General features: G+C 39.5%; 5 protein-coding genes and 1 long non-coding RNA gene across 7 annotated transcripts in view; 4 read left to right on the top strand and 2 right to left on the bottom strand.

Annotated features, from left to right (window-relative positions):
* Window positions 1–13,351: 13,351 nt before the first annotated feature.
* On the top strand, window positions 13,352–16,785 carry CDKN2AIPNL (CDKN2A interacting protein N-terminal like). Its single transcript, XM_063292297.1, has 3 exons — window positions 13,352–13,681; window positions 15,037–15,136; window positions 16,388–16,785. The coding sequence occupies exons 1-3, from the start codon at window positions 13,470–13,472 to the stop codon at window positions 16,397–16,399; spliced, it is 324 nt and encodes a 107-aa protein (XP_063148367.1). The 5' UTR covers window positions 13,352–13,469; the 3' UTR covers window positions 16,400–16,785.
* Window positions 16,786–24,147: 7,362 nt separating this feature from the next.
* Window positions 24,148–33,305, bottom strand: UBE2B (ubiquitin conjugating enzyme E2 B). 2 transcript variants are annotated; one of them, XM_063292305.1, is made up of 6 exons: window positions 33,120–33,305; window positions 29,648–29,728; window positions 29,174–29,199; window positions 26,888–26,977; window positions 24,889–24,977; window positions 24,148–24,594 (listed from the first exon to the last, which is right to left on the bottom strand). In XM_063292305.1, exons 1-6 carry the CDS (start codon window positions 33,161–33,163, stop codon window positions 24,466–24,468), a joined length of 459 nt encoding a protein of 152 aa, XP_063148375.1. In that variant the 5' UTR covers window positions 33,164–33,305; the 3' UTR covers window positions 24,148–24,465. The 2 variants fall into 2 exon arrangements, with proteins under 2 accessions (XP_063148375.1, XP_063148376.1); XM_063292306.1 differs by lacking the exon at window positions 33,120–33,305 and adding an exon at window positions 32,872–33,001.
* A 1,319-nt stretch (window positions 33,306–34,624) lies between these two features.
* Window positions 34,625–71,383, top strand: CDKL3 (cyclin dependent kinase like 3). The gene is made up of 13 exons (XM_063292309.1): window positions 34,625–34,687; window positions 36,304–36,485; window positions 38,998–39,192; window positions 40,438–40,616; window positions 41,584–41,696; window positions 48,197–48,336; window positions 59,401–59,489; window positions 61,554–61,707; window positions 65,496–65,824; window positions 66,299–66,392; window positions 68,807–68,969; window positions 70,266–70,363; window positions 71,190–71,383. The coding sequence occupies exons 2-13, from the start codon at window positions 36,321–36,323 to the stop codon at window positions 71,223–71,225; spliced, it is 1,755 nt and encodes a 584-aa protein (XP_063148379.1). The 5' UTR covers window positions 34,625–34,687; window positions 36,304–36,320; the 3' UTR covers window positions 71,226–71,383.
* LOC134489556 (uncharacterized) lies at window positions 47,078–97,307 on the bottom strand. The gene is made up of 3 exons (XR_010067143.1): window positions 97,137–97,307; window positions 48,214–48,277; window positions 47,078–47,304 (listed from the first exon to the last, which is right to left on the bottom strand). It is a non-coding gene; the product is annotated as an uncharacterized LOC134489556 (long non-coding RNA).
* A 100-nt stretch (window positions 97,308–97,407) lies between these two features.
* PPP2CA (protein phosphatase 2 catalytic subunit alpha) lies at window positions 97,408–120,199 on the top strand. Its single transcript, XM_063292301.1, has 7 exons — window positions 97,408–97,814; window positions 111,668–111,877; window positions 112,434–112,607; window positions 112,803–112,892; window positions 117,920–118,081; window positions 118,249–118,367; window positions 119,382–120,199. Exons 1-7 carry the CDS (start codon window positions 97,713–97,715, stop codon window positions 119,452–119,454), a joined length of 930 nt encoding a protein of 309 aa, XP_063148371.1. The 5' UTR covers window positions 97,408–97,712; the 3' UTR covers window positions 119,455–120,199.
* A 4,120-nt stretch (window positions 120,200–124,319) lies between these two features.
* SKP1 (S-phase kinase associated protein 1) overlaps window positions 124,320–126,705 on the top strand; it is a 12,832-nt gene continuing 10,446 nt past the window's right edge. Inside the window, exons 1-2 of the mRNA XM_063292310.1 lie at window positions 124,320–124,471; window positions 126,420–126,516. Coding sequence (XP_063148380.1) covers window positions 126,420–126,516 — 97 coding nt within the window. The 5' untranslated portion in view covers window positions 124,320–124,471. The remainder of the gene's footprint in view (window positions 124,472–126,419; window positions 126,517–126,705) is intronic.

Genomic DNA, 126,705 nt, shown 5'->3' on the forward strand with positions numbered 1-126,705 from the left:
TCCAAAACTGGGAAGTAAGCTGTGTCCCGTGGTCAGAGACCAAGCGGGAGGGGCTACCGTGGAGGCGGTAGATATGGAGGAGAAATAAGCATGCCAATTGTGGGGCTGATGGGATGGATGCACATGGAATGAAATGCGCTTGCTTGGAGAAAAAATCTTTTACCACCCAAATTACAGTTTTCTTCTGACTGGGAGGTAGATCTACAATAAAATCCGTAGAAATCTCATCCCAGGGACAGAAAGAACTGGCCACTGGCTGCAAAAGCCCTTGTGGTTTCCCTCCTTTTCGCTTTGACATGGCACAAACAGGACAGGAAGCAACATAGTCTTTTACGTCACGTCTTAAGGTTGGCCACCAAAATTGGCGGTGAACCAAATGCAAGGTTTTGACAAAACCAAAGTGTCCAGCAAGTTTATCATCATGGGAACGCTGCAAAATAGCAGCCCTTAAAGTTTCTGGCACATAAAGGCGGTGTTCCACCCATGCCAGACCATTTTCAAAAGAAACATTGTCTCTATTAGCTAGCAACCAAGTGTCAGATTTCAGTGCCTGGAGAAAGTCCTTCTGTAACTGACAAGGAACTTGCACTTTCCGCTTCCCAGGCTGGGCTGGGGGCGGGGTTGCCTGCACACGGGTCTGGCTCCGAGTGACAGCAACCAAGCCCAGTTGTGGTTCAGTGAGAACAGTCCCAACCACATCTGCCATTTGATCACGGTCCTGAGGTAAATGTGACAAAGCATCGGCCAGAAAGTTTTTCTTTCCCGGAATAAATTTTAACTGGAAGTTAAAGCAACTGAAAAATTGAGCCCAGCGAATTTGTTTAGGGCTGAGACGTCGAGGGGTGCGGAGGGCTTCCAAATTCCTGTGATCGGTCCAAACCTCAAAAGGGCATTTAGCGCTTTCAAGGAGGTGGCGCCAGGTTTCCAAAGCGGCTTTTACAGCAAATGCCTCCTTTTCCCAAACATGCCAACAGTGTTTGGTTTCAGAAAATTTCCTGGACAGATAAGCGCAGGGTTTTAAGTGATTTTCAGAATCCCTCTGTAACAAAATAGCCCCAGCTGAGGAGTGAGAAGCATCAACTTGGACCACAAAGGGGCGTTCAGCGTCAGGGTGCTGTAGAATAGGCTCAGCAGTGAAAAGGGTTTTCAACTTCTCAAATGCCTCCTGGCAGTCAGGCGTCCAATTGAGCACTGCCCCAGGGTGTTTTACTTTACGTGTCTCCCCCAAGCCCTTGGTACAGAGTAAATCAGTGAGGGGCAAGGCAATCTCAGCGAACCCCTGGATAAACTGGTGATAATAATTACTGAACCCAAGGAAACTTTGTAATTGCCTCCAGGTGCAAGGGCGTTCCCAACTTAAAATTGCCTGAATTTTTGCAGGGTCCATTTCTATACCCTTGTCAGAAACTCGATAGCCCAGATAGTCAAGTTGGGTTTTGTGAAACTCACATTTGGAAAGTTTAGCATAGAGTTTGGCATCTCTAAGTTTGCGCAACACCTGACTGAGGAGGCGTTCGTGTTCCCCCTCAGTTTCAGTGTAAATGAGAACATCATCTAAATAAACCAGGACCCCTTTAAACAAATGATCATGTAAAACTTCATTAATCAACTGCATGAAGACACAGGGAGCCTCTGCTAACCCAAAAGGGAGGACTTTGTACTGAAACGATCCTAGTGGGCAATTAAAAGCAGTTTTCCACTCATCTCCAGCTTTTATGCGAATGCGGAAATAGGCTTCACAAAGATCGAGCTTGGAGAAAATCTTGCCCTTTGACAAATGAGCTAACATGTCCTTCATGAGAGGGAGAGGGTACTTGTGACAATAGAGATGGAATTTAACCCTCGATAGTCCGTACAAAGTCGAAGCATGCTGTCTTTCTTTTCCCGGAATAGCACAGGGGCCCCAACTGGGGAATTAGCAGGTTCAATAAACCCCCTTGACAGATTTTTGTCAATGAAGTCCCGTAATGCCTCGAGCTCCTTCTGAGTCATCGGATAAATTTTTGGCTTGGGCAACTGAGCATTAGGGACCAACTCTATTGCACAGTCAGTTTTCCAGTGGGGGGGTGGGTAACTGATCTGCTTCCATCTCCCCAAAAATGTCAGCAAATTCTTGGTATTGAGTAGGCAAGCCTTCTAAATGTGGTAAGTCAGGGTGCGGTTTGGCGATTGCTGCCCTTCCAACCCCTGCATGTGGAATCATCTCCGCTGAAGGAGCTTGGTAAAATCCATCTGTAAAAGTCACAGTTCTGTGCTCCCAGTTTATATATGGGCGATAGGTCAACCATGGGATCCCCAGGATTACTAAGGGATTGCCAACGGGTGCTACCACAAATTTCAAAGTCTCACGGTGACTGCCCATTTGCATTGCCACAGTTCCAGTGAAATGGTTGCCGCCACCCCCCCCCCCCGCCATTGAACCATCTAACTGTGTGAAGAGCAAAGGATCCTGGAAGGGAAAACGAGGCAGCTCCAAAGCTGTAACCAGATCAGGGTGGATTAAACACCTGGAACACCCAGAGTCAACTAAAGCCCACACCTCTGTAGTTTTTGTGCGGGAACTCAACTTCACCTTTACTGCTAAAGTGGGACAGTCAGCACTCACCATAGCATCTTCGCACCCGTCCTCTTCCACCTGCCTGGTGGCGCCCTTCATGGTAGGTGGCTGGCATTTCCTGCCGGCTCCTTGGAGTCATCTTCAGCCTCCCCCGAGTAGTACTTCTTCAGCATTGGCTGTCCCTTTGGCTGCTGTCATCCGCCACGAGGGGGGGGGGGCGATTTGGCCGGCGGCTTGCCCGCTTGATCTCCAGCCTTGGCTTTTGGGCAATCAACTGCTCAGTGCCCTTCCTTTCCGCATCGGAGACACTGACCCCTCGCATAGCGCCGCTCCCTCTCCTCATCCCAGGCTCTATAGCTTGGCCGGGCAGCAGTCGCAGCACTTCTGGGTCCTCTCATGGTGGCGGATGGCTTTTCAGATCTTCTAGTCTGCATGAAGGTATGCTGAGTGTGCTCAGCCTTGCCTGCCAGGCAGATCCAATCGTGCAATGACTCTGGGTCATCTCTACCCAACGCCCACCGTAGGACGTCCCGGTTGAGTCCCTCTTTAAAACGTTCTATTAAGGTGGACTGAGACCAGTCAGGGATTTTCCCAGCTAGGGCCTTAAACTCCAGGGCGTAATCAGCTACGGACATTTGGCCCTGGGTAAGATCCTTCAGCGCCTTCTTAGCCCTTGCCTTGGCCAGAGGGTCCTCAAAATGCAGCTTTAATGCCCACATGAAATCATCAAAATAATCAAGTGCAGGGGAGTCAGCCTCATTTAATTGAACATACCAGTCAGCTACGCGACCCTTCAACTTGGTGGCAATGGCAGTTATTTTAGCCTCTTCAGAAGGGACGCATGCTCCAAACTGCCTCATATAACTTTTAGCATTAGTTAAAAAGAAGGATAACTTTGTTGGATCCCCATCAAATTTGACAGAAAAGTCTCTCACCCCCACTCTGTCATGAGTGCCGTTGAGCTGAAGACATCAGCGCAATGGCACACATGACAATAACGAGGAAGCAGGGGAAGGGGCTCAAGATAAGCAGCCATCAGCTCACAAAGAAGAAAGAAGAAGAGACAAAGGCTAAGCGGATCGCGAGGCACACCCAAGCTGTTAGCACTAGCGCAACGGAGATCGCCCAGCTGACAGCAATCACCGGATGAATAAGGAAACCGATGATGGGCGATCCCGGAGCACCAGCGGGGCCTCGCAACCCCTCACCTACTGGCAAGTCAGCATGTTGGACAAAGGGGGGATGACGTAACCCTGAGTGAGGGGGCGCTGACCGGCGCAGGGTATTTAAACCCCGCACCGGCGCGCTCCTGTCACTCTCAGCTTTTTTCTACAACTGTCACTACGTGATGAATAAAACAGAACCTGCTTCAACTGAACCAGCGTCTGTGCTTTACTCAGCCGTAGGCAGTGCATGACACACTCTGGGTGGAGTGGAACCGGCAGCCACTTAAGTGGTTGGGCCCCAGGTTACAGTAGCGCTCCCTTTTCGAGGTGGGGACACAGGTGATCAAACCCTGTGGGGTGGAGATTCGTCCTGGAGCTGTCTCTGACCCCGATCCGCCAGCGGTCGGCATGGGAGGATGGGGGACGGTTGCGGGAAGCTGAAGTCTCCTCCGCGCCTTCCCTGCCCCTCCAGTGACAAAGATAGGTTAGCATGTACTCTATCAATTCAATTTTGGCTTCCATCACTCTTAGCCTCTCAGGGGTTTGAGAGTCCTCCCTCCCTCGCGTGTTCAGTTTTCTCCCTGTTGACATTGTTGTAGATTCTTTGTCTGGGGTTAGCAGGAACCGATACTTCCAGGACACCCCTGACGTCCCTGGTTGGGGTTCCCCTACCTCATCCAAGGTGATCACCTCTGTGAGCGATCCGTCAGGTGCCGGTGGCCTTGGCTCTTCCCTATCGTCAGATTCCTCCGCATCAGAATTGGAACTCAACTCATCCTGGGAGTCTGCAGGTTCTGGGGTGAGACTCAATTCTCTGCTCTTGACTGTCGACTCAGGTATCAAGCTAGCCGTCTCCTCAAGTCCCCCAGTCGTGAGCTTGGACTCAGCCATCGTTAAATATTTTCCCTCACGAGAAACTGATCTTGGTAGGAGCTAACAGTACAACTTTGGGGATTCTCAGCTTTATGTAATGATTGCCTATTCTAAAACACCATCAGACTCATGAGCAGGAATTCAGAGATATCTGATTTATTAAAGAATAGTATGCAGAATCACAGAGAAAGCTGAGAATGATTAAAGCGCACCAAATTCAAAGTAAAAACCCTTGGTGCAAATGAAATCCCTCCCCTCATGGAATCTTCTCAAGTTCACAATCCCAGGTGCCCCTAACAGTTTCTGATGGTCTACGGGAAAAGGCCTTGAACAGATAACATAATTCCAAACACATTCCATTGTACTGATACCATATACAGAGCTTGGTACAAGGTCTCACAGCAGCTCCCTCTCAAGCAGAAACACACGTCAGCGCCATGGCATGTGAAACGTTATGATGCATAAATTACATTGAATCAGTGAACATGACAGTGGAGAGTTTCAGAAGAACCCCTAAAATGTGCACCAAGTCTCTCTGGAGGAGCATAAGCTCATCAAGAACTAAATTTGATATTGTCCTGCACTTGGGTAACTTCTGAGCCGACAGCCACTCTATCTTGCCAGAGTTTCAACCTACTTCTTCCCATCCAGACTCTACAACCTCTAGACACTGGGTCAAGATTTCCACCTGATCTCTACATTGGTCTGGAGCAGAGAGATAAACCTGGTCAAATTCCAGTAACTTAATGTAGAAGTTAAATTAAATAGAGAGGGTTGAGCCCTGTGATACTCCTGGAGTGCACTAGGTTTTGACCTCAGGAAGTAGTAGAACCATTATAAAAGAGTGCCACTGATCCCTAATGCTTGCAAATAGTCCCAAAGTATATCATGGTCAGTGCTATCAAAGGCTGGTGAAAGATACAGCAGGAATAATAGGTTGTACTCCCCCCATTCAAGACCCACCACAAGTCATTGACAAGACTGACCAATACAGTTTCTGTCACATGTCTGATCCTGAACTCTGCCTGAAATGGGGCCAGATAATCTGCTTCTTCCAGACTTCTTTGTAGTTATTGCCCTACCACATTCTCAACAACCTTCCTTTAAAAAGGAAAGTTTGAGACTGAGCAATAGTTGTCTAGTGTAGATAAGTCAATTTTTTTTAATCCGTTCCATCATGTATGATTCTCAGAGACTGCCTGGACAAGTCCCTGCAGTTTTCTTGGCAAGGTATTTCAGAAGTGGTTTGCCATTGCCTCCTTCCTAGGGCTGAGAGAGAGTGACTGGCCCAGGGTCAGCCAGCTGGCTTTGTGCCTAAGGTGGAACTAGAATTCAGGGTCTCCTGGTTTCAAGCCTGGTACCTTAACCACTACACCATACTGTCTCTGTTAGATGAGTCCATAGCCAGTCCCTTAAAACCAAGGCATCCCAATAACCCTTTTAAGAATTCCAGCACTTTCTCCCCCCACAAGAAGACATTCACATTGGCCAAGATCCAGCCATTTGTCCCCTTCTGGCAATCAGTGGCAGCCAGGTAGGACAGGGGTCTAGCTTACTGATGGCAGAATTCATCTCACCAAGGGTTCTGTTTATTTCCTCAGGGACAACGGACTCCAATGCTTCCGAGATAACATCTCCAGATGCTACCCTCGGCACCTCTTTAGACTCTGTGCAACCAGCTTCCAACTCCTAGTGAATATGAATGATTTTATCCACAATGTGCTCAACTAATATCTCACAGCAGCCTGTCAGCAGTTCTTTTGGCGTATTCTTCTAAAAGGGTTCAGGTCATTTCAGAAAGGGCTGCCAGACAGCACTCTGCAGATACAATAAGGACAAAGAAGTAATTCTGCTTTGCTGGCCATGTTGCCACAGTATAGTATAGTACAGTATAGGCTCAGATTTGGGCTCTTACATGTGTCCAATGAGATTTGCTTCTCCTTCTCCACCAGCATAGTTCCGTTTACAGGTAACAGAGAAAGTGGTAGGTATATCAGATACATATCTGAATGATACTGACTTTTCTGTATCCATTTCAGTCAAACTGTTGGCTGGGATACGATACTGAAACGCCTTGGTGGATAGTTTATGCTGGATGGGAAGGATAGCCCTGCTAGTTCTCTTGACTCTCATTGTGGCTTTCCATATCAGAAACTATAGTATCTTTCTGGACTTTCTGGCAAGATTAGGCCCTGGAGATGCTGTTTTATAGTTGTTCTGATCCCTTCTGTTGGATTGTGTTCCAAAGTCATAGGAGACTATTGTTCAGCATGTAGGCCACTGCAGTTTCAGCATGCTGTTCCCTATGTTGTTCAACATCTGCATGAAAGTGCTAGAGAAGGTAATTTGTATTTCTGGGGTGGGATGTCATCAATATACTGAAGACACGCAACTCTATTGCTCCCTACCATATAAATTCCAGGAAGCATTTGATATCTTCGAATGTGCTGAATGACAGAGAAGAAGCTGAAGATGGAAATAGTGCTGGTAAACAGGAAACAAGATTTGGGGATTGGGATTCAGTCTATTTTTGACACAGTTGCATTCCACCTGAAACAGCAGTTTCATAGTTCTGGGAGTACTCCCTGATTCTCAGGTGCCACTGGATTTGCAAGTAACAGCTGTAACAAGGAGTATCTTTGCACACACATGCAGTGTGCCAGCTCCAAACCTTCCTGAGCTGAACAGATTTGGTGGCTATTATTCACGCTTTGTTGACATACCATCTTGACTATTGCAGTGTGCATTACATGGGGCTACCGTTGAAGATTGTCCAGAAGGTGCAGTTGGTTGAACATTCTGCTGTTAGACTGCTATCTGGTACATGGTGCAAGAATCACCTCATGCCTGAATGGAAATAACTGCATTGTTTGCCAATTGTTTATTGCTTGTCAAGTTAAAGTAATGTTACTAACTTCTGCCCCAAGTAAGTATCTTAGAAACCACTTCTCTTGCTATAAAGCTGTTCAGTAGTTATGACTCTCAGGAAAGGCCCTCTTGAAAATGCCTCTGCTGTCAGAATTCATTTGCTTAGCATGCAGTTCTGTCTCCTGCACTGCTCCCACATGATAAGAGTGCAATCCCTCAATCTCTCAGCATTTTGGAAAACTCAAAAGATGCCTCTCTTACTGGGCTTTTAATTGTTAGACCACTTTAGTACTTAGGATGAACTTTAATCTGTATTTTTTTACTCTTTATATTGTATTTTGTTTCAAATGTTGTTAACTACCTTGAATGCTTGCCAGAGCAGAAAGGCAGGGTAGAAATCAAATAAAAATAAAGGAAGGGACCTAGCTGAGCCTGTGGCAGCACCAGGATATCAGCAACCCTCCTGGAGCCACCCAAAAACTTGATAAAATATTAGAGAAGTAGACCGAAACAAAAACAAAAACTCCTCTAGGTGCTTTCTCAAAATACAGAGCAAAGGGGGAGATCAAGCAAGTTGATGGACCTGCTGGAAATAATGGGTAGATGCCCTGCTCTGTTTTTCTGGGTAATATGAAGATGGAGCTATAGGCTGTCTCTTTAGTGGTAGAAGAAAGAAGAAGTGGGTCCCACAAGGTTTCTCTTTGGGGAGAAAAGTGAGTCCTAATTACTGGATAGAAAGGCATCAATTTTTATGCTTAAATTCTGGATTTAATTATTAACATCTAAACAGTAAAAAAATTCTGTCTCTGATGCCTCATCATGGGGCTGCTGAGTGGGTGGTGTTAGAATAAATTAATCAAGTTCCTTTTTTCCTGTTTTAAGTAGGAAGGTAAATCTTAACATGTTATTGAAAGCATTTACCTAGTGATCTCATCAATGACTGACACCTTTCTGCGAGATTTGTAATATTACATGCAATAACCAGAAAAGGTTGCTGAGGTTAGAGATTAAATTGGAGGTAGTAAGTAGGGCAGAGGGATTATGATCTCATGTTACAGATTTAGCTCTCAGAAGCTGTGCCTGGATCCTGGTGAGGGCAGACTTACTCCCTGCGTTTCTTAACTTGGGATGGAATTTCAGGTACAGTGGTGAGAATAGCAAAATTTTCTGTGGTTTGGCATAACATGGATAGATAAGTGCTGCAGTCAGCACAGATAATGCTGAATTAAACTGAACACCAGCAGCTTTGTATGTTACTAAAAAAAAAAGGCAGAAAGCTGAATCCAGAGCTGCTGCACCTTTTGATAATAGTGTTTCATGCAACCCAATCATAATATATGCAACTGGACCTGCTCTCACTTAAGTTGTGATAGCAGGATCTTGAAGCCTAACCCTGCAAGTCTATGAATATTTATACTCTTCAGTAAGATGGTATTATGAAAGTGCATTTGGGCTGCTTGTATTCCCTTGTCTGAATGGTGTCCATTGCCTCATTTCAATTGGTTAAATTACATTTTTAAAAAGCATGTCATATGCTTTGCTTTGCTGCAGTTGGGAAAAACTGCTATCAGCTCTACGAGAAAAGAAGGATATGTGGGCAAACAATTGATCATCTCTTAGTAGCCATAGATACTTATTTACAAGCACTCAGTTATCAACTCAGACCTGTCATTCTAACAGACATATAAATAATGAAATGAAGGACCATCCCATTAATTTTTACTAACAGTCAACAAAATATACCACTTCAAAAACACAACGGGGATGGTGGTGGTGGTGGGAAGAATGACAAGAAATCTCTGGAGCATATGATGGTTTCTATAGTTTTATGATGTTAATTACTATCCTTATCTAAAAGTTTTTCCCCCCCATGTGGTATGTTATTCTGTCCTCATGGTAACTGTGATATGAGAGGCAACTCAGGAAAAGGAACTGCAGGCAAACTAAGACTCCCAAACATACGTATTATCTCAAATACATGTCAAAACTGACAGCGCTTTTCAGGCTGAACAACATCCAGTTTGAAGAGGCCATAGCGCACCTTTAGCTAAACAAAACAAAACAGGAAAGAAGAAGGGATGGATGGAGGGAAAGAACTAGAGAAAAACATGCAGCGTTTTTTCCAGACAGTGAGTGGTGATCTTCTACAGCAGCCTTCCCCAACCTGATAGTCTCCAGATGTGATGCATTAAAAAAGCTCTCGTCATCAGTAGCATACATCTGGATTGGGGAATGCTGGCTTACAGTGGAAAACAAGACATTCTACTTTGTACATTTTGTTTGTTCAGCTGAGATGAAGGGGAATTCCAATTTCTCCAAAATGTAAAAACAAATCTCTGAACAATATGATGCCTTTGCTTGCTCAATACAGCTGAACTCTTGGCTGAAATCCTTAGGGAACCCTATTTACCTGAATAATTTGGAGTAGTTGGGACGGGTGTCATAAAAAAAGATCTTATTTTTATGTGTATCTTATTTCTATGTCCACTTAGCCATTTAAACAGAAGGAAGCACCACTAATTCTGATGGAGATCAGTCCCAAGTGAGCATGTGTATCATTTCAGCCTCATACCAATCTGTAGTAAATGAGATCTGCCTTCAAAAAATGACAATATTTCACATCAGCTTCAAAATGCAGGCTGGGTTAAAAGATGATGAAAAAGATGATATCATCACTTACTCAAGAACAGCATTTCTGACAGTCGGCCCTGAAATAATAAAAGTGGCTCATAAAGAAGACAGTGGGATAATATGACATACAAAGATGGAGCTATGGAGCTGCTGCTGCTTTTAAATGGAGCCAAATTCTAGAAAGTCATCCCCATTTCCACTTCCCATCCCACTTGCTTAAATATTATGACACTTAAATATGAATCCCCTAGGCCAGTGTTTCTCAACCCTGGCAAATTTAAGATATGTTGACTTCAAGTCCCAGAATTCCCTAGCCAGCATGCTGTTTCTTTCCAGATCTCTGACGAATGCCTGCAGAATTGTGCTTGGGTTGCAAAGCAGCATCCAAAGTACAGAAGACTGCTGAACCCTCTGCATCTGTCTAACACCATAAAAATTCAACTCCAGGCATTGCTAACTTGTATCTACGTGCTGTGTAACAATTTATTTTTAATGAGCAGAGACAACAGGAAAGCAATAATCTGGACCAATTTATATGAAAGGGTAGTCCAGCCCCAGCTGATCTGAAAAGCAACACTCACAGCAAGCTACTGATGTATGTGCAACTGTTTATTCATAAATAAACTGAATTCTATGGGAGTAACATCCTAATAGCTGCTCTTCATGTTTTCAGCCTTAACAATGCAATCCTATACCTGTCTATTCAAAGTAAGTCACATTTAATTTAATGCAGCCTTCCTTAATCTCTAGATGCTTCCTTTATAACTCCTGTCACCTCACTGCTGGCTGTGGATGGTGGTCTTTGTGGCTCATCAAGTTAAGGATGCCAAGTTGGGAAGTCCCTTGAATGGGACTTACTTCTATGCAGTAAATATAATTAGCAAATGAGGGAGAGATAGCAAGGCTTGAAGAGCTTTGGTATAAAGGAAGAAGAGGACACATATAAAGTAGCACAGAGAAGGTGTAGAAAGTATTTAGAAATTCACTAGATAAATGTATTTATTAATTTATCTGCTTGTAAACCAGTATAAGTTGGTCTGATTCAGATAGAGTTCCATCTTGTAGAATAGGAACTGAGGTGTTACTAATAGAGAGTGCTACAGAATAGTATGTGTTCAGTCCGAAAAGACCAACAAATGGAGCAGCTTCACCTAATGGCAGTGGCCAGTTAAAGAACTCATGGGAGAATCAGGAAGTACTGAAGTTCCTCCTTGAGTTGTTCCTTGATGTACGAGCCGATATGTATTATAAGAACACCTACTGACTTTACTGGGCTAATTACACTGTGGAACATGGTGCAAGCTTATAGTGGCCTCAAGGGTCTTCTTCTCTCCTCACATATTTCTGTTAAATTAGGCCTTGGGGGTTTAGGGATGGTGGAATGATTATAGAAATCAACAAGGAGTTATTTTTACCTGGATGTATTATTGCTTGTACAGGAGGAGAATTCCGAACAGATTCTGGATTGGTTTAGTTTCAGGGATTTAGGCTGTGCATTGCAATAATGGATTTTATATGTGGAGGAGCCTAAGAATAATTAGAGCAATGTGAAAATCAGTAAAGTTCAAATTTTGGACACTGTTTACAAAAATGTGATCTGAATGATAAATGACTGCTATACAGTTTACGCTGCTAAATAAACATGCATAGGCATGAATAACTTTATTGAACATACTGTCATATCTCTATGTGACCTAGAAATCTTATAATCATATATCCGTCGAATTGAGTAAGGCCACTGAATTCCAGGAAAGTTGCCTTTGAGTAAACAGGACAATACTGTACATAAGAAGTGTTACTGAATCTTTCACTTAACTTTAAGCTGTGGGTCAATCATCTACTACTGAAGTATGCTGAAATAAATTGACCTTATATAATGCAAAGGAGAAGTGAACCTTAATACTTTTTTCTAGTTAGGATCTACTTTCTGCATCAAGAATTTTGTGTAATGTGTTCAGAAGACTCACTGAATTCAATCAAAACCTCACCATAGGATCTGATGCTATTCAGAAAATGGAGAAAATCATCTATTTGCCTTAAAAGTCCTGGGAAGATAATACAGTCAAATATGTATTACTTATTTAATGGCTTTCTTAGTTAATATTCAAGAATGCAGTTTCACTTACAATGCAAAGGAATAAAAAACATAAAATTCAGTATCAAGTTCTTACACTCATAGCCCAGTTTTAAACAACCAGGCGAAATCCCAGACATAACTAAAACAGCATAGAGATCTACCAAAAAACCCACCTTGCTTTCCTTACAGTTTCTGTTGAGATAGTAACAGAGAAAAGCTGGCATTGTATTGCAGAGGTCGGCTTCAGGGAGGCATTTGGGCAATATTAGAGCGGATGTCAGAAACAGGCCTCTCCCTACCAGAAATACCAAGGAATCAAGCCTCTTTTTGTGTTATTCCAGAATTGTTGTGTGCATCTAAAAGTAATGAGGACAGGTGCATCACCTCAGCAATGGCTGGGTGATGCCATAGTACAGTACTGTATAATAGCTGTAACGGATTGAGTGCCGTCAAGTCATTGTTGACTCTTAATGACCACATAGATGTTCTCCATGATGATCTGTCCCTAACCTGGTCTTTTACATCTTCCAACTGCACACCCATCACCACTGTTAACTGAGTCTGTCTGCCTTGCTGCTGGTTGTCCTTTTCTTCTCTCTCCTTCCACCCTTCCCAGCATTACAGCCTTTTCCAGAGAGCTAGGTTTTCAAATAATGTGTTCGAAGTAGCATAATTACTAGTTGGGAAATAGCCAGCGACAGCTTTTTGTGGTTGAGTGGCAAGGGCAGGAAACAGGCCGCCCAGGCAGTATTATGTGCAGCTATGGGAGTACCCAATCAGGGCAGCTAAAGTGACCAGGCTATATCAACATAAGGCAGATAAATTAATGAGGTAGTTTCACATAGAGGGCAGTAAGTCAAGCACTCGAGAAGGAGATATATGAGGGCACTTCTTTGGGCTAAGCCTGCAGATATGGACTGCAAAAATCCAGACGACCACTAGGTGGCAACGCAGAGGTACAACCCCCAGGATTCTTTGCTGCCATCTAGTGACCGTCTGGATTTTAGAGGCCTAGACCTGGTAGCCCTAATTGCGATAGCAGAATGTCCTCGGCGGAATCCGCCATTCCGTAAAGGCCTCCCAGCGATCAAGGACAACAGCGCTAACGCCACACGGGCTCTCCACGCATGCGCATCACTGATCAGCCGATTAGGCCAGCCCCGTGGAATTAAGGCCCCGGGGCCGTAGCAAGAACAGTAGAGATTCACGGCCAGAGCGGCAACGCCGGCCGGTTGCCTTCTCGCCTAACGGCCGCTCCGTTAAAAGCGTCAGTTCCGATTACTGGCAAGCGGGAAGGATGGTAAGAGGGGAGAACGAGGTGGTGACCGAGCCCGAATTCCCTGAACAGTTCCGGTCCTACTCGGAGAACGAAAAACACTGGCAGGCGCGGCGCGCCTTCATCGTGCGCAATTCCCCGCTGGGGGGCGGGGAGGCGCTCCCTCCACTGCGCCTGGAGCAGCTGCTCTCCCTCTCCATGGTTTGGGCCAATCACCTCTTCCTGGGATGCAGGTACCGCCTCCTTGTCCCTTAGCTTGCACGGCCTCCTCCAGATGCCTTGGGCTGCGGCACCTGGCTGGGAAGGATGGGAACTGTCGTCCAATGCACCAGGGAGATGCTAGACTGTAAGAAGGCCGTGGCGAGGAGTAGGAGGCCAGCCGTTTTCTCATTCAACGCATGCGCCGGGATTGCCCGGTATTTTCTTTCCGCCCATCTTTTTCAGGGATTACGTCATAGCAGGAGAAGCGTCCCCCGTTATATCTGCAGGTTTAGGAGCAGTTTCACCTGTTTCCTACCAGGACAGGTAGCCGTTAAAGGGAATAAGCGTATTCAGACATAAAATAAAGTCACACCAGAAACATACGGTTGTTTTTCTAGGTGGAAAAAAAGAGATAATTATTTATGTGGGTGTTGAAATAAAATTGTTAGAGGCCAGCGTGGCAGGGTTTCTTGAAGTTATTTGCTCTGAATGCAGACAAATATTCAGATGCTGCATTTACGTATTCCTGTCCAACGATTGTGCCCACTTCCTGTCATTCAAGGATGATTAACTGTCTCTGATAAAGGAAACCATCAGAGACTTTTCCATGTAAGTTATATTTTCTGGCATGTTAGAATAATGGACTATGCTTCCAGTCTGTGCCACAGTAAAGAAATCTTCATATTGTTATACAGAAATGGGAAGACATTATATCAAGATATGCAAGCTGCTTATTTTACATGTTTTGTTCTCATTCTTCAGCCAGCAAGTGTCTTGGGATGACTTACATAAGGTCAATAAGAGCAATACTATGCTATTAAAACACTATACTATTTTAAAAGGTGCCAATGATGGCATTTTACCACTTCTTTTTCTCCTATTCACAGGTCAGTTTGTTCAGAGGAACTAGAAGCAGATGGGGAAAATGATAGCAGTTCACCTTGCTGGCTTTTTCATCTGCTTTTTTTAAGAAACAGATTTTTAAAATCTGTTTTAAAAACAGTAATCTGCAAAGATTATGCGCTTGATATTAACTGTAGGGCTTTGTTTTCCAAATATTATTTATCTTTTACGATTGGCTTGTTCTTGGAAACAAAGCACAGATTTTTTGTTACGTATTTTTAGAAACTTGGTACTTCAATCCAAGGTAACTTGTATATTGTATTTCACCTATGTTTTGCTTAGTTTTTTTCCTAACTTTTTATAATTAAGCTGGCCTAAAGCACCCCAATTTTTCTCTTGTGTTCTTCAGACATTATTGTCTTACTTTATGGATGCAATTTTATAAAATTGAAAGGACAGAACTTTGTTGATAGCACATGTGAATTGTGGGAATGTGTACAGGAGAATGTTAAATACCCTGTAAACTTTCATTTTCATTATACAGCTATAGCAAAGATCTATTGGAGAAGGTGACAGAAATGGCTAACGGAATTGAAGTTGAAGATATGCCACATTTCACAACTCGTGATGAATTAATCAAAAAGGTGAATATTGTTCAAGATTTTGATCTCCTTTAGGAAAACTTTTCTTTCAGGCACCTTACACTGTATGGTCATATCTAATTACCAGTGTATTTGGCTTGTGTTTAGTAGATGGCTTTGTATTAGCTGGAAGCGCTTATTCTCATGCTAGTCAGAACAACTTTTTTTTTCTTATCCTCCCCTCTAGTGCAGCCTCCTATATTTCTTGAAAAACAGCTCTTCTCTGGTTGGGTGACTTTTTGTAGCATTAGGAAATACAACTCAGAGTAGGCTGGAAGAATGTGCAAAAATTAGATGTAATGACTTGCATAAAAATATAAATTTTCTGCTAAACAGAGGCAACACCGGATACAATCCTTTATCTTATACTTTCTTAAATCTGTTGCCATTATAAATTAAACTTCCTTTTATTGCTCCAGTAGAAAGCTTGATTGTATATGCTCAACTAAAGTTGAGAAAAGCAGAACAGCTGGATTGGACTTCTAAAGTCTCAAATAACTCCTTGTGTCTTTAAGCCTAGTTAACTTTTCCAAGCTCCATTCCAGTAGATTTCGGTTCTTTATGATTTGTAGAATATGGAAACTTGGGAAAACACTGCAGTTTAATTATAATATATAGATTGGTTGATTGTGTTATAATTATACAATATGGTGGGTATTCCTAATAGATGGTCCTGTCATTTATATTATGACATTAATAATGCTTTTGCATTGAGAGCACGTTTACATTTGAATACCTCTTAAGGGCTCACTCATATGCTGTAATTTCAGCGAAAAACAGCCAAAGTGAAAAGCTGGTAAGTGATATGGAACTCAGCTTTTTAAGCCATGCCAAGATTTTAAATTTATTATTACATACTTTTCAGATGGCTGGGTGAGCATGATGCTGAATGCACGTAGTCTTTGCCATGCCACTGTGTATTCACAACTGGCCCAATAAAAGCTGCAGTAACTATAGCTTGTGGAATGCAGCATTAGCTTTTCCCTGGCTTCCATGCACTGAAATGTTTATATGAATCAGTACTTAGTCTGCAGTTATTTAATTATTTAGCATAAACTGGGATTAGGCTTTAAGTCAAGTCCTAGGAGGTTTTGTGTAATAATGCTTTTAGAACTATTACATATTTGTGTAGGATTTCTAATAACCAAGCCTCTTTATGTAACACTTGAATAAACTAAGCATTACAGATTACTGCATTTCAGATAGATATGGCTGCAATAGACTTAATGGACTTCTACTGTGCACTTTTTTTAGAATCAATACTAGTGCCTAGGAGAAGAGATGCCAGGCTTTTATTATACCACACAGTCTGCTTTTATCGAAGACTCTGATCTGGATACTTCAAGCATCACTTCTGAGATGCATTTTAGATTAGACTGTTTTTATACTGGATGCTCAGAGATTATGTGTATATATTTTGATTCAGATTAAGGGGGAAGAAAAATACTTACGTTTATCAATCACTAGATACTTCCCCGCCCCCAGCCCATCAGAAAACAGGATTAAGTCTGATGTGGTGACACTTCCTGCGGTACCAGTTGTATGGTATGAATACAGAAGTAACTCCCATGAAAAACAGATGGGAATTATAGAATCAAATGTACAGTCATGAAAAACTGTTGGATGTAAGAAATAAATATTTTTAAAAACAATGAAAACACCGAATTGCCCTTTTTTTTGTGCTGCGTATGCCTTGTAGATGGCAGTGCCTGGCTGAATTTATCTGGGCTTGGAAGTTAAGCAGGGTTGGACCTGGTTAGTTCTTAGATGGGTGACAGCCTAGAAATATACCAGTGCGGTAGACTGAAAAACAAAACTGGAAGAAGGCAGTGGCAGACCATTTTCATATCAGGCATCATGTGCCAATATCTAATCTGCCTCTCCTCTAACGACATTGCAAAAAGTCCTGCTTAAGTGTCCCCCCTTTTCTTAAGGTAAGAGGGATGTGGGCTGAATGGTAGGCCTTTCACTTGTGGCTTCTGTACTTTGGGGCTCCTTGTCTTCAGAGTTTCAAGTAGCCCCTTCCCTCTTGACATTTCATAAACCATTAAAACCTTATTCCACCACGTGTTTAACAAGGATTGACTGTTTCTGGTAGCCATCCAGGGATTTTTTTTTGTCATTGTATGTCTGTCTGTTGGTTTTTTTATTCTGTATTTTACTGTGTTGTGTACTGCCCAAAATCTGTGGATTGAAGTAGGTTACAAAACCATGAACTAAATAAATAAATGATTGCTAACAGCAAAATAACATGGTCCTGTCTGTGACATTATCAGAGTTCAGCTAGACTTGAAGAAGACTATACTTCTTACATGACCCACTTCAGTGTTAAGGCTGTCCTGTCTTTAACAGTTACAGAATGAAAGGAGTATTGGCAGGTTCAAATGCTTAGAGTCTTGGAGACTTAGTGACATAAAATGACTGAAAGAATGCCTGATTGGTTTTGCCTAAAGGGAAATAAGATACTCTGGCCACATGATTTGTCTTTAAAAATATGGGATACTGCAGTTTTTGGAACCAGCCATAAGACGTTTCTTGAATTCTCCATGCAGCTTGAATTATATTTAACCTTATTCTGAACTATTGGACTTCAAAGTTATCTCCTGTTGACCATAAGAATGTTTCAAAGCCCAATACTTTTATTAGGCTGACATGATTTCATCAAAGAGCAGCAAGTTTTGTTCTTAAATTGTCTTGATGCACGTACTGCCCAAAGCTGTATTTAAGAAAAGTACTGGTATACTTCTCTTAAAAGAGTCTAATATTGCAGTTTAAGCTAGGTCCTAAGTCTAAATAATTTTCAACTTCTCCTTTTTTGAGTGTCTCGGGTCTTGCCTTATTTTTTCTGGAAATATAATGGTTATTGAGGATACTCAACTAATTTTAAGATGTCACAGAGGTTATTACATTTATTTTTTATTTTTTTTATTTAGATTTTTTATCCCACCTTATTTTTATAAACAGCTCAAGGTGGGGAGAGGGAAAGGATGGTGGCAGATACTGGGGGTACAACCTTTCCTGAGCAACTATTATACACCAATATTGTTTATGTAGGGGATTACTCTACCCCTGCTGTTAATACAATTCAGGAATAGGCAACTTTCTGACACCTGGGAGTTGCACGCTACATATATTTAGTGCCTGAAAGCTGCAGTTGGTAGGGATAATGATGCAAAATGTCCAAGATTTTTCCCTTGGCCTTCGTAGAAAGATTGGGGAAAGATTTCCTTTCTTTTTAAAATTTATTTTACACTTATGGTAAGGCTTATACTACAAAATGGCTGGGAACTCTGCACCAGCTTTTAGCAACTGTGGTCAGGCTTGGCTATGAAGGTTGCAAAAAGGACGGACCTTGGTGTTAATGCGGCCCTGAGAAAAGTTGCCCACCCCAGTGTAATTATTCTCTTTTCTATTGCTACTAGGGTGAGGAAAGCAGCTAAATATTTGTTTTAAAAGATCTAGGAAAGGGAAGTAAAAGAAACGCCATCTTTCTCTCTATGTAGGCCTCTGGATTCCTCAGAGATTCCAACCACAGAATTGTTCATACAGTAGGATTGCTCTGCTTGTTAATCAACATTTTACTAGAGTTAGGAGATGGGAATGAATTGAATGTGATTTCATGGGAACATAAGAGCTTTGTTGGATCAGACCCAAGGTCCATTAGTCCAGAAGCTTGTTTTCAGTAGGTCAGCCAGATACTTCTGGGAAGCCTACAAGCAGGCCTATGTCCCCTCCCCTTGTTGGCTGCTAGCAACTGGCATTTCTCTTAACCATGACAGCTGATAGCCGTTGATAGATATTTCATGAATTTGCTTTTTCTCCTCATCCGGCCATCTAAGCCCAGGGCTCTCATGATGAGTGCACTTTTTTCTGGCTTGAAAGTACTGCCAGTATGTTTCATTTGATGAACCTGACCTGGAGTGGTTTGAGTGAGAATTACTTCCACTGAAGACAAATGAGAATGATGGCAGCTCATTGACATTACCAAAAGCGATGTTGGTGCACAACTGCCATCTATGCCATCCACTGTGTGTTGTATCGTTATAAAGAGAAAGGGTGGGACAGACGAAATCTTGTGTGACTGAATTTTGCAGGTAAGCAAGCATTTTTCCAGGAATGCAGTATGGTGGCATTGGGCCTACTATCTTTAGGGGCTCTAGAATTTTCAACATCTTACATTTCAGGATAGCAAGCTATATGATACATTACAATACCTAGTAGGGAATGTCAGACATGTTTAACAGTTGCACAGTGATCAGATCATACAAAAACAAGTTCTGTGTGACTTCATCATTGATATGAAAGTAGGTTCTAGCTGCCTTTGACTGCTTTAGATAGCTGTAATAGGAGCTGGGTTTCCACCTGGTGGACCTATAGACACTGAACATCCCTTTCATGTGTTACAGAGCTGCAAAACCTGAGTTGTTTCTAAGGCATGCTCTCAAAAAGAAGCCAGCCCACCTAGATTTTCCAGTTAATATCTGTATGGCATCTTTATTTGCAAACATAGATTTAATTATATTTTGCACTGTGTCTTTAAACATGAACCTTCCCCATTTGAGCACAGCATTCATAGAGTTATCTCTGTAAAAAGGATACAGCTCTGTTTTTCTCATCACCACTCACTTCCAACTCAGTAATCCAGATTCTTACAATTGAAGGGAAGTCCATGCCTATTTTTCTGTTCAGCTTGCTCTTTCTGGTGAAAGAATGGCTAGGAATATATGAAATACATAGCTGTCTGTTCTGAGAAAAACTTTGTGAATAATTTAATGCTATCCATAATCCTGCAGTTCTGTGATCTGCAATGTGGTCTGAGCTTCATCTAAGCCCTATTAATAGGTAAAGAGATTCTAGTTACACAATTCACAGTGTACTGTGTCATGTCTTTATTGAACACATTGAATCAACATTCACTGATCTTGTTGGAAAACATGAAACTATAGAGTTCGTATTTTAGCAGCAATAACTTCAACTGAACGTTTTCTGTATCTGTTGATCAATCCTCCACGTCAGCTATGAGGTATTGTGGGCCACTTCTGTTAAGGAACTGCTTCAATGTGATATTTTGGAGCTGTCTTTAACCTGGCTGCTTCAGGTCATGCCACATCATTTCAACTGGATTAAGGTAAGGGCTTTGACTCAGCCATTTCAAAATTAATTCAATTTGCTTCTTCTGTTTTAGATTTATTTGTGCATGTTTAAGAGCATCGCCATGCTATATGACTCACATTTAAGTTTCAGCTCCCAGACGGACGACCTGGACATTTTCCTGTAGAATCCACTGGTACAATCTAGACTCCACTGACCCCTCAACGCAGGGGTCAGTCACCTAAACCCTGAGGCTGAAAATTAGTCCCAAGCCATGATATCCACACTGCCCACTTCATGGTTGGGCTGTAATGTGTCAGATCTCCCTAGTAACATTAAGACTGGAGAAAGAGCAATTTTCTCTGAGCTTGGGTTAATGAGATTTATTAGGAATAAGGTTGCAGTGATACTGCAAGAATGCTGGCAAATAATTTTGTTTTCAAACATAAAACATATTTATAGGCAGTCCAAAGCTGTTTTATGCTGGCTTTCTTCCTTCAGCATTTTCAGTGTAACAGGGAAGAAGGCAAACTTTGAGAAGGCAGGCCAGTGTGCCATTGGATTTTGTTTACACCTATGGTGTGGGGATCCTCTTACAATGTTCATTTTTTAAAAACATGTTTCTCAGTAATGCCCCAAAGTTCCACTTTCATCTTATCTAGCCTCAGAATATTGTTCTTTAAATGGCACACTAGGTTGTGCAAGTAGTTTTGGGCAGATTTTCATTTTGCTTTTTGGAGAGCTGTAATTTCCTTCTCATTACTTCCCCAGGCAAACTATTGTATTTCAGTGTTTTTCTTATGGTGGACTCATGAAAACACATCAGACAATTCTCGAGTGGCCTGCAGATCCTTTGCTGTTACCATGGATTTGTGTCCTCCAGGAGTTTTGTATACTTTCTTTGATTGATTGATTGCATTTTTCCACTGCCCATCTCAACAATGACTCTTGGATGATTTGTTGGGACTACTCCTAGGAAGAGGTAACAGTGGTATTTTATCTTCTCCATTTGTGCATCATCTACCTGACTAGATTTTGACTGGGGGCCAAAATCTTTGGCTGTGGTTTTGTAGCTCAGTCCAGGCTCATGAACACCAGCAGCTGTTTTATTGAAGTCTGCAGCAATGTCTGATTGAGGCATGATTCATTTTCATAAATCTGTGTTATGATGAGCAGACTCCAATGGTGGCAATAATCACACTTGCACATGTTTTAAGAGAGGGCTTCTCAAACTCACACCTATGATTGGAATTTCTGACATGACTTACCCTCTTAAGAGAGCTGATTTTCCTAGGGCTTTTTCCAACTGAGGGAGTGAAATTGATTCAGTGTGTTCAATAAAGACTTGAGCAGAGTACACTGTTTTGAGCGTTATTTGAACAATCTATATATGAATACAACTTAGATAAAGCCCTGATCACATTATAGGTACAGTACAGTACAAATAGAATTAATTCTAAAGAGTTCACATTTTTTTTCTCCCACCACTATTTCCCATGTAAACTCTGGCCTGCTGAGTGCTATGTATGGAAACATTTAGGAGAGCTAACAGGATTTCTTTTTCCAGAAGGAATGGTATCATTTAACTAAATCTATCATACACCGAAAGACTATGTTTAGAGAAATGGCAGTTTTGTGCAAGACAACAAAAAGTTCCTGTTATGGTCTAATGTGGCTAGCCAAGTAGTCCTGTCTGAAAAAACTACTCAGAGAAGGGACAAGCAACACTGAAAGGAACTTTGGTGAGAGTACATTTTCTAATCCAGTTTTTGTGCTTCAAATTACCTTTCTCCATATATTCCACCTTACTTCTGGAATGATGTTCGTGTAGATGAAGAGCTGTTGAGCTATTATTCCATGTGCTTCCATGTACATGCATGTGCCATATTCCTGCAGCCATCTTCCCCAGCCTAGTGCCTAGATAGGTTGGGACTTCCTAGAAGCTTGCTCTCATATTAGCAATGAGACTGCATTCTCATTCTCAAATGAGCCAGTTTGGTGTAGCGGTTAAGATGCTGGCCTAGAAACCAGACAGTGAGTTCTAGGCCTCCCATGAAAGCTGGGGAGGGGACTTTGGGCCAATTACTCTCTCAGCCCAACCCACCTCAGTGTTGATGTGGGAAAATAGGCAGGAGTTTTAGGTATGTTCACTGCCTTGAGTTATACATAAAAAAGGATACAAATATAATTCTCCTGGGTGGAGCTGTGTGGGGTGGAAAGTGTACCAGCAAAATCCCAGAAAAGCACGAAAAGCTGCCTTATATTAGAATGTATCTACTTCTCATTTAGCCCTACCTTGGAATAGAGTTTGCTGGATTTCTACTGCATGCCATCATAGCAGATTTGATCCAGAATAGTCAAAGGGAAAAAAAATCTATCCCATTACTTCTGGAAATATGTTGTTGGGCCTTGTTGTACCACTCTCCATGTCAAGTTAAGCATAACAGCAGCAAATACATGCTCTGTCTAAATTGTTCTACTAGTAACCACTTAGGAGTAATTTTACCAAAAGAACTTGGATGGTGGAAAAAAACTGAAGAAAATTGCTGCAATTACAAGGTTTTTCTTAAAGGAAGCCAGAAACCAGTATTTTTCACACCCCAACAAAGAATTTTTTTTAAAAATCCATTGCTGAGACCCAACTTACCAACCTATATTCCACATTAATTTTGAAGCAACATAATTCCTTATGGGGATCCCACTGTGTATAGATGCTTCTAGTATATTTTAAGTTATTTATATCGGAGGGACCGTTAAGGTCTGCAGCATGTTATGTTTTACTTTACTTTTTTTCAGATTATATGAAACTAATGCCCAACTTGAGAATTTAGCAAACTGCTAAAAGGATTTGGAAATATCATCTTTGCAGTTCACTCACTCCGCATATTCAGTAGATAAGTGTTTCTCTCATTTAGCAAACACAAGCCTTAAATGACCTAATATGCCTGTTAATAACGTTGTTATAGTAACATGTAGTCTGATATCAGCACATGACTACTATTTATATAAAATGTAATATGACCTTAACCACAACAAAGAATCACATGTGCACAGCAGTCAAGGAAAATGAAGTAGCTATTTGAACAAACAGCCATAATGAACTAATAGAAAGGAATAGGTTTGCCCCTTCGGCCTATGTTTAAAGCAGGGGTGGGCAATTTTCTGGTGGCCAAGGGATTAATCTGTTGGTCTGGGGTGAAGGTGGGGCATTCTTTGCAGTTCAACTGCAAAATGGTTATTTAGGGTAGAACACTAGCTTCCGTGTGTTTCCCGCTTTAAAATGGGAAAAAAACTGATTTGTCCGTGTTCAGCAATCACGTTCAGAAGGGCATCCAAGAGCTCGGCAGCTCACACAGCTCCCTCTCAGTGATCACATTCACAGAATTACCAAGGAAGAGTAGAAGAATGATAACAGAACAAAACTTACCACAGAGGGCTTGCACAGCCAAGGCATGGGTACAAATTATTTAAAAACCTGGGCAGGCAGTTTTGGGACTACAATGCCCATAATCCATTGCTACTGACTATACTATTCCGGAACTCTAGTGCTAAGTCCCTACTGGGCAGTAATTTGTTTCTCCATGTGCAGAGCTATTTGCACCTCATTTAATGGCACTGTGCAAGCTCTGGCAAGAATGTTCATTTTGTACAGCGGGAACTTGGGTTTAATTTGCAAGTCAGATGCAAGACCCCCAAGTTTTCTTACGTTAGAAAAACGGCTGTGGAGTGTGCTCCTCAAAAAAAAGAAAAGCATATAAAAATTAAGCAACTTTAAAATCTGTGTCAAAAATAGAATAGTGACAAAAATGTCTTGCACTGAGGTTATGTATTTCAGCTTCACATGAAATAGTTTATATATAAAACTCTGTTAAGTGATTTGTCCAATTTAAAAATCTAAAGAAATTCAAAAATAAGGCATTCAATATTTTGAAAAAAGTACAGATTTACAAAATATGTATATTCTGTCATGAAAACTTCACACCAACATTATACACTTTGAAAAAAATACAAACAGGATATATTACAAATTTATGTAGCAATAACTTAGGTCATAACATGCAATAAAAAGTACATTAATCAAAGTACACAAGCTTTTAAAGTTTTGAAACTGAAGAGCATATCTTTGCAAATGCATCTGTACGCAAGTCAAACGTGGCACTTGAGTTCTGGTAGCATTTCCTATCGCAAGTTAAATTGTACATGATGATTATGGGGGTGTCTGTTAATGAAATAGTCATTTCTTATGAATCATTCCAACTTTGTTCAACAATAGCTGAAACTCGTTTTTCATATTCACGTTTGTTCTCCTGATAAAGCTGTGCAGCCTGACTGTTGGCAGGACTATTAGGATTGGGTTCATCAAGCAGTGACTGAAGGTAGAGGAAGCCAAAAACATGAAAAACAGTATTAATTAGCATTAAAAGGATAATGACCAAATAAATATAGGACAATGCAACACTGAATGAAAATTATAGTTAGACTGATGTTATAGATCCCTCATGTAGCGTTAAGTTCATCACAACCACCTTTTGACAAATGTAGTCATACAGCAATTAGCTTAATTAGTCAAACAATTTGATACAGCTTACACCTGAAGATTAAACAGCTAGCACTTCTATATCAGATCTGGAGAAAAGTATTACTATAATACTTTTTAAAATTACCTGAATTGAGGTTAAAATAGATGAAACATCGTATGTTGGACTCCAACGATTCTGGAGGATATCTAAACATATGCTTCCATCTGCATATACTAAAATAGATATTAGAATTATGTAATTGATATTTAGATTATTAATTTCCAGTTTACTACAAACACAGAATGAATTATTTGGATTCAATGATCATCCAGAATAAGCTGATGCACACTGTCTAATCCTCTTAATGTTAATAAACAAGGGACCTTCCCTCCCTAATTTGTTTAGTGTTACATCCAAACTGGGTTTCCTAGCTTTTTCTTTGCTAACTAGGAAAAATCATAAGCAAGAGCTAACTCCTGGCCTCTGATTTTGATGGGAAAATGAAGAATGCAACCTCAAACAGACATTCCCTGATTTAACTGCTTCCAGAGGAGCTAAGCGTTTCAGCATCCTGCAGAAAGTTTAAATTATCTTGACATCGTATTGTTTAAGGCAGGTCAATGATATATTCCTTCCAAGGTTTAATATTTTAGTACAAATTTAATTAAACAGTTCAGAAATGTCTGCAAAGGAGTTCAGAGATTTACTACCAAGCAATGAACACCTGAAAATGTACAATATATTTCTCAGAAGAGACTTACACCTAATTCTTCATAAGCAGGATTAACTGTAAGTGTAGGTCATATAAACCAATCATATTTATACAGACACCCTAGCTTATTTAATTACAGAACTCATTACTCAAAGTACAGGAAGAAAACCCAAATGAAAGTTTATTCTCCAAATTTTGGACTTTAATTATCTGCAACAGTTAGTACTTTAATGTATGAAATTCAGGCCCCATGGATTTCTATTAAATCAAAGGAAAGTTGTGTTCTAATGTAGATTGTTTTTTTTTTTTTAATTTGCAGCAACAGAATAGGAGGGGGGCAATTACTTTAATAAATCTCCTTACAACAGGAAAATATCTGGTCCACCTATCAGATAATTCTTTTATGGTTCCATACAAAACAGGGAGTTTTAATTTCTCTCCCAGAGGAGACATAGTCCTTTAGACAGTCTGTAGGTTTATAGTTTGTTTCTGTATCTTATCTGTTTATTTTAAAACATTTTTATATCACAATTCATTATATGAGATTTCACAGCAGAGTATAGAACAGTAATAATAACAATAATTTATTCCTCATGGCTCTTGAATTGATGCATTGTCAAGTGCCTTTTAAAAAGGCGTAGCTAAAGCAATAAAGGAAAATATAAATAATATTTATTGAAGTCTGATTATATGCAGGTCCTTGGTATTTTGACAAATAACTGAATTACTGCTTCCAGTTAACTCCCTACAGTGACCTCAGGAAAACACGAACTTATCAGAAGAATTGTTACTAATCTCTAAGAGAATCAAGAATTTATAATCTTAGTTTCTTAATTTTGTGATTATTATTTTGACATGAATCTTTAATTTGTATTCATTTTATAAATTATGACTGGCAGACTGTGAAGAAGTTCTATTTACCATAAACCTCTCTTCAACATACAATAAATATGTTATAATATTGCTGAACATATGATTACAATGAAAGGATGTAATGGTATGTGGGAATGACCTTGGGAGAATGATCAGATAAGAGAGGGTACAACCTGCAGTTTACAGGCAAAGAAAGAAAGCAACCTCCCTAACTTAGCAAGCGGAAGATTTGTACTTTCAGGCTTACAAGATTGATATCAGCCTTCCCAGGTGAACCAAGCAGGAAACATGACCAGATAAGCTAATTCTACGTTATTGTAAGGCTACATTAACAGAATCTTGCAAGGCTGAAAATACAATTCTCCCAGGTCTCTTTTACAGCTTGATAAGTTAGGGAAGTTCCTTTCTGAGTTTCCTTCTCTGGCCGTTATGCAGAGGGCTGTGCCCTCTCTTATCTGATTAGTCACTAGGCAGCATCTCTTCCCCCTCCCCATCTCCCAAGGTCATTCCCACATACCATTACAAGGTTATATTACTGCATCTTCAGATATAACTTACCATTGGGATGAAACATCTTTGATAAAAACCTAACCGTCGGAGGTTTATTTGGGTATTCTTCTGAAAATTCTATTATTAGTTTAAAGGTTCCTGTATGAAAAGGGTAAGAAATAGGGAAGTGGGTGAGGGGATTAAGAAATACACACACACACACATATATGGAACTTTAAAAAAAATAACAGTTGAACAACAGCTTTATATAATACATTTGTATGTCACCTTATTCAGATACCTCGAAACAGTTTGGTCACAGTAAACAATTAAAAACTAACCTAATTTTTCATTTTTGCAAAAATAGGGCCTACCATTCTAAAAAGTAAAGGGTTAGATTAAGCACTGAGTAAATCCCATTGAGTTCAAAAGAACTATTTCATTATAGTTGTGTTTAGCCTCAGAAATATATACCACTTTAATTAAAGTTTATTTCACACCAATCTGAATTCTACTTTTGTAGTTTTACTTGTAATCTAAAAATAACCCTTCAAAGAAAACTTTATAGTCTGTGGACAGTTTTAGGAGTCTTCACTATATTCATACAGTTGCTATAAAAAGGTAATAGGATCTGTGTGCTATGGCAGAACAGGAAGCATGTCATCCCCAGGAGTGTCAACTCCCCCCCCCTTTTAAAAAAAGAACAGCTGCATATGGAAACCCCAGGTGACGTGGCTTGTGAGAAGCCATTTGCCTTTTTGAGGGAGCTGAAAATGAACAGTTTCCAGGAAGGGAAGGTTCACCAAATTACTCTGATCCTTTCAACTACAAAAGAAACTAGTGCCAAATAAATCTGATACAGAAACTTTTGTGGACCTATCAGACTTACAATTCATCTACTTCCACCCTCTAGTATAAATACAGAATATTATTAACACAGAACAGTTTCAATCATTAAAATGAAACTTATATAGAAAATATTTGTATTTGTTACTTAAAAATACATTCTTGTCAATTGTGACTACAAGTCTCTCACATAAATATCCTTCAAAATGTTTTGAGTTATAAACAAGCAGACTTCTAACTGAATTAAAACTATAAAGGTTGTGTAATGCTTTGGCACCAATTAAAAAGAACTGCAGAATATGAATACAGCATCTGTTGGTGACTCTTTAAAGCACATCTGATCCTGGAAACGAATGCATCTGCTTTAAAGAGTCACTGGCAGCTTTTTGGAACCAAATCTGAAGCACTGCACCACCTTAAAAACACTTAAGACATAGCACTTAAAAGTGAGAAGTGGGTGGCTATTATGTCTGCCACTGCCATTATATGTCCATATTTTACTGTGGTTGTTTGTATTAAGGTAATGTAATATACTGGGAGATTTTTAGTAGTTTGTACTTTCAAGTGTCCAAAGATGAAGTAGGCCAATATATTGCTGACAAAACCCAACTTAACCCAAAATACTGGAAAACTGTATGAAAGACAACTCAGGTGCTTACTGAATACACTAATTAATTAGAACACAAAAGCTTGATCTGAGGTCTAATTTTTGGTATGTTCTTGTCTTGCAGCCATTCTTCTCAAAATGCATTTGAATCAATGACCTCAGATTTGGAAGGGTTTTAAATAGTCTCTATCAAAAATTATGCTGAGTACCTGTTCTTTCTTTGAGTACACAAGAACTGATGAAACAAATTACAGCTGAGAACCAAAGAGTGACTTTAGTAGTGTACAAGAACTTGACCATGCCAAAGAGGTGTTTTTTCTGAGAGTATAGGAAACAATTCTTATTTTCAAGTTTCTGGTATGGGTAAATTCCTTTTCAGAATTATCAAGCCTGCAGAGCTAAATGCAATTAATTACATATAGTCCCATGTAAACCAGATATTTTAATAGTACTGTTTTTTTAAAAATGATGCAATTTACTGCTGGTTTTGAGTTTTATTCATTTATTTATCAGCTTATTTATCCTGCCCAGCTCGAGAGACCTCCTGATGGCTCATATCCAGATGACAAAACAGATATGGGGTAAAAAAAATCCATGTTGTGGCTCTTAATTTACAAATGTTCCCTGGAGAATTAAGTCTTTATTTTTGTTTAAAATATATATTTACCTTTGTTGTTGCATGTGGCAAATAGGTTAGTGTATTTAATACCCAACTAGTGATATTGTTTGTTTTCTGAACAGTTTTTTTAGTCACTGAGAAGCAAATGAAATGCTTGCTACAGTTAGGCTGTTGGTGACTGTTTCTTACATATTATTTTTCAGGATCAACTTCAAGAATCAAATGTAGGAAATATGGGCTAATGTAATAAAAAGCAAAAAAGGTGAAGTTTAAAGAAACATACCATCTTCAAACGGAGTACCTTCAGGCCTAGAAAGAGAAACAAGATCTACAATGATTAAGTCTTGCTCTAATTTATACTTGCACTGTAAATGAACAAAAATAAAATTCACATTTATAACTTGTCTGCTGCAACTGGGTGTCCCATAAATGTTTAAAATATATAACTGAAGATAAATTTAATTTTCTAGTACCTCAGGGCATCTGCTTTCACAAAAGTCCTACTTGCATTTGTAATCTGAGGCAAAATGGGCACAATACGAGATTTTCTGCCAAATGTTCAACATGAGACAGGCATAGCCTTGCCATGCTGCTACATCTTAAAATTATTAAGCACATTTTTTGTTCTGAAAACTTTGGGAAGACATTTATCAATGCCTTAATACTAAATAATACTTACTTAGTATTTATATCACATTCACACAGAATTACTTAACATATATTTTTTTCTTTATAACTGAGGGAATTCTTCACTTACCCAAAAATTACTGCATTCCATTGCATTATATTGTTTTCAGACGGTGCACCACTGACCCCAACAGGTGGATCTTCTTGTAATCTTTCAATAAACAAAAATATAAATATAAACTCCTACAGTATGCAAACACCAATTATGCAGCTTGACAGTAATCAGAATCACATCTTTATTCAAATACTGTACTACCTAACTCCTGAAAAAAACTATTGACATAGTTAAGAAAAATACAAAATATAGAAGCATTCTCTCCAATTTAGCAGATACTGGTCAGATTGTTTTTACTATAAACAGAATTTTATAGAAAAGATAAATCCAATACCTGGAGATAATAACTGATACTACTTTTCCATAGATATTTCCATGTATTGGGTATTTATTGTATCTCTCCAAGGAGGGGATATTAATTTTATCCATCTGAAGCAGCAATAAATTTAGTGAAAGTAGTAAAGATTGGATAGGAACAAAAGAGAGGTCTCCAAACAGCACACAAAAAATGCCATTCTATTTTAGTTGGTGGAACAGTCTGATTTCTGAGTGTGCTGTCCCATTCCATTTCAACTCACCTCCATAAGGTATTCCATCCCTCCAAAATACCCATATATTTTGTCTTATCATAGCCTGGAAGGATCTTAATTTTTTACAATATTCAATCACTCAAATTGAATTATCAACAGGCCATCCTTTACACAAAAGTTAAACAGCACAAAGTCCCTCCACGTGGCAAACATGTCCTCTATAATTTTACTGTACAAAAGCTTTCTTATCTCTGCCAAACCATTCAGCTACTGTAATATGCAAATGTCTTTACTAAGGCTTTGTGGCTTTAGTTATATTGTATTATTCTCATTTATTTACATTAAAAGAGTTTACAATCTTTTATGCAGGTCAAGTTTACTGACAGATGTATCTGAAATAAAACTATAATCAATTGTAATACAATTTTGTTTATTGGAAAGGAAGTATTTGCAACAGTATGATAATAAGCATAAGAGGAAATTAATGACATGATCTCTTGCCAGTCTACACTTCCTTGCCCTTTAAAACTAGTCTGAACTTTATACAGCTCTGATTTTCAGGCATGCTCAGTTCAATCCATTTAATGTCAACAACACAGGCTATCCAAAACCTTGGCTGGGCAGCAAAAGAATGTGTCCCTCTGCTACATGACAGCAAGCTTGCACACCAATGCCCCACCAAATTATTAATCACCATGTGCACTTCAGAGATAACTTTGGTTATTAAAACTTCATTAACACCATGCTGTGAAAAGCCTTTCACTCTGAAGATTTTTTTTATCATAAACTGGGATTTCACATGCAAACAGTGTCAGCTGAAGGTCACAGCATGTATAGATGCTATTTACCACCCCCAGTTTAAATTCACAAACTTTCTTCCATTAACAACAACATTCTGAGCCTAGAACAGAAGCCTTCTGACAAGCAAATCACCTCCAGGGTCACTATACTAACCTAGCTATCTAGAAGTTACTGTGGAATAAATGAATTCCATTTCAAGATACCTATTGCTCATTTGGTATTTAAAATGGCTTTCTTATTTGTCTGTTAGATATCATTAATAAAGTGTATTTCATATTCTGTTTTCAGTATAACTGTCTTTCTACACAGTGCTAAATCCAAATGATATCTAATGCCTCAAGTGCAATGTAAATCCTAACCAAATACCAGGGTAGAACTACTGTACATACATGCAATTCTATGCTGATTTAGCAGCTATAACATCCCATTCTGAAACATCTGCCTCTTGTAAAATTGGTTTTTTACTTCTGTTATTCCTCCTATACTAATTTCAATCTAAGGCAATGTTGGACATCCTACTGTACAGTTGTGCTGACTTCTAGTTAATATTGCATGGGAACAGCTACAATATTAATGCAGTGATCTACACATTATCCAAATGTTCAGTTTACAAGCTGTTGTTTAATTAGAATTGTGTGGCTTTATTTGTGAACTTTATTAGCTGTGCCAGGAAAGACATTTTGGACAGGCAGACTTTCTTAACAGCTTGCTTGAGAAAAGAAAATGGCCATTATTTCTGCCAACTAGCAATAACAAGCTCAGATGCCTCCAGATGTCACTAAAAGCTAAGAGGCAAAGAAGGCAGAAGGAAGCACCAGAAGCAAACACGGAAGTACAAGCTTCCCCTTCCATAAAGAAAATTAAATAGCTTCCTTGTGAGAAAGTTTCTATACAGTAATTGAAATGTTTGTTTAAGCACAATTGGCTTTTTCACAAGTATTTCATGAACGAAAGTATTTTCAGGAAGATTCAGAGCAAAAAGCAAATCAAAGGTTCATAGAATATTATTCTTCTATCCACATTTTCCCCATCTTCCTTTCAGTTATGGAATTCATTAGCCAGACTTTCCCAGATTTCACATGCCTGAAATAGTGCACAGCGTCTATTCTCTTTGTATATATATTAAGGAACAAAGCGAAGTAAGTTCAAATATACTGAAACGAATACTTAAGAGATTAAAAGATTGAACACACTACGGAAAGAAGTGGATCTTACTTTCAACTCCAGGGTTTGCTCATCTAAGACTCAGCAATGCTTACTTTTATTTTTGAATCATTTAGACAGTATTGGCAAAATGTTTTGTAATCAGTGGATGGAAAGCATAGCAAATAAAACATTTTAAGCCATAATGAAGGCCCTTGTATTTCACACAGATCTATGACCCACCAACCAGAAAACCAGTAGATAACTGACAGATGTTTTTATCAAATTTGCAACTTTCATGCAAGGCTGCTTCTTCTTGCCTGGGTTTAGGAAGAGAAGGAAACATGCTTTTGTTTCCTTAGACAGTTTCAATTCTTGCCGGTGAGGACAAGGAGAGAAACCAGTAGCTTCTTAAAGCAAAGATCTGGCCACCATTTCCAAGGAATAGTTAGAAGAAACCTGGTACCTTGCTTCTCTCTCTCAACTAGAGGCGTCCCAGCCGGCTGTACTACGTGGTCAACTCAGTCCATTTTAATGCAACTCACTTTATTTACAAAATATGCATACCCGAAGCGTTCACAGCCTAATGGGAGAACCCTCTCGAAGCTGTTTCTTTTGGGTGGGAGGATTAAAACACACACACCAAATAATCCGATCATTTAAGTCTTTTGTTTCTCGAATAATCCTTCTTACTTTAGCATCCCCATTGTTTTCTCCCCTAACGCGGGACGGCTAAAGCCCAAGAGAGTGGAAATAGTTTCTTACAAAGGAGGGAAGACTTTGCCTCCCAGTTTTTGAGAAGAAATTCAGATTTCCTCTTCGCCTCTTTTCTCTACAATGGCCCGTACTTGTCGCCGCCTGGAAGGGCAAAGAGTAGTTAGGCTCCGGCAAGGGAACCCAAAGAAAGGTATTCCCCCCTCCCCAAGAAAAGGGGGGGTCAATCCCAGCTCAAGCACTAAAGGAAGGGTTCTAGCCCTGGAAAGAGCTACCCGGAACATATAGCGAGCACTTACCTCTTGAAATCCCTCATTAGCCTCCGCCTGGCTGGGGTGGACATGATCTTCTCGCCCCGATGGTCAAAGAATCCCGGTCGCCCCCTCCCCCAAAAGCCTCAGCACCGCTCCTAGCGCAGCTGCCTCCCTCCTCGCGCTGGTTCACAAACAACTCCGCAATGGCGTCTCCCTCCGCCGGTGGGAGGAGGGAAAGAAGCCACCCTTCGCGACTCTACCACTGCGCCTGCTTGGGGAGGAGACCAAGAACGCCTTAGAATGTACCACCGCGCCAGCGTGAAGAGGGGAGTACGTTTTCCGTGAGCCCGGGTGTAGGCTTTGGCTCTCTTTAGCCGAAAGGAAACGATTGGAGCTCGTTATTTTGCAGATTTTATTTATAGTGCACTCTGTGTGACTTCTGTTTTCAAGATTGGGTCTATATTGTTTCTATATTAACCACAGTTCCCTGATCGTCAGTTGTGGAGGTGAAGTATAAGCCTTATGAAGAATCTAATTATAAACAAGTCTTATGGTATCTTAAGGGTTAATTAATTTATTATCGCCTAAGCTTTCGTTCATCATGAAAAACTGGTCAGTTCTTAAGGTGCTATACGATTATTTCTGCTGTCTAGCGCGACTAGTGTGATCATCCTGCTACACACTGAACCAATACCTGCATGGCTCATTTGTGTGTTTGAGTATTCTCCGTCAGTGACCTTGACCAGCACAGGAGTGCTTTCTCTTTGCCATAATCTTCCCGTGCATTTTCAGATACATTTCCAGTCTGCGATGAAATCGGAGTTGCTTGGACAGAGAGGTAATAATAACCTAAAAAACGGATGGATAAAGAAAAATTGTTACGCTCTTTGATCACTCATTCCCTTGTTTTCTGCAAAGTAAGAATGGTTAAGAAACCGGTCTTCTCCAGAGACTGAGAAGCAACTGCACTTCTTCAGCTGAAGAGAGGCGCGGACGTATGTGAATGAGTAGGGGGGAAAAACCATTAGCAGACTGCCTAGTTGCAGCTAGCGAAAATAATGGAAGCTGTGTTTGTGAGTGGCTGCTGTGGAACGATACGTGCTTGCCTAAATCCACTTGAAATAAAGCGGATTAAAAAAAAAGCCTCAGTGCAGCCTTACTGCCTATTAACTTAGAAATAAAGTTATCCTAGAGGTCCGCCCCTGCGATTAATAGCGTTCACTCCTTAGTTTCAGGAAGGTAGCCACCGCGCAGCCGAAACCGCCTTCCCCTGGGATTTTCGCCCATCTGATGAAACAAGATGTTAGGTGAGGACAAAGAAATGAGCTTTTTCCGGGATGAGGACAGTTGGCATTTTCTGGTGATTTCAAACCAACTTTTGCCAAGGCGCGAGACGTTCGCGGAACGGCGGCTTTGCAGAAGACCCATTAGGCGGGGCGACAGATACTCTTCCACCTGGGAGCCTACGTCACCCAGGACCTTGCCTTGCCCGAAACCTATCGAACGTGATGACGTCGAGCCTGGCTGTTGACATAGCGGCGGTTGCCATGGAACAGGGCCGGTTTGCTTGGCTAGGCCTGGGAAGACTCAACATGGGGATTTCCCGGGAGCAGGTCAGGACCGCCCTAGATAAATAAGGGTTGCGCGGGAGGGCAGCTGTCGTGGTATGTCCCGGTGTGACGCGGGGAGGAGGTTTCTTGAGGCCCAGAAAAAAGCAGGCAGGGACGGGTGTGGAGGCGAAACTGAAGCTTGCTCGGGTTGTGTTTCCAAATATTGTAGCATGGGAAGAGATGCTATGAAAGCGAGTGAAATGTTGCAGACTGACAGTCGTCGAAAACGAAATACAAGTCTAAAAGCGGAGGATTGTTTTGCAGTCCTATAATCCCTTGCTTCAGAGAAAGCCTCTATATACGCAAAAGGACTTGAATAAATATGCAGTGTTGATTTGGATATATGGAGTGGAACATCCAAATGCATAAAAGGACATATTTGCAACGAGGTTAATCAGACGTTTCCACTCTGATGTCCTCCAAAGTGGGCCGAAGGGTCTTTAGATGGTTTTAATGCTTCCCATCAAAATCAGGAAGATAAACATTTGTCTGATTTTTCTAAAAAAAATTTTTTTTGAGAAGGGGGAGGTAATCTGTCATGGTACAGTGTAGCCAGTGGAAAGTAAATAAATGAGGATAAGCCACAAAGGATGCAAACAGAGGACACTGTTCATTATGAGGGAGAGGTGAGCTGATCCCTGCAGCGGTTTTGCATTACCTCTCCTTGCTACTGGCCATCCTGATAGAGTCTGATGATAATTGAAATTCAACCCTCTTCAGGGGAAAAATTGCCTGATCCTGATCCACCCTCAGGCACTTCTCTTATGTATCAGCATTTTCCATGCATTCTGCAGTTAACCATTTTGGAAATGAAACATTTATATTCTTATAAATAATAGTTTCTCCAAATAATCTTATTGAAGGAGGAGACATACTATTTTTTAACAGAGTATAAACCCAGCCAGTATGCTATTTCTGACATATTATACTCATGATTAATCTTAGGGCCAAAACGTTTGCAAGTGCTTATGGAATGAATGCATTAAGAAGTAGAGTCAAGAGTTGGCTATAAACTGTAATTGGCTGATTTAAATGCAGGCTACCTTTTATGTTGCATGGGTTATGGTCCACCAAATCTTTAGTCTAAGAACTCAAGAGTCATCCTGGATCAGAGCAAAAGCCAATGTAATCCAACAATCTGTTCTTTCGGTAGTCAGCTAGATGCTTAGGGATAATTGATAAGCAGAAGCTCCATAACACTTTTTTGTTTGTGTCCTCAGCAACAGGTAGTTGGAAGCATGTTACCTCTGATATTGGTGGCAGCATATACCATCATGAAGAACAATTGTAGATAGCCTTATCCTCTAATAGAGTGCTCTCAACTGAAATTAAATGAAGGTTTTATATTTTCATCAAAAAACCCAGAAGGGATTGATATTAACTACCCCCATTTAATTTAGTGGGGCTTGGACAGAAGAACCTTCATCAGTGTCTTTAACAATTATATTGCTTGTTAGATATAAGATGTTTGATTCTGATTATGTGCTATCAGGTCAGTTGTTGGGAAAAACTTCTGTTGGTGTAGGTAAAATTTATCTGCTAATGTTTATTTATAAAATTGCCTAAGAAATAAATAAAAATAAGATTAGTTAACAAAAATATTTTCTTTTTTCCTCAAGAGATTTCAGACTTGAGAATGGAGATGTATGAGATCCTTGGAAAAGTGGGAGAGGGAAGTTACGGAACGGTAATGAAATGTAAACACAAGGAAACGGGACATATAGTTGCCATTAAGATATTTTATGAAAAGCCAGAAAAATCTGTCAACAAAATTGCAATGAGAGAGATAAAATTCCTGAAGGTTTGCTTCTTTTATTATTTTGAAAATCAGTACTTTTAATACAGGTCTGTACAACTTGTAGAGGGGAAAGGGCCACATTGATAAATTAAAAATAATCACAGGATGCAAAGAAATACCTGGCACACCAATCGGCTGTTCGCTGGCTAGTAAAGCAATAGCAGCGCTGGAACTGGTGGCAAGGCCGGGAGGCGTTGATGGTACTTGGCAGTGAATCTTTGCAATGACAGTGAATTTATTGACTTTTTTAAAAAAGCCAGTGGGCTGCACGTTGTGCAGGGGCATTTTAATTATAACCTAGTAAGTACATACAGCTATAAGTAAGGGGATTGTGTTTATGCCAGATTTGTTTTTGTGTAAGTCTTTTAAAATTAGCATGCATTTTTTAAAGAAATCAACACTCACCCTAAGTGTACACTTTTGAACTATGTTCCAGAGAAATCAATTACACTTATTACCACATGCTTTTCTTGTATTTCCTGTAGCATCAATGAAGGCTGGCTTATTCAGAGGTTGCAGTAGTTTCTTTGCTTTGCAGATTTTGCTTTTTGGATTTTATATGTTTATGTATATTGAAAATATATCCTTCAGTGGGATTGTTCCAGTGGAAGTTGAAGTTATCCCAGCTTTCCTTTGCTGGCTATCCCAGTGGACTATTCTTGGAATGTACCCATGCACAGAAAACCTCTTTAAAATTATCCTCCTGCAGCTGCTTCACATGTTATGTGAATGTTATATTGTTTTTAGTAGATAATAAATAGAGCAACTATATATTAATGATATAGTATTTAATAATAGAATTATTTTTATTACCCCTCAGATTCCAAAGCTTTGTTTCTGTGTAGTAAACTCTGGGGGTTCCTTTCAGACCCTCATGCTGTTTAACTTCTATACAAATCTGTTAGGTGAGGTGATCTGGGATTTGGAGTTGGATGTTATTGGTATGCTGATGTTGTCCCACTATATTTCTCCCTTTCATTGGAGTTATATGATGATGCTATGCAGGTAAGGGACTGCTGACTGGATACTCTAATGACCAAGACATGAAGCTAGTCCTGTTAAGTTAGAGGCTGGATAAAATTGTGGTTCTCAGATGTGGGCATTTGAAAAATAGCTTTCTCAGATAGGATTGAACTTCAGTTGAAGGAGTCAGTAGCTTTAGAGTATTCTTCGATCAATTTTTGTCATTGGAAGATCAAATAACTTTGGTGATCTGGAGTATCTCGCCAGCTATGACCCCTTCTAGTCAGGGATAGAATAATCATTCTCTGAAACTTTCAATCTGGATATCTGTAAGGTTATCCTTGAAGGTGGCAAAGTGCTACCATACACAGTGAAAATGCCACATTTAAAATCAGTGGCTCTTTGGTGCTCTCATACAAACAGAAAGAAAACAGCAGTGATGTGTCACAGAGCATCATAAATTGTTTCTCAGTTTCTTTTAGATTCTTCCACCTCACAGCCAGAAGCAATGTACCTTCCTTTGCATTGTTCCTTATCTTTATTTGCCAGTTGAAAAGATGGTTGTGATTCTGGTAGCAAGTTCTGGACAGCAGTTTTAAAGTTGCTTTGAGCAAAATTGACCGACAGAGAAGATAGACCAATTTTGTTCCCTGTTAGAGACTGAGGTGGTAGGAATCACAAATTCTGCAGATCCTGGTAACAGCATATATAATTCCTGTAAGACCAATTTCAAAAGAATTGCACTGGGTGCCTTATGTTTATGGTGTGTGTTCATGACATTAGTGATAACATTTAGAATCTTAAATGGGACATCTCTCCAGTAAGTATCTGCCTAAATATTAAGATCCATAAAACTGTCCATTTTTTTCCCTCATAGAAGCTGTATGTTAGGAAGAGATAAAGGAAAAGTCTTTTCAGCTATAATAGCTGAGTTATGGAATGATCCCTTTCATAGGGTTTTCATGGTACAGTATATAGTGATTTATTGCAACAAGAAGATGTAGTTATGTAGGCCTTCAGATCAATGCAATTTTGTGTGGTAATGTTAATTTTATAGTGATTTTCTAAAATTGTAATTACTATTGTATAGTTTTCCTGATTCAATCTATATGGCATAGGGTGGGCTAGAAATATGTTAATAAATACTGTAACTTGTATAATTATTTATTTGATCTATTTATACAATTTATAGGCTGCTCGACTCCCAACAACTCTGGGAGGCTTTAACATTCAGTAAAGAGGGCAGATGAGGGTCCCCACCCCCCATCTTGGCTTTCTTGGGGGAAGATTCTTAAATTCGGAATTGGCTTTTTTGGGTAAATTCAATGTTTTTAATTGTAATGTAGATGAAACAAAGTTTTGAATTATTTTTTCCTAAGTTATAAATGCTGACTTCCTAGTTAACAGTAGCATTTGTGATACTTTTATTAAATTACTTCAAAATATATTGGTTTAAGTTTGTTAGCAAAAAATAGATGAATAGTAGTATTCAAAAGTCTTGGGGATAGTGTGGAGCGTACAAAATATTCTTTATTTGCTCTTTTGTCAACAGCAATTTCGTCATGAAAACTTGGTCAATCTGATTGAAGTCTTCAGGCAAAAAAAGAAAATTCATTTAGTGTTTGAATTTATTGACCATACAATTTTAGATGAGCTGCAACATTATTCTCATGGACTGGATAGCAGAAGACTTAAGAGGTATCTTTATCAGATTCTTCGAGCAATTGACTACCTCCACAGCAACAATGTAAGTAGTTAAAAAATATATTGTAAGTACTACACAGCTTGACTACAGCAATGCACTCTATATGGGGCTGCCCTTGAAAAGGCTTCAACTGGTCCAGAATGCAGCACTACAGGCAGTGATGGCATGCCTTGGTATGCCCATGTAACACCTCTGGTTTGTGAGCTGCACTGGTTGCCAGTCTGTTTCTGGGTACAATTCAAGGTGCTAGTAGTTTCCTGTAAAGCCCTTCAGTGGCATAAGGCCTGGTTACTTGAGGGTTAGCTGGTCTTCCACAGTATATGCCTGGCCAATTCAATCTGGCAGGGTTGGTGCTCTCAGGTTCTTTCAATCAAACAATGTCATTTATTGGGATCCTGGAAGCATGCTTTCTTTGTAGCAGCACCTGTTATGTCAATTTAGTATATTAGCAAATCACTCCCACACTTCCTCTTATTCTTCCTCTTACTGGACCTTCAGTATAAGCCTGATAGTTTTCCAAAAAGAATAAATCTACCTGAAATTAAAATTTCCAACTTCTTTCATACCCTTCTTTTAAAATTCTGTGTGGAAAATCCAACAGAGTAGCAAACATCCCTGAGTCACAGACTTCTTTCATCTGGGCACAATTGACATTTGCGCCTCTATCCATTCTGTCCCAAACATCCAACTCTTCAAAAAAGGGGTAAATCCCTTGTTTCAAGATGTGCTTACAGGAAATTGAATTCATAATTAATAGTTGTGCTATTGCTCCTTCTGAAGTATTAAAACAAAAAATTTAATTAAAAACACATTTATTTTTTCTGTTCTGCTAACAGAAAAAGTCAGGTTTAAATAAAATGGAGTATGGAGTTTCCAAAATGATAATAAGTAGGCTTGTTGGGTCCAAGAAAATAATTAAATGGCTGCCATATTAGGATCTCAGTATGTAACTTGCTTTCCAAACCTGATTTCTATCACTGTTTAAACTAGTATAAAGCTAATACTACTGATAATATAGATATGCCATAGGCTTTAGTTTTAAGCCATGCATACTTGATCAGTCCAACTGACTGATCCAGACTTTTTTTTCCACCTCCCAAAAGATTATTTTATTGAATGTTTTAGTTATGATTCTTTTATAAGTGCCTTCTCATCTTTCTTCTTGGTTGCTTAGCAGTCTGAACTTGCATTCTTGTTATATTTACTGAACTAGACAGCATTTAATTTTCTGTTTTCAGATAACATCTTTTTGTTCTTAAACTAGATTCTACATTATTCTTCTGCTAGGTCATTCACCGTGACATTAAACCTGAAAACATTTTGGTTTCACAAACTGGAATTACTAAACTTTGTGATTTTGGATTTGCTCGGACTTTAGCAGCCCCAGGTGATATTTATACTGATTATGTAGCTACAAGGTGGTACAGAGCTCCAGAGCTGGTATTAAAAGATACAACATATGGGAAGTATGTATTTTTTAAAAAATACTATTATATATGGCTGTTCAATACACTCTCATTAATTCATTTTAAAGTACAGTCACATAAAATATTCTAAAAACCAACGTCTATAAACTTGCTTGTGGTGAAGAATAGCAAAGGAACATTAGATGGCGCCCTGATACATTTATATACCGTAGAAGTTCTTGTTTTGGTCTTTGAATCAGACTCGGCTCCTAGTGAACTTCAGGGAACAGCCATGTAGTTTTCTTTGTACAATAACAATATGGAAGTGGTTTTCCATTACTTATTCTAGATTTTGTTTTTTTTACTTTCCATTCTAGCCTGTAGTTGTAGTATTCCCTGGAGGCTCCCATCCAAATACTAACTAGGCCCAACCTGCTTAATTTCCTAATTCAGACAAAGTCAGGTGCTGTTGCTGTATGTTGAAGACTTTCTTTTGACAAAGACTAAAAAAGTATTCAGTGACAGTCTCAGCAATTTACAGAATATTGTACATAATTTACAGTTTGAAGAGAGCTATAAATGTTGCATTACAGTAAAACCTTGATTACAAAAGCACAAGCAAAACAGTTTCAAAAGTTTGAGCTGAGGAGTTTTAGGCTACAGTACGCTCTGCCAGCTGGCTCTGAACACTAGGTTTGGTATCAATATGAAGTTTTATTTATTAAAAAACAGCATACATTCCATTGCAGTCAATATTGTGACTATATGAGAAGTCAAGATAAGGATGCTAACAAACTCTAGTTCTAAAGCAGGTGGGTGCGTTTGGTGGACGTCCCTTGATGGCAAGATTTGTTTGTGCATGTTTGTATGTGTGCTATTTGATTGATTTTGCTTCCTTGAAGAAAAGGGGAAAGTAGTAAAGACATTTATTTAATTCATTTTAGAACATTTATATGATAAAAAGTAGACTTCTTTTGTAAGTTTAGTCTTTGTATTGTTGAGCACTTTGTTCATTTCCTGATCTTAGACCTGTGGACATCTGGGCTTTAGGTTGTATGATTATCGAGATGGCCACTGGCAACCCCTATCTACCCAGCAGCTCTGACCTAGATCTACTTCATAAAATTGTGACCAAAGTTGGTAAGTGTTGTCAATGTTACTCGTAGAGAAGTAATACTGTGCAAGTTTATTGGTCCAGAATACATGCATTTAACTCAATATATATTTCTGTTCAGGCTTTGGGATTTCTTTGGAAGTTTGATGAAGGGGAATGGAGAAATCATATTCTTTAACTGAAAAAAAAGCACTTTCAGTAAAATTTTACTTATAAAGTTCTCAGCTATTCAAAGTTTCTGCATGTTTTCTTATGATACATGAAGCAAAATAACTCCAATTCCTGTAATGCTTGAAGTCCTGATCCACTTTCCCCCCAAGTTTCTCTCTCTCTTTGTCCCCCATATAAAAAAGGTAAACAATGGTAAATCTAGTCTTGCAATTCATGCTATGTTACCTCCTTGACTTCAAATGAAGATTTGATTTTTACCTACCTCCCATCTCTTAACCTCTCCAAAGTCAGATTGGAACATCTTCCTGAATTTCTAATTTTAATGCAAATTATCTCCAAGGTTACTCCAAAAGCCAGAAGCAAATACTTTTAGAAATCTATATATAAAATCATTTTATAGATACAGGCATGATTTTATTCTAGAACTGACCCAAGTGTATATGTTACCTGTTTACTCCTTCCTTCTCTTTTTATGTCATATACTCTATCAAATTTTACAATGTATGTCCCTTGGCACGGGGATATATCCACTTACAGACTGTACACTTAAGACTCATTTTAACTGACAATTAAGAGGATGGATTGTCTGTTAAATATTGTGGAGATTGACATCACTTGTGTGATGATGTCATTATACCAGTGATGCAAATTGCATCATTTGTGTCCATTGGCATAATTATGCAAATATAACTTGATGAAACAGCAGAATTTGAATAATGACATCCTTATGCTATTGATATGAATTACATTGCTTATGTCATTTGCATAACAGTATCATTATCAATCCACAAAATTATTATTTGTTTTTATGTTGCATGTGGTAAATGCAAGTTGCCAATTTCCTTTAAAGCTATTTTCTCCCTGAGAACTAATCAGATTTAGAAATGTGTGTGTTACTTTCCTTCCATAGTTCTGGAAATGTTGCCTCCAACTTAGCATGGCTTAGATTTCTTTCCCTCCCTCCCTCCCTCCCTCTTCCTTCCTTTCCATGTTCTTTCTGTGGGAAAATTCAAAGAAATAAAAGCCTTCAGCTTTTCAACTTATTTAACTTCAAGGAGAGAGAATTTGTGTTTACTTAGAGATGTAGCCAACAGCCTGTCTTACTACTGGTGGTGTTGGTCTACAGTATGTTTTGGCGTAACAGGACTTTTAAAAGTTGCATTGCTAAAGGTACTCATTTCAACATTTATGATCTGTAGGGCTTTAAATAATTAATAAATTCTTATTATAACAAAATGATTCCAAGGTCTTAGGGAGGGTAATTTATTCCCATTACACTATAGGTAGTCCTTGACTTATGATGGCGATTGGGACTAGAATTTCTGTTGCTAAGTGATGCAGTTGTAAAGCGCAACGGCAATCCCTGCAGTCCTGGTTGCCATTGTTAACTGAATCCCATGGTCATCAGGCAAGGCAACTGCATGTTGGCTTCCCACAACCAAAGTCAGTGAGGAAGCCGGCAGGAACTTGCAAGTCCCAGGCCAGCAGGCAGCTAAGTGACTGCTGCTGGGTGGGGGAGGGAGAGACGGGGTGTGAGAGGTGCGCAAGAGGCATGGTGAGGTTCGGGGAGGGTGGCTGAGGGTGCGGCGTGGGTCAGGGAGGGGGCGCAAGGGTGTATGAGTGGCTGGTGTGGTACAAGCACAGAGGTGCTAGAGGAGGGTGCATGGGTAGAGGAGACTTACCCCAGCGACTTGTGACCTTGCCTGCTGGTTTCCCCACTGACTTTCCCAAGTGCCCAGATCATGAACATGTGACCTGATGGCCAGAACTCTGAGGACTGATTATAACCATAATTCATTCAGCGCTATCATAACTTCAAATGATTGCTAAATGAATGGTTGCAGGACAAGGACTACCTGTATATACGATGGGATACCTATGCATATGAAGCAGTTTTGTTCATACATGGTATTGATTGATAGCCAGGAAAATCTGTCCTTATTAGCAGTTGATAGGATAATTTAGTAACTACCACAACCACCATAGTTTCTGTTTCATCCTTAATCTGTATATTTGCTTTAACTAGTGGTACAGATCTAGTATGACCATAAACACTTGTTAAGTGCTCTTTACCCACTCTTGATGCTCTCCTGACCAAATAAGGGCAAATTAAAGTCCATCTGCTTCCTGTGTCAACTAAACCCAAAACAGGGGTTCCATTGTTCTTAGCCTGCATTGCTATTTCTGATTCTCTGGGCCCTTGTAGCATGGCTGAGAAAGGTCCCTTTCCTTGACAATCTTTAGCTAAGTGCCCTACCTTGCCACATTTACAACAGGATCTATTTTCTCCTTGGTTTGTTTGACCTCCCTTAGGCTGGGAAGGGGTTGCTCTTCCCTGTGCACCTCCTTTCTCGGTCTCTCCTTTTTTCTTCCCTTTTCCAACCTCTCCATGCCCCCTTCTACCTTCCTCAGCTCTTCTGGCTGCAAGGTAATCTTCAGCTAAGGAGGCTGCCTTAATTCCTGTGTCTGGGTGACACTCTTGCACCCAAAATTAATCAGGACCAGGCAGGACCTGTAGGAATTATTCCAAAATAATTTCATCCATAATCTCCTCTATACCATGTCTTTCTGGCTGTAACCATTTTCTAGCTAGATCTCCCAGCATTGCCCAGAGTTCTCTCACTCCCTCCTGTTCCTGGTACTTATATTCACGGAATCTTTGCCTGTAAGCATATTTTGTGACTTCATAATGGTAGAGGATCACCTCTTTTACTTTCTTGTAATCTACCACCTCCTGAGCAGAAAGACCTATATTTGCCCTTTCCTGTCAAACATGGGGCCAACCTGGCCACCCCATCCTCCCTTGGCCATTTACATGACACTGCCACACATTCAAACATAATTAAAAATGCCTCTGTGTCTTCATCCTCACTTAATGTATGGATTTTTATACCCCTAACATATCCTACTTGGAGTAGAGCTAGCCAATGGTGGAGCCTGCAGTGACTTGTTTTCTGAGGTGGGAAATAAGGTCCCTAAACTCCTTTCTTTGAGCTTCTCTCTCTTCCCTTTCCCTTTCTAGGCAGTATCTACTGTACGTTCACCTTTTGCCATTTAGTTTCCTCTTCTTCCCTTCTTAAGAGATGTGCATGCTCTTGCTGTTGGTGAAATAAAACTGGCATACGGCTCTGCTGGATTGGGTTTGCTTTCATCCTCTGCCTCATATGCTTCCAATGTTGGATCTGGATCCGTTTGTTCCTCAGCAACCATCTTTGCCTTTTCTTGCTGTACCTGCTGGCCACCTGGTGTACCCCTGAGTCTGAGGGCATGCTTGTGATGCCAGGGTACTAGGAATTATGTACCAGGTCCTGGTTACTGCTTTTCCTCCTTCTCCATGCATTTATTTGTGAGCCCTAGGCATCACCTTGTGAGGGGTTCTTTCTGATGATGACTGGGCACACTGCAGCACAGAGTAAAACTTTACACAATGCTTCATTGTAGCACACACTTTCTTCAACAACAGGCTGTTGCCCTGGCTGGGCAAGGTTAACTCCACCCTCCTAGCCCTGACAAGTTGGATTAGCCGTGTAAACAAGTCTTGGGGGCTCAGTCTTTACAGCAGTTAAAAGCCTTAAAGTTTGTAAAGTGGCATACAGTCCTTGCCTCCCTCCAACAGTTCTTGCATTTGTTGTGGTTTATCTGCTGCCTCAGCATGGCTGCTCCTTTTATAGTTGTTGTTAAGGTGCAGGCCAAGCTCTAAGCTCTGCTCTTAAGCAATGTATAGTAGGTATTAAGTTCCAGGCAGGGGTCAAGCTAAGATGGGCTACTTACTGTGGCTTGTGGTCTTGACAGTTGACAGTCAGCCTTCTTGGTTGCCTGTAACTGTTGCACATGCCCTGACATCACTTTGGGCTTCCTCATCTACCGTACTTACTTTCCTGTCTCCTTTTCTCCCACTCACGCACACACACTCTGTGTTGTTGTTGTTTATTTGTTCAGTCACTTCCGACTCTTCGTGACTTCATGGATCAGCCCACGCCAGAGCTTGCTGTTGGTCGTCGCCACCCCCAGCTCCCCACGGTTGAGTCCGTCACCTCTAGAATGTCATACATCCATCTTGTCCTTGGTCGGCCCCTCTTTTGCCTTCCACTTTCCCCAGCATCAGCATCTTCTCCAGGGTATCCTGTCTTCTCACTATGTGGCCAAAGTATTTCAGTTTTGCCTTTAATATCATTCCCTCAAGTGAGCAGTCTGGCTTTATTTCCTGGAGTATGGACTAGTTTGATCTTCTTGCAGTCCAAGGCACTCTCAGAATTTTCCTCCAGCACTCTGTGTTGGCTTTCACTTTTTTTTCAAGGTAAGGGCTGGGTGGGATAAAGCATGCTAATTGGCTGCCTATAGACATTGGCACGTTCCTGGAAAAGGAACCCCCAGGGGGGTGGCTCAACTACCCAAGTGGGATGTTGTTATACTAGTGTGGCCAGATGACCAGCAGGGATGCAGGCGTGGATGCCTGTGGGTGAGTCTGCCTGGTCAGTCCATCTCTCTTAGCAGGCTGGGGGGAATTGAGCACTTCTCCTCTCAGATTTCCAAGACTGTAAACTTCTATGTCCCTTTGCAGAATGGGATGAACTGAGCTTAGCCTCAGGAAGTGGGGTGGGTGAGTGGGTGATGTTTCTGCCTGGCTGCAACCACTCCAATCAGTGTTTTCAGTGCTGTTTTTCCAAAGCACAGAGGGCAGTTTCAATGTCACTCCCCTCTTCCTTGCACCATGCATGTTTTAAACCACACATTTTATTTCTCTGTCCAATCTCACATGTTAATAGTATTCTATTTTGATGAGATGGTACACAAATATGGTTAAGCACAAATAAATGGACACAAATGAAGCAATACAGGAGAATGGGGATATCTGGAACATTCCTCTCCATTGTACCTGCTCTTCTTTACCCCTGAATATGGGGCGGGGGGGGGGGGAAACTGTAGGTGAAACGGTCAGGGAATTAATAACAGTCCCCAGCAGATACGTATAGTCTATCATTATCATCATGTCTGTAACACTGAAAACCACACCTTGGTGCCCCCATTCCATTAATTCCTATAGCACAATTATCAGTTCTACCAGCCACCACCACCCTCTTTGTAGGCTGGGGTTCTATCTTCCCTATGCTCACCAGAAGCACTACTTTTATGGTCATGGCACACCCAAAAAGGAGGAATGAGAAGAGGGACAATACAAATGATCCCACACTGATCCCAGGCCAGACTCCTTGCAGACAACACCTATAACTCCCCTTATTCCTTGGGTTCTGATTCCACCCAGTAAGATAACCACATTAGCTAAATTGCCAAAGATCCAAGATGGTGGAAGACAATTGGTACCCCTCATATGATTTGGGCAGCAACTCCCATCAGACCTTACCAGCATAAGCAGTGATCATGGAAGACACCAAATTGCTTGTCCATGATTCAAAATATGAAATGCAGCAGTAGCTGTTCAAAGCAGCATTCTCCAGTGATTTACTAGAGTCAGGAAAAGGAGACAGAAGTTAGAGCATCACTGGGAAGGGGAAAATATGACCTTGCTTGCCTTTTTAAAAACTGTATGTTAAGTAAAAATGATACCAGTGTTGTTGTATTCCCAGTTTCTAGAGTGAAGATTGATTTTGGGTGCCTGTATCTAGAGCCTTAGCATTCTAGGCAGAGGCATGTTAGCAGCACACCCTGGTCGCTAAGAATGTATAAAGCAAGGCTGTTTGGGGCAAAATGTCGTATCATCCTTTGTTGCATTATAAACACTGTATATTATATGAACACTTAGCCTGCTGCATGAGACCCATTTCTTGGAATATGAAAACTTAGAATACAATGGAGAACATATTCTGGGGTGGGGGGTATGCTACTTTTTCATAGAAATTGGATGTTAAGGGAACATTGAACAAAAATCTCATCTTACATATATATTTACTGAACAATATAAGACATACTCCATTCAGTGAACTTACTTTTAATTCGGGAAAGATGGAGGAAAGACTGTAACAAATATATTTCTAAGTCACATTATGAAGATTAGAAGAATAAGGTCTATAAGGTTATTTTATTAAAGAGGTCCTACCACAGCTGCATTACGGTTTTGTCAATATTCCTTTACTATAACAATATTCCTTTAGAATGATTAACTATTTGGAGCTCTATAATCATAAAATTCTTGGTGTCTCTCAAGATGTCAGTAATGAGACTGACTTTAAATTGATCCATCTCTTAATATGAATAAAATTACCTTAATCTGAGTTGAATCTTAAACTGTGGATGTAAGATCAATGTTACCTAATGTATTACAAAATATTAACAGTGCTGTGAATAGTAAATGTTGAAGTAACTTGTATTATTTATTTGTATGTTTACTGTTTTTCAGGAAACTTGACACCTCACCTTCAGAGTATTTTTATAAGGAGCCCAGTTTTTTCAGGGATGGTCCTTCCTGAAGTTCAGCATCCTAAAAGTGCAAGAAAAAAATATCCCAAACTCAGTGCACTACTTGCAGATATGGTTCATGTATGTCAGAAGAGGTCTGAGTATCAAGCTTACTGATGATTATTATTTGTAGTCTGATGTTATTTTTATGTATAATTTACAAATCTTGAATTATCAGTTGTATTTAGAAATGAGAAAGAGACTTGCAGCATGATACAAAAACTTTTTTGTTGTTTATTTGTTTGTCACTGCCTTTTTCATATCCTGAAGAGGTTGTATTGATATTTGAAATTTCAGTTCAGATCTAAAGAGAGGTATTTGTGTATTTCAGGTATTTTTGGTAGTTTGTGAAGTTTTTAATTTTCCAGTCTAAGATGCTATTTTCCATTTTTATCCTGCAGTGTTGTAGAAAAGCTTTATCTTGAAAGCTTACTGTTGGTACTGAAACGCAAAGAGAGGTACTATTTATGTGTGTATGGGAGAGAGAGAAAGAGTGAGAGAAATATCTATATACTTTTGAATCAACAGCCATGATTTTACTACAGCAAGTAATTTTTTTTTAAACAATGCCTTCAAGTCAGTCTCGACTCCTAATAAGCACATCATGTTCATGCAGTTTTCTTGGCAATATTTTTCGGAAGTAGTTTTTCATTGCCTTCTTCCTATTGCTGAGAGAGAATGACTGGCCCAAAGTCACCCAGCTGTCTTCATAACTAAAGCTGGACCAGAACTCACTATCCCTTGGTTTTTAGCCCAGTGCCTTTAACCACCACACCAAACTGGCTCTCTATAGCAAGTAAATCTTTTGAATATGAGCATTGGAAGGAGCAAAGATTTTTGAATATTCCTATTGACTTGACAATTTAACATGCAGAAGTAAATATATTTTTAAATGTATTTATTGTCATATATCCCAAAAATTAAGTTTAAATAAACTTCTTAATTAAGTGCTTATTACTATAGTTAGGGGTTCTTTTGCTGTGTTTGCAGTAGACATGATTCAGGTTTTATGTGTATCTAGAGCTTCATTGTAGTTTTCTTACCTGCATAGCAGAGAGCAGAACATTTGGAGGAATGGTGATGTCTTAGCCTGAGATGTTTTAGATTATCACTCATTCCCTAAAGGTTGAGTGGTTGGCTTTGCTGGGGCTTTTAGTCAGCATCTAGGAGATTTCTCTTTTTTCAGGAGATGCCAGCTTAACTGTAGCCATATTTTGATGAACCTTTCTATATGGTCTGATGTTGTTTATTATTTCATTAAAGTTGATCTTCTTTATTTGGGCAGTGCAGTGTTTTGAATTTGATTCCAAAAGGGTACTTTAGAGGGCAAATGTGTGATCCTGGGAAAAGGTGTGCCTACCTTAAGGAGTTGCAGACAGATGCTATATGTATGTTCCTTCATACTCCAAAGCATACGTTGGAATGGAATTTAACATGCTACGTAGTTCTTCTGATTATGGCATGATTTTATTTATTCATTCATTCATTCAATTTCTGTGGCTGCCCATCTCAAACAAGTGACTCTGGGCAGTGAGCAATCATAAAATCAATTAAAATCAAATACAAACACAATCCAAAAAAATAAATACATATAGCAGCTGAGAAAAATCATAACCATAGATGTTAAAATAACCAGGAAACGGGGCTGTAAATACACTTGGGATCCCAGGCCCGGGTATATGACCAGGTCTTCAAGGCCTTATGAAAGGCCAACAGGGTCAGGGCCATCCTAATCTCTGGAGGCAGAACGTTCCAAAGGGCTACGGTGGAGAAGGCACGCCTCCTAGTCCCCACCAGCTGACATTATTTGACTGATGGGACCTGGACCCAATTGGACAGGTAGAAACAACTGGGAGGAGATGGTCCCTCAGGTAACTGGGTCCCAAGCCATGAAGAGCTTTAAAGGTGACAACCAGCACCTTGAATTAGCGGTGTTACACGTGTTGAATATCCAACAGCATTTACTACCCATGCGTAGTGCCACCCCATCCAGAACTAAAAGTGGAAAAACGACCCCGGAAGACCCAAGTACCCAAAGCCATTCTGTCTTGCTTGGGTTGAGCTGAAGCCCATTGTGCCCCATCCAGGCCCCTACAGCCTCCAGGCACTGAGACAGGACATCCACAGCATCACTCAGGTGGCCCAGGGTGGGCATCACAATGATGATACCTTACCCCAACCTTTGGATCACCTCACCCAGCATCTCATGTAGATGTTAAATATGAGGGGAGAGAGGACTGAATCCTGTGGCACCCCATAAAGTAGGGGCCACGGGCTGGACCTCTCACCCCTATTGACACCAACTAGAACCAACCCCGCAGGAAGGAGGAGAACCAGCACAACACAGTGCCACCCACTCCCAACACCCAGAGCCAGTCCAGAAGGATACCATGATCAATGGTACTGAAGGCTGCTGAGAGCTCAAGAAAAGCAAGGATGGATGTACTACCCCCATCCTATTCCTGCCAGAGGTCATCCAAGAGCGCAATCAATGTAATCTCAGTCCTGTAACCTGGCCTGAATCCTGGCTGAAAAGGGTCTAGGTAATTTGCTTCATCCAGGGTCTTCTGAAGCTGCTGTGCAACCACTTTCTCCACAACCTTCCCTAGGGATGGTTGAAGACTGGACAAAAACTGTCCAGACTAGTTGGGTCGAGTGATAGAGGGCACACCAACATCTCCTTAAGAGCTGGCAGGACCACCCCTCCCTCAAGGAGGAGTTAACCACCACCCAGACCCAATCATGCATCCTCTCCAGGGCAGACTTGACCAGCCAGGAGGGGCACAGATCTAACACAGAATTGGCTGAACTAACAGCTACAAGAACTCTGTCTACTTCCTCAGGTTCAACGGGATTGAACTCCTCCGAGATAACCACGCAAGACTTAGCCCCTGCAACCTCCACCAGTTCTGCCCTAAGGCTGAAGTCCATCGCAGAGTGAATCCAAGTGACTTTATCCGCTAGATGCGCAGCATATTCCTCACAGCAACCCTGTAGGTGAATCCCAGTATTACTCCCTCCAAGGAGGGACTGGGTCACCCAAAACAGGACCACTGGGCAGCTATCTGTGGACACAATAAGGACAGAGAAATAATTACATTTCACTGCCTTTACCATCACTAGGTAGGCTCTGATAATGGCTCTAGTTCATGTTCGATCGTCTTCACTCTTTGTTGTTCACCAGCAGTGCTCTAGGCATCTCTTCACCTTCTTCATCTCCCTCAGCTTGTCTGTAAACCATGGAGAGTTCTGGGATCCATGGGTGCAGAGAGACTGCTCAGGCGCAATTTGGTCCAAAGCCACAGCTGCTCTCCCATTCCAAGCGGCCATCGAGGTTTGGCTGGACCGTGTAGCAAACCTTCTGGAACCACCCCAAGCTCCCACTGGAATATTATGGAAACCACTAACCACTTATTAAATCTCAGTAGCAGATTATAACTACAGAGTACATAACACATTGCCTTGGCCTGAATAAGATATTATACTAACAGAAGTTAAAGTATCTTTTGATCCTTTTCATCTTTATTTTAAAAACATACAAGCTTTCTGTGAAACCTAACATCAGTGGCCCCTGCCCTCTGGAACATCCTACCCCCAGAGATAAGACAGATTCCATCTCTCGGGGCCTTCTGAAAACAACTAAAGACCTGGTTTTGCCACCTTGCCTGGGGTGGGGAGGGAAGTAATCACTCCAGGAGATGGCTGGTGCCCTAAAATGGCCTTTTAGATATATATCAGCAGCATTTTAATTAAGCATTGTCATCTGGATTTTATACTATATTTATGTCTTATATTGTATTTGATATTTATGTTTGTTTAATTATTTACCATATTTTTATCACCACCCATCTCCCTCATACGGGGGACTCTGGGTGGTTCACAATAAAACAGTTTAAAATTCAATAAAATCATATTTTAATGCTTTTATCGTTATTGTAAACTGCTCAGAGTCCCTCCTTTGCGGGGAGATGGGCGGTGGCATGCATGCATGCATGCATAAATAAATAAAATCAAGTCATGTGTAGGTTAACATAGGAGGTTTTTTTTAGTAATGAGAAATATTGAAAATGTCAAGATCTTAATTATTCAAAAGGAATGTATTAAGGAGAAACATTGTCTCTCCATCATCTTCTCTCAAGTTAAAAAATTGTAATAAACTTAAAGGAAAAGATTACAGGTATCTTCAAAGTGCCTTTACTGGTAGCTGAATATTATCTGGTCAGTTACAATAAAATATCGATAAGTACTTAATTTTGAAAACTTTTCCCCCTTTTTATCTTGTTTGGTTCCTTGTGCCTACCTTCATCATCTTTACTTTTAAACATTTTAACAGAAAACAGAAAAGCTCTTTTTCTAAGTCTCAAATATTGTTAACTGGCTATTAACTAACAGATTAAATTAGTATAACTTTTATTTCCATTGGAAGCTACGTTTCAAAATTAGACCTACCTTTTCTAAAGAAATACACTATTATTCATTGCATTTATAGACAGTATTAATGCTCTTTAACTATGGCATAAATTAGAGCTCTCAGTGTCAGCTCCTGAAAAAGTATAATGCAATTAAAATATATAAAAATTCAAGCAACTTTCAAGGTAGGTAATTAACTTAATCTTAAATCAGATTTTTGAGAAAATATTTCCTAACACAAATGTATTAATACTTATAAGACATTTCTTCAACTTTCTATCAATTTCATAGCTTTTCCATTTTGTACCTTGGATTTTATTCCAGCTTTTAATAGGATCCAATCAACATTAGTTTTTTCTTTGTAAAATTGCTTTATATTGTGCTATCCCTTTTGGGTAATCATATACATACTTTGGAAATTATACATTTCTAGCTTTGAATAGTTAATTATTTCTTATTAATTAAAATTTTAGTTAACATTGCTTGCTTGTACTATTGGTTTTAAACTTTCTATGCTGCCCAGAGTCACTATTGTGAGATAAATAAATACATTTTATTTTGCACTGAGGAAAGGAAGCCAGGAATTTTACAACAGTGTCTAACGTTTTCAAGAAAGCTAAAGCAATCTTTCTTTTACTCCATGATAGTTCAGGCAGGAACTTAGGATGCTGGAGGAATATGGATAGTCTTTTCTTTATTTATTTGGGATGTGGGAAGGCTTACAGATGCATTGTAGTAATGGCTATTTCATGATGGATGGTCGGTTCTTGTGGATGAATCCTAATATATCTGGTGAATGAAGTGGTCATGTTGTGCCTTGTGATTCATTTGGCAGGGAATAGTTTTTTTTATACTTCTGATACTTCTGATAACTGAAATCACAACTTATTTGCTTGTATGAGGAAATGAAGAACTTAAAGCAGTTTTTAAGAGGCAGAGGCTATCTTCAAATCTATTTTCAATTCTTTGAAAATTCAAGGGTAACATTTAAATTCTCTTTAATGAAAATTTTAGCTACAAGGTTTTCCTGAAATATTATAAGCTGATTTTCTTTATGCTTATAGATAATTTCAGTATGGATATTATTTCTATATTTATCCTAAATAAATTGCTTGAAGTGGAACCTATTCACTGTATCAGTAAACTACGCTGGTATAAAATTTGCTGTCCTCATTGTCACTCCCTGTCTTGCCTCTACTGTTCCAAATCACTAATTTCCCTTCATCTCACTCCCCAGAAAAAGAGAAAGGGTGATAATGTAAATCTTCTTGCTTTAACCTCTGAAATACAATACTAAATAAACCTTGTGTCAATTCTGTAATGCTGACCATAGGTGGTTTTTTTATTTGTCTTAACCACATTCCAAACTCAGTGATTCATTGGCTTTATATTGGTTATACTTTAAAATAAGGTGAAAGACACCCTATTGTACTTGTGCCATGCAAGTCCCAGGCAGGTGTGTTAGTGGTTATGCAACAAGTAACAATGCAGCTATGACTAATCTGACATGTTACATCAGCTTTCTTGCCCATGTCTCCTCCCTGTTTTGGTAATATCAGAGACGTAATAATATTGGCTTTTGTTGTCTTGTCACTGAACACTGCTGTATCCTCATTCCAGTTTGGTTGTGAGTTGCTATAGCTCAAGTGCCTGAACTCTCTGTGAAAGGTCCTGTTGAAATTAGGAAACCTGGTTGAATCTGTTACCTAGTGACATGTTTCCTGAAGGCTGATTGATGGCCTCTTTATAATATTTTAATGCATAAAATAGATTTTCTTAATTCTTTTTTGCTATATTTCTAAAAATCACATTTTACAAACATGACTCTACACAGAGTGTCTGCTTATCAGATCTTAGCTCAAATCTAAAGAACTGTACATAGTAACAAAAAGTCAGTTACATCATTAATGGCAATAGCAGCGGCAGGCACATTTGTAATAATGAATACTGCACAGCTATCATTTATACTTGAACAAAAGTCTAAAGTGCTTGATTCAGCAAAAAGTAATGAGGCTTACAGCAATAAAGTGCTCATATAAACCATAACTCCTTTAGCACTGATAGACTTAGTTTCAAGGAAATGAAGGGTTATCATTCATCCATCCATCCATCCATCCATCCATCCATCCATCCATCCATCCAGTGAAAGGTCTCTAAAGCTGCTAGCAACAGAATGATAGTATTCACAAATTAAAATGGTGTTATCCAAACATGGACATTTAATGGCAATTCTACTACATATCAAATTTCACTGATGGTACAGAAAGTGCTAGTTATTGTAATTCTTGTATGTCTCTATGCTAGACTTTCATATGCCACAGTGTCATCATGTCAGCTACCCCCAGAGTCCTGAGGACACAATTTAGTCATGTCAAACAATGCTTGCTCCTTGATCACTATAAAGCAATTTCTGGATTGATAACACTATTTCTGAGAAATATTTTTACATTGCTCCTTATGACTCTAGCAGTGAGAAATTCCAGGAGTAGTACTACAGTTCTTAACTTACTCTGGATGAGGAAATATGAAGCTTACAATCAACCTTGTTTTTCTTTTAGATTATGATGATGATGATCTCTGTGTGTTTGTGTGTGTGTGTATATATATAGAGAGAGAGCGCATGCAAATTAAATATTTTCCCTATTGCTCACTTTCTGAAATGCCTTGCCTTTTTGGTGGCTGCAACCCCCCCCCCCAACCCCCCCCCCCAGAAAAGTCTCTATTTGCACCAATATACAGTGGAGGTAGGACCAAACACAGACAGCAAAGCAATTCTGCATACTTCTGAAGGCTCTTAGGCTGCTTCCAACCCAACAGTTTCTAGTTTTCAGCCAGCATTTGCCAGCCTAACACCCTTCCAATATGTTGGAATACAATTAGCATAGCTAGGTTGCAGAAGACTTTTCTGTAACATCGCCTGTCTCTGCCAAATTCAAAACTACAGACCTTTTTCTTCCTGTCTTGCTAAACAGTAGTCTTAAGCTCATTTTTTTCTGGTGAACACACACACAAGCCATTAGTTCTTATTGAGGATCAGCCCTGTTTGCAAACAGCTTTTGGAAAAAATGATTACCTAGTAGTTCTTGTAAATATTCACTGCTGAATATTTAACAGAAGATGTTAAATCTAAATACGTTTACATTAATTTGTTCAGATCAGCATCTTTGTAACCAGAGCACTATGGCATATCTATATAGAATATGTTCTTTTTTAGACTCCTGGCAAACAAGGGCTCTACTATTCATTAATAGTAGCTTGATTTATTTTTAAAAGGGCAGAGTAGTGTCCCTAGTGCTTGCAAGTGTCATTTCTTTATAGACGAGCTTCCCATGCTAGCTGGGGAATATGGGAGTTCAAATCCAAGATACCGAATGAGCCCCAGGTTGTGGAAGGTATGCATTTCCTTCATTTTCATCTTGACTGGATAGTTCTGCCTATTCAAAGACAGGGCCTGATGCCATTAATGGATTATTTTTTTCTGGGAATGAAGGGAGCCACGCTGGTCTCGGCATTTTAGAGAATCTAATGATGTCAGGTTCACAGTGGCACAGCTAATGCCTTGAGGAAAAAGAGAAGTGCTACTAGGAATGAGAATGAGAGGAGTTTCTTCATAGTCTGCCTTAACATAGAAGTAGGTGACTTTTTTTTCTGTTCTGTGGGGAGAGGAGGAACCATACAGAGCTACTAAGGGCATAAAAGCCCAATTTTAAATGGGAATACAGTTGGAGAAAGAAAGATCAAGTAGTATAGCTCTAATTAACATGGACTATGCATATAAACAAATTGTAAAATGTGTTCCCTAATTATAAATTCAGCATAATGTCCAGTTTGCCGCTTCTTGCACATTTCTTATTGTTGCTAGGTTTGCAGTGAATAAGGCTCTGGAATGAGAATTAGGTAGGCTTTCCTTAACACAGCACTCTTCGGGTGTTTTGGAGTACCACTCACAATCCTTAGCTAGCATTGCCCTGGATGTTGATGATGAGAGTTGTAGTCCAACCTGGACATCTTGCTGAGAAAGGCTGAATTGCTAAGTTATCAATAGCCTAGTTGCTAGGTTATCAAGATGCTATTTCATTAAACCATTTTTCTTGATCTATGAACTTATAACTGGCACCATCAGAAAAGTTTATTTACTTTTTGAATCAGCTAATGAGCTAAGATGGAAAAAGAGCTACATTTCCTCAGAAAAAGTAAAGTATTGTTTGAATGTTAAGGCAGCTGAGGCTTTGGACTGGATAACACCTATGTGATCTCTCTTCTCTCATGGATCCTGTCATTCCCTGTGGTTCATGGAAAAGCTGAGGGAGATGACACGAGAGAAGAGAATCTAGAGCGTTGCTGGTGTTCAACAGGGGACAAACTCAACCAAACACGGGTTAGAGCCGCTATTACGGCCTACCTTGTGGCAGTAAGGGAGGCAAAGTGTCAATACTTCTCCCTTATTCTGTCTGTGGATAGCCCTGTTTCAGGTGACACATGCCCTCTTGGGTAGAGGGGGCTCAGAGAACCCCTTGCAGGGGTTCACAGAAGAATTTGTTCAGCATGTGTTGGGCGAAGTCACTTGAATTTGCTCACAGCTGGACATTGGCCTTGTTGCAGGTCCAGGGAAGATGCCTGGGGAGGAGTCTTGCCTGATTTTCTGGGAACAGTTTGAATCTGTTGAGCCTGAGGAAGTGGACAGGGTCCTTAGGACTGAGAGCTCAACCACCTGCTCTTTAGATCCATGCCCATCCTGGCTTATTAAAGCAGCCTGGGGGGTGTTGTGTGAGTGGGTTCTAGTGGTACTGAATTCTTTGAGTGAGGGGGTTGTTCCTTTACCTCTTAAGGAGGCCTTGGTTTGCCCTTTCTTCAAGAAGCCATTGCTGGACCCCATTATACTAGACAATTTTTGTCCAGTATCTAACCTCCCTGTTTTTGGGGAGGTGGTTGAGCAACAGCATCAGAGGACTTTGGATGAAGCTGATTATCTGGATCCCTTTCAGTCAGGATTCAGACCCGGGCATGGGATGGAAATGACATTGGTCGCCCTTTTGGATTATCTCTGGCAAGGGTGGGATGGGGGTTGTGCATCCATCCTTGCCCTACTTGACCTCTCTGCAGCGTTTGATACCATCGATCATGGTATCTTTCTAGATCGGCTCAGAGGATTGGGGTGGACGGCACTGTGTTGTGCTGGTTTGCCTCCTTTCTCCAGCATCGATTCCAGTCAGTGGTGGTTGTGCGGGAGAGATTCTGTCCTCAGCCCCTACTGTGTGGGGTGCTGCAGGGTTAGGTGCTCTCTCTGCTTCTATTCATCTACATGAGGCTGCTGGGTGAGCTCATCTGTTGCCATGGGGTGAGGTATTATCAGTACGCTGATGATACCCAATTATACATCTCTGCCCCAGGCAAATTAAGTGATGCTGTGAATGTCTTATCTTGGTACCTAGATGCTGTACAGGTCTGGATGGGGAACAACAGGCTTTAGCTGAACCCTGGCAAGACTGAGTGGCTTTGGATTTTGGGGCCTGCTAGTTCTAAGACTATGCCATCTTTGGTGCTTGATGGGGCTGTGCTGCCCCAAACAGACCCAGTGCGCAACTTGGGGGTCCTCCTGGACTAACAACTCCTGCTGAAAGAGCAGGTGGCAGCCATGTGCCAGTTGCACCTGTTCCTAGATTGGGGGGCTCTGCTCATTGTCACTCATGTCCTAGTCACCTCCCGACTGGACTACTGTAATGCAGTCTATAGGGCGCTGCCCTTGAAGAGTATCCGGAAGCTTCAGCTGGTGCAAAATGTAGTGGCGCAGGCAGTTATGTCTGCCTCTAGAGAGCACACATTACACCTCTGCTTTGTGAGCTGCATTGGTTGCCAGTCTGCTTCTGGATCCAATTCAAGGTGTTGGTTTTGATTTTTAAAGCCCTCCATGGCATGGGGCCAGGTTATTTGAGGAGCCACCCCTCCCTGATTATATCTGCCCACCCCATCACATCCTGCAGAAGAGGCATGCTACGGGTCTTGTCTGCTAGGGAGCTACACTTGGCAGGTCCCAGGAGGCGGGCCTTCTCTGTCGTGGCACCCACCTTATGGAACATCCTCCCACCTGAAGTGACGCTGGCTCCATCCCTGTTGATTTTCGGAAGTCCCTCAAAACCTGGTTATGCCATCAGGCCTGGGGGTAAGATACTGAGGTGGCTTCATTGTTGTTAACATCTGCTGTCCTCTCTTAGCCTTTGTAATTTTTAATTTGTTTAATGTTTTTAATATCTTAACTGTTTTCTAGTTTTATTGTACGCCACCCAGAGTCACTTTTTCGTTTGTCAGGTGGTCATATAAATTTGGTGAATGAATGAATGAAAATACAAAGTATACTTCCTCTGGGCAGGATGGCAGGATCCTAGACAATAAATTATCAGCAATTTGCATTTCTTATGCTATGAAATAGGCCTGTATTCCTTTGTACTCTTACAAATCCTTTCAAAGATCATATGAAGGACAGCTTTTTTCTGTTCTAAGCAAGACAGAATTTGTCTTAACAGGACTGAGACTTATCCATATCAGTGTACTAATATAAGAATTTTTGTAGAGAAAAAATGAGCTAAGTTTTTCTGGCAATAAAGGGAGAGACTCATTATTGAAACTAAGGGGCAATTACATTTACTTTTTTAAATAATAGAAATAATAACACAAATTTTATTACACAACATTCTTCTATAGTATATTATTTCTAAAATAATAATTTTTATTTACTAGGCTTGTTTACAAATGGATCCTGCAGACAGGATATCATCTGCTGATTTGCTACAACATGAATATTTCACCAGAGATGGTTTTGTTGAAAAGTAAGCTATTTGGATACAACATTTAGCATTTACTCAAAGAGCTTTTCAAGATGGTTGGCTTTTTGTATGACAGATGTGAAATTGCTGTTAATTTATTGATTGGAGAGAGTCAAATCTTCACCATACTACTACTTATGTGGCTGAGACATTGTATTTCCTTTGTGTTCTTTATGCATAACACCTAATTTCTGGAAAACCTTATTTTCTTGACATGTTCTAGATATAAAGGGTGCAATTTCAAATGCAGTTACTGTGAGATTGCTGCTATCCAATGTCTCAATACTCCGTACGCCAAAACACCCCTCCTTAACTAATTCCTTTCAGATTTCCAGGTGCTTACTACTTCTAAGAATTCTAACTGGTGTGGCTTTGCCTGGGAATTCTGGGATTTGAAGTTCAAACAAATCTGGAGGGCAAAAGGGTATGAGAAGGGTGGGCCAGAGGCAATAATATGAGTGATAGTAAATGCAGAACTCTCCTTGTCTTAGCCAGAACAATGTGAACATGAGGGTGTTACATTGTGAAATTTAATGTTTTTTTCTCAAAACTTTGTAACTAGCCAGGTTTCTAGGAAGTAGCCTGGGGGAAAGAAAAAGAGATGGAGAAGTGATCTTATTGTCCTTGGTTTATTCTGGTCTGTCTCCCATGTCCTTGCTTTCAGGATGTGTTTAAGTGAAAGGGTTCAGAGCTCAAATCTGAAAATCATACCCTCTGACAGGGAAACCTTTTCTACAGACAGCAGTTTGCACTTAGAAATTAAACAAATAAGAGGAAAAGGAAGAGGTTAATGCCCTATGGAAGAAGAAGAAAACTCTACTTTTTCGACCCAGATATCAGGACCAATGTTACTGTGGCTTTTGAGGGTGGTATTTTTGCACATCTGGTATTGAACAAATTGGGCTCAAGTATGTAAAAATTAACAGTTTTTAAAAAACATCACTGAGTACTACAGATATCTCTGAATGATCAAAAACTTATCTATACAAGAGAGTGTCCCCTCACCACACATGGTGGTTGTTTATTGTTAGAATGGATAGTGTTGATCACTTTCTGAGAAGGAAAATGGATCAGTGAATGAGATTTTCTCAGCTTCAATAAATGACTTACAGTGTAAAGAAAGTATGGATGAGAGAAAGGCAGTATCTTTTCAATAGAAAGGCTGAGAGCAATGGAAGCAGGGTTTATTACCTTCATGCTGGAGATGGTTGTGTACCTATGTTAGAAAGTCTAACAGTCTTGTCTATCAGGTCACCAATCTTGTCTACCAAAGCAAATATCCTTTTAGTTCCAGATACATTTTTTGTAATTAGCTTGAATGGATGGAATGGGTAGAAGGAAAACTTAAAGTACAAGCCCGTGTGAAAGTCTTTTTGCAGACCCTTATGGCTTGGAGTTTATTTATGGATGACCTAATAATCTTATGTATTAGATGAAAAGATTTAATGAATAGTGAGTGAATTTGTTGCAAATCTGGCTAGGAATTTGTTCTGTTTTACAAACTTCAACGTGTTATTTATTTATTTATTTATCTATCAAATTTATATAGCCGCGCATCTCATGAAAAGTGACTCTTCAAGGGTTTTGTTAAAGGGACAAGAAAGAATTCTGATCTTTAAAACAAAACAAATAGAGTAGTACGTAATTTGTCAAGGTTGAAAGAATTGGAAAGTTAGAATATATTTAGCACTGAGAAGTAAACATTTGACTTGGAACATAAAGTGCATCAGCAAATTCTCCTTAAAGTCTTTGCCTGTGAGGCCAAAACTAAGATATAGAACAGATGTGTTGTCATTTGTATGCTTTGTACAGTGTATCAGCTTAATTTAGATTGTGGATAAGAGATATAGCAGGAACTGAAGCTGAATAAAGAGTTAGGTAAACTGTTTCTTGTACCGTATTAATTTCTCTCTGAAGTGTATTTGCCTTATGGCATACAGTTTGCTCTCTAGCCAGTAGTAGTTGGTTGGGAAAGCAGGGAGAGCAAAATTGTAGGGATCAAGCAACTGGACAAGATTATATTTGAAATTGTCAGTGTGATGTAAATAATATCCTTTTTCATATCAGGTTCTTACCAGAATTGAAAAGCAAATTACTACAAGAAGCAAAGCTGAGTTTTCTTTCAAAATTCAGAGACAATAACAAAGATGCTGAACAAATCAAAGATGAAAAGAGAATAGTTCATATTAACATGTCTCAGAGTGGTCCAGTTGTTGTAAAGGTAAGAATGATGTATTCTTTTAAATTGTTTGCTCTGATTTTTGACACAGCAAAAATACAGAATATATGTTGAATATCTACAGATACACCATTATTTTTCCTTAATTATTTAATCATATTTAGAGCTATATTAGGTTACCAATTTCCATATAAATTAATTTATCCTTCCCTCAACATGGTGTTTTCCAGATCTGTTGGCACTACAGCTCCCAGAATTGTGGGAATTTTGGCTCAAAAAACCCTCATGAACTTCAAGTTAGACAAGGCTTAATTAGGAATTTTGATTAAATGATTGTGAATGTAAGGTTTATGCTTAGGTGATGTTATAAACAGGTAGCACAATTCTGTCATATTTATTTGACCATTTCATTGTGTCCAGGGAGTCTTACTCTGTGGTAAAATGGATTTACCATGGGATTGTTCAACTAAGGTGCTGAGGGAGCAACACCTCCTTTGGTTGATTAAAAAAAAAACTACTAAGCAGTCATACCTGGCTAGAACTTGGATGGGAGGATTATAGGAAATCTCTGTGCTGCAAGCTAGCACAGAAGGAAACAAAACATCCAGGAAAGCAGCAGTGGCAAACCATTTCCATATTGGTGCTAAGAAAACTACATGGATGTGCTATCTATGTAGGCACTAGCAGTCAAGCTTGATTTAATGGAGTTTTTTATATTTTGCTTGCTCTCTTGAATGGAGTAAAAGGTCTCAATGGAACTTCCATTGATTTCAAATGTATCTCTGCTGTTGAACTTGCCAGTATAAGCCTGTTTTTTTATTTGTATTCTTCCAATCAGGTGCAGCACTGTTATGATTACTATATTAGTGTCATATTTGAGATCTCTAGTATCCACATTCACTTCCTTGTGGAGATCCAAAGCATGTTTTTTTAAGTTTTGGTTTTATATATAGTGCTGTTGTTTTGGTAGTCATAGGAAAAAAAGCATAATAAAATAAATTAGTTTCAGCTTCTCAGTCTAGGGAAAAACTCCATAAAGTCCTAACCCTTGTATGTGTCACTATCAGAAATTAAATTGCACAAAAAGAGGCTCACAGAACCAGTATTCACACTTTTGAATAAAACCCTTTTTCAGACCCTTTGAAACTATGGGTATGTGTTCTGAGGTTCTGTTATTATGCCATACAAGCATGGACTGTTATGGAATATAAAGCTGAATACCCTAATCTCATCATAGCTACCAATGAATAGCCAAACCCAAATGTGTTAATGTATGTGTTACAGAAGTTGATTTAATGTAGTATGTAATTTTAGTCTATGTTGGTGATGCAAAGATATCCTAAAAATACAATGTGATAGGATGTGATATCCATATTATTGGCATTGCCAAATGTTTGGTTTCATTCTAGCTGATTGGTTTGCACCAGAATTGGCATTTTAATAGGGTATTTAATAGGCTGTAAGGCTTCCAAAGGAAAACAATTTGAAAGTTATAATAAGAAAGCCTCAGAACTTTTTTTTTTCTAATATTGCTAAACTGAGAGCTCTAAACAGCCTTTTTCACAATTACATCAATCCTAAAACAAAATTCCTTTAGAAATGAAGAAATATTTCCATTTGAGCAGCAGTCATTTAATACAAATACTGTATTTAGGTGTAGCAAGCTCTAGACGAATAGCTGGCATGCCTTTTGCAGCAAAAACAAGAGTTTTGCAACACCTTAAAACAACAACAAATTTGTTACAATCCTCTGATGAAATGGATTATGGCCACAGTATTTTGATGCAACAAATGTATTGGGCTTTAAAGTGTCAAAGGACTTTTTGTTTGTTTAATGCTATGTCCCTGTAAAGAAAATACTGTCAGTTATTTCAGTAAGACAACTCCCTAATTAAAAATGTGATCCAGAGAATAATGTTCTTTTTTATTATGAATTTTATTAAGTTAAAGAGAAAGATAAAATCACTTACTCTATATTAAACCAAAACCACATTATTTCTATAAATCATTCCCCTTTAGCACATTATAAAAATCACTAAGTACAGTTACTCCCTCCCCTTATATTAAAATAAAGAGAAAAAAATTCATATAAACCTCCTCATATAAAACTCCCCTCCCAAAAATAACACATTTAATTATTCCCTTCCTATTACTATTCTATACATTTCTGTCTACTATAATAAAAGTCAAACTACAAAGCACATAAATTGTCTGCCTTTATACTAATAATACAACAGTTTTAATAATCTTAACCCAAAGAAAAGCTTTTTATACCCTAATAATCTTAATCCATATCCTTAAAAACAAACATCAGTCAAACCCCAAAAGCGATCCAGATAAACATTCTCCAACCCTTATCCCACTTCAAAATAAACCAAAGCATTTACATATCCCCACAATGTGCACAGAGCTTTTCTCTTGAAAAAATCAAACAGCCCAACTGCCCCCCTCAAAAATTCCAGCTTCTCTTCAGAAAGCCTCCCATACAAAATGACCCCTTCTTTTTCATGGCATTTCACCAGAAAGTCAATTTTACTTATTGCTTGCAGATCCCTCTCTCTGTTGAATTTCTCCAACTCCACTATCCAATCTTCAAGCAGCATCTCAATTGAAATCCCGATCTCACTCTTAGAAGAAACATTTCTCACTGTTGAATTCCTCAGTTTCATCTACTACATCCCCAACCAGACGACACATTTTAGAACTCATATTTTCCACAATGTCCTGAATGTCTTGTATAAAAACTTGACAGGAGTCAGAAAAGATCTGTTTAAAATCTTGATGGAAGTCAGGAAAAAATCTGTTTAAAATCCTCCATGTCTCATGCAGTTGGTTATGGTGCCCCCTAGGAGCTTAACCAGTGAAAGTTGAAGATATGAAAAAGTTCCAAAGTATGTTTACCCAAAGTGAAAGTGAGATAAACAGACAGTTCCCAAGGAAAAGTAGAAACAGAAAGCTGAAGGTTTAAATGTGTAGGAAAACGCTAATATATTCAAATTTAATACCAAAATAATAACAGGAAGACACTTATTTACTCTCAATCTTCCTTTATATTTGGAAGGAAAATGAATTCCAAAACTTACAATTTTTTTTAAAGTAATCCCAAAAATAATGATACACACCAAGAGAACCCTCTTCTCCTTGCTGTAGAAAGCCTCTCTTGGGGTACATATACTTAAAAAATACAATTTGGTGATTTAGAAATGGGGTGGCCGGTCTTAGTGTCCCTTTAAGGCTACAGCACAGCTTGGAAAGTGATGACGGACCTGCCTCCCAGCTGGCTCTTACCAGTCAAATGCGAAACGCTGTTTGTGATCTTCTGGCAGCAAGCAGCGTCCGGAGGGCAGATGGGGTGATTCCTGGTGTTTTCCTTTATCTGGAGAACACTCCTGGGCTTCAGGAAAACCTGCCTGAGCCCGAAAAAAATTGCCGTGTTGTCAGTTCCACCTGCAGAGCCCGTGGGCACAGTTGCTCAATCCGCCACATCCCCACCAAAAAAGAGAGAATAAAGTTCTTTATTCTACTGGCAGGCTGATATTTCTTCTACCAAAGTTATGGTTCCATAGTTGTTGAGTTAGGATTCTGGATGAGAAGATTATGCAAGAATTATACAGACTTACGGATTGAAACTGTGAACAAAGAACATGGCCTTATGTTGCTATCTACCTAAATAACTGTTTTTGAATTGGTGAATTCACTCTGAAATGATTTGAACAGTTTCATTTTTCAGTGAACTCCATAAAAATTGTGAATGCTCCACATTTTATAGGAACAAAATGCAAAGTATGAGTAAATATAATTGTTCAGTTTGAATGTATTACCTCTTCTAGGAAATGGAAAAAGACAAAAAGTCAAAGGAGATGAAGATCAAAGGTATTAAAGTAAAAGGGGGAAAATCTGAAATTTCAGAGCTCAAGAGAAATGAACAAGAAGATGCTGTTTCACAGTGGGTTACTATGTCTCAGAATGCTCTCAACTTATCTCATGAGAACAAACCTATAATTGGTGATGGTACCACCTTAATAACAGTTGGCATTGATGCTAGTGGGATGAAGGATGAGGCCCCACAGATGCCCTGTACAACAATGCCACGCATACATCCAAACTGTGGAAATCTTACTGCAAATTTCAGTTCACATTTCCTGTGTCCTAATTCAAGGTATGTATTGGAAAACTGAATGCTGGCCATATGTAGAGGGGAGTCGGGTGGGGGATAGGAGTGGATATTAATTTTTGTTTGTTTATTTTAGAGGGTTTATAGGCACTTCCAGCTGCAACCAACCGGGAGCAATGTTCTATTTCCCCTCCATGACTTGGATTAAAATAAAACAAAATACAATCATAACAACACAATCATAAAATCACAAAATAAGATCCTGGGAATAATAGCAACCTCCATGCCCACCCCCCAATCATTTCTGTTAATAGAAGGACAAATATCTCATTCAACGCTCAGGGCTTGTTCAAAGTTTAACAGGCCTTGTTAAAAAGCAGGATTTTTTAATTCATCAATTTAAATATACTCCTTATTTAAAATATATAGAACATGCCTTTTACTTTCATTTTGGAGGCAAGCATTACACTACAACTACTCAATTATTATCCAAGAATAAAGGTATTGTTTCTTTATCAGACTACCAGAAAAAGCAAAGAAACGGCGAAGTCCTTGGCCATCGGTAGGACAAGTAGGTCCAAACAGCCGTCAGGAAGAAGGAGCTATGACTCAAGTAATTATTAAAAAATTGTATTTGTAAAATAATGTAGTTCATGCATTGATGCTATTATAATACTTCCTCAAATAAAATATTAATATTTTGTAATTAATTAATTTTAAGCTATACTAGATTTGATAACAAAACTTTTGTTTAAACATGATTTAGTCCAGGTACTTGTAAAGTAGGAAAGAGATTCGTATTTTTACTGCAAACAACTTGGGATGCCTTCTCTTCCTTGGAGCTTACCTTCTCTGCAGGCTGTGTATCAGGAGGTTTTTTCCTTCTCTCTGATATCAGAAATGAGCTTCTGTCATCTATTTACATTTCTTGATCTTAAAATCAGTCTGCCATCCCAATAGTATTCCTCTGATGGCCTCATTTTTGGGTTATGTTTCTGACACTTTTACCCTTTGAAATCAGTGAGGAAAAAATACCACTGCTGATTTCAGCTGAATTTAGGCAAGTCTGTCTGTCTCAGTATCATGCTGCTGTACAGAGTTTTGTAGAGTTTTGATTTGCTGTACAGGTAGTCCTTGTTTAATGACTGCCTCAGACAGTGACCATTCACAGTTACGACGGTGATGAAAAAGTAACTTTGCGACCAATGCCTGCATTTACGACCTTCACAGCGTCTCTCAGTCATGTTTGCCATTATAGCCAGTACAGTATTGCATCGTCCTATGCCTGATGTTTTTTTTTTCCTTTTTTGCCCCCTTGCAGGGCGGAGAGATTACTTAAACACGCTATCTCTTCCTGAGCTGCTTTTCTCCGCAGTGCAATGCTTCCCCAAAAGGTGCTAACCTCACCTTTTGTTTTGTGACCTTAATTAGTTGATTGGAACTCTTCAGTGGCTTCTGCTGCTGCCTGACACTGACAAGACCCTAATTAATTTCACACTGAAGGCTTTTTTGCCTCCTAAGCAGCTCCAGCCATGAGCGCCCTAGGAAAAAGTGCTAGTGCATTCCTTTTGATGTGTACCCCCATTGTGTGCCAGCTTACTCTCTTGTAATCCCTTCCTCTCCAATGAATGTAAATACAAACATGAATTCTATTCTTGCTAATTATCCCTCGCCTTTGGAATACAGGGGAAAGCATTCCAAAGGCGAGGGAGTGGGGAAAGGGGCCTATAAGATTTGCCCTTTTAGCTGACTTCCTTGTGAGTCAAGTTCTGGAAACCTTCCCTGCCATTTGGGATCACTCAGCTGTTTGGGGTCATATCTCTCTGCCACTGTAAAGCAAAGGAAAGCTGAAGTAAAATTGTAAGCACAGTCGCGGTCATGTGATTTTTCATTTAGCGACTGCTTCGCTTAACAACCAAGTTGCCAGTCCCAATTGCAGTCGCTAAAGGAGGACTAGCTGTATTCATCCATAGTAGTAAACATTTCAATAAAGTTCTCTTGCTGTCATAGTAGTAAACATTTCAATAAAGTTCTGTTGCTGTCAAATCTAGCATCACCTGGAGTTAACTATCCCATTTCAGTTATATAACCTTGTAAAATATTTGCACACTTTTTGAGTTTTCTAATAATGAATAAACAGTTCAATACTAAATGGACAGGTTGATGTTTATACATTCTTGGCCTCTGGACCATAGTTAGTATTGTTCCTATGATGTGAACTGGAGAATAAAAAACTCTCTGAGTCATCATCTCTTTGGCTTTTTTGGTGCTTTTGGTTACAGAGGAGGCCTACCTCGGTGTGGTAACTGAAAGTAGCAAATTTTTATGGAAAGATTGGCTGTTGAACTCTTGACTCAGAATGGATCTTCATAGCATTCGGCATGCTGGTTAAAATAATTATTTTAGAGAAATATGTTTGGAAACACCTTTCAAGCATTAGCTTGGCTTTCCCTTTTTTTCTTTGAGGAAGAAGGGAGTTGCTCTTCTTCTTTAGCAGATAAAAAAACAAACAGATCTTAGTACATAATGTAAACCAAGCATGTACTGTAGTTGGATTTTTCAGAGACATAATACTGGATGCTGTCAAGCACAGGGCCTACTGATTTAGTTTGCCCAATAACTTTTTAAAAACCTTTTTTACTGGTAACAGTGGTATAGCTTTCTTTGGCAATATAAGCTTTCCCTAAATAAAGGAAAGATTTTTAGTATGTTACATCAAGGACCGAAATAAACAACTATCATGTTAACAATTAAATAGCTCAGATCTACTGGGTTCTCATAGGTATCTTACAAGAATAAGATATCTTGCATGATTTGGACCAATTTTGTAGGCTTTAATTAATTTTTAAAAATTTAATTAATATTTTTTTTTTTTTTTTTAAATGAGGTCTGTGGGTGGCATCTAGTGCTGTTGTATGTACACTTGTCCATAGAAGTGTTGGGCTGCTGACACTTGATATAAAGACGTAGTCAAATTATAATCATGGAATAGATGTTTCCTTGGATGCATAATTATTCCATTTTTAGAACCAAATGGAGAAAGTGTCCCTGTATGAAAGAGCTGCTCAAATTGATCAAATGGTGAACATAAACAGAAAGAAACGCAATATCTCGAGATGTGAGAAGAGAGAAATTCACTTCCCAGAACTAACTACAACAGGGCAACAGAAAGAACTGAAAGGAATGGAAAGTATGTTTGTTATATTCTGTACATCATTGTGAATGTGTGTGTATTTGTGTCTGTATGTTTGTTTATGTAATTATGGACTTTAAATCTGAAATGAAAATAACAGTATATAAGATTTGAGGAAAGATTTGAGGAAGAGGAGAATAGATCCTTTTTTTCCAATGATGCGTCATTTGGATAATGCAATGTGAGAAAGCAAGTATATGCTGACATTTTGCTAGCCATGCCACTAGCCTTGTCAGAGCAAATGAAGCTGAACTTGGTAACAGAAGTCAGGTCATACTTCCTGTGTTCATTGAAGCAGTACATGTCTATAACCAAACAAGCAGTATATAAGAACATGTGTGTGTATACATATACATATACATATGTTCAGTACATAAGGATATGATATCTGTTGCTGCATTCAATTTCAGCTCTGTTCTGAACAGGCTAGTTGTCAGAATCCACGATCAAAGGATTGATGAATCATTTTATCATGTTCATCTGCCAGTTTGGGCCAACACGTGTCAAACACCAGAAGGGAGCGGGATCCAACAGGAGTGTGAAAGAATGCTGTTTGGACTAATGATGAGAGTCAAGGTCGTACCAACTGAAGACATCTGGACTTGACATGCAGGACTGTTGGAGCTAAGCGGGGAGAGAAATGAAGGGGTCTTTTGTTTGCCTGCTTGCTTTTAATTAGGTAGTTTAGGCAGGAATCTTTACTCGTGGCTTTTTGCCTTGTTCTGTACACACCTTCAATAAATCTGAATTCTGCATTTCAACCAATGCATGAGTCAGACCATTATTGGAACAAGTGTGTCAGATTCTTACACTAGTGGCATGACTAGCAAAATGTAAGTACGCACTCATGGTATCATATGACATTCCCCAGAATTCATTTCACTAATAAATAGCAGCCATGAAAACTTACACTCTATGATTTCTGTTTTAGGATGCCTTTTTTTTTAAGTTTCTTGGGCCATTTTTTTTTTAATGACAAGCAGCCTGAGGAGGTTGAAACTTGCAGCAAGGGCTGTGGTTAATGATACTTTTCTGACAGACATTGTTCTCCTGAAAATAGCCCCCTTCAGTTATTTTTCACCATGTGGGCTGGGGACCTCAGATATATACGGTATGTACTAAAAGCTGAATTAAAATATGAAAGCTTTGATAAACAGATTATTTTTCCTTTTGCAATGGTTTCCTTTTGCAATCTTCAATGGTTTTATTAGCTATTGAGTTGCGTATTTTGGAATACTTGTTTCAGAACAGAAAAAGTGCAATTCTAGAAATAATTATTTTTTCTTATAAAAGTTAAACCGGTAAGAGTGCTGAAGAGGGAGTCAAAGAAACCTGAAATATCAAAAATACCATCCTTACTAAGTATGGATCAGAATCGTGAAAAACAAGAAGTAAGTTAAATTTCTCTGCTATTTTTTAAAAGTGATGTTATCGTATAGCCATACAGCTGTGTGCTTAACCTATTAAAATTAACTGATGTAAATTTTCTTCTTTCTCTATGACAGCAACTCAGCTAAAAATTAAAAGTCCAGGGTAACCACAATCCCCTTAGATGGCTGTCCATGGGAGGATAGGATAGAATTGGGATCCCCTTCTGGAATACTATCTCAGGGGTGTAATATCCACTTCAAATGACCAAGATATGGCTGATGAAAATGTTGTGGTGTAAATTTAGTCCTGGGGTACTCACGCTGGTGGTAGGCTGCTAGGCAGGTTGCAGAAGGGATAAATCAGAGTTGGATTTGGATCCCGTGGGCCTCAAGGCCCTCCATTCCCTTGAGAGGGGCTTGCATTGGCTCCTTTGGTTGCATACCTGGAGCAGGCAAAAACAGTTCCCCTCATTCCTTTCTGGGGATTTAATAAAAAACTGATGCCCCGAGTCACTTTTGAGGTAGCAGAACCCTGGAAATACTGGAAGTCTTGCTCTTTCACTCCTACATTCCCAGACCTTCTTGGGATTACTCTGGTCAGTAATTGTTGATGGGGGTCACGGTGTAATATTTGCATTCTTTGCTCTGTCATTGACAAGTAAATAAAAAACATGATTTCATGCTGCATGAGGAATGCTAAAAAGCTGCTGCTAGAACCATTTGGAAATATTGTTTGGATGTAAAACATTGAGGCGTTTTGGAAGAAGATAATTTTACTTTACTAGAAAAGTGAGCTTCTAATAAAAGTCTTCTGTCAACTAATTTTATTTTTCAATGTAATATTTAGAGCACAGGAAATGCAGGAAATATGCAAAATGAATGAAAACAGCCAAGTTTTTCCGTGTAACAGCATGCATCTTGGGAAGATATAGAATGTCTGGCGTAAGACATTTGCTTTTCAATTAACTTTTCATTTAAAAAGTGCCATGGATATCTCTGCATAACATGTGTAGATCCTCTAATAAAGTATTTTGAAATGCAGTAGTCACCAAACTATTCATTTTGTATTGAATTACAGTATGTAGTATATTTAAAGGCACGGGCAAAGCAGACCTATAATCAGTTTGTCAAATAAGTGTTTGGGGAGTGCATATGTTGTTGCTGTGTTAGTATCTTTTGTATCAGGGTGAAAACCCTTGCCACCCAGATGTTGCTGATGTACATTTTTTAATAGCTACTGTCTGTATGTCCATGGTCAGGGATGCTGGGAACTGTAGTTCATTACATTTTGAGGAACCATTTCTCTCCATATTCCCTATGTATTCAGCCTGGGAAGTTATTAAATTATTTTGTTTTCACTGTGGGAATAAAATGGCAGACATACCCCAGTTTTTCATGGAAATTTTAGCACTGTTGATTGATCAGGGATTATACTGGTATACCCTGCCTAAATATGAACACAATGCACACACTAAGACACTAGAGAAACACCGTAGTATTCACCTCGACTTCAGCATACATAGAATAGTCAAAATGATGCCAAAGTGCTTTTAGTCCACCAGCCCTCACTCACATTGCTAGCAATGTACAGTTCTATGAAAAGGTACTAACCCCCTTTTGGATTTTCTGAATTTTTGCATATTTTTGCTACTGAATGTTACTGGCTACTAAATGTTTTTTTTTTCTCTCAGACATTAAGTTTTGGTTGCATTTAATGGCAAAGATATGTAGAAATTCAAACAATCCAAAAGGGTTGTTTTTGACAGAAGAGTAGTAATGTTAGCTTTGCACTCCTCAGGTCCATGCCAATAGGGATATTGTTAAATGTGACTTACTGCTAATTAGGTACAAAAGAGCATTGCATAAGATAATATGCAAGGATTTTAGCTTGTGGAAGAGTTGTAGCTTGTCTCAACTGCAAAAGTTAACTTTGGGCAAGGAGAAAACTAACAAAAAACATCCACAAACACAAATATTTGGAGCCCAGGACAGCTCTTACCATAAACATCAAATTCTTCTAGCCTTTAGCCACCTTCCCATCTGTGGTTATTAATTAAGTTATTAACTAACATGAAGCACCGCTTGCTTATCCTGTGATTTAATTTGCCTGGTACAGTATGTACCATCTGCTTCTTCCCTTTGAAACACTGTTGTTGGAGTCCCTGCCTCCTGTATTTCTGGAAATAAAATTTCTGCTACTTGTTATGATGGAGAAAGTGGTGAATCTGTGAGAGAACCTAAGACACTGTAACATGATTTGTCCAATGCTACTAATAAATAGATGTCACTATGCTGAAATACTATTGAATCATGTAAGGTACATTTTCACATACATAATCCATTTTTTTGTTATAATGTCTAAATCTGGGTAACCAAGCACCTTAATCATTTGCAAAGATGCTGGGCAACTAAAAAAAAACTGTGTGTCATCCTGGTTCTTATTCTGAGAGTAAGCCAGTTTACCAATTACATTACTGGTGAGGTTAATTAAGAGTACCCTGTAGCTCTGATGTACAGTATTTGAATGCATTACATAGGCAATGGAATATGAGCACTGAAAGCATAATCTGGATATTTAACACAATCAAAATATGAAGAATCAGAATATTATATACATGTGTCGGGCAAAATATTTGGAAATGGTTTTTGGAAATGGCACTGTGGACTACTGCATGGTTTAACAAGGCCTCTGTAGATGCTGAAAGATGTGAAATATCACAGTTGTGAAGGATTCTTCAGATGGTGATGGAAAGCAAATGATAACTACACATTATGCATCTGGAAGAAAGTAAGAACAGGAGAGATGAATAGGAGAAGGGTAATTGCCATCCCTACACTGTATTTATATTTTTATTTATTTATTAGATTTAGAGGCTGCCCAGCTCCAGAATGACTCGGGCAGCTCATAATTAAAAATGGAAAAACAATAAAAACTATGTGTCAGTTTTGCTTCCATCAATTTGACATAATCAGGATTGTGCAGTCTGATCAATGCAGTGTTATCAATAGTATGTCTGTTGGTCTAACAACCTTATTATTTGGGGAGAGCCACTGTGTCAAAGTAAGTGGGAAAAACAGTATGAGCTGGAGTACTTTTTGAACCACCTGGTGATTAAAAAACAGCCAATACATTAGGAATTACGAAGCACATTCTACTTCAAACTGATAGAAGTGTCTTTTTTTCCTATTTTTCATATCGGTTGGTACATTTTAAATGCTCTGCTAAACTGTTTTTTTATTTTATTTTTCAGGAGGTCAGAGAAACTTACTGTTAATCCAACACAAAGTGAATGAATGCAGTTTTTTCTTTATGATTTTCCATTGGTTATGCTTTTCATCCACTCAGCTCCAAGTACTTGATAAAGGAAATAAACAGGAGATAGCTATTTCTCATACAGTGAATACATATATGCTGCAGGATTTTTTTTATAAAATATATAGTAATTCTCATTTAGCTAATTAAAAATATTTTAATGTGTCTTGCACATATCATTGACAATAAGCTGAATTTCTGTGGTGGTTCATTTGCAGAAGGTTGAGTTCAACTTGAATCAAGGATCTTTTATAGAACTGGAAAGGAACCATATGCATTATCAATTGCAAAATAAAATATAACAAAAGGAAAACCCACAAGTGTTTCAGCTACTAAAGATTACTTTCCCTTCCTCCACAAAGGCAATTAAGTTAGGCACATCCACACTCAAATACACACCCAGAAACACATATTTTCTACAGCAGCTGATTAGAATACCACAACAATAATATGTATCCCAGTATTACTGTCTTTTTTTTTTACTGTGGTTTAATACCTAGAAGTAATGTAGAAAGATTACTATAGCAAGGCTTATTCAATGTCATTTGTTGCCTTGTGTGATTGTGTTAAATTCTATAAAATAGCAACACTTTTCACTTAGTACTGGCTTTTTGGACATTAATTACAATGGGTATTTCTCATTTCCAACTATAAAAATGTTACGCAATATATATAGGCAATATATAAAATACATTATGTTGCAGTTTATTATAGGCAAAGGACCATAAAATAACACGCAAAGGAAGGTGAAGATTGAGGAAGCTTGCCTTCACAAATCAGAGTCAGCCTCTAATAGAAAGATAAGGAATGTTGCAGTGGTAGCCAGGAACACAAGCCAGAATGCAGGCAGTTGTCCCTTTCCATTCATTGATGGTTTGGTTATTAGCAGTTATTGTCAGCCCTTCAGGGCTGGAAGCAGACTCCATAAGATATACTAGGATTCTATTGATAGTGGCTATAATAACAGAATCTTGAAAGCCTGACAGTTTTTCACCCAGTATTTTAAAACTTGTCGTCCAAAGGTCTCTAACAGCTTGGAAGTAGTTAATGAACAATTTCTGAAAGTGATTAGAAAGTGAGGTTAGCAAACTTAATATCCTAAAAGTCTCTGCCATGGTTGCAAGCAAGATGGCTATTCCCGTTGTCTCCTAGCACTCAAACCTGCAGGAGACCACTGTCCTGCAGTATCCTCGTGAGGAGCAGCCATCCGGAGCACATGTGGGTGATCTTCTGTCCTCTCCTTGTCCAGAGAAGTTCCAAAGAGCCAGTCTACTGACTGGCTCTTCATTCTTCACCGCCGTCATCAGCTCTGCTTGTTTGGAGGCAACTTCAGTCCGCCATTCCTCCCCCAGAAGATGTTACTGAAGAAATGACACGGATGTAGAACAAATTTTATCTGAGAAGATAAAGGGTATCGAAACTGGATTTACAACTGACAGGCCAAGAGAATGTCTTAGAAAAGGATATTTCACTGGATCTACAAAAGAAACAGGTTTTAGAATTTAAAAGGGAAATACAAATGATAAAAGTAAGAGAATGACTTGGACTATTTTTTCCTATTGGATTTAGAAAAGAGGCTTGTTAAAACCTTTTAAGAACTCTGTCTGATGGGACAAAGAAGAAATGAAGAGAAATCAAATCCTACAACAACATTTGAATGAACTAAAGATTAATACTGTTAGAAGTAAAAGGAAGAAATATAAAGTTGGTTTATTTGATCAAGGTTAAAACAAGATAGGTTGTTACCTCTGGCAACCCTTAATGGACTTTCTGCTGACATCAGGACTGAAAATACGATGTTTTATGGATTTGTTTATAGATAAGAGATAGGATATGGGATGAAGAGAGAATTGTTTGTAACCTTAGAGGGGGTGAAGAGTCACTAAATTTATTTATACTTGCGATGAAGGTTGGAAGTCATTTCTTTATATATTTCTTTTCTCTTTATTATATTTCTTTTCTCTTTCTTCAGAACAAAATAAAAACACTTGTTGAAATTAGCAGATATTAACTCAAATCTTTGTTTTTTACCCTATCCAAGTCTCCATGAGAACCATGTAGTGTAAAGTGTGGAATTTTGGTCATTTTCCCACTAGTGACTTACTGCATGTTCTAGAATCATCTAACTTTAGTTGTGCCAAAATAAGTAATGAGGATAGACTATATCACTTCAGGGATGGCTGGGGGATGCTATAAAGACACAATAAGTCACTACTGGAGAAATGGCCTTTGACAGGGAAACTGAGATTCAAATCTCCACCTGATCATAAGGATCAGTGGGTTACTTTTAAACAGTCACTTCTCTCAGTCTAACCTACCTTGCAGGTTCATTAGTGTGGAGATATAATTAGAGGAAACCCCTTGTAACAACATTAAACTCTCAGAAAAAAAGATATAAATGCAATCATAGATTAGGATGGATTGTTGGTCCATCTTGTTTTACCTCTGGATTTTAATGTATAGATTGGAATTTGGGTGGAGCTGACAACAGCACAAGTTTGCACATGAATCATGAGAAAACAAAGAAATATTTTGATTTTTTTCCTCCTTTGAAAGAAGTCATACAATTGGTATTTGCATCCGATGCACAGCATGAAGTGAAATCCAGCAGGATATGTTTAATAGCAAATCTCATACTAAAGTACAGTCCCAAGGTCTGCCTTTGTTTTAGTTCTGTTTAAAGGCTCTTCCAGACACAAGAGTGAAAATGCTACCCATTTCCAAAAAATTGTTATCAGCATAAAATGTATTACTTCAGTTAGAAATGCCAGTCTGGCTACAGGTACAATACTGGCAAATGGTACTCTTTTATTTACAGTATACCCACATTGATAAATTAAGGATAGGGATTGGTTGATTCCCCTAGCTTTGTTTCCCTCCCCTTACCATCTAACATCATTAGCTGGCAGGAAAGCATCCACCAATCACTCCTCTTAATGTGGAATGGAATGGAATTTGGGTTTAGGGAACAGGCAGATTTTGACAAATGGTTAGACTGGCAATGTGACAAAATGGAGTACTTTACCATCTTGCCACACATAATCTCCAAGATATACAAGCTGTATTTGTAACTGATAAACTTGTCTGGGAAAGTGCTGAACTAGAGCTGATGCTTTTTTTTTTTTTTCAATACCCGGAACTCTGATAGAAAGGGGAACAGTGAGAGAGGAAGTTGAAATGAATGATGAGTTGGCAGGAAATAAGTTAGAATTTTGAAGTTGGGATTAAAAATGTAATGGCTGCAAACTAAATTGGATTTAGGCAGTTTGGGCTGCTGAAGATCTGCAGGTTCTAGAGTAGATTGAAGACCACCAAAGTATTCATGCTTGAAGGAAGGATCCTCAAAGATGGAAGAGAATTGTGTTTTGAAGATCATGTTTAATTGATCAGAGAGGAAGAAGAGGATCCAAATAAGACCTAGAGATTACCAACTCAGCACAACTAATGTAGTGGGTATAGAGGGTGAAGGATAGAAGAAAGATCCGTTATGAAGGCAATAATCAGATAAACAAGGCTTGAGCCAAGACCAAGAAAACATCTTAGATGGTCCCCCCGCCATCCACAAGAAGATAAAGGAGGAGAAAAGGAAGCACATTCAGACTTGCAAGCTTCTGATACTATAGCTGTTCTAATAAAAGTAGCTTTAAGACTACATGTTGTCTGTTTCTCAGTGTGGTCTGCCTTATAGGGCTGACAATGCCCTTAATTAACTCTAAGTGGGGGGTTTAGCCATAGCTACACAGATAGCTACATTCTAGAATAAACATACTGACAAGGTAGCAAAAGTTGGCTGACCGAGTTCTTTAATGCCATAACGAGTAATGGCTGTGCACTGACTGATTGGTCAACAAGTATAACAGTCCCCATATTTAAAAACAAGGGTGACCCAGCTGACTGCGCCAGTTACTGCCCAATTAGCCTCTTGTCCCATACTATGAAGATCTTGGAAAAAATTTTGGACCAGTGCATTCATAACATCGTCCAACTCACCGTCAATGTGGCTTTGTCAAAGGATGTGGGACTACCAACGCCATTTTTGCAGCTTGCCAGCTTATAGAGAAACACCAAGAGAGGACCCAACCATTGCACATGGCATTCCTAGACTTGGAAAAGGCTTTTGACCTTGTCAGTTCTAACACCAACTGATTTGGTATACCCTTCATGATCACAGGATGCCTGAATTACTCATCAACTGGGTCAAAATGCTATACAAGAATACTAGTAGCCATGTGCGATGGTCAGCTGGCCTCTCTGACAGTTTTCCGGTGATGGAGTACACCAAGGCTTCATGCTGTCGCCGCTCCTATTTATATTAGTCATAGATACCATCACATGAGACCTGCAGTGAAATGCACGCTGGACCATACTCTATGCTGATGATGTCATGCTTGCTTCTACTACTAGGAATGAACTGCAGTGGCAAGTACAGGGATGGAATGACCGCCTCAGCCATTTTGGACTCCACCTGAACATAAAGAAAACTGAGTACCTAGAGACTGTAACCACCCATGGGATGCTCCAAATAAATGGAGAAAACTTAAAGAAGGTGGATATCTTTCGGTGCCTTGGCTCTCATCTCCAAGGTGATGGTGGCATCAGTGGTGATGTGTGAGTGAGGATGAATGCGGCCTGGTTGTGCTGGTGAGAACTCTCCAGTGTGCTTTGTGACAAATACCAACGTTGGTATTTGTAAGATGATCGTTCACCCTGTGGCACTGTATGGAACCAAGTGTTGGGCAGCAGCAAAGGATATAGAAAGCCGCCTCCATGTTATGGAAATGCATATGCTCCGTTGGATATCGGGCATCTCCCTGCTCAATCACAGCACAAATGATGCCATCCGACAACAACTAGATGTGTCATTAATTACAAAGAAGATGAGGAAAAGCTGGCTTCGTTGGTATGGACATGTCCTTAGAGTGGAAGCTTCCACTGTCCCTAAAATAGTTTACCATCTTAAAATCGATGGCCAGTGGCCACATGGGCGACCAAAACAGAGATGGCAAGACACCATCAATAAGGACATGCAAATTGAGAGCCTGAGCCCTGAGGATGCAGACGATCGGGCAAAGTGGTGTTTTAGGATCTGAAAAGCAGACCCTGCAATAGCAGGAAGAAGAAGAAGAAGGAGAAGAAGAAGACAACGACAACAACGACAAAGTAGCAAAAGTGTTATTTCTACAGGCAGGCAGGCAGCTAAGCTCAAACCCTAACCCTAACCCTAAGCTCAACAGGGTAGAGCAAATCAAATTTCAATCTCTTCTGAAGTCTTTGCAGGAAGGAAAAGGAGGGGTAAGATCTGTTTGGGTATTTGCGTAACCTAAATGTCACTTACGTGGTTAGCCTTTAATGGCTGAAAGAAAAACTATGACTTTGCATCTTTGAGTTCTATCATAAATAAATAAAACATTGGTTTGCAATGTTTGCATGCTAGATTTTGTTGGATTTACAGAACCCCTGTATTCACACATCTCCTGTGATAGGCAGGTTTACCCATCTCTCAAAACTTGCTCTGGTTTTGCACATTTTGTCTCTTGGTGTTAGCGTTATTTCTAACCCATGAATATCATTCTATCTAGAATAGCACTTTTCCTGAATGACATACAAGGTAGTCCTCGAGTTACGATGGCAATCAGGACTGGAATTTCCATCACCAAACAATGCAATTGTAAAGCGTGATGTCATGTGACCTCATTGCTCAGCAGCAACAATTCCTGCAGTCTCGGTTGCCATCATTAATTGAATCTCACCAGTCATTAGCCAAGGACCCACCCTGATCCAAGCCTCTCCCAGCTTGGTCCCTCCCAGTCCCAAGCCTTGGTAAGGTAAGGGACTGCCTCCTCTTCAACTCCCCTCACCTGGCTATCTCACCCCCATCTTTGCCCTTTTGGCTGCCTTGCACTCCCCCAGCTCTGCTGGCCTTGCCACCCTGTACTCGCTGGTCCTGCCACCCCTGCAGGCCTTGCCACCCCTAGCCGACCTTTGCCATCTTCTTTCTGCCACTGCTCCTGAGGTGCACCTGGCCTGGCCCTTTGCGAAGCAGCTGCTGGCCATGCCAGAACTTCTTCCTGAGGCTGCACCCCATCCCTCATCCAAATTGCATGTGGCCTTGTCCAAATTGCGTGCGGCCTTCTCGTGAGGTTTTGGAAGGCAGGTGTGTGAAAAAAGGCCCTAGCTGCGCTGGTGTGAAAGAAGGACCCAATTCATTCGCAAAGGGCCAGGCCAGGCACACCTCAGCAGTAGTGGTAGGAAGAAGATGAAGGTCAGCTGGGGGCAGCAAGGTTGGCAGAGCCAGTGAGTGCAAGACTACCAAAAGGGCAGAGATTGGGGGGAGTTGAAGTGCCCTGTGGTCGTAAGAGTGGGTGGGCTGCCAAGCACCCAAACTTTGATCACATGACTATGGGGGCACTGCAACAGCTGTAACTTTGGGGACTGGGTGTAACTCCCATTTGTTCAGCACCGCCGTAACTTCAAACAGTTGCTGAATGAATGGTTGTAACTCGAGGACTATCTGTAATCCTACTAAGCAACATGAACAACAGCTGACAGGCATGGGGGTCATTGTGCTGTGAAACAGCAGAGAAAGAGCCATTTCTCTCCTGCTTCATGATGCTGCCCACATCTTCACTACTGCTGTTCAGCTGATATTCAGGCTGGTCCAGGTCTCAGAGCTGGGGACTGGCTTGGAAACCTGGCTGGCTAGTGGAGGGGGGGACCCCCATTTGAAAGAACATACCCCTATTTCTTCCCAAAGCAGAATGACCCTTGAATATTGTAACATGCAAGCACCAACATAAAGTGGCCAATAAGTGCTAAGTTGATCCTGTCCCACCACATAGATGTCACCTGATTGACACCAATCAAATGGTTGGTGAAGTAAATCAGATTGCACTCTTTGCTGTGATTTGTTGCCTACTTAAAATACTCTTAATAGTTGTATGGCAAAACAAATTCTAGTTAGGCACATTTTTTAGAAAACCTCACCTGGTTGAATTTGTTATGTAGGTGTTTAAGATCCAAAGTAGAAATCTCTCTTGGAAAAAAAATGGCAACTATATTGTGAAAACAAAATCTTAAATTTATATGATTCTAATCATAGCTCCCAAGAAACCTGTAGTAATTAATCCTCTCATTGCCCAAACTGCTCTCCTACAGTTTCTTAATTATCTGCACTTTCTTAATTAGATTTCTTAATTATCTGCACTTGATTGTCCAGATATGTATTTCATAGCTGAAGTCCCTATCTGGACAATCAAGCCTTAGGCCTTCCCTTGCCTTCTTGCACATTCAGAGGAGAGCTGAACATTACAATTCCATTCTCAACTTTGTCTATGCCATCCTCAGGGCATGGTGCTCCTCAAACAACACAAACTTTCAAAGAATAAGTAGTTCCCACTAGTGAATGCAATAGCTTGTATTAAACTGTTTGGTAATCACAAAAATAGTTCATGAATAAGTCATGCCTACTTTGGGATTAGAGTAACTGACGTCCTTTTCCTTTTGTAACCCTTGCACAATTCATTCTGTTCCATTTTCTACTACCTTAATTTCATCTTTTGTTCCTTGTATTGCTTTACTATAGCGGCAGTTCTTCTGGATTTGTATTCTTTAAATCACAAGTTCAAAAATCTTTCTTTAGTGAATCAGATGATTTGGTAGACTTCTATCTGATTTTGATACCTGGAAGTCTTATGCCCCTCATCATTATTGTCATCATCATTAGCTTGAATCAATCCTCTACAAGATGAAGACCTCTTTGTTGAAGATTATGGGCCCTAATCTACTAAGCTGGTCCAGTCTAGGGCTGAGAGACTGGGCCAAAGTCACCCATCCAGTTTCCCTGCCTGAGAGAGGATGAGAACCTGGGTCTAGCACCTTAACCACTCTGCCACACTGGTTCCCATTCTGTAATAGATCTTCAATAGAGATGGCTTCTCCATAGGAAACCATTATTGGGACTCTCCCAATATTGAATATAAGATTTAAATTCAAATATGATTGATTGTTTCCCTGAGAGCAGCTTTGTGAAGCCATGAACTGTACTGGACTGCACACAGCCCTAAATTTCTCATCTCTCTGGATTTGTTGCCCAAGGAAAATATACACAAAAAAAGTTGATTATGTTATTTTTTGTCTCAATAATCATATTGTAGAGTAGACATGGAATAGATTGTGTAGGGGAGATCACACCCGGCCTCATGGGCAGGAACAGGTGGAATGCCATCATTCAGGAAAGTCACTTATATTTACATTCTCTTCCCACATATGACTAAATGCTCCAAAAATAATTCTAAACACAGTCTTTCAGCCCAGTTGATTATCAGATCGCAAGCTGTTTCTTTCTATGTTTTTACCACTTGTCATTACTGGAGAGAGAAGGATTAGGTTTCTCTCTCATCATAGCCACTCCACATGAAGCTAAACATTAGATCTTATCAACATCACTTGTTCAGCTATTTTGGAGAGAACGCTAGGCCTTTTATATTGTTCTTCAGACCAAGAAAACAGTACATTTCTGGTGTTTTACAATTTGAATAAAAGTGCAATACTAGAAGTATAATATTGGAATTTAATGTTAATGAAGTCGACCAACAATACCTTGTTTATCTACTGTACTTATAAAAAACCCTGTTCAAAGCCATTGTTGAATCATATTTCATTTTGGATGCACAGATTTTTGGTGTGTTTGTTCTCTGGACAATGTAATACCAAACTTAATTCCCTGGTGCCTTTGGTGTTAAAAATAGGTGATGATGCAGTTAGGATAATTATGGTGGGTCTGAATATAGTTTGCATTCTTACATAACAAAATGTTCTAACCCAGAGCCTCTATTAAAAGGGAGGAGTGGAATGATGTGCTGTGGCAACCAGAAATTATGTACATATCACAGCTTTGTTTCCATAGACTAGACCAGGAGTACACCTTCACTGTTCGAGTTGAAACTATCTGCAATCAAGTATCATGAAACATGATGCCTGTGCTGCCTGGATTCAGTGATGGGTTTACCAGACTGTAGACGTTTATGCAATTAGAGAGAGAGAGAGAGAGAGATTGTGCAATAATGCAAGCCCCTTTGTCCCACCAATCTGCACCTCAGTTTTAGTGAATGATAAAAATAGCATTTAGAATGTTTGTATACAACAAGCTCAAGAAATACTGCAGTTCTGCAAGAATTCATCAAACCACTCCATGTGGTCATTTGTTATTATTCCCATACTGGGAACAGATTTGAGACAGGGTGGCTTTGCAGCATCCTGAGCTATTACACTGGAATGTAGTAGCTAAATGCCAGAGCTGCGAACCAAGGAAGCTCTTGGTTCAAATGTCCAAGCACTTCAAATTCTGCAGGCTTTAACATATGTAGGATTTCATTTAGGAGAGACAGTTCGGTGTAGTGGTTAAAGAATCAGGCTAGAAACTGGGAGACCATGAGCTCTTGTCCTGCCTTGGGCAAAAAGCCAGCTGGGTAACATTGGGCCAGTCTCTCTCAGCCCTAGAAAGCAGGCAAGGGCAAACCACTTCCGAAAAGACTCGCCAAGAAAAATGCAGGGACTTGTCCAGGCAGTCACACTCAAAGGCACCAAAAAAAAAAAAAAAGATTTCATTTAAATGTAACTGGAAAATCCCTAGCTATTGCAGTCTTACAGAACAAATATGTATTTTTTCCTGGCAAATTTAATTTGATCCTTACAGTCTTGCTTTATCAATTGCACAAGTTGTAAGGCTGTTTGTTCAAGCATGGATTACAACCCATCAGATTTTACTGAGAATCAGCAACAGGCGTTTCCTGGAGTTGACTACTCTTCTGACAGAAGGTCTTTGTAAGCACGTGCCTGGAAGATGGTGGACTGGTCGCTCTGGCTCTCTGGGGGAATCTCTAAAGCAGAATTTTTCAACTGGGGCACTGTGAGAAGTTGCTAGGGGTTCTATGAAAGATTGTGATTTTTTAAAAAGGCACCAGTTTTTGAACTCTGCGCACTGTACAATGCTAGCACTCTTGGTGATGGGAAAGTTTATGGGTCATGACTCAACTGCCAACCTGCCACTTTGCTGTTGTTGTAAACATTGTAAAATGTGGATTCTGTCAGTTAGAAATGAATTTTATTGTGAAATCTTTGTGTTTTTTTGCCATTTTTATCCAGGAGTTCCCTGAGATCTGGACATTATTTCAAGGGGAGTAAAAGGGTTGAGAAAGGCTGCTCTAAAGTCTTTCCCCATAACCTCTCCTGCACTGTCCCATCCTCCTGGGAACAATCTATTCAGGACATTGCCACAATCCATGTTATTCTGGGGAAAAGTCCCCCTCTGCATTGTCTGACTCAGGAGGATCAAAGGGGCAAACTTCCTATGTTCTCATCAGCGGTTTAGCCAGGTGGGGCATTATGTGGGTGTGAAATCAGAATGCAGAAATTCAATACAAATTCAAGCCTGTATTATGCATATAAAGTTTAAAGTACTATGTATATCAAGTTTAGAGAAAAAGATGGGGGGAAAGTTACAATAATTCTGAAGAGTTTTTCCAGCTATTTGCTCTTTTAGCCAGGAAGGCAGTCACAGAGACAGAATAAAAGCAGAGCAAAGGAATGGCAAAAAATAAGAAAAGCACCCCAACTCTGATTATTTTCTATGAAATAAAATTTGTTGTTTATTCATTCAGTCGCTTCCAACTCTTCATGACTTCATGGACCAGCCCACGTCAGAGCTTCCTGTCGGTCGTCAACACCCCCAGCTCCCCCAGGGACAAGTCCATCACCTCTAGAATATCATCCATCCACCTTGCCCTTGGTCGACCCCTCTTCCTTTTGCCCTCCACTCTCCCTAGCATCAGCATCTTCTCCAGGGTGTCCTGTCTTCTCATTATGTGGCCAAAGTATTTCAGTTTTGCCTTTAATATCATTCCCTCAAGTGAGCAGTCTGGCTTTATTTCCTGGAGGATGGACTGGTTTGATCTTCTGGCAGTCCAAGGCACTCTCAGAATTTTCCTCCAACACCACAGTTCCAAAGCATCGATCTTCCTTCTCTCAGCCTTCCTTATGGTCCAGCTCTCGCAGCCATATGTTACTACGGGGAACACCATTGCTTTAACTATGTGGACCTTTGTTGTCAGTGTGATGTCTCTGCTCTTAACTATTTTATCGAGATTTGTCATTGCTCTTCTCCCAAGGATTAAGCGTCTTCTGATTTCCTGACTGCAGTCAGCATCTGCAGTAATCTTCGCACCTAGAAATACAAAATTTTTCACTGCTTCTACATTTTCTCCCTCTATTTGCCAGTTATCAATCAAGCTGGTTGCCATAATCTTGGTTTTTTTGAGGTTTAGCTGCAGGTCAGCTTTTGCACTTCCTTCTTTCACCTTTGTCATGAGGCTCCTCAGTTCCTCTTCACTTTCAGCCATCAAAGTGGTATCATCTGCATATCTGAGATTGTTAATGTTTCTTCCAGAGATTTTAACTCCAGCCTTGGATTCCTCAAGCTCAGCATGTTGCATGTTGTGTTCTGCGTACAAGTTGAATAGGTAGGGTGAGAGTATACAGCCCTGCCGTACTCCTTTCCCAATTTTAAACCAGTCCGTTGTTCCGTGGTCTGTTCTTACTGTTGCTACTTGGTCGTTATACAGATTCTTCGGGAGGCAGACAAGATGACTTGGTATCCCCATACCGCTAAGAACTTGCCACAATTTGTTATGGTCCACACAGTCAAAGGCTTTAGAATAGTCAATAATGAAATAAAATGCATATTTTAATTCACACCCATCTGACACTAGTCCGTAGATAACCAGATCTTTCCTGGACTTCCTATCCCAAATTCCTGGAAATTGGGACACTGCTTCCATGGCTTGGAACCAGCCCAGGAAGAAATGCCCCACCTTCTATGAGAGAAAAGGCACAATTAAGACAAGATGGAACTGGCCCCCTCCTTTTTAAAATGCTTACTTGAAAGAAAAAAAAAGCTTTCTCTTCCTGACTGGGTGCTCAGTATGGTTTTCCCACGCTTTGATTGCTTCTGCCTGGTTTCTAGTTTGATAGGGTTGATTTGATTGATGGATCACATTTGAATTTTCCTACTTTGGGATCTCCATCTTTTGAGGTGGGATTTCTCCCCAGGCACTAATGCTAGTTGCCCCAAACAATTCATCTTCCATTGGAGAATATGTTGCAAATCTTCTCACGCTGCCTCCTTGGTAAACCCAGACTAGCACCAAGAAGAGTGCTAGAAGTGTGTCTGGAAAACAGGGCTATCACTTTCAAATGCTACACCAAAGTAGATTTAAACTGGGGAAGAGTCAGCCACTGCCAGCTGTGTGTGTTGCTGGTTCTGTCACCACCGAGTCGCTTTAGAGGTTTTCCACTGCTTCTGCCAATGAGAGGTTTTACATGGCTGAACCTTTCACAGTTGGGGTGGGGAAGGGCAGCACCCCTGCGCCTACCGATAGGCTGCTTCTGGGTGGTGTTTGCCATGGCCACTCACTGGCAGCACCATTTCCTTGCAGCGCTCATCAAGGACGCAGCTCCGCGTTCACTGCCTATTTCTCCCTTTCCCTTCACCATGAATCCTTTCTTTGCACCTATTAGCCTGGCGGACAGGTGACAAGTGCGCAGGAGCGGTGTATGGATTGCTGTGTGGAGAATTTCCAATGCATTGGGAGAACTGCCTCCCGCTTCATCCTGTGCCCCTCTGTCATACCTGCAACCTGTTAAGCAACTTAACAGATAGCCAAACTTGCCCTTCAAGTTACTTGCCTACATTCATCCCACCCCATGTTAAGAATATTGGCAGTTATATTTCCCAACAGCAGGTGATGCTCAGTGGGAAGAGAAATGAAATAGGAGAATCAACCAATCACTTTCCATAACTTGTTCTGCATTAACACTATCAGGACAGGACCACTTGCTGGCCTTATTAGTGAGGCACAATCAGATTCACCTGCCAGGGCAGCAAAATACATCTACCTTAGTTTTCTGCTGGTTCAGTGGGTAGTATTTTAAGGTGACCCTGCGTGTTCAGAAACATGTAACTGCTGGCTGATGTGTTGATCTATTTATTTATCCTCTTCATCTGTATTTTGAAGTTCCTTCTAGGACAGCCTGTCTCAACCTTTGACCCTGGAGGAACCCTTGAAAGATATTTCAGGCCTTGGAGAACCCCTGCACATTCAGGCTCAAATATAGGCCAGAAGTTACAAAACGATTATATTAGTTTCGTGTGTAGGCCTGTATGCATGCATTAACAGTGTTCTTAAACTAAAAATAAAGACTGAAACTTACCTCTTTAATGTGAAGCTGCCCAAAGTTGAAATAATTTTTTAAGTAAATCGTGATCTCCCAGGGAACCCCTAGTGACCTCTCTCAGAACCCTAGGGTGCCACAGAACCCTGGTTGAGAAACCCTATTCTAGGATGTAGAGTTGGCAGTCCTGCACAGATTCCTCAGGAGAGGAGAACTAATACACAGATGAACATGAGTTAATCATAAATGCAATCCTTGGGAGAAAAATATATTATTGGGGGGTAATGAATAATGTGTATTATAAATTGCAGATCGTCAATATACTCCTGATGGATATTGTACTTTGAGAAATATGATTAAAATATTTGCAGTATGAACCTGTGAACATAAGGAACTCAGAAGTACTTATATACTGTCTAACTGGTGACTTACAAGCCAATGATGATAGTACTAATCCTCAAGACAATGAGGGTATTGATTGGCTTGTGTATTTGGGGAAGCAGATAAAAGATTCTTAATTACAACTCCTGGAGTATATGTATGTAGCGATTTTCCTTCACATCTGTAGGGAATGCCTTCTTCAGATGAAGCTGATTTTTTTTTCTCACATTGCTCAATATAACATTTTCTCCCATATTTACTTATTCAAATCCTAAGGCAGAATAGTAAACTGACAGGTCACACAAAAAACCACAGGCACCAAGGGTATTCTAGGAGTTGAAATCTACATATCTTAAAGTTGCTGAGGTTGAGAAACACTGCTCTAAATTATGAGTTCAAGTCCAGCACTCGTACAACTTGGAGGGTCCCCAATGTATATATTTTTTAATTATTCAGGAGTGCTCTCTTCTCTCTTTCCTTCCCTAGAAGCACTCTTGAGAACTTAAGATGCCAGGTGCAACGGCAGTGTGCTGTGTACCCAATCTCTGTTTTGAAAGTGAAAAAAGCAAAAGGGGAAGAGGTGAGGAAAGGAAGGACAGACTGTACCCCAGAGGGGGAAAATGAGGAAGCTTCTGACCAAACTTTCTTCTCCTACCCTTAGAAAGTTAATTGCACTTATCCAAAGTGCATGCGAAGTGAATTTGCTATGTATGTAGCTCCTTCCTTCACCAATATCAGCTCCTGAATCTCAATTAATTCCTTTCTTTGTAAAGTAGCATTTCCTAACCCAACTCTTGTATCTGCTGGTTCTCAAGCTCTATATACAACTGAAGAGTTATGTAACTTAGGACAGGAAGTTCCGGCCTGTCGGGTAAGCCTTCAATGAATTCCAGTCTGGTTGTGCAGAATGCATTGCATATTCATTCCCATTCCATTTAGAGCTGCAGAAGTGGGAATGAGAAGCCCGGAATTGGCTGATAGAAGGGCCAGATGCCAAAGAGGACAAGAGCCCTCCATCGAGAATGTTGGTAGGCTTGGGTTGCTGTCCTTGTATTTCTCAAAACAAGAACAAATTGCCAGTATTTTCTGAGTGGAAAGAAAGGAACAGGTCGGTTTCCTTGGGATGCAGCACGGGGATGCTGTCATTATGTAGGATTTTATGTCTGTTGAAGCCACGTGTGACACACCAAATATATGCAATTTCAATTGCAACACAAAATGGTAGCATATCTCCATGGCTACTCCCTGTTTACCCACATGATCTGTTCAATGTTTTATTGGCTTTTGTGAACAAATTATGGAGGAACAGGAAACTATGCCTCAGGTTATGTAGTATGTCATTCAGGGAATGATAGAAGCCAGAAGACGTTCAACACAGATCATCAAAGCACTCAACTACTCTCACTCTACTTTATGTACTATAATTTTATACCAGAGCTTTCCAGGATTCAATCTTTGTATCTATTTTCTATGCCAAGGTTCAATTCAGGGAATAGATGATTTTTAAGAACAGACAAAAATGCCCTAGGCAGGCTGAGTGTATTTCCTACACACCACTGATTGAGCAGAGAGAATCTGCAGCATACATCTGGGAGTAAAGGAAGGGCTTCCTAATCAGAAGATTTCACCCCCAAAGCTGACTGCTGGCATCTCCTTTTTTTTAGAAATTAACCCCTGGGGATTTGAGAGCCATAACAAGTGCTTGTATAATGGAATATAGGAACCCAATGAACATATCATCAATTCCCAGCAGTAAATGTGAGCAGATGTCAGGTTCCAAACAACAGCATACAATTTAATAGGACTCCCCAGTGCTTTGATTTTCACCAAGCTGTAAATGCAGCCAAGCATTTGTTGGCAAATTAGAGGACTTATATTTAAATCTGGTGCTATTCCTCAGGGCACAACAGCAATTGGGGTGGGTGGGAGAAATTCATATCCTTGAAAATTGTCATGGCAGGTGTAGGATGTTTCATCTTTGGTGAAAAAGGTGACAAGACTTTTGCTTGAAAACTCTACTAGATCCACTGGGGAAAAAAAATAATGCAACTGCTTGTTAAATTGAAAGACAAAAACATACATGTATTTTCAAGGATGTTAGTGATCTCCTCTTAATCTATCACCACCATTCATATAATATGTTTTCCTCCATTCCTGTTTTAAATCATGGGGTTTTTTTAGATTATCCTGCCTTTATTATTTTTATAAATAACTCAAGGCAGGAACATACCCAATACTCCTTCCTCCTCCTATTTTCCCCACAACAACAACCCTGTGAGGTGGGTTGGGCTGAGAGAGAGTGACTGGCCCAAGGTCACCCAGTCGGCTTTCATGCCTAAGGCGGGACTAGAACTCTCGGTCTCCTGGTTTCTAGCCTGGAGCCTTAACCACTAGACCAAACTGGCTCTGATAATATGAACGTACAAAATTATCAAAAGACCTGGTCAAATATTTATATGCTGATTCAAGTGTGAACAGATAAGCAACATTGTAAGAGAACTTCAACATGTACTTCGGACAGATAGCACCAGTTCTCTTTCTGCTGGCAGAAAACAGGAAGTTTTAACACACATTTCCTTTCTGTGTGATTGTCAATTGGTTTAAAAATCTGATCTAATCACATTTAAAATCACATTTCTATTTGAACCATGCACAGCAATACAGTCAAAAGAACTGTAAATGGGACATGTGAAAGCTGCCTACATTTATGATGATTGGTTGCAACCACTCAGAAAAAGGCACTTCCTTTAGAAACTCAGGTATTTATTATAATATTTAGAAAGTAGCTTTCAGAGATTGTAGCTCTCCCAGGGTGGTGTACAAAATAATTGCATACAATAATAAGATATTGCTATACTTAAAATATTACTTAGTTATTTCAGAAGGGGCCTTGTCAGGAATGAAAAAAAACTAGTTAAATGGGTACAGAGGGATGAGAAAACATGATCTAGAGCTGAGTATGTACATGGGTTCTTTTCTTACTTACCCAACTGCCTTTCTACTCTTAATTTTTCTCAAATTGTTTATTTGAGCTTAACTCAAAGGTATGGATCCAGTCTTGACAGAACAAGGTCTTGAGGTATTTGTGGGAGGGGAATTTCCTTCAAAATGCTAATTATTTCTCCGTGAACACCAACACAGACACTTCTTCTCCCAGTAAATAACACTGGAAGCTGAAATTGTATTAACTAACATAATGGAGTGACCATTAACACTAACATTAACATTAAATTCACTAGGTAACAAAACTCTCTACAGTGTATGTATTTAGGTATAATAGGTATCTGTGTCCCATCAAAGGGCAGATTCCATTTGTTCTCTTGTTATATTTTAATTAATTAATTTATTGGCCACCGAGGTCTAAACAACAAATATATTTCTTGTTCTTAACTGGCATTATTTTGACTCTTCTTTTAGCAGAAGACACCGAGCCTATTTTAATATATCTAGACACTGAACAGTACAGGGCTGCATGAAATAATTTTAACTGTGGACTGCTCCTGAACAGCCACTTTTAGGCACTGGATTAGCACAATGCCATTTCACAGAGAAAGGCAAATGTTCTGAATGTACATACATTGCTACCTCTTTATGGAGTGTATGGAAGAGAGACATATGAGAGAGGATGGAGAGAAAATTTATTATTGGAGCTCATACATCATACTAAACTGTTTTCTGAAATTACGATCTGTTGAATATGTCATAACTGGCTGGGCTAACACACTGCAGTAGGTGACAAATCCATAACATTTCTGGGTTCTCACATCATGCCAAACAACATTATGACCTCACATAGGATGGGAACCCAGTCTTTGAATGGCACTATATAACTGTGCTTATTTTTTGCAAAACTCCATAGATAATGCAGCATCTATATCAAAGCAGTCCAATCTGTGATCTAACCCAGAAAAAGTACACATGAGGATCATTTTTACTTCCAAGAAAGCGTCAGAGCCCCTTAAGAATTGTTAGAAAGAAGAAACATAGGTGACTTCAGCCCCAGATCTATGTATTTAAAATATTAGTATATCACCTGTCATAACCTACTTTTCTAAGTAATGCATTGTTACATACTAAATACAGCATATAGTATTATAAAGCAATGTTACATAATTCAGTAATTAAACAGATATAATGACTGATCCAAAATACTGATATAAAGCACCCGGATAGAGCTGAGGTGGTTGAGAGAGAGATGTTCAGGACATATAATAAATCCTATTCATGTTTATTCAAAGGCATTGCTCACTCAGTCCCATGGGGCCTTCTCTCAGCTAGCTACTGAGTTCTCGATTATGAATGTATAGCCTGATCCTGTGCTCCATTAGATAAAAGTAAGCCCACTGCTTTCAGTGGTACTTAGCATGACAAACTATGTAGAAATACAAGGTGTCAGGGTAAGCATTCTCACAAAGAGTAGATGAAACTTGATTGAGAATATTCTTTAAATATTAAAACAGTAAGAAACTCATATCAATAAGCAAAGACATAAGAATCTGAAAAGGCAAAAAATGTGTTTTCCCTGTAGAACCAATTATACTGAGTCAAAGGTGAAATGTTATAGAATTTAACAAGATATATCCTAATTATTATTTTAGTAATTAGGGTAGACAAATGTGCCCATAGATACCTTGGTACATGGTTAAAAAAAAGATTAATGGGAAGCAGAAAAAGTACACATAGGGATCATTTTTATTTCCAAGAAAGCGTCAGAGCCCCTTAAGAATTGTTAGAAAGAAGAAACATAGGTGACTTCAGCCCAGTACTTTGGCCATTTCCTAATTAAAGACTGATAGCCTCTTAATGCATCATCCAACCATTGCTGAGGTAATGTATCACTAACGAAGACAGGCTTTACTCTGGCACACCAATGGCTGCATTATTATGCCTCAAGATATAAGAAAACACTAGTGTGGAAATGGTGAAGATAAGTTAGGATGATAGATAGCATTCTGTAGGGCTAGAAGTTATAATATGGAACAACCATGTCAGCTTGCCTTGTAGTAAATGGAATTGTGTGTCTATCTGGCTGCAATTTTGAAAATAACCTGGACATTTTGAGAGGGCATCTACAACATCAGTTCAAAATTCCAAATGTTCTCTGAAACATGAGATATCCTTTTAAAATGTTGCTATGCCCATCATGTGCAATTTCATCTTTTCTTACCATTTCCAATTACATCAAAAATAGCGTATTTTCCAACATGAAAGACAGATCAACTCAAGCCTATTCTCACAGAAGAATCTATAAAATAACATACTAACCTTTGTATTAATTATTCACCAGTTCTGCTCTGATCCTCATTTTCAGTAATGATACATTCTGCACAAATTCTTCTTCTGTGTGTGTGTGTGTGTGTGTATTGTATGGCATAGCAGTTCAGTGTTCATGTTGCTTTTTCTTGCTGAGAAATCCTTGTGAGGTCCAGCAGCCAGATGTGTAGACCATTTAGCCATGACAAGTCACATTACCCAGGGTGCACCACGAGGAGCTAGTCTACTCTGCACTGAGCTGGGCTGAGAGAGAGTGACTGGCCCAAGGTCACCCAGACAGCTTTCGTGCCTAAGGCAGGACTAGAACTCTCAGTCTCCTGGTTTCTAGCCCAGCACCTTAACCACTAGACCAAACTGGCTGTATATGAAAGTGACTGAATTGATGTGACTATCACCAGATCTACCAACTTCTATAAAGAAAACATTGTAGCTAATTCATACCTATCTATGATATTCTGTATTGCCACATATTTTATTTATAGAACTACATACAATATGCTACACCATAGTTTACGCAGACTGGTTGAATTAGCTGTAATTGGCTGGATTCATACAATGAAGCTCCCAGGGTGATTTTGGGCCAGTCACTTTCTCAGCTTAGCCTACTTCAGGGTGGCTGTGAGGAAAAACAGGAAGAGAGAGCATTATGTACACTGCCTTGAGCTCCTAAGTGAAAGCTGTGATAGGAATCAAATTAAAAAAGTAAATAAATACATAATTGCACTAGGCCATACTTCATATTTCACAAACAGCTGCGTTTGTGAAACACACTGAGCCATAAACAATCAAATTACTACTTAGTACAATGTGTAAATCAAGTCATAATCTGAAATACGTATACAAAATTTAACTTTATACAATTGCATTCCTTCTCTTACTCTAGAAGGCTACGCATAGTGCAGATTTCAAGTGCTAGTTTGCAGAAGGTTCTGGTATTGCAAAACCATATTGTCCCAAATATACTGCTCTTAAACAGTGCAGTTCCTCTGCTAGCTAAGGCAAGATTTTCAGATGACCAGTTTAGGAAAGAGGCTAACAATAGTTAACCAATAATGTTTGTCTGCGCATTATTGCCAGATGTGAACTCCAAAACCTTATCTGGAAGTTCTTTTCTCTAAAAACAAATCAAAACGGCAAAGTACACAAGGTTACTTTGATCACAGTGGAAACACACCCATAAAAGAGAGGAATTGTTTCTTGTGCAAATACATATATGAATAGTACCTATGGGGCATCTTCTTCAATTGCATCTAATACTGTAGCACCCATCACTGCTATTTTTAATTCTAAGGACACAACACTGGTAACAACAGAACAGACAAGCTCACATGGTTGTGAAGACTGTTGCTAAAGAAAAACCCTTCCTCTCACCTCTGCCCTAATTCAGTTTCTATTTCAAGACAAAACAATAAAGTGTTTTATGGCTCTCTACAGCTTAAAAAGCCACAAGATACTTAGTTATTTTCTCTACAGAAGATTTAGAGCTACTCTCCCGAAAGCAAGTCACAGCCTCTTTGTAAATGGTATTGAAAATACCAAGGAGAAAACCCCACCCCCACCAACACTGGCAGGGCAAGCTCCTGTACATACCCAGGGAGCAAACCCCACACTCACCAGCACTGATGAAGTTACCTAATCGGGTAACAAATGTCGGCAAGCAAGCACACAACCAGGCTCAGAGAGCACCAAGGACTCCGTGGTACTGAAAATGCCCACATAGTCTAAAATCTGTTATGCAGCCTTCTAAAACTGTCAGACATGCACACTTTAAAAATAGCAGTTAATATGATTAATATAATTTGACCTCCACCTAGCTTTCCTCCACTAAGCCTAGTGAAGTATAATTACTTTGTTTTGGTAGGATTGTTTCAAAATCGCCAAGGGACTTTTGCACTTAGAAATATGAAGGATTTGTCTATCTTGTTGAAGAGATGTGTGCTACCCACATAAAGGCTTTTCCTCCCCATTTTGTAACTTCCCTACAGTACTGTCTCTTCCCAATCATAAATTTGTTGCTGTCTCTACCCAATCATATATTTCCGTTTCTGGACAACTGACAGTGCATAGGTTGTGAGTAACCCCAGCCTTATTTCTGCTGCCTTCAGAGTTCCCTAGGGTTGTGCCACATTAACGTATCAGTGCTATGCCCCTTGGCAGTTGCTCTTTTCCTTCCATCTGAGGACTTTTTGAAAAGAAATGCTTTTAAAGTACCCTTGCTTAACCATAATAATCCTCCACCATTAACAGCACAATCCTATGCACGCCTACCCAGAAATCTGAGCTCAATGAGCTGAGTAGAGAATTACAAACTAAGTACACTGATGCCAGCTCTGATAAAATAGGAGTAGAATATTATGAATGAATGAATTGGTAGAGGAAGATTGAGAAAAAGTGGCATACTTTGGTAGCATGCCAACTATATTTTTATCATTTGTATTTAATCCTCTCTAGGGCGGAGGTGAGAGAAAACTGGTTCCATTCCCTTGCAGGACAGTCCTGATTGGCTGCTGCCTTTTTAATCATACGTAGGTGATGTAATATCAAACCTCAAAGCTGAAGTCTTTTAAATATATGTGCAGCAAGGAGGGGAAAATGCAGATGGTTAAATCTGTACTTGATTTGTTGGCATTTAGATATTCTTATTAGACTTCTACCCACCATTATTTTGTACAAGGCAGCATAATGTTCCCACCTTCTGTTTTTCCCACAGCAACAACCCCTGGGACATGGGTTGGGCTGAGAGTGATTGCCACAAATATATCTTATCAGAAGCAGAGAAAAGTTTTTTCTTGGGGAGGGGGTGCCTCCAAGTCAGAGTTGACTTCTAGCAACTGCCTGGACAAGTCCCTGCAGTTTTCTTGGCAAGATTTTCAGAAGTGGTTTGCCACTGCCTTCTTCTTGAGACTGAGAGTGTGACTGCCCAAGGTCACCCAGCTGGCTTCATGCCTAAGGCGGGACTAGAACTCAGTCTCTAGCCTGGTGCCTTAACCACCACACCAAACTGGCTCTCCAGAGAAAAGCTGTTGTTGTTTATTTGTTTAGTCGCTTCCGACTCTTTGTGACTTCATGGACCAGCCCATGCCAGAGCTTCCTGTCGGTCGTCAACACCCCCAGCTCCCCCAGGGACAAGTCCGTCACCTCTAGAATATCATCCATCCACCTTGCCCTTGGTCGGCCCCTCTTCCTTTTGCCCTCCACTCTCCCTAGCATTAGCATCTTCTCCAGGGTGTCCTGTCTTCTCATTATGTGGCCAACGTATTTCAGTTTTGCCTTTAATATCATTCCCTCAAGTGAGCAGTCTGGCTTTATTTCCCGGAGGATGGACTGGCAACCCACCCCAGTATTCTTGCCGTGAAAACTAAATGGATCAGAGAAAAGCTAGGGTAATTCTAATATAAATATGATTGTGGATAAAATAGTTTAAATCAAAGAATGCAAGATACTGCCTGGCCAGTTCGATCTGGCAGGGTTGGTGCGCTCTGGGTTCCATCGATTAAACAGTGCCATCTGTCAGGACCCTGCAAGCACACCTTCTCTGTGGCAGCGTGTGCCCTCTGAAATGAGGTCCCCCTCCCTGAAATTGGGATGCCTCCCACTCTACTGGGATTTCAAAAGGCATTAAAGACCTGGCTGTTCACCCAGGCCTTTGGACAGGACAACTGATGCCCCTTTCTTGCTTTCTGTTCCCCTCGGGGTTTGTTTTCTTTACCATCTTGGTTTTTTGTCTTGTGCTGTTTTTGTGTTTTTTGTATTGTTCTTGGTTTTTAAATGTTTTAACAATTGTAAACCATCCAGAGTCGCTGGGAGTCAGGCAGCATATACATTTAATCAATATTATTGAATTATTATTATTCCCCCACCCCCATTTCTGCCGCACACTCCTCCAAGAGGTTCTCTAGAGAATGGTGGAGCTCCAGAACCACACTGAATGAGAGGCAGAGAGTTGCTGAGGGATGGGCAGGAATGTGTTCTTCTTTGACTGTCTAGTCATCTTTCTTTTTTAACTCTGCTTCTCATCCATTTATCCTGAATCCTTGAGTCTTCTCTAATATCACAAGCTGGGGAGTCTAGTGGAAGTTTAGATACATAGAGAAGGGGAACACCTACACCCCATAAATTTATTTAAAACAAAGGTGGGAAGAGGTACTCATTAGTTACATTTGGATGGAAACCTCTTCCTCATCCTAAAGCCTCCACATGTGCCCAACCATAATGATCGTTCCATGGTGTGCTGGATTTCAGCGGTGCTGCTGGTTCTCAAGGAGGGAGCACATTCCAAGGAGGTGGAGGAGATAACAGGAGGCACAGTCCGGGAGGCAATGGTGGGAAAACGAAGAGGCAAATGGGTTTACAAGGTTTTTCTCTTCAACCTGCAGCCAGCAGCTAAACTGCAGACCTCCTGCGCTTCAACTTTGATACCTCCTGCCGTTCAGTCCAAGGCATCCACGGGATACCACGGAAAGAAAATCGCAGGGGAGGAATCGTCCGGATTTCTGGAATTCAGATATGGGAGCAACACGGAAGAGAAATGTAGCACCTTACAAAGCATCTCCCTCCAAACTTGACACAAACTTTTCGCAAGAATTGGAATGAGCCTACCTTACTGTTCCTAAACTGTGATTCCCATGTTTGATTTCTTAGTCACCTTTCTCTTCACGCGACCATGATGCCCCTCCAATACACTCCCCGGAATCCTATCCCATTCTCTAGAACACACAGACACCCTCACTGAAACGCCACTGCGCCGCCGCGCCTGCGGCTTCTGCGCATGCCTGCAAAGAGGCGCATGACGGACGGTTCAGGGCAGAACCAACCATTTGACTGTAAGGACGCACGCGCGTCGTCTGGTGCGTCTGAGCTGGTCTAAGGAGGGTGGGAAGTGTGGGGGTGACGTCAAGGCGCGGCAGCCATTACACGGAGAGCGGACCGGACCAGCGAGCGTGAGAAGTAGCTGCAGCTGCTGGTCCTCGCTGCCTTGGAGGGAGAGGTTCTGCCGTGCATGTATCTCTCCTTCTCCTCGGTCCACCCCTCGCTTCTTCCCGACGCGTAGCAGCCTCCCCTAAACTCTGTGAGGGGGAGGGAGGAGAAGGGTGGGCGGAGGTGGGGCGGGGTGGTGGGTACCGGCGAGGGAGAGAAGGAAGGCAGTAAGCGGCGGCGGCGGCGGGAGCAGCGAGGATGGAGGAGAAGGTCTTCACGAAGGAGCTCGACCAGTGGGTCGAGCAGCTGAACGAATGCAAGCAGCTCTCGGAAGGGCAAGTGAAGAGCCTGTGCGAGAAGGTGGGCAGCCAATGGCGGTTCCGCGGGAAGCGGGGGAAGACCCAGGACCCCGTCGGGGTGGGGAGTGCCGGTGGGGGCGAAGAGGCCCGACGGCCGGGAAAGGAGCCTCTGCGGAGACGCGCCGGGACCGGGGGAGGTCTGGAAGGGCGCTAAGGTGGGATCGCGGGCGGCGGCGGCGGCATTGAGCGAAGTGGGCTCCGCTGAGATGGGGAACCGGGTGCGGGCCGGGGAGGGCGCGGGGACTGCCGCTCTCAAGCGCAGAGTTGGGAGCTACCGCAAGGGGGCCATCCCGGCGGTACGAAAGGAGAAGAAGCGGCGGTGGCGAAGGTGGAAGTAAATCTGCCCAGGGAAGGCAGAGCGGGGTGTGTCCCAGGGGCAGGTGTAGCGAAGGGAAGGGGCTCTTTGCGGCGAGGCTGCCTACCCTGCAGGCCCCGTGGAGCGCCCCTGAGGTATTTTTACTCCGCGGAGTAGTCAGTATGGCTGAGTGGATCACTTCCCCCGCCGGTTCTGCGCCCCCTGTCGCATCGCCCGCTCCTCTTCCTCCCACTAGCTCTTAAAATGGCGCCTTTCTCCGAAAATATGCTGCTACAAAGTCCCTTGTGTTCGGCGGGCGGGTTTTGATGCAAGGGAGAGTGATGGAGGGGGAGGTTTGGTGGGATTCCGGCGAGAAAAAATGAGCGAAATGTATTGCTCTAAACTAGCACAACCCCCAGCCCTCTCGGTAGCCCCAACCTTGGATCGAGATGGTTCAGCATTAATTCCTGCGATCATAATATCGTTGCTTGCCTTGATCGTGATTTATGCCCATAGGCTGTAATTTTACAAGGCTTCCTTGGCATTTTATTCCACTGAACTTCATGCAGCTTACTTCTGAGTAGACACATAGAAGAGCATATTGTTGGAATAATTGGAGGAGTATGGAAAAGAAAGTCAGTGGATCACCCTGGGGTCTATGGATATGATTTCTTGTATTGCAGTAGCATGTAGTGATGAATCAGTTAAATTGGATTGTAACATTTACCGTCAGATTCCTTCATACTAAAATGCAACTGATTTTTTTATAATGTATTTGAATACCGTTCATTAAATTAATTTAAACTTAAATGACAGCAGGAGAAAGCAAGTAGGAAATATTTTCTCAGCACCTATTTTAAATGGATTCCTGGGTTAGTCAATACATGTTATAATTAATTGCATTTAACTGAAGTTCAGACTTACTGAGGCTTACAGTTTATGAAGAAAGTGTTTTTTGGCTAGAAATGTATTTGATGAGACTTGTGTACTGATTTGGTCATTTTCATAAGTTTTTTGTATTTAACCTTCAGTGACATAACAGGTAAAACTGTTAGGATGATTTTTGATATAAACAATTAGTTGTAGATTTCAATGGAACCCATGGAAGGAACTTACTTAGAATTCTAGTATAAACATAATTTTCTCAGATGGGCTAGTTTATTTTTAGAATTAATGGTTGTCTGATTAAGTCAGCCAAGTTCATTATGTGAGGAAACCATTTTGGTCTGTATTTACTGCTGTTTCTTGATAAGTTTGCTAAAGTAGCCTGGTATGCTCCTTTTGCAATGTTAATGTGAAATATTTTGAATTCTGTCATTTTACATACTAAACATGCATACATATGTTCTTTACATACTAAAAAATGGTAGAAATGGTAGTAATTCCGTTTTGAACTATACAGATTTGGGGATGGAGATTTTCCAGTACTTTGGCAGGAAGGAGAAAAATAGGTAATGGAGGTTTTATTTTAATGTTGCCTATTTACGGTAAATTAATCCTTTCTCTTTAGTTGTTTATTAGGCATGCATTCTTTGTATGCAAAACACTCAAAGGAGCCTAATATACACTGAATTTACAGCTCATTTATTATGGGATGCTGTATTTGAAGCTACAATTTTTCTGGTTTTGTTAAAGAGTTAGACATTAAAGATGGCAAATGAATCCTTTCCATACTCAGAGAAGTCTGTTTACCTTTGATAGGTAAATAATTTGGAAGACATTCTCGAATGCCTGGAACAGCAGAGAAAAATAAAAATACAGGTAGTCTTTGTTTAGCGACTGCCTCGTTTAGTGACTATTTGCGGTTACAATGATGAATAAGTAATTTTCCAACTAATCCTTGCATTTATGACCTTCACAGGTCTGTAAAGCAAAGGAAAGCTGAAGTAATATCATAAGAGCAGTCATGGTTTCAGTTAGTGATTGCTTCACTTAATGACCGAGTTGCTGGTCTCAGTTGTGGTTGCTAAACAAGGATTATCTGTAATCTAAGCAGTGAGGTTAAATTGTAGAAACAAATGTAGTGGTAATTTGTGGTAAGGCCAGCATGATTTTAACATTAGATGTGAATGGTCTGAGACTAGGAAGCTTTTCTGTCTGTTCAGTGATACATAAATGAATAATTGAAATATTGTCTTGCAGATTCATCATAACTTTTTTGCCAATATGATAGGAATAGCAGGTAAAAATTGTGACTTCCAAACCTATCTAAAATGTCTTTAAATGTTACTGGAAAATTCACCAACTTCTTTGGGTTGTTCAGATTATACCACACTTGAGATAGACATTCCTGCCAATTTATGTTCTGAAAAGTTCAGAAGTGAATCTACTAAAGAAATGCTTTTATAAAACTGAGTCATTTATCCAATAAAATAAGAATGCATAATGATATACCGGTCAGACTTGTACAAAATATTATAGCATACTTATAGAAAAGCTTAGCTTTTCTCAAATTTTTGTTTAGGTTAGCAGTCATCTCTTGTTCTGTTTTTCTTTTCAAGCTGACGCTCATACTTCTGAGGCTATTGTCATGTTCATTTTGCATTGGGTCATTGCTTGGAGTTACCATTTTACAAAGAGTTTTTAAAATTATTTTGGTAAATCTTAGTGTCCTTAAAGCAGTCTGGTAGTATTTTTGATTCCAGTCTTGTTAGTGCTCAGCACTTAGTGCAGTATTCCTGTATAACATCTTCTAGAAAATACCTACTGTTTGATGATAACAAATTATAGAAGAAGGGAAGAATGTCATTTTTTTTTAAGTTGTTTTGGACAGAGAAAATTCTTAGCAGTTTGCTACAGAATGTTTTATTCTGTGGACAGAAGAGGTCATTTTCAATATAAGTGGCAGGTTTTGTTTAAACACAGCAAGGAATAACATGGGCATAGGAAAAATTGACCATAAAGAATTCTTTATACTAAGAAGTCAGATATTTAAGGCAAAGTGCTTAAGAGGTGAGTCTATTTAAGCTACAGTAGTGATTTGCTGTAAGGAAATTAAATAGTTTAATTTTTCAGTTGAATTCTGATATTAATGACAAGAAATATTGCCCCACTGTCACAGATACTGGAAATATAGTAAACTATATTGCCTCTTCCTGTCTGATAGGTTGTTAAGAAAGATAATAGTTTGTCCATTTATTCCATGCTGGTTCTCTTTTCTAGTTAAAATAGCTTGCTGTTTTTATACTGGTATGCCTTTAATTGAGATATGAGGATAAGTATAAATAGCTAAATATGCAATTGCTAATTAGTTCTGAATTGGATTAGATAGTAATAGAAACCTGGTGAATCGGAGTATATAGTATTCAAGGTTCTCATAAGAAGTAATGAAGCTTTTCAGTGTTACTCATCTGATCAGCATTTCAGTTAGTATTTAAAGCCCTGTGTTATGACCTCACTGAAACATTAATTGTCTTAGTTTGGATTATGTGTAGCATTCCAAATAAAAACCAAGGGATCCAAGATGATGATGTTTTTAATCGATTGTTGTAAACCACCCAGAGTCCCCTGATGGGAGGAGATGGGTGGAGACAAATTGGATGGATGGATGTTATGGTCTATAGTTTTGTGTATTTCAGTGTCTCATGAGATATGCTTAAGGTTTATTGAAAGTCATTCACTTAGACTGATAGCTTAAAGTTTAAAAGTTCAGTTTTTGGAATCAAACATGTTTTGAATCTTTTATGTTTTATATATCAGCTTTTAAGTGTTGCTTAAGACAAAAATCTTAATAACAAATAGCAAGAATAATAGAGTCTTGTAGGATCTCATCACATGATTGCTTTGAGCTAAATAGTAACTAGGTCTTTGCAGTGGTATATATTTTATGAGGAAATCATGATTTGGATGACTTCATGGCTCAAGTAATAACATGATGACCAATTGTAGCTGTGGAAAAATATTGTGGGCAGAAAAGTCAGCTGAATGCTTGTTACTGGGTTTTAAGGGAAAAAAACCTAATTTAGAGAATATCTATATTTGCAAAAATAAAATTATACCTAGAAAAAATATTTTCTCTATTTTGGAAGCCATATGTAACTATAGTGCTCTTTCCTTTGTCTTTAACTTACTGGAATGGGCCTACCAGGTGGGAGTGGGATCATGATCATTATGCAGTGTAAACAATTTAAGCCTATCTAGAAAGATACAGTAGTCAGTAATAGGGAATTTAAATAATGTTTCAGGAGCATTAGAAGGGTTCACTTAATATGTCCAAGACAAAACTGAAGCAAGAAGCAGAATGGATTGTGGCATTTACATTCAGTAGATGTGGATGACTTAATCATAAGCATTTTGCAAAATTACCAAAGCATTCTTCTGAGTGCTATTCCACGTTCTACATCTGTCCACGGGCTGAAGTAAAACAGGGGCTGAAGTAAAACTTGGATCGTACAGAAAGTTGCATTAGAAAATTACTTAGGATGCAGTGGAGGCAGTACTGCTATTTTGTTGACAGAAAATATTTACAGTAGACTCTCAGTTAACCAGCACCCCTGGGGATTGATAGATGCCGGATAAATGTAGTTTCTGGCTGCTTGAGAGTTACTGTTAAACCCTAATACCCACTAGATGGCAGCAGAGATACAGATTGTTTTGCTGGTTGCTTGAGAGTGCTGGTTTTTTCTGCCTGTTGCTTGAGCATGCTGGATTTTTTTTGCCTGCTGGTTGCTTGAGTTCCGGTTAACTGAGAGTCTACATTTGCTTTTACTTGTGCTTGAACATGTGCACATGAAGTTCTTTATTGGTTGTTTTAGCTGCATCTGAGCTTACTGAAAACTCATTGTGTCTATTCTATGTAACTACAGTTCAGGTTGTAATGTACAGTTTTGGTTAATGAAACAAATGATATAAAGTGAACAGTAATCAGTCATTGTAATAGTTTGTGCATGATCTCAACCTCAAGCTCTGAACTTCCCCATTCTTCATTTTGGCATCTAGTTCTTCTGTAAGCCTCTCTTGAGATCTTACAAGAGGCTAGGATGACAAGTTGCATTTCCAGACTCTTGTTTATATCCAGCATACTGCATGGGGTGGAAGGATACAAAAAACCAAAAACAAAAATTCTGCTCATGGTCCAGTTCTCATGGTTGTGGGTCCTCCTGAGAGGCTGCAGGTTGGGGTTGGGGTGGTACAAATGTTCCTATCACCTACTGACTTAAAATCCTAATTAGTTCTGGTGAATGCTTGAAAAATACTGTGGCAAAGTCTGAATGCGTTCACTCTACTCATAAACCATATGAGGTCTTAATTTAATGCTTTAAGAGGCAGACTATCACCAAATCAAATATACATGCAAAAGTACTATATAAGGTATAAAAGTTAAAACTATACCATAAGGATTAAATAGTGTCACCTAAGAACAGAAAATGCTGCAATGTGAGAACAGAAATATTTTGCTGCCATAAAGAAAAAGTAATTGAATGTTACTGAATTACTCAAGAGATGGAAGGCAGTGAAAATACCAGTGAAAATACAGGTAGCATTTAATACCATTTTCACTGGGAAATACCAGTGAAAATACAGGTAGTTCTCGAGTTACAACCATTCGTTCAGTGACCATTTGAAGTTACGATGGCAGTGAACAAAGGGACTTAACAACCGGTCCCTGAAGTTATGGCTGTTGCAGCGCCCCCACAGTCACGTGATCAAAATTCAGGAACTTGGCAGCTCTCCTGCACTTAAGACCCCAGGGATGCTTCAACTTCCCCCCACTAATCTCCCCCCATCTGTGCCCTTTTGGTCCCCTTCACCTTCTTGCTCCCGCTGCTGACCAAGCATGCCTGGCCTGGCTCTTCGTGAGGCAGCTGCTGGCCACACAAGCTTTCTTCCCAAGATCACACACAGCGGTTTCCTCGTAAGACCTGGGGAAGATGGCCTCACGTGGCCAGCAGCTGCTTTGTGAAGGGCCAGGCGAAGCATGCCTCATCAGCAGGAACAAGAAGACGATGAAGGTCAGCTGTGCTGGCAGAGCGCAGGGTGGTAGGGGCCTCAGGGCGCAGGATGGTGAGGGGGGCTGGGCTGGGGTGGCTGAGGCTTCATGCCACGCCTCTGGGGCCGCTGGGGATTCCTGGGGTGCTGCAGCTTTGTGCCATGCTGCTGGGGTGGCTCATGCAGTTCTGGGGCTGCTTGCGACCCTGCAAGGAAGGGTGCAGGGTAGCCAAAAGGGCAAAGATGGGAGGACAGGTGGGTGGATGGGAGTTGGAGGCAATTGCTTATTTTACCAAGGCTCAGGGCTGGGAAGGATCAAGCCCGGAATGGCTTGTATTGGGGTGGGTCCTTTGCTTACAACCAGTGTAATACAGTTAACGACAGCAACAGGGATTGCCGGGATTGCCATTGCTAAGTGATGAGGTCGCATGATGTTGCACTTTACAACCGCATTGCTTAGCAACAGAAATTCTGGTCCCAATTAACTATCATAACTCGAGGACTATCTGTAATTCTTATTCTCATTTCAGCTCCTTCAGATGATAAAGTATTATTAGGGACTTCTATGGTCTTTTGGCAGAAGTGTGTGTGTGTGTCTGTGTGTGTATGTCTATATATATCAAAAGGGGTGTTCAGTTAGGTTGACTGACTAGGCCTGAACACTAATCTGAAGTCCATGGCTCTGGTTGAACTCTTGCATTTCTACTTGCACTATGTTTCTGAACTACCTTCTAAATAGCCTCACATAAGGCTAAGTTTGAACGAAAGTTACCAAGATAAAACTCATTACAACTAGGTTGTTTCCATTACAGGTAGTCGTTGAGTTATGACCATTCATTCAGCAACCATTCGAAGTTACAGTGGTGCTGAACAAAGGGACTTATGACCAGTACTCGAAGTTGCAGCCATTGTAACGCCCCCACGGTCACGTGATCACCATTTATGACCTTTGCTGCTGGCTTCCTCGGCCTCCCTACACTCACACTTGCACCCCACACTCTCTTTCCATGGCTTCCCTGCGATCGCACACATGCATGTACCCTCATCCTCTTTCCATGGCCTCCCTGTGATTGCACATGTACTTCGTGCCCTCTTTCCATGGCCTTCCTGTGATCACACACACCCTGCTTCCTCTTTCCCTGGCCTCACTGGAATCACATGTACCCCATGCTGTTGTTCCCTGGCCTTTCTGAGCTTGCACTGCACTGAACACCACCTCCCTGACTCACATGTGGCCTGTGCCAGGCATCTCCCACCCCCATGCAGCAACCCCACACTCCTTACCTTGGATTCCCTCTCCTTCCTGCTTAGCAACCTGTGTGTCTTGGGTTACAATGGCAACTGAGACTGCCTGGATTGCTGTCATTAAGCGAAGCAGTCATGTAACATGCTTTACGACCTCATCGCTTAGCGTCGGCAATCCCAGTCCCAATTGCAGTCGTAACTTGAGGACTACTGTACTGGTACTTCTAATTACCAGGAATCCTTGTTGATTATGCTAGAATACAAATTTGATAATTAATATTTGTATCTGTGCTATTTAAATTTATAGAATATTTTCATTAATTTTAGTTTTAAAACATTGTGCATAGCCATGACTGGTGATAAATTAAAACATTAATTGTGGAATCCTTGGTGCTCTCTGAGCCTTGTTGTTTTCTTACAGATGTTTCATTGCCAGACTAGGCAACATCTTCAGTGCAAAGAGGGAGTGGGCCTTGCTCTCGGTTTATATACCGTGGCTTGCCCTGCTTGTGTTGGTGGAGGAGGTGTTCTCTCCTTGGGAGTTCCTTGATTGGGCTGCTGTTGCTGCTTGTTTGATTGAGTTAATAGCTCCTTGATAAGGGTATATTGTGCTGTTTGATTGTTCACCTGATATTAATCCTAGTGTTAATCTTTGCATGTCTGGGTGTTGATTGCTGGCAAAGGAGTGTCCTGGTCTTTTGGCTTTTCTGTTGTCTCTTTTGAACGGTATGTAAATGTTGTTTACCTCTATGTGTCTGTTGATGGCTGCTTTGTCTGAGTGCCAGGCTTCCAGGAATTCTCTAGTGTTTTTCAATTTGGCTTAGTTTAAGATGCTCACAGTTTCCCAGTTGAAAGTATGGTTAAGTCTGTCCATGTGTTGTGAAATTAAGGAGCTTTCATTGTGTCTTCTGTTGGTGTTTGTGGGTGTGCTCTGCTAGTCTTCTGCCTGTCTGTCCTACATAGTGGCTGCTATAGTCATTACACTGTATGTTGTAGATGACTCCTGTTTTTTCTTCTTGGGCTACTGGGTGTTTTGGGTTACTTAAGATGTTCTGAAGGTAGATTTGTGTGCTACGGTGATGCAGTGTGGTTGTAACAGTCTGTTGGTAGTTTCTGAGATGTTTCTGATGTATGGCAGTGTTATCCTTTTCATAGCTTCTGTTGGTTGGGTTGTAGTGGGTTGAGTGGTCAGGCACTTTTTCATAAAGTTGAATGGGTATCCATTTTGCTGGAAGCTGCTGTATAGATGATCTGTTTCCTTTTTCTGGTGTTCTGGGTTGCTGCAGTGCGTTAGTGCTCGTCTGAATAATGTTCTTACACAGCTCCTCTTGTGGGAAGTAGGGTTGTTGCTTTGGTAATCTGTGGGCCTCATGTAAAAGAAAGCTGGCATGTGAAAGAAGTCCCTGGCTGTGCTGGCATGAAAGGAGGACCCTTCTTTTGCACAGCCAGAGCTTTATTTCGTGTCTCGGCCTTCTTTTGTGTGCTACCTGGGTCCTTCTATCATGAAAGAAGGACCTGGCTGGTGCATGAGAGAAAGCTCCAGCTATACTGGCATGAAAGAAGGCCCCAGCCAGTACAGTAGTGGTGGGCATGGTGGTGGGCAGGAGCAGCTGGCGGCAGTGGGTAGGCAGGCAGCCAGAAGGGCAGAGATGGGGGGAGATAGGTGGATGGTCCCTTACCTTCTTCCAAGAATGGCTTGGATCTGGGTGGGTCTTTGCCTAATGACTGCATGGGATTCACTCAAAAACAGCAACTGGGATTACTGGGCCTGCTGTTGCTAAGCGAAGCGGTCACATGACATTTCACTTAACTGCATCACTTAATGACTGGTGCCAACTAGGGTTGTTAAATGAGGACTACCTGTAGATTAAAAACATTTTGGGAAACAATTATCTGTACTCTACATTGCTTCAAATAAGAATCTTTATTTACAGAGCTTTAATTTGTTTTGAACTTGTTTCCTTGTATTTATGTCATTTTTATAAATTTTAGAAAGCCAATAGATGCTTATGTTGAGATAATTTAATTGAGGTATAGAATATGTTCTCATTTGCTTCATTTCTGTGATGGTAGAGCATTGGGTGTAGTCAAACTGTATTAGACCATTGATGAACTTTTTTAAAATCAGTTTCTGCAAGTATTCTTAAGACACCTGCTGTTGACAATGATAATGCTTGTAGAAGATTATTTGAAAATGTAATATTAAGTAATATTAAATGAACAATAATTTGCTTGATTTTTAGATACCCAATCTATATACTACTAAAACTCTTGTGTCTGTTTGATACTTGGTAACCTTTAACTGGATGAAACAGTGCATCATAGGGCAACAAGTTTTGAACCAAGGTACCTCGAGTAGACTAATTTATAGAATGCATCCAAAATCCACCCATGACTCCTGTGGAATAGAAATTTGGCAAATTTTATAAAACATTTTATCACATAATACAAAATGCCATAAGACATTTCCTGTGGTCAACTCCTTATGTTTGACTGAGCTATACAGTTCAACGTTGGCTACTTTCAAGGAAGATACGTCTCTCCCTGAATTTTTAAGAACTTTTCCAGTACATTTGAAGCTCTGCCATTGTTGAAGGCACTGAGGAATCTGATAAGGAAAATCTCTGAAACGATGACCCAGTGGATCATGGATTGTCTAGTCACATTTAAAATCAACACTGTGATTTAACTTCAGGCAGTTATCTCTGGAAAGCATACATACTTGGATGGACAGCTTTGCAGGCATGCTAACGTTCGTCTGTTAACTGAAAAGATCCAAAGTGCTATTTTGTTGTGACAATGCAGTGTTTATTGCTGCTGCTTAAGAATTTTTTATTTGTTGGATCTTCATTATCTTATTAAGTAAAATTGCATTTTCATCTTTTCATGGCTCTATTATATGAATGGAAATATGTGTCTTCAAATAAAGCTGATAAGGATTGTGACCTAGTAGCTATGATCAAATAGGTAATATTTTTGGTGTGGAAGCTGCAGATTTTTTTTTATTACTAGCTTCCATGGATTACAGGGGTCATAACTGATGATATAATAGGGACATGCTGTGGTTAAAGAGTCCCAGAGAACAGCTGTATCAGTCTGTCTTCAGGTAAACCCATGCTTGTGACCTGACCATGATAGTCATATTGTGAAAATGCCATGGCATGCTCATAGAATTTTAAGGGTGCCCAGTGCCTCCCTCAATTTTTTGTGCCCTAAAAAGACCGTATATTGACCTGGATTTGAATATAGGCATTTGTTGCATGCTAGAAGAGAGAAAAACTAAGTGATACTTAAGAAAGCTGAAACATTTTCTGCTTTTGCACTTTGTCTACATTTTAAACAAAACTATCATCATTAGGGCTGGTTACATCCAAACAGTTTGCTTTCCAGGCTTAGAAAATTGATTATAATTGTTATGTTAGTAATTTCATGTGTATATCTCAATTTATTTCACTTTAATCAGTAATACTGATTTTTGGAGGCTAACACTGGTTAACGCAACCTTGTATTTAATAATACTTTTTATTTTTGTTGGCAAATAGTTATTTGAAAGGTAAATGGCTGGAAATTATGCCATAATGTCAATGAAAGTATGGCAGAGTTTACATTTTAAAAATAGACTACTTATAGAGAAATCTGACCTTTCAGGTGCATAGAGTATATATTACTTATTCTAAAACAGAATGCATTAGTTCACAAAGCTTTCTGGATGTTGTTATATATGAGGCTTAATATGAAAATAGCACTGGTGTTGCCTGCCTTTTAAAAGGCAGCCAATTAAAAAAAAAAAAGTACAAGATGTCCCGAACAACAATCTTATTCTGCAAAATTGGCTGCGTTTGTAAAGGAGAGAAGTTACAGGCTAATTCTCTTATTATTCTCAGCACTATTAGCAGTGCTGAGCTTTGGTGCTTCACTAGTAATAACTTTAATTACAATACTGAATCCAAAGTCTGCTTTGCATAGGATAATGTTGAGTAGCAATGCAAAAAGATGAAATGTTATGCAGATGGGGAAGATTGGCCTGCAGAACTTTTTCGTACTTATGAAAGTAGTGTAAAACGGGACATGTCTGATTATCTTTAGTTTGCCTGCTTCCTCCTTCAGTTCCATTGCTGAGCAGACTGAACAAACATGCATCTTTTCTGTGATACAAGTTTTCACTTTGAACTATGGGACAAAGAGATTTTTAGTTGGTAATTTTCTAACTGAAAGTTTTCTGCACTTTTTATTTAGAGATGTTTCACTGTTTTGCAGTAGGACTTTTATATACAGTGGATATAAAAAGTCTACATACCCCTGTTAAAATGCCAGGTTGTTGAGGTGTAGAAAAAATGAGACCAAGATAAATCACTTCAGAATTTTTTCCATCTGTAATATAACATATAAGCTGTACAATTCAATTGAAAAACAAACTGAAATCTTTCAGAGGAAAAAATAAAAATAAACTAGAATAACGTGGTTGCATAAGTGTATATCCACTATATGCGTGCTTTAGGTAGCCTTTTCCTCAGAGACAATAATATCTAGGTGTTCTAAAAGAAGACACCATTTGAAGTTTCTATATGTAACTTACCAAATATACCATCGAAGTCAGGTAACAGTGCAGACAGTTATTAGATCTTTCTAAACCTTTTTAATGATATAGACATATATAAATATTGTCACTTTATCTCTATAGGGAAGAATGCTGATGGGGAGAGGTGTAGACTTTAGGTACTGGCTTCCGACCATAGTAATACTTTTATCATTCTCTAGCTACGTTGCTTTGGGGAAAAGATGTTGAAATATGCTGAAGGATTCCAATATTTTGTACTGCTTCATAGTTCTCATTCCCAGGAGCTGATGTATATATCTGTATAGGAGACTATATCTGTGTTGTATGCATTTGTCTTGGTTGCCCACAATAACATATAGAGAAAAGTGCATCCTTTTTTGGCCCACAGTTTGTACAATGTTCATCTAAAACATACCAGGCTTTATTCCATCAGAAAGAATACAAGTTCCATCTAATTCAGTAAAGAAAGTACATGTATCTTGGCCAAACATATGTACGTTAATTTATCTGAAATTGCATCAGCTTCCATTTTCTAATAAATAGCTACTATTTCTGTAGTTTTGTCTAGCAGCAAAATATTTAGCTGTTCGTTAATATTTTGATATTTTTGTGGGGGAAAGGCAAGATCATGCTGAAAGCAATTGACTGTTCTCTTAATCATACACATGAGATTTGAACAAGTCTTGCAATTGGTACACATTGATGTTGTTTACAATATATTTTTCTGTATAGCTTGGGTTGTCTGCAGGTAGGACCCTAGTTCTTACAGAAGTATAACTAACTGACAATCACTGGGGGAACCAAATCCTTCAGCTCTGAATTGAGGCTTTTCTGCAACTTGGGGGCTAAAACTTAACTTTTCTTAATAGATTGTTGCTACGATTGCTATTTCAACCTCTTGCAAACAAGTAATTGCTTTGGGTGCAGTGCATATATGAATCTCTTCCATCTTGAACAGTTTCCTAAATTTATTTTAGTAGACAGTTACCTTGAACATCATTATTATTTTACACTTGAGAATTGGGTTTAATTTTTTCTAGACTGAACCATCATAAAAGTGATTTAGACTTGTCTGGCTTTATTCTGCCAACCTCAGAAATGTGTGAACTAAATATTAATCTGTCAGGCTACTGATTTGAAATTCAAGACTTAGGTGTGACATTGTAGAGGTCATATGTTGGTCTATGATGAGGTATCATTGGTATGATGATGGTACTCAGGTATACATGTCTACCCCAAGTGCGGTGGAAGGCCTGACCTGGTACTTGGAAGCTGTAGAATTTGGATGGGGAAAAAGCAGGATAAAATTGAATTCCAGCAAGACTGGGCTACTGTTTGTCCAGAAACCATCTGGTACTCCCTCTGCTCCAAAGGTAACTCTAGGAGGTGTAGCTTTCCCCCGAAGGACTGGCTTCATGACTTAGCTACTACCAGATAGGCAACTGGAGGCTGTGCAGGATGTGCTTTTGCCTGAGCTCTAGCTAGTGCATTGGTTGCACCTTTTCCTTGGGGAGGAGGCTCTGCAACAGTGACACCCCCCTCCCCATACCCACAGTAGAAGATTGGATTATAAAACTGACGGAGCTTGCGGAAATGGCACAGCTGACCAGTTTGGTCAGGGAAAAAGTGATAGACTTTTTTTTGAAGGACTAGAAACGTTATATTTTATGCTGCCATGGGTCCAAGTGAATTGTGCTTATGCATAATAAATACTGTTCAAAAACAGAAATAAATAGTATATATGCTGTATATTTTGTGTCAGATATGTTATTGGGCATTTTAAAATGTTAATTACTTAATGTTAAGTTGAGTTTTTGCTCTGTTGCAGGCTAAAGAAATCTTAACAAAAGAATCCAACGTTCAAGAAGTAAGATGTCCAGTAACAGTTTGCGGAGATGTCCACGGACAATTTCACGATCTCATGGAACTTTTCAGAATTGGAGGCAAATCACCAGACACAAATTACTTGTTTATGGGGGACTACGTTGATAGGGGTTACTACTCTGTTGAAACAGTAACACTTCTGGTAGCGCTTAAGGTAATAAAAATACATTTTAAAAATGTATTAGAAATAACAGAGGCATACAGAAAGTTTTGGGGTTACTTACAAATATTTTGTACACTAAAATGTATTTATATTCTGAATTACTTTAAGGATTTAGTACTGTTGAAAATTCTGTGCAAAATAAAAATTATACAGGAGAAAATTATATAATTGTGTAATTCAAAGAAACTCCTATATACTATATAAGGTGCTAAAATATAGTTAGAACTTCTGTTTCTTTGGTCTGTATCTCCATCTCAGTAAGATGGAAAAAGACATCTAGGACTGATAAGATTCCACTCTTGAATTTATCCCCCCCCCCGCATATAGTGGCATCATCAAGCTAAACAAATGGGGGGTGGGTTTGTACAGATTTTTAAAATGTGACCTGTTTAACCTAGTTTTCCAGAAATAGGTGTTAAAAAAATTACGTTTTCTCCATAAACCTGTTATGGTAGGGGAAGACGAGATGGGCACAAGCCAACTCAGAGACCATAAAAATGATACAGCTCTTAATTGCTCTGATCATACTAATTACCTTGTTCTGTAGGTCCGTTACCGTGAACGCATCACTATCCTTCGAGGGAACCATGAAAGCAGGCAGATCACCCAAGTATACGGTTTCTATGATGAGTGTTTAAGGAAATACGGAAACGCAAATGTCTGGAAATACTTCACAGATCTTTTTGACTATCTTCCTCTTACTGCCTTGGTGGATGGACAGGTATGCTGAAAATATGAATACTTTTTGTCAATAGTAGGAGACACACAAAATATAGTGAATGTTCCAATGCATTTTGATCATACGTTTTTCTTTTAAAATCATATATAACTTTCCATAAACATGTTCAGCTAGCTGTAGTTTTTGATACAGTAATTCAAAGAAGTGGCTTGAATAATCGCTTCAATACTTTCACAGATTTTCTGTCTACACGGAGGGCTCTCTCCATCTATAGATACACTGGATCATATCAGAGCACTTGATCGTCTTCAAGAAGTTCCACATGAGGTAACTAAATGCCATTTGAGTACGAAGTCTGAGTTGCGATTGTGTATAGTACATGTTAACGTCTAATGGTACTCTTCAATTTTTTTCTTTTGATTTTTTATAGTAATTTTATTAAAGATTACAACAATAAAAACTAATACAAATTAAAAAAATAAAAAAAGAGAAGGTGCAGAAAAGAGAAGTAAGAAAAAGAGAAAAGAGAAAACAGGAAAAAAAAGAATATAGTAAAGAAAAAGAAATGTATAAAGAAGTGATTTCCCCCTTCATCACAAGTTTAAGCAATTTTAGTAACCCCTTCTCTTAAAATACAACAAATGAGCCCTTCTTCCCATATCCCATCTCTTATCTATAAACAAATCCATAAAGCCTTGTCATTTCAGTCCTGGTGTCAGCAAAAGTCCATTGAGAGTTACCAGAGATAACAACATACTTATTCCAACTTTGATCAAATAAATCAACTTTATATTCCTTCCCTTTACTTTTAACAATCTTGGTCTTTAGTCCCATCATATAATGGCCTAGAATTTGATTTCTTTTCGTTTTTTCTTTGCCCCTTCTCATAAAATTCTTCAGAGGTTTAATAAGCCTCTTTTGTAGATCCAATATGGGAAAATTATCCAGGTCACTCTCTTGGTTTGCTGTTGTATACCCTTTTTAATTATTAAGGCATCAGCCAGTTTCTTTCGTAGGTCCAGTGTAATATCCTTTTCCATGTCATTCCTGTAGCCTGTCATTTTTAAATCCCCTTTCAAATCAGTCTCAGTTTTGTCAGGTAAAACTTGTTCCTCTTCCGTAACATCTTTTAAACACAGTCTGTGTATAGAGGCAGACACTCTTTTAAAATTAACTTCTGGGTCCATTGTTCAAAAATAGCCTTCAGTATGTCCAATGTTAAAATATTTTGCTTCATTCTGCAATTGAGTTGAGTTTGAGTGTTCTCCTTAAAATATAATTTCTAGTTCTCTCTAGTGTCCAATTTTTAAAGACTCAACATTTTTCAAAAAAATAATTAAAAACATTTACCCATGGGAAAGATTATAATTAATTCCAAAATCTTATTTCAAATTTATCTGGATCCTTAGTCTGTTTTAACTTTATAAAATCAAAGTTATAATCACCCTTTTGCTTTTTAATTTTTTTAAGTTCTTTTTTAATAGTAAATTTTATTAAGTTTCAAGAGAAGAATAAAAACTACAAAAAAAACTACAAAGAAAAAAGAACTAAAAAGGTGCAAAAGCACAAGAGAAAGAATTTTCAAATTTACAAAAGATGTGGCTTCTGACTTTTAACAGCAAGGATATACAAAAATTTCCATAATCAACCTCTTACTCTATATTAAACCAAAACACCACATTACTTCTATAAATCATTCCACTTTAGCACATAATAAAGATCACTAAATACAGCTACTCTTCCCCCTTATATGAAATTGAAGAAAAAAAATTCATATAAACCACCTAAACATCTTTCTCCCTCCAAAAGATAACACATTTAATTATTTCTTTCCTACCATTATTCTATACATTTCTGTCTACCATAATAAGAATCAAATTAAAAAGCACATAGATTGTCTGCTATTATACTTGATAATACAACAGTTTTAAAAATCCTAATCTTAACCCAGAAGAAAAAGACAATTCAAAACAGAAAATCCAAATCTTTAAAAGCAAATAACATCAATCAAATCCTTAAAGCAAACCAGATAAACATTCTTCAACCTTTATCCCACTTCAAAATAAACCAGAGCATTTACATATGCCCACAATATGCACAGAGCTTTTCTCTTGAAAGACTCAAAGAGCTCAACTGCCACCCTCAAAAATTCCAAGTTCTTTTCATGGCATTCTACCAGAAAGTCAATCTCACTCATGGCTTGCAGATCTCTCTCTCCCTTAAATTTCTCCATGTCTACTATCCAATCTTCATCCACCATCTCAATAAAAATCCCAATCTCACTCTTAAAAGCAACCTTTCTATCGCTGTTAAATTCCTCAGTTTCATCCACCGCATCCCCAACCTGATGGCACATTTTAGATCTCGTATTTTCTACAATGCCCTGAACATCTTGCCTAAAAGCTTGACAGAAGTCAGAAGAAATCTGTCTAAAATCTTGGTGGAAATCAGAAAAAATCTGTTTGAAATCCTCCATGTCTCATGCAGTAGATTATGGCGCCCCCTACGAGCTTAACCAACGAAAGTCGAAGATATGAAAAAGTTCCAAAGTATGTTTACACAAAGTGAAAGTGAGATAAACAGAGTTTTCAAGGGAAAGTGAAAACAAAGCTGCAGGTTCAAATCAGCCAATTCAGCGTGTAGGAAAATGCTAATATCTAAGACAATTATTTACCCTCAATCCTCCTTTATATTTGGAAGGAAAACGAAATCCCAAACTTAATTTTTTTTAAAGTAATCCGAAAAATAACGTTAAGCACCAAGAGAACCAGCTTCTCCTTGCTGTAGAAAGCCTCTCTTGGGGTCGATATGTTGTTGTTGTTTATTCGTTTAGTCGCTTCCGACTCTTCGTGACTTCATGGACCAGCCCATGCCAGAGCTTCCTGTCGGTCGTCAACACCCCCAGCTTCCCCAGGGACAAGTCCGTCACCTCTAGAATATCATCCATCCATCTTGCCCTTGGTTGGCCCCTCTTCCTTCTGCCCTCCACTCTCCCTAGCATCAACATCTTCTCCACGCTGTCCTGTCTTCTCATTATGTGGCCAAAGTATTTCAGTTTTGCCTTAAATAGATAGATATACTTAAAAAAAAATACAAATTGGTGACTTAGAAATGGGGTGGCTGGTCTTAGTGTCCTTTTAAGGCTACAGCGCAGCTTGGAAAGTGATGACGGACTCGCCTCCCAGCTGGCTCTTAACCATGGAATGCGAAACGCTGTTTGTTTGTGATCTTCTGGCTGCAAGTGGCTGTACGGAGGGCAGATGGGGTGATTCCAGGTGTTTTCCTTTATCCGGAGAATGTTTCTGGGCTGCAGGAGAACCTGTCTGAGCCCTAAAAAAGTTGCCGCATTGTCAACTCTGCCCACTGAGCCCACAGGCACAGCTGTTCAGTCTGCCATTCCCACCGGAAGCCTTGGGAACTCAATATTTTTTTTTTTAAAGTTCTGAAAGTTAATTTTTTTTTCAGAACTTAAAAAGTTAAGTTAAAACTTCTTTCACTAAGGATTGAAGGAAACTCACCTGGTGTTGTAACACTTATTGATCCAAAGGTTCCTAGTAGGTGAAGAGCAGTTAACAGGCAATTTCTGAAAGAGATTAGAAAAGGACGTTTGTGAACTTAGTGTCCTTTCAAAGATGCCAACCATGGTTTGAGCAAGATGGCTATTCCCTTGTCTCCCAGAGCTCTAAATCTGCCAGAGACTGCTGTCTTGTGGTCTCCTTGTGAGGAGCAGCTGTCTGAGTACTTCTGGGTGATCTCAAGTCCTCTCCATATCTAGAGAGGAATTACTGAAATGTCAATCTACTCGCCGGCTCTTCATTCCACCACCGTTGTTGGCTCTGCTTTTCATGAAGCCGTTTTCCGCCATTTCTTCCCCGGAAATCTGGTATTCTTCAAATTATTGATGACTCTAGAGTTGAAATAAACTTCTCATTTCACCATGCTACTTTAAATGCTTTACTTGTTGAGATGGTTTGGGCTCTTTCTAGAGTTACTTATTAAAATTGCTGTCTATTGTTTCATTTGATTTTAATGAAAAACAGAAATGAATCAACTAATCACTGATTATGTGGACTCCTACTAAGGGACACAGAATTTCAATCTAGGAGGACAGTCCTGAGTACCAAAACTCCTGATATGATAGAGTAGTAGTGCACAAGTGGAGAGTTTGTGGCATTCTCCTTCTTGCTGGATTTCAGTTAACCCTCACCAACAAGACCAAGTTAAGGGATACCCCGAATCGTAGTTCAGCAACATCTGAAAGACAATAAATTTTCTGTCTAGTAGCATCATCTTTGTTCTGATCTTCATAATGGTGGATTCAGAGTTATGTAGAGTTAGAAGTTAATGCCCTGTCTCTAATTCCACATTCATCAAAATTGGTTAATTCTCTCATAGATTAGTAACGTGTTGCAGAATACTGTGGGTACTGCTACATGTACCTGCCAGTCTTGCTACCTAAACGTCTTACGATTGTCAGAGATTTGTGTCTAGTGCTCTTTGATTGAGAAGGGGTATCAGCAAAATGGAGCGGGAAATTATTTTAGCAGTCAGTTTCTCTTGCAAGCCCCATGCTTTCCACTGTTGGTTGAGGGACCTTTCAAAATAGCCGTGGGATGGAAAACTATGTATAGCAAGAGTTCTCATATTAGGTGATTTTCTGCTGGAACAAAGAGATTCCAATAATTAAAAGGCACCAAAGAAGTGTTACCTGGAATGTCTTAGCTGCTGCAGATAAAGGTATATCCATAAGAGTGAAGTAAAATGGATTCTGAGTGGGAATAATTTCTTATATTTCTGAGAAATTTTTCAGTCTTGATTTGCATATTATGTTAAAGAAAAATGAATGAACTTAACTACCTCAATCTTCACTGGCCTTGGAGTGAGGGAGTAAACTAGTTATGTGTAGTGACTGCTAGTGTTGACAATCACAATTCAAACTTACAATGTTTATCTAATTTTCACTGTTCTGAGTTGTATTTTCACTGTTCTGAAAGAAACCTCTTTCTATAGATGGCTAGAGTTTGGGCAAGGAGATGCTGGTGGTACTCAATTTTTAAACTTTTTTTTGGCAGAAATGCATTCATTGCCAAAATGTGTTACAATATATCTGTTCTTTACAAGAAAGATAGCTTTAATTGAATTCTTAAGCATGCCAGAAGTATGAAATTCAACATGGGAAATGCTGGATTTCTAGCATCACAGCTAATTTTTGCCATTAGTACTGGATAAAAGCATGCTGTTCCCAACATACTTAGCCATTCAATTGCCATTTTGAATGTTTCCTTTTGAAGTTTCTATGTATCAGGCATCTTCCATTTTTAAAGGCTAAATAATAACGCTGACATCTTTCCTAGGGTCCAATGTGTGATTTGCTGTGGTCAGATCCTGATGATCGCGGTGGTTGGGGCATTTCTCCTCGAGGGGCTGGCTATACTTTTGGACAAGATATTTCAGAAACTTTCAACCATGCTAATGGTCTTACGTTGGTTTCAAGAGCTCATCAGCTGGTAATGGAGGTAAGCTTGTGTTGAGCTGTTCTAAACTGTTTTGAGGTATTTGTTTAAAACAAACCTAAATCATATCCAGACATGTTTTAATACAGTAATACATTTTATTATAACTGCAGCCTATATTACCTGTGGGGGCTCTTATATTAAAGTAACATTTATTTTTTTTCCCCTAGGGATACAATTGGTGTCATGATCGGAATGTAGTAACAATTTTTAGTGCTCCAAATTATTGTTACCGTTGTGGTAACCAAGCTGCAATTATGGAGCTTGATGATACTCTAAAATATTCATTGTAAGTATTTAAAAAATACTCCTATGAGAATTATCAAAGGCATTATTTATAACTCCTAGTTAAAACTCATTCACAAAAATAAGTTCATGCAGTTGGAAATAAATTTGCGTTGTTGTCTGATCTGGTCTTGTCAGATATTTCAGAGAACAGAGTATTTGTAGAATGTCAAATTTATTTTAGATTTGCATAGTTTAAAAATCAAATACATTTTTGTTTGGAAATTTCAGGGTGTGTTCATTGATTCATAAGTTATTATAAGGCTTAATAGCAATCTTTCTTGAAATTATTTTTCTGGATCAGGTTTTTAAACTACAGCTTAAGCTCCAAGTTATGTTTCTTAACATATTTGTTAAGATACTTGCTTCTGTTTTATCAATACTATGCATTTTAAGGAGTTTTTTTATTTCTGAGATCCACACAAATAGATTGAGTTCCTCTTTGTGTGAAAAAGGAAAGTGAAAGGTCCCCTGTGCAAGCACCAAGTCACGTCTGACCCTTTGGGAGGGACGCTGCTTTCGCAATGTTTTCTTGGCAAACTATAGCGGGGTGGTTTGCCATTGCCTTCCCCAGTCATCACCTTCCCCAGCAAGCTGGGTACTCATTTTACCGGCCTCGGAAGGATGGAAGGCTGAATCGACCTCAGCCGGCTACCCGAGAATCCAGCTTCCGCTGGAATCGAACTCGGGTCGTGGGGAGAATTTCAGTTGCAATACTGCCACCTACCACTCTGTGCCACATGAGGTTCTCCTCTTTGTGTAGACTCAGTAAATGACAAGACATTAATTTTGTGCCTGAATAAAACTTCCTTTGGGAACCTTCTAAAGCAGAAAAGTTTTGGTGGGAATCCTCTTTAACCCAAAGGGGCTCCTACCTTGCCACAATTACAGGGAAGCTTCTCTGTCCTTCTGCAGAGATTGTTCTGAAGAGTTCTTTGAAATTTCAAACAGTATTAAGTATATTATAGATTATTTTAAAAATATTAGTAGATCAACAAAATCTGATTCTCTCTTCCAGTTTGCAGTTTGATCCAGCACCACGCAGAGGTGAACCACATGTTACTCGTCGCACCCCAGACTACTTCCTGTAATGAGATTTTCCACTTGTACAGTATTGCCATGAACCATGTGCTGACCTAAAGAACATGGGAAGAGCAACAGTAACTCCAAAGTGTCAGAAAACATTTAACATTGAAACCTGTTTTCACATGGACCAAAAGATGTGCCATATTGAAATTCAAAGCCTCTTGTCTGTCAGCGACTGTGACCACTTTAGAATGAACCAGTTCATTGCATGCTTGAAGCAACATTGTTGGTCAAGAAATCAGTTTCTGGCATAGTTCTACTTGTAGTTACTTTTGCTTTCTCTGAGAGACTGCAAATATTAATACGTAGACATTTAACACTTCGTGAATTACAAGTAACTTTCCATTTAGCTTTAGCTTTCCAGCATGATTGTAGATAAGAATAGCAAACTATCATTGAAACTTAATGAACATTTTAAACAAGCACCAAGACCGATTTTTCTTATTTGTGTTCTTATTTTGTTTTTTAGGGAAACAGTTTAACTTAATTGTATTATTGTTTCATCTGAACTCTGTTCCCACCCCATTTTTTCTCTCACACTTTTCTTCTACGTGTCCCATGTATGTGTTTATCATAGTGAATTATTTTGAAAGAACCATTTTTTTCTGTAAGACGTTGCTGCAGGAGAGAGTTGCAGCATTTTTCATAATAAACTTGTGAACTAAGTTTGAAAGATGGTTGACTTTAAAATGTATGGCAAGCACATATCATGTTGTATTTAATAAAAAGTAGCTTTTATGTCTCTTTGAACCTTTGAAGGATCCAAATTATATTGAGTCACAAACTGAGCTGTTTTCAGAAAACATATATAGTACATATAAAATGGAAATCTAAGGATCAGATTTGGTAATCTCTGATAATACTGGGCAGGCAAATAGTTACTCCTATAATTCTATTAGCATTTTTTCAAATAGGAAGAAAGCCGATTCTATGAAATAGGTCTTCTGACATTTAATTGTAGCATTTAAAGTGGAAAAGTCTCAATTGTGAAGTCTAATTTCACCTAAGCATAGTCTTAAAAATTATATATTCTCAATGTTCCAGATGAAATCTACTTTTTGCCATACTTGTAAGCAAAAGAATATGAGGTTACTGCTTCTGTGCTACTGAAAAAGAACTTGGGAGAGATCATAAATCAATCTCAGTACACTACCCATTCTTAGTATTAGCAGTCTCTCCTACACGTTATGACCCTTTTACACACAGCTCAATTTCCTTTGGTTTGAGCAGAAGGCAGTGAATAATTTCATAGACTGAATAATACTCCCAAATAGTTGCTGAATATATCCTGATCACAGAACTTGGATTTTTAAATAGCTAGAAAAAATGTGCCTATTACAATGGAAGTTAAATTCTTACTTGTAATTGTCGGTATCAAACATTTGTTGAATGATGGTGAAACTCTTCTAGTGTAAAAATGGGGATATACCAACAAACCACTGTAATTGACTGTCTCAATGTGAAAATCAAAACATGTATAACAGTGCTTTCCTCTTATTTTGTAACTAGTTTTTATTTACCATTCAATAAAGTAGTAATAGAATAACAAAGTTTGGGGGAAAAGTGCTTGTATGCACTCGGCATGTTAAAGTGTTGTGCACGCTTTGTGATTCTTAAAACTTTTTCATGGAATGAACTGGGCTGATAAGCTTCAATTTCAAGTAGTTGGCCATGAAGCAGTGGGTTGCTGCTCAGGAGCAGGGAGAAATTGCTTGGTTCTGTAGATCCTAGCCAAGGCATTTTTAAGTCTATAAATAAGTCTCTGTATATGAACTATTATGTAGCTAAATACAGCATGAGCTTTTCCTTTCCTGGAAAAATTTCCAAAATTGAGGTTTTCTTAAGATCTACATAAAACAAAAAGGGATAACTGTTAAAGAGAAATAGTACTATTAGCACCATCATTGCTCTTCATTTCCCCCTAGTGTCAGGCTTAAATATTCATTTGAATATTTATGCTTCAAATAGAAATTTGCCTCCAAAAATCTTCAAATAGAAATTTGATGCCAGCTAAAACATTCATAAGAAAGAAGGTAATAAACTAAAAGTGGCCTAGTTTTTCTATGAATTAGCCAGATGAAACACTATTTTGAATAATTCTTGCACTGTTTTAATTTTAATTGAATAATATACTGTAGCTTCATTTTGCCCCCTCCCCTCCTCCACATGATTCCATATTTAAGCATAGAATTACTTAAAAATGTTTGCGTATGTTACATACTTTTAAGTCTGGTAACTTTCATGTTTGTAATATGTATGCCATGATTGGAGACGCTTTTCAAAGTGGAAACCACTCTGCTGCTACTTGGATTACATTGTCTAATTGGCTGCTTTTAAGATGTATTTTCTAAGCAGGATACTGTCCTGTCCAGTGTTTCTGGTACTGAGAGAGAGAGCTGAAATTGTTTTGGAAAAGAAAAAGCCTGTTGACAGGTCTTGTGAGCCTTATATATTATGCAGAAGAATCATTGTTTAAAATTGTTTAGCTGGAAAAAGTAAGTGGTAAATGTGTAGAGTGACTTGAACATAATATATAAATAATAATGGACTACTTTTAGAATTCTATGAAGAACAAGATACTAATATGAAAACAAGTATACCTAGTCATTTACATCACAAAACTGGGCGCTTTTCTAGTATTTTTTGATAAATCTAACAAGTTGATTATGATCTACGAAAGCTCATACAATAGGCTTGTTTAGCCTTTTAAGATGTTATAATGCTCTTCAACTTGTTTAGTATCTAGATCATATTTTGAGAATCATATTTGCAATATTAATTTCTTTTACTATGGAGACACCCACAAAGGGAGACAGACTATTAGTAAAATTAGTAAAAGTTCTATCTCTCTAAAGAGCACCTGATTGGGGAAAGCTATACCATGCTCAAGTCAATTTAGCATGGCGAGAAAAGGAGTGATAGCTAAATCCTTTTTTGGGGTGGGTAGTACCTAGGCAGCGTTGGCTGATCTAGAAAGCTAGGGAACATCTGGGAAGTAGAGATGGTTAGTCTGTATTGGTGGAAAAACATCCTGGAAGAAGGCAATGACGACTAACAAAATTGTATGGAGATGTCAATATAGGTCAAGATCATGCTCAATTCAAAGGCAAATTTACTTACAGGTTGGGACCAGCAACTCGGTTGTTAAGCAAAGCATCCACTAAGTAGAACTGGGATGGTGCTTATTTTACTTCAGCTTCCTTTTGCTTTACAGACCTGCAAATGTAAATGCGAGGGTTGGTTGGAAAGTTACTTTTTCATCACCATCATAACTGAACAGTCACTAAATGAGGCAGTTGCTAAATGAGGACTACCTGTATTATACCAGACAGTGCTGATGATGGGGGATTAGATGTTTTCATCAGTATTTGGGCTAACACAAGTATTCCATTGCAGCTGACAGTGATCACTGTCCCTTGTATTAGGGTTATAAAACCTCTAGATCTACCTGGACATGTCTTTTTGCTGCAGCTGCACTCTATCTGCCTAAGAGGAAATTTCCTTTAATGCTCCAAGATTGAAGACTCCAGTTCTAGACATACTAGAACAGAGGGTTGGTGTTTGATGGCATTAATATATGCTGTTTTTATAAAGCAACAGAGGTGAGACTTTGCAGCTGCAATCTCGGAAAGAGCAATGGCTCTGCTGTCTTCTGGCTGATGCACAAAAGTGAGGGAGTAGCGAATAAGCTTATAAATTGTGACTGATTATCAAGCACCATATGGCATTCATCTGAGGTAGTATAGGACTGCTTTTGTTTTTTGTTTTTTGCCTAAGAGAGCTAATTCAAGCATTGGTTTAAGTGGCAGAGACTTCTGATTCCAAAAAACACTGGTTTAGTGGTAGAGAGTTGTGATCTGAGCCTTGATTTGGAAATACTGTTTCAGAGACACTGCTCTCCTAACTGTTTATTGGGGGGGAGGGGGGGAGGAAGCATAATGTACCATTTGTAATTTCATTGTGCCAGAGGAGTAAAAGCACTGCCCATTGTATAAGCAGGCCCCTTTCCAGGGCTTTCTCTATTTCAAAAGTTGAAACACTAACCTATACAGTTAAAAAAAAAACTATTTGTGGTGGAGAACCAACCAAGAAACCATTTCTATACTATTGCTAAAGAAACATCCTGGATGTTGGGGTATGACAACCAACTAATTCATCTTATGTAACAGCCATAAAGCATGCGATAACGTTAGGATGATGAAATAGTTTCTTAACAATGGTTGTATGTGGAAGATACACTTAGCTTGATTCACTTAATAATCCAAGGTTAAGTTAATTTTGTTAAATCTAACAAATTTAATTTCCTCAGCAGCAATGAACTGCTTGCCATTATCTTCCTGTTTAATTTGTCAGTCTTTATCAATTACTCAACCCCGTTTGTGGAAGGGGTCAAAAGAACGCCACTGAATCATAAATTAACTACAGGAACTAGATTCACACAGCACACAAGATTAACATGTGGCTGACCAGTTCGTGCCAACATCACACATGCACAACAGGGCATAAGTGACGTAATTCTCCAACTGCAACAGGAAATGAAAGGGGAATCTAGATTACGCCGCTCAGAATAAACGAGAAACTGTCCTATTATGACGTAAAACTATCGCCACCATTATGAGGTAGCCTTGACCAGGAGCTAGTTCGCACTGGGCAACTTCCGATTCTGCCTGAAGGACCCCGAGGTGCTTAGTATCTAAATACGTTTAACGGTCTCCTTCCTTCCTTTTTATACAAACCAATTTGCTCCCCTCTCGGTCCCTCGGCCGTCCATCTATGACGAAAGGGGGCCGATCCCAGCTGACTCGTGCAGCGCAGGCGCTCAGACAACACACTGAGCCCTGTGAGTGGAAGGGGCGGGGTCAACGATTGGGCCCTCGTCTCGGGTCCGCTCCGCCCCCAACTCTATAAAATGCAGCGGCCACAAGACGCTCTTGTGCGCCTTTAATTTGAGTTGGGTGGTGTGTCTTGTGGGGAGAGGCTAAAAGGCGCCGCCGCCGTTGCCGCCGTTGTTGCTGCCTCACGGTGAGTGAGGCCGAGGCCTGGTCGGGGTTCGGGCCGCCTAAGCGGGTGGTGAGGGGCGAGAACAAAGTTAGAGGTAGGGCATGAAAGGCCGCAGGGGAGGAAAGGGACGGTGGCTTGCGAGCCTATTGCAGGTGGTTGCTAAGGGAGCGGCTTTTTCTTCGTGAAGGGGTGCGGAGACGCGCAGCCGAAGTGCTGCCTCCGCCATCATTTCCAGCAGCCCGGTTCTTCCTGGAGAGGGGGGGAAGGTGACCGACTGTCGGAATTCCCCCTTTTCCAGATGTTTGTGCTCCCGTGCCAGAGGAGCATTTTCCCATCCCGTTTCCTACCTCTTCTATTAAACAGCGTTGTAATTTTTTTTTTAAAGCGGGGGGGGGTGATATGTGCTGCATTTCTCTACGGCGTGAGTTCTTTCAGGGCGTCTTTAATTTGCAGCAAACCGTGCACACTTCAGAGGAGATTGCTGCTAGAGCGGAGCAAGAATTGTGGAATAAAGGGTAGCGCTGACGTTGCTAGCGGGGCACTTTACCTGGTCCTCTTATTTTATGCAGAGGCTTTATGTACCTTAATGCTTAGTCACTATTGCCGTTTAATCTGAAGCTGCTTATAAAAACTGTCTTAAAAATCTGGTGAGTTTTAAGCTTATTTTAAAAAGAACAAGCAACAAATATAATGGACTGGATCCAAACCTAGTCGTATTCATAGGATTTAAATAATGATTAAGGTGTCCACTCAGTTTAACGGATCTCCTTGTCTGTCTAAGTAAACATTCGTCGTGATCCAACACTGCACAATTAAGATGTTTATAACTGTTTTCGTTCAAAAGATTGTGTATGTTTGATTCTAACATTACATGTATATTCCAATTATTAAAAATGGTTATGGGATTTTAATGGGTAAACTTTCCTTATGAAAAATACCATGGAAATTATTGATTATTGTGGCCTGAGCTCTCCAAGGTAGTACTGCATTACTTGTGAATACTAAGACATTTTGTACCCACTTCTGCTTCAAGGGGTCATAGTAGCTGAAATCAAGAATTTTGCTTAACTTTACCCAAAGTAGATCATGTACCATTTGGATACTACTTGAACAGTTCTGAGATTTTCATATATTTGGTGATTTCTGGTTCTATACACCAAAAACAATAATTTTGGGTCTTCTTAAAAACAATGTTGGTTATATAGCTTCTTTCATTATGCCTAGTCATTTCCCAATACAATAGTTATTTTCCAACTAGTGTGAAGAACAATGGTGTACAAGTACTTTGTTGAAAGTGCAATACTATATTTTTGAAACCTGCTTGGTAAATAATCCACATGATTGAAATTAGGTCATTGGTCATGAATCATCACAAAATGCCCAAATACCTCTCTCATTTTGTAAAATGAACATATGTGCTTTTGAAGTAAGGTAGTCCTACAACCATGAAATACTATCTTAAGTAGTGTAATATAAATGAGATTTAGCGTTTTAAGTAATTTTAGTCATAATATAGCTTTTTACTAGGCATGTGCAGCGCTTTAGATTGGAAGGAAAAAGTGTTTTGGAACACTGAATAGTAAATACTTGATCAATACATGTACTTTAGCCTTATACACTGTGACATTCCATAATAAAGAATACTTTTAAGAAGGCAACACAGAGCAAATGCAGTCAGAGAGAGAGCTGTAACCTGATCAGGCCTCTTTTTAGCCTTTAGTTTATTAGATGATTGTAAGCAAACCATTACTTCAGTCAGTTGACAGGCTGCAATATGGGGGCTGTATTGATCACATAACAATGCAGGGGTGGATGAAGTATCTTGAGCATTGTAAAACATAAAAAAAAATTAAATTAGTTTGTAAATATGACTTATTACCTGCTTTTTTGATAGGAGATGCTAATGATACTATGTAACTGAAATACCATACATATAAATATAGGTAAGATTTTTTTTATTCATGTACAGATGCCTTCAATTAAACTGCAGAGCTCTGATGGAGAAATATTTGAAGTTGATGTTGAAATTGCAAAACAGTCGGTAACAATCAAGACTATGCTGGAAGGTAAGGGCAACATAAAGATATATATATATATACACACATATATATATATACATATATATATATATACACACATATATATATATACATATATATATACACACACACATATATTTGCCAACCATTTTTAATTTGATAAATTGGATTCTAATCTGGAAAAATCTTAATTTTAATCTTGAAGTTTCCACAACT

Source organism: Candoia aspera, chromosome 2 (genome assembly GCF_035149785.1).
Source record: "Candoia aspera isolate rCanAsp1 chromosome 2, rCanAsp1.hap2, whole genome shotgun sequence".
Classification (NCBI taxonomy): domain Eukaryota; kingdom Metazoa; phylum Chordata; class Lepidosauria; order Squamata; family Boidae; genus Candoia; species Candoia aspera.

Bases quoted from the DNA above. Each gene is read 5' to 3' on its own strand.
- CDKL3 (XM_063292309.1), top strand. From the start codon at position 36,321: ATGGAGATGTATGAGATCCTTGGAAAAGTGGGAGAGGGAAGTTACGGA. The intron at 41,697-48,196 runs GTAAGTGTTGTC...ACTGTTTTTCAG, and splicing joins TAAAATTGTGACCAAAGTTG to GAAACTTGACACCTCACCTT. The intron at 70,364-71,189 runs GTAAGTTAAATT...TGTAATATTTAG, and splicing joins AGAATCGTGAAAAACAAGAA to AGCACAGGAAATGCAGGAAA.
- PPP2CA (XM_063292301.1), top strand. From the start codon at position 97,713: ATGGAGGAGAAGGTCTTCACGAAGGAGCTCGACCAGTGGGTCGAGCAG. The intron at 97,815-111,667 runs GTGGGCAGCCAA...GCTCTGTTGCAG, and splicing joins TGAAGAGCCTGTGCGAGAAG to GCTAAAGAAATCTTAACAAA. The intron at 112,893-117,919 runs GTAACTAAATGC...CATCTTTCCTAG, and splicing joins TTCAAGAAGTTCCACATGAG to GGTCCAATGTGTGATTTGCT.
- CDKN2AIPNL (XM_063292297.1), top strand. From the start codon at position 13,470: ATGGTAAGAGGGGAGAACGAGGTGGTGACCGAGCCCGAATTCCCTGAA. The intron at 13,682-15,036 runs GTACCGCCTCCT...TTCATTATACAG, and splicing joins CACCTCTTCCTGGGATGCAG to CTATAGCAAAGATCTATTGG.
- UBE2B (XM_063292305.1), bottom strand. From the start codon at position 33,163: ATGTCCACCCCAGCCAGGCGGAGGCTAATGAGGGATTTCAAGAG. The intron at 29,729-33,119 runs GTAAGTGCTCGC...GTTTATTGAAAG, and splicing joins CTAATGAGGGATTTCAAGAG to ATTACAAGAAGATCCACCTG. The intron at 26,978-29,173 runs GTATGTTTCTTT...CTTTTCATACAG, and splicing joins AGGTACTCCGTTTGAAGATG to GAACCTTTAAACTAATAATA.